Genomic DNA, 144179 nt, shown 5'->3' with positions numbered 1-144179 from the left:
GATAACGCATCAACTTTCGTGGGGAAACGATGGAGAAATTTCCTTGCAACCAACGACATCAGACAAATTTTGATATCCCGGTATCGACCGCAAAGTAATCCCACAGAAAGAGTACTCAAAGAGTTCAATCGTTTCATACGAATGTATATTCCAAACCAGCAGACATGGTGGATTGATTTCGTCACACCCTTTGAAGAGATTGTTAATAACTTACCTCACACATCAACTGGTTTCACACCATCAGAACTAGTCTCTAAACGACCAGAAAGAAATGAATGGGTAGACCCTATCCCAAAATTACAACAGCCTGAAGTAACATTAGACGACAAGTTAAGACAAGCTCTCATATCTTTAACCACTCATGCCAACCTTAGAAAAAAGGCGCATGATAAACACATTAGCAAAGTCTTATCGTATCGTATAAATGAACGAGTGCTATTAAAGACCCACTTCAAACCATCTTTGATTCATCATAAGAATCGCAAGTGGCAGCACTTGTATGAAGGACCATATATTATCTTAAGAAAGCCGCACATTGGTTGCTATCTATTAGCTGACCCTGTATCTGGACGAATAAAAGGATTGTTTCATCACGCAGACTTGAAGAAATACAGAGTCAGCCATTGAAAATATCTGTTAAGTTAAGCTGCTAAAATAAAATATACACACACTAGAAGTTGTCATACTATGTGTGAAGTACCAACGTATGTAAGAGTAATGCACAGGACTAACACCTTGTTGACCTGCCACAGCAAGATAAGTAATTTATATGAGCACCTTAAGTAAAACACATTTATTGTAGGAGAGCAAGATTTGCCTTAGATGTAAGTTAGTTTTAAGTTAATTGAGCCATGAACGGCCACAGCCGAAAGAGCTGACAAATATTATAGTAGGGACGTGCTAAGTGCCACCTGCTATCACTAGTTTTAAGTATAGCAAAGCTCTCTCCTCTTGAATGAAATAAATTAAAATGTTCATTCAGACCAGAATGATAGCTCGTAGGTTAAAAAAAAATGATTAAGGTCCCTTACTCTAATGAGGTAAATGTTATGTTATGCATAAGGAGTGTGTGACAACAAATTTTATGAGACCACCTATCAAACGCAGCAGGCAAAAAGCAGCAGCTTAGCATATAAGAATCAAGTAATTCAATAACGATCCAGGTAGCAGGAAAGAAGTGCGCAACCCAATTGTTTTATTATATACGGAGAAAACCGTATACGCTCATAACAATTTTACGGCACAGTCCAGCTGAAATACCTACAAAGATCATTTATACATAAACTAATTTAGTACTAGAAATATCTATTTCAGGTCCTCGAGATACAATGATTTTTTTTTTAGGAAACCAATTTTACGATACATGGAACAGAAGATAGTTAACACAGTTCACTGCTAATGCATGGTTTAAGTAATTTTAGATATGCATAGAAAATTGTTTAGAGAGGTGGATCAGACGACAAGGAAACTACTGTATCGATTTAATTATACTATTTGTCATGAAAAACTAAGGTGATAATAATTTATGTTAAGCTCATCATATCATACGTCATTAACACTGTGTCTTCAAATCTCTTCACTCCATAAAAGTTTTTTGTGTTTTCCTCTAACCAGTATCCTTACCATCATACCTTATCCAGTAGAGAAGTGAATTTTACGAGCTGGTTGCATGATTGATACATACAGGCTATACGAATGGATAGTCGTGACACATTGGTTGTCGACGGGCTATGCTTATTCTCCGCAAATTGCGAGTTCAATTAAGATTTGTTATGTGCAATTGCACGACAGGGAACACCAAGCTTCCCAATTTCCCTAATGGTAGTTTGAACACGAACTGTTCATCACATAAACGAAGCCACATTGACTATGTCTTCAAACTAACGACGTAATAGAGAGAAAATAAAAGAGCTGAACTTGAGAAAAGAGTAACCATTGTAAAAAGAAAAGAATAACAAAATTTCGAACAAAGTGTCTAAAGAGCCTTGGAAGCACAAACTACGAACAAGAGACACGGTCTTCGTCAGGCCTTGTAGTCACAGAGACTAAATATTTCTTTGTAAATAATTTTTAGACATGATATGTATACTAAATGTTAACTGTACTTTGTAGTAATAATGCAGTCAGTAATAAATGGACACGTACATGCTGCTGCGTGTGAACCGACTATAGACAAGTAATTAATGGACACGTATAAAAGTGGTGCGTGTGAACCTTAACATGACGACCAAAGAAATGTGAACACGAATTAACAATAACGTGTGAACTGAAAAGGTGATAACTCCAAGGACACGTGTGAAATACCGCGTGTGAAGTAAAGTTATAAGTACTTGTACCACGAAACCACGATGTAGAAAGCCGAAGAGTGAAAGTGAATAAGTGTTGTACTTACCACAAACGGTACTGTACGCCTTTCCACGGACACATTCTTCGAAACAGCTGCGGAAGTCGCCGCATCTGGCTGCTTCCGTAATCCAGAGTCGATGAAAAACTGTGTAAAAACTCACACCACGGCTAGTAGACACCAAACGCTCTGCTTCTCGCAGAATACTGCTGCTAGCGTTGTGGAACTGTCGAGATATTATCACGTGATTGTGACCAACGGACGTAACACTGTGTACACTGAGCGCTCAACAGTCAATTTTTCTTTGCACAACGAGCGCAGATGCCAAATGTGTTTGAAATGCATTCAAAATAAAATATGATAAAGCAATGAATTAAGCACTCATGTACCTTGTGAAATTATAAAGACACTAATCGGAAGAGTCTTAAGCTCGATTTTGACAATTGCTACCGAATTTACTGACCAGGCCGAGTAATGACGAAAACGTGTCGAACCAATTAAAACCAGAAAAATAGATAAATATGAGAACCAAGCATTCCTAAGAGAATGAGACATTATGTACATAAACAATTGTTATCCTTACCTAATCCAATTTTCTTTTAGACTAAGTTATTAGTAAGTAAGCACATTCTAATGCAGATTTTTTTTCTGTATTTTTCATGTACGAAAACATAAATGGAAGCACGGACATGTGTCAAGTGAAATAGAGACCGCCACCATACGGCTCAGCATGTTGCAAAACGAATCTTCCAGTTCCTGACCCACGACGCATTTCCAACGCAACATCACACCCCGACAACTACTCCAACTTCCACAGTGAAAGTGATGCCCTACTTTTCCTCCACTGTGAAAGTCTAATCAATTTCCCCACTCAAGTGCAGTGGTATCATTTATACCCGAAGTTCTACCACTCCCAGTGCAACTCATACCTACCCAAGTGTAGTGAAACATTTTTTTTTTTTTGCAGGTCATGAAAGCCACAAATAAGTAAAGTGCTACGTATTTACTGCAAGAAATCTTCGACGAAACAACGATAAAAATATTCCTGTAATATGTTATTGTAAAACAAGAATGTCAATTTTTTGTAAAATATTTTTTCACGAGTGCACACAGCACCCAGACTTCCTGCGAAGTCAAGTAATTTATTTCTTTGTTATTTTTTAATATTTATTATGCCATGTACAATGTATCTATGTATGTGTATCTTTATCTTAATTTCATTATCTTTTACCGAGAAATGAACATTTATTATCCTTGTACAATACATTAGAAAGAGCACAGTTCAATTGTCATGTAGTTCCCCTATGGACAAATTACTATCAATTTCAGTCGTACGAATATACTTACCTGATACTCTGTATGTTAACCACTTTGCCTGATGCAGTGTGTAAAATCTATTGTAAAGAATTTTTGCAAGTAATATTAACTTATTTGACGAAACCAATAATATCACGACTACGCGTGAGTCGCGATGATCCTGACGGAGTCATCGCTCCTCACGCGGGAAGCAATGTGATATTATTGGATTTTCAGACATTTTGCATATGAGAAAAGGATAGCCACCGAGCTGTAGTTTGTAGTAAGCATGACAACGCGAGAGTAAAGAAACGAAATCTGTTTATAACGTGCGCTTATACCAAGACGCGCGGCCAGCGTTTAAAAGGTACTTTTAAACATATGACTCGCTGGGCGCAGATATTTAAAATCATTGCCGCAGCGCTTGATAGCAAGAAGCTGCGAAACAGAAGAAAGAACAATTTATCATTTGTTAGGAAAATTCTAGAGTCTTTATAGGTGGTAGTACTTCTGGTCGCCGATATGTTAACATGTACTTCATTACCTTTGATGTTTGGTCGCCGACTTGTTAAGACGTGTTGTGTAGCACCGCTACAAGTTATATTTCATTTAGTGTGAAAAACCACGTTATCACCAAGAAAACAAAAACACTTTTGTAAACTTTGTGACGATAAAAAATACTTACGCGCACGACAGGACATTTAATTTTTACAAAATATCACACATGCAAAAGCAGCGATTGTTGGACTGTTCCACATATGAGAAAAACATAAGAGTGCAAGTTTTGTATTCATTGTAAATTTGTTAATGTTTATAGTTTAACGCCTTTGTTCTTTGAGAATATATTGATGCTTCACTGTACAGAAAATGTATGCTTATTCTTTTCTTTAAATTAACCACAAATAATGTTTATGTTTAAATGAACTTCGTTACAGGTTCGCTCTTTATCGCGGTGTCTCGATTGTATTTGGGAGACCATTAATGTGTTCAATTTCCGATCTGACAACTTTTTTACAACATTTCACTGTTTTGCATTCATTTCCAATTTTTTATTATTATTTAAATAGGTCCCTTAGGTAATTTCATTGAAGAGTCTGATTGTGTGAAAGCAAGCTGGGTTAAGAAGTCATTTGAGAAACTATTTTCACGCAATCAATCTGTACGTCTCCTGAACGCAATCGAGAACCGACGCATCGTCGATCATTCATTAATTTTTCTCTCTTTCCAAGTCGTACCAAAAAACGGTAGAGGAGAACTGCTGTGAGTACGCAATCTAGTATTAAAGGTTACATTCTTTATCTTGTCGGCAAACATTGCCATAAATTATCATCATCAATTTTATATTTGGTTAAATATGAAAAGCAAAAAACCTTTTAACGCTAGACCACATCATCTCTTGAGTCTTTTTTAAACAAAAGCTTTACCTCTGCATACTACAAGGCACTTGGAAAGTGGCCTTCTGTAAGTGATTTACTAATTATTGAGCAAAGGGGATGAACTGTTATCCTATCAAATGCTTTAACTACTTTGGTAGGTATGCCATTCCAATCTGCAGAATTTTTGTTTTTTAGCTGTAATAAAATTTTCTCTACATCTCTCACTTAAATTTTTTCATATTTGTTAAGATATTCTTTTCCCTTCTGACTAAATTGTACTTTTTCTGTATAAGCTTCTACATCTGCTTCTGACAGTGTTACATATTACACAGAAGAAATCACCTTGCATAAAAATGAAGATTGCAGAAACCAGTAACATATAACTGTTGCATGTGAGATACATAGTATGTATTCTTACAAATACATTATTTTTTAACATTCTTTAATCGAATATTTGCCATATTATGGATGGCATTTCGGCATGTAATCCCCCCTTAGTGAAGATTTACACAAAAACAAACATAACTGAATGCACATTCACAATCCAAGCACTGGAGTTTCACTGGTGCACACTTGTATGTGTTAATAAGCATTTGTGAACGGAAGAGAAGATGAAGGAACAAACATCAAAGTATAGTATGTGTACTGTTTTTAGCAGTAACATTGTTGCAATTAAGTTGTTTAACTGATATTCCCTACAGCACATTATAAACTTAGAATGGGAGATCATGACAATGGGATCATAGTTGTACTTCAAACTTTGTACACTTTTAGCAAACCATTAAAACTATGTAATGTGGGAGCAGTAAGGTGCACTATTCTGGCAAATCCGAGAAAAATTCAAGATAAATTTTACACATGTATTATACAACCGATGAATCTGTGCGAAGGTGCCGGCTGTATGGAGTCACTGTCATCAAGTGGTACAAGCACAGTAGCTCAGTGTGCTCGATCAGAGGGTTATATGCCCTCTGTAAAAAAAAGAACTGAGTGAATGGATCAACGATGAACTTTAACTGGTGTCATGTGACATCTGCCCTGACCAAACGCAATGAACAATAACGAATAAAATGAAAAAAAGTGATTATCATTCGACTTCATAATACGAACGTGTATGAGGCTACGGAATTGCCAGAGTACTGCACCCTACTACTTGTACCCTGTGTTGTTTTAATGGCCTACTAACGGTGAACAAAATTTGACGTAAATCTGTGATTCCAACTTCATGGTCTCCCCTTGTTAGTGAAGAACAGACACGTACAACTTGATGAAGAAAGGAAAAATTTAAGTGTCTTATGTAAATGTGAAATGCATGCATCTAGTGCCCTTAACACTGAATTACGTCTCCAGCTTTCCCTAACATTAGTCCAAAACTTTGCACACGTGTCAGTTGTTGCTTTCCACTTGCTTGTGATTACAAACCGAGGAGGAAATTTAAATTTAGAACACTAAATGCTGACGACCAACATAGCCTGAGAAAGGCCAGTATTTACACTTTGTTTATTAACAACCAGAGATGTTTATGTCATTGATTATTTCACACTACAGTGCCTGCTTTATATCAGATAGTTTCTCATATCCACCATGACACTTCCAAAGCACCCCAGAGATTTTTTAAATATATATAAGGAAGATAATGTCAATAAAAGGTGCGTTGATGACCACACAGTTGAGCGCCCCACAAACCAAACAAACATAAATAAAACGTAATCAATGAACTGTGAAATATAACTTCGACCTGTTACATAGCCTTCTTGATAAAATCTGCTATATAGTTTGTTATTTGGCAAATATTGTGTCAGCCTGGTGAACCATTTTGATATATCATCAAAAATCTTTGACATAACAGTGCTGCCTCAGCCAAGTAATTTCAGATACCATAATATAAGCAATGGCAATTATAGGTTTATATATATATATATATATATATATATATATATATATATATATATATATATATATATATATATATATATATATATATTAAATTGTTACCAGCATAACCTATTGTTTTCAGGACAATTTATCATATTTTTCCTTTTTACTAAAAGGAATTACGAAGCTGTGCTTATTCACTCCATTCGCATCTGATGCAAACATCTAGTGATAGTCTTTCTCACATCAACACTAGGACCTTTGAGTGCTTCAGCAGTTTTCTGCAAATCAGATTTCTTTTCTTTTGGTATTTGTGCTCTGTATCTCTTATATTTCAGGATCATATGCCTACAAAATGTGTTTTTTAAGTAAGTACCTTTTGAAATATAAATAAAACAATTTGACTTTTCTTAGTAATTTTATTATTGCAGGAAAACCTGTACTTTAACCTACTTTTATATGTAATTGCCACCAGTATTAACGCACTTATCATATCGTACAACCAGCTTTTGAATACCATCCTCATGGAAATCTACGCCTGCTTAGACAATAACTGCATAAAGCCCACTTTTTGACACAAAGAAACTCATCACATATCGTCAAAATCGTAAAGTGTCTTTTCTGTCTCACTTTTTCGGCATTTTTCTGCACAAAATGGTCAGTAATAACTGAAGGTCGCACACTTCATTTCTCATCATGATTTCTTTAAAAGCTCTCTCCCACATCCGCACCACCCCACTGTTCATAATGTTTCCTCCATACGCTTCATTCATCTGCCAATGGATTTCAGCTGCTTTTACGTCTTTAGCGCTAAGAAAAGAAATCACAGCGCGTATTTCACAGATGGCGGGATTCTCAGTCTGAGGAGCCATTTCAAATACACACAATCAAACGCAAACACGCCGAATATTGGTGGGAATTATGTCGAAAAGTAGGTTCAAGTACAGAGTTTCACGTAAAAATAAAATTGCTAAGAGGCGACTGCTTATTTTATTATTGTTAATTTAAAACGATACTTACTAAAAAACATATCTAGTATATTCTTTTATCAACAACATTACGTTCTCTTCTGACCACTACATCGTTCATGCAACTCATATCATTAACAGTAACGACAACAACAAAAGTAGGAAAGAAAGCAGACAAAAGATTTCTGCACTGCTAGTGTTGAAGCAAAGAACACGCAAACTTCCATCGATGGTTCCCTGAAAAACCAACAACCAGCAGCCCTTGAGCAGATAACTACAAATGGGAACTGAGTATCATAGAATGTTGTTTGTGGTCGTGCACCTAGTGTTTTCGCCAAAGATAGTTCTCGTTTGCTGCTGCAAGTTTTCTTCTGCTGCCTTCATATAAAGACGTGTTAAGCAGCGCTTCCGACCAGTAGTCCATAAAAAGAAGTGGTTTAGTATCTTTTATATAAAAGATTTCCCCTTGTCAGTTACTATTATTATTTAATTTATTTTATACATAACACATTTCAGGAAATAATTCCTATCGTGAAGCGTATTTTCGTACTCTAATTTTCATCTTAAGTGTCAAATTCGAAAGTACGCAAATTATTCCTGATTGCTGTGAACGCGACACTGTTCTGTAAATCAGTCTTTTTTAGGAAACTTTGTTACCTGAAATATCAGAACCACATAAATTTCCCAGTTCTTCATGGAGAGCAGCAGTAAAGAGTAACAAAACAATAATGAATTTTTTTCAGAATTTTAATTTTTTTACTGTTTTTCGAAGGTGGTGCTTCCGAGTACTGTCTGGCCCTCCAGTGGCTTGCCAAACAATAGGGCTCAGCTCAGCACTTTTCATAAGTAACGAATCCAAAATATTAGTATGCACTAAGGCTACGAATCAGTGAAAATTAGGAAGATATTCACACAGTTACTAAATGGAGTTCACCAAAAATACTTTTATTTTCATTGTAACAGAGAGATATTCTGCAAAATTAAACATTTTGAGTTTGATCCACAGGGTGCACCCATCTGCAGGTGGTCGCTCATGTCGGCACCAATGATGTGTGTCGCTATGGATCGGAGGAAATCCTCTCTGGCTTCCGGCGGCTATCTGATTTGGTGAAGACTGCCAGTCTCGCTAGCGGGATGAAAGCAGAGCTCACCATCTGCAGCATCGTCGACAGGACTGACTGCGGACCTTTGGTACAGAGCCGAGTGGAGGGTCTGAATCAGAGGCTGAGACGGTTCTGCGACCGTGTGGGCTGCAGATTCCTCGACTTGCGCCATAGGGTAGTGGGGTTTCAGGTTCCGCTGGATAGGTCAGGAGTCCACTACACGCAACAAGCGGCTACACGGGTAGCAGGGGTTGTGTGGCGTGGGCTGGGCGGTTTTTTAGGTTAGATGGCCTTGGGCAAGTACAGAAAGGGCAACAGCCTCAACGGGTGCGGGGCAAAGTCAGGACATGCGGGGACCAAGCAGCAATCGGTATTGTAATTGTCAACTGTCGAAGCTGCGTTGGTAAAGTACTGGAACTTCAAGAGCTGATAGAAAGCACCGAAGCTGAAATCGTTATAGGTACAGAAAGCTGGCTTAAGCCAGAGATAAATTCTGCCGACATTTTTACAAAGGTACAGACGGTGTTTAGAAAGGATATATTGCATGCAACCGGTGGTGGAGTGTTCGTCGCTGTTAGTAGTAGTTTATCCTGTAGTGAAGTAGAAGTGGATAGTTCCTGTGAATTATTATGGGTGGAGGTTACACTAAACAACCGAACTAGGTTAATAATTGGCTCCTTTTACCGACCTCCCGACTCAGCAGCATTAGTGGCAGAACAACTGAGAGAAAATTTGGAATACATTTCACATAAATTTTCTCAGCATGTTATAGTCTTAGGTGGAGATTTCAATTTACCAGATATAGACTGGGACACTCAGATGTTTAGGACGGGTGGTAGGGAGTGACATTATACTGAGTGCACTATCCGAAAATTACCTCGAGCAATTAAACAGAGAACCGACTCGTGGAGATAACATCTTGGACCTACTGATAACAAACAGACCCCAACTTTTCGACTCTGTATGTACAGAACAGGGAATCAGTGATCATAAGGCCGTTGCAGCATCCCTGAATATGGAAGTTAATTGGAATATAAAAAAAGGGAGGAAGGTTTATCTGTTTAGCAAGAGTAATAGAAGGCAGATTTCAGACTACCTAACAGATCAAAACGAAAATTTCTGTTCCGACACCGACAATGTTGAGTGTTTATGGAAAAAGTTCAAGGCAATCGTAAAATGCGGTTTAGACAGGTACGTGCCGAGTAAAACTGTGAGGGACGGGAAAAACCCACCGTGGTACAACAACAAAGTTAGGAAACTACTGCGAAAGCAGAGAGAGCTCCACTCCAAGTTTAAACGCAGCCAAAACCTCTCAGACAAACAGAAGCTAAACGATGTCAAAGTTAGCGTAAGGAGGGCTATGCGTGAAGCGTTCATTGAATTCGAAAGTAAAATTCTATGTACCGACTTGACAGAAAATCCTAGGAAGTTCTGGTCTTACGCTAAATCAGTAAGTAGCTCGAAACAGCATATCCAGACACTACGGGATGATGATGGCATTGAAACAGAGGATGACACACGTAAAGCTGAAATACTAAACACCTTTTTCCAAAGCTGTTTCACAGAGGAAGACCGCACTGCAGTTCCTTCTCTAAATCCTCGCACAAACGAAAAAATGGCTGACATCGAAATAAGTGTCCAAGGAATAGAAAAGCAACTGGAATCACTCAATAGAGGAAAGTCCACTGGACCTGACGGGATACCAATTCGATTCTACACAGAGTACGCAAAAGAACTTGCCCCCCTTCTAACAGCCGTGTACCGCAAGTCTCTAGAGGAACGGAGGGTTCCAAATGATTGGAAAAGAGCACAGATAGTCCCAGTCTTCAAGAAGGGTCGTCGAGCAGATGCGCAAAACTATAGACCTATATCTCTTACGTCGATCTCTTGTAGAATTTTAGAACATGTTTTTTGCTCGCGTATCATGTCATTTCTGGAAACCCAGAATCTACTATGTAGGAATCAACATGGATTCCGGAAACAGCGATCGTGTGAGACCCAACTCGCCTTATTTGTTCATGAGACCCAGAAAATATTAGATACAGGCTCCCAGGTAGATGCTATTTTTCTTGACTTCCGGAAGGCGTTCGATACAGTTCCGCACTGTCGCCTGATAAACAAAGTAAGAGCCTACGGAATATCAGACCAGCTGTGTGGCTGGATTGAAGAGTTTTTAGAAAACAGAACACAGCATGTTGTTATCAATGGAGAGACGTCTACAGACGTTAAAGTAACCTCGGCGTGCCACAGGGGAGTGTTATGGGACCATTGCTTTTCACAATATATATAAATGACTTAGTAGATAGTGTCGGAAGTTCCATGCGGCTTTTCGCGGATGATGCTGTAGTATACAGAGAAGTTGCAGCATTAGAAAATTGTAGCGAAATGCAGGAAGATCTGCAGCGGATAGGCACTTGGTGCAGGGAGTGGCAACTGACCCTTAACATAGACAAATGTAATGTATTGCGAATACATAGAAAGAAGGATCCTTTATTGTATGATTATATGATAGCGGAACAAACACTGGTAGCAGTTACGTCTGTAAAATATCTGGGAGTATGCGTGCGGAACGATTTGAAGTGGAATGATCATATAAAATTAATTGTTGGTAAGGCGGGTACCAGGTTGAGATTCATTGGGAGAGTCCTTAGAAAATGTAGTCCATCAACAAAGGAGGTGGCTTACAAAACACTCGTTCGACCTATACTTGAGTATTGCCCATCAGTGTGGGATCCGTACCACGTCGGGTTGACGGTGGAGATAGAGAAGATCCAAAGAAGAGCGGCGCGTTTCGTCACCGGGTTATTTGGTAACCGTGATAGCGTTACGGAGATGTTTAATAAACTCAAGTGGCAGACTCTGCAAGAGAGGCGCTCTGCATCGCGGTGTAGCTTGCTCGCCAGGTTTCGAGAGGGTGCGTTTCTATATGAGGTATTGAATATATTTCTTCCCCCTACTTATACCTCCCGAGGAGATCACGAATGTAAAATTAGAGAGATTAGAGCGTGCACGGAGGCTTTCAGACAGTCGTTCTTCCCGGGAACCATACGCGACTGGAACAGGAAAGGGAGGTAATGACAGTGGCACGTAAAGTGCCCTCCGCCACACCCCGTTGGGTGGCTTGCGGAGTATCAATGTAGATGTAGATGTAGAACCTTTCTTTTACTATAGACATCAAATCTTCCTCTATTTACTGCAACAGTTGCAACAATAACAAAAGTAACACCTTTCTTTCCTAATTTTACATCCTTTGGAACTAATTTTTTTCCTTTTGCTGAATGCATTGATATCTGTCTGAACTTGGCTTGTACCTTTAGGACTGATATACTTTGCATTCATCTGTCCCATCAATCCCTGATCAACAATTCTCCTTAACTCCAGAAGTGGAATCCTTCTACACAACTCACAGTGACCCCAGGGCTCGGCATTCAAGTGCCGAGTACGGGCTTGGCGACCCCGGGGTTCCTGAGCTGGGCACTGGTAAGCGCCGCCATTCCCCATTCACCGTAAGCTCTGGGCGTACTTCAGCGACCACCTTGTGGCGTGGCAGTGGAACATTGTGTGTCTCAGGGAATGGGGATCCTGGCTTGACCGCCCAGATCGCGAGGATGTAATAAACCTCTATAAACAACCCCTCAATGTCAAGGTGTGCTGCGTGCTGATGAGATGCATGGCTGTTGAGGTGGAACAGTAGTTAGCAGGGAACCTCTGGGGAACCTGCCTCACCTCAATTGTATAAGACTTACCTAGGCACGTGGGGCTCTGTCTAGGTGGACTTCTAGTTCCTTAGCTGCTCGTGGGACCGAGAAGGATCCTTCTAAATCCTCTTTTCTTCCTCCCAGCGGAAAGTGTCGGCCGCTTGGAGGTTTTAATACCCAGTCTCTTAAGAGGGCTCATGCAGTCAGTCCCACTGACTCCGGCACTTCTTTGACAAGTACATTCTTTGGTAACAGAATGCGTTCTGGTAATCAGAATGTGTTTCTCATTGTGAAACGGAAGGAGGGTAGTATCGAGAAGGTTTCGCCCTTCTATATACAAAAGGGTTTGGAGGGAATCTGTGGCTCCTTAAAGTCGGTGAAGCGCTTACATAATGGGACCTTGCTACTGGAAACTTCCACTTTCCAGCAAGCAACTAGCCTCCAATCTGCTAAATGCCTTGGAGAGTATGCCATTGACACTGAACTGCACAGCACCTTGAATTATAGCAAAGCTGTTGTGACATGCCAGGATCTAGTTGACATTCACAAGGAAGAACTGCAACATAAGTGGGCTCCGGAAGGTATCGTTGCTGTCCAACATATCATGAAGAGGGTTGATGGCAATCTTGTCAAATCCGACTCCTTTATTCTGACTTTCAGTAGCACGAAACTTCCCGAACATGTTAAAGGTGACTTCCTTCGCCTTAGTGTGAGGCCTTATTTCCCGACCCCGGTGCGCTGTTTTAAATGCCAGTGCTTTGGGCATACCGCCTTAGGATGTAAAGGCGAAGCAACTTGTGGCAACTGTGGTAAGGCTGCTCATGAACGAGTTGGTTGCTCCTCTCCAGCCAAATGTATCAACTGATCTGGAAACCACCCTGTTTGGAGTAGGAACTGCCTAATATTTATAGAGGAACGCAAAGTCTAGGAAATAAAAACAACCAAGTGTATCCCCTATGGTGAGGCCAAAAAGATCTAGAAGTCGATGCAACCTCCCACATTTGCTACATCTTTTGCATCCATGGTTCAGAAGCCCACTCCAAAGGCAAATACCTCAACACATACAGAGGTGGTGAGTGTTGGCACTAACACCTGCAGATGTCTGTGCACTTGCAACGCAGCCAGTGTTTCAGAGCTGGTAGCCCCTACTCGAACAGCAGACAAAGGTACAGTGGCGAACTTGGGCCAGTCCCTGGCGCCTCTAACAGCTGAGGCTGTTCCGAAGCCCAGTATGGCCATTACCACTCCTATGTCAGTTCCCCCAAAGCCCACCAAACCACAGAAAGCTCCTGTACAGCAGCAACAGTGGGTCAAATCCCGTGGTAAACCGTCTGACCATGCGGATGTTGTTTTATGTGAGGCTTTGTCTGACTCTTCCCCAGAGTTGATGGAATACGACGTATGTGTGGGGCAATCATCTTGCCCCATGCCCGCCCCTCCACCTGCTGCACTCTCCCCACACCATCGGAGAGACAGGATGAAGGTGCTAGCCCCATCATAGATGGCTCCCATCCTTCAGTGGAACATGCAAGGGTTCAGGACGCATGTGGAGGAACTTCGTCTACTCTCTCAGGGTAGACCACTGTGTCTGTGTCTTCAAGAGGCTTATTTCCATCCATCATACTCCCCTGAGCTACGAGGCTATACGCTCCACAAAAAGGACGACCTATGTGGAGAGAGAGCTAGAGGAGGTGTAGGTATTTTCCTCAGGACGCACTAGCACTCCTCGCCTCTCTCACTTATGATGACTTTACAGGCCATCACTGTATCCGTGCACGTGTGTCACCCATTGACTGTATGTTCGCTTTACTTGCCCCCACATGATGCACTTGATGAAGCAGCCCTCACCGACCTTCTTACACAGTTCCCACAGCCATTCATTATTTGTGGTGATTTTAATGCCCACAATGTGCTTTGGGGCTCTGCAATTACCTGCCCCAGGGGTCGAGCAGTTGAGAGGCTTCTCCTGTCATCCTGTGCCTACTTGCTCAATGGAGGACAGAGCACTCATTTGTGCACAGCGACTGGGTCATTCTCTGCCACTGATCTCTCGCTTTGCTCTCCAGCTCTTGCCACCAGTGCTCACTGGGAACTGGTTGCTGACTTGCACGGCAGTGATCATTTCCCAATCTGGATTCACCTGCCAGATGGCGTGGGCTCCAAAAGGAGACCACCAAGATGGGTGGTCAGTGGAGCCGACTGGACACTTTATAGCCAGTCGGCCCAGTTCGAACACTGTGCGAATGGTGAGGTGTGGGTGGATCATATTACCAAAACGGTCCACCACGCTGCTGCAGCATCCATTCCACAGGCCACCGGAAGAGGCAACCTGTCCCTTGGTGGGGTGCCGAATGCCGCTCTGCAATCAGGACCAGGCGTGTGGCTCTGCATCGGGTCCTGTGTCAGTCGACTGCTGAGAATCTTGCAGCCTTTCGGGTGTTTATGTTGAGTTGGAAACAATTCACAGCCTTCTAGATCATGTTTGCTAGTCAAAGAGTATATTTATATAATCTTTGGTGACAGCCGAAGATTTACTTTGGGAGGCCATTATTGTTTTGTTTGCTGTCACAGAATCGTTAGCGATTTTTGTGTTTACTAGCATACATTTGTCAAGGTTAGTCCCATTGTCTTCTTGTGCAGCTCTTTTATTATCTGTTGTTCTTATGTAGGAAATAAGCCGAAAACTGTGTGGTATTTTAGAGTACTATTTGGCTATATGAATATTTTACATGTACTGCCACACAAGCGTGGTTGTCCCCTTTCTCTGATATTTTACACTATCTTTTAATTCGTTTATCGATCTACCTGCACAAGTATCAGGTTCCTTTTACTCTTAGCATGGTTTTCATTATTTAAAATGTAGTCCGAAAGAGAACGACCATTTTTTGGGCATTGGCAACACTAATTGATGATGGAATTGTTGCAGCTCTTCCAACAAATTTACCAGATGATAATGATGTTATACGAGTAGGTGATGAAGAGAATGATGATACTGATCCAAATGATGCTAATAATCCTGCAAGTTTAGGTTTTATCAACATTTTGAAAAATTAATTTTTGAAAGAATTTTGATAGAATGTGTGGCAGTGGAGCTCGAACTCAGTTTACCTAAAACTGTAGACAAATTTAAGAAACAAGGGATAAATAACTGCTTACATGAAAACTCTCCCAAAAGTAGTAAACTGTCTGAGACTAAAATTGACAGAATGTGGAGGAATGATTTTCTTCAAAGGAAGAAGCTAGATGAAACAATACAATGCGCAACATGGTTACAAACTGTGATATACTGCAGACCTTAAAGGCTACATTTTTACCTTTGATTTTAATCAAAGGAGAAATGAAGATTTGAAAAAGGAATCTGAAAATTGTGTGTTAGGGCAGTTTTAGGTTTTTCAATGAAATTTTGGGGCAAAAAATAGAAACAAGACTTCGACAACTTTTTCACCTACTTTTTTGCTTCCTGCAGTGCAAAAGTAGATACATTTTGGTTTGTAGCATAATGTAGATAAATACGAAAAGTTTACTATCAGGCCTTTCACCTTCCATTTACATGAAGTCAAGTGACTTCCATTACAGGATGTCATCTTGTAGAATTAGGATATTGTGTTTAAACATATTAAAATTGTGTGACTATCTTACACTTACCATGGAAAAGAGGTAATATCTGTCCCCGGTAAGCAGGAGTATGGCATTAAAGTCAACATTCAGTGTGCCTCTGTAGTAAAAGACTGCAGTTGTAATATGGGATTTGTGAAACATACTTAGAAAGTTTGGTCTGCTTATGGGCTAGGTGAAAGATCTAAAAAGTATTTGTAACTGGTTGTGACCTATACTGTGAGCTGTAGTAATAGTAGTAGTAGTAGAGGGTAGTAGAGGGTTTTTTAGGCGCACGACAGCAAGGTCTTCAGCACCCATTCGGTAACATAGTGAGACGGGTGCCAAGAAAATACTCAGAACAGTAAGATAAAACAGAACATAAAACACAGTTAACAAGCTTTGAAAAATATGTGCCTATCCACACCGAAGTGTGGGAAGAAGCATGGGGTCAGCAGTAAAACATGGACAACACAGGGAGAAGGTGGTAGAGAGAGCTAAAACAATGTAGCAGATGGAAGTGGCTGGATGACCGCAAGGAAAAAAGGGAAGCATCAACCACTCTGCAATACACTAAAACCTCTAGCCTAAAAGTTTAGGCCAGAGTCCAGACACATCACAAAACTTTAAAACCCTAGGCACACACGTCTCATCTTTAGCTGAAACACAAGGCAGATCCCCATCAACTTGTGCTTCTGCCCTTGCATCACGGTTTAAAATGAAGTCTGTTAAAATGTGCCGGACAGAGATGTGCACACCACAAGCATCACTAAACGGAGGATCCTCCCGCCGTAAGAAAAAGCTTTGTGTGAGAGGACAGTGCTCGATCAGAAAACGTGTGAGGGTCACTTCTTCCCACCTGAGCAACTGGCAGGAGGATAGCCACGACCGAGTTGTTGACTTCACCAACCGCAGTTTATTGGTCGTCACTGCCAGCTATTCTTCCTCCCACAACTCCATGCACTTCCTGTGGAGTGCAGAGATGACAGACTGCATGGGAATAGGGCACTGGACCACATCCTGCTCTCTGCAGGCCTACATGGCAGCCCGATTGGCCTGTTCATTGGCCCATATTCCTACATGACCAGGCACCCAGCAGAAGGACACCTCCTTACCCCGCCGTTGGAGCAAGTACAGTTGGTCATATATCAGCTGGACCATCCCCTCAGTTGGGTACAGATTATGCAGTGATTGTAAGGCACTAAGAGAATCGGAGCAGAGAAGAAATCGATCGCCCTGAACACGATTCATCTGCTCTAGTGCCTTCACGATCGCGTGGAGCTCCACTGCGAAAACGGTATATTCTTCAGGGAGGCGAAGCCAGGTAACATGATCAGGGAACACCACAGAACAGTCAAGGAAATTCTCCTATTTGGAGCCATCAGTGTAAACGGCGGTGGAACCGTGATGCACATCTAAAATGTTAAAAAACAGAGATTGGGATCTAAAACCTGGTGTGCTGTCTTTCTTAAAATTAGTCAAATCTAAAATAAGTTTGGGCCTCCGGAGGAGCCAAGGTGGAAATCTGCTCCAAACGCGACGTAAAACATGAAGACCAGCCATAGACATCGCAGTGAGGCAATCCTGCGTGCGAATCCCATACGGCTGCGTCGCATGTTGCTGGTTATGAAATAGCCATGCCAGAGGAAGTGGAGCAACGGTATGGTATGCAGGTGTGTATGGTGTGGACAAAGTTTCATACGCCTGGCGCACTGTAAGTAGCCGTCTCCGGATATGAAGTGGCGGTTCACCAGCCTCTGCACAGAGGCTTGGTATCAGGCTAGTTCTGAATGCCCCAGTAGCCAACCGAAACCCTTCATGGTGCACTACGTCCAACATCTTTAAGTAAGAAGGCCTCGCAGAGCCTTACACCGTGCACCCATAATCGAGCCGAGATCGCACAAACGCCCTGTAAAATTGGAGCAGACAAGTCCTGTCAGCTCCCCATGAACTGTGGCTAAGACATTTTAAAATACTTAAAGCCTTAAGTGACCATCGTTTCAGGTCTTTAAGATGAGGTAACCACGTAAGTTTCGAGTAAAAAATGAGCCCCAGAAATCTCACCGTGTCTTTAAAAGTAAGGATAGTATCCCTGATCCTCAAGACAGGAAAGGTTAAAATCGAACGAGAATGGTGAAAAAGAACACATACGGACTTCTCGGTGGAAAACTTAAAACCACTCATCTGCGTCCAGTCATTCAAACGTCTAAGAGTTAGTTGCAACTGACGCTTTGTCGTTGCAAGGCTTGAAGACGAGCAAAACAAAGAGAAATCATCCACAAACAAGGAACACTGGACAGGACTTTTCACTATGAACGCAATGCTATTAATAGGGATGGCAAAGAGAGTCACACTTAAAACGCTACCCTGAGGGACACCGTTCTCCTGCTCAAAGCGATCAGACAGGACGTCACCAATTCGGTATCTAAAATATCGTGGCGAGAGGAAAGACTGAATAAAAAGAGGAAGAGAACCACGAAAACCCCATGCGTGAAGTTGCTCCAGGATGAGACGCCTCCAAGTGGTATCGTAGGCATACTCGATGTCGAAAAATACACCTAGAAGGTGATGATGGCGTAGGAAAGCTTGTTGTATAGCCGCCTCCAGGAGGGCAAGGTTGTCGAAGGTGGAACGAAACCTCCTGAACCCACACTGAAAGCGACTAAGGAGTTGCTGGGATTCTAACATCCAGACAAGGCGGCGGTTGACAATCCGCTCCAAGGTCTTTCCCATGCAGCTAGTGAGGGCAACACTATGGTAGCTACTCGGGCTCGTGCGGTCTTTCCCAGGTTTTAAAAAAGGAATTAAAACTGCCTCACGCCACGAGTCAGGAAAGTGACCTGACGTCCAAATGGCATTAAAAAGTGCGAGGAGGATTTCTTTGTTGCGCCTTGTGAGGTGCCATAGCATACTGTAATGGATCCTGTCGCGACCAGGGGATGTGTCACGAGCTGCAGAGCTTTCTCGTCGGAGTAGCTTGAGCTGTGGCCATTAATTTTCTTTTTTATATCTTCCGCCGTGCAAGCCGGCCGTATCTCATGGCTAATGAGTTCCGCAATATTTTTGTAGTTCTCCAATCTTCTTAATCTATTTTTGTACTCAGGGTGCCTCACATACCAATTGATTTTTGCAGCCATGTTTATAAACTCACTACGGCTGACAACGCTGCAGCGATGCTAGTACTCTAAGTGACAAGATGTGACAAAGTTCCCTATTACACCATCAAATTTCTTTGACATATCAACTTTGACAAAGAAATTTGATAGTGTAATACCGGCCTATTGGTCTGCTAATTTTCGTAGTTTCACCCATTCTACCGCTAGATGGCTGTCGCGCTAGAGCAGTACCTTTTGCGACAGATCGTCACGTATACCCACTTGGGCATTTAGGATGCAGCACTTGGTAGTGATGTCTGGTTGACCCAGTGACCAAGTCAACTAAGCAAATTAGATGTTTCATTTTAATTGCTCATATGGGATTTCCTTCACGAGTTCATAAAATATTTGTTGCCCATAATTCGACTGCTAATTGAGAAAAGAACCTGTTTAAGTAAGCGTGAAATACTTCCGATACCAGTGTTGTGTGTGCCAGCTGGTGTGGCCGTGCGGTCTAGGCGCTTCAGTCTGGAACCGCGTGACTGCTCCGGTCGCAGGTTCGAATCCTGCCTCGGGCATGGATGAGTGTGATGTCCTTAGGTTAGTTAGGTTTAAGTAGTTCTAGGGGACTTACGACCTCAGATGTTGAGTCCCATAGTGCTCAGAGCCATTTGAACCATTTTGAACCAGTGTTGTGTGATCTTCAGAGCAGAGTAGCAAATTGAAAAGTGGGGCAGTGATACGAATCTTAACACAGCCAAAACTAACTAAGAAAGCTACTGCCCCATAATAGATCATACCACCGTGCAACAGCATGTCCCAACATCCACCAAACTTCCACCTAATCAATTAATAAAGGAAGGGAAGACACCTTTCCACCTCCTTCATGAAGCGAATATTGGATTGTATTGAGTTACAATGTTCTAAACAGCCATTTAAAGTCTCGCCAAACATCAAGTGTCACCTAAATATCTGAAAAAAAATACGTAGGCTTCAATGTGGCGGACTCCAAGGCACTTCCCTCGAAATTTTCCACAAAAAAAACTGGCAATAATAGATGACAATGAGCTCCCCATAGCAACTCCATCTGTCTGTTCATATTAGTGATTGCTGAATAAAATGTAAGTAGAAACAAACACATCTTGAAATAAGTTTTCTAATTCAAAATCAAACCTAACTTCAGTTAATCATAACGAATCAGGCAGAGGTAGGCCTACTAAGTTAGGGGTGTTCACCCTTGCTAGTACTGTGGGTCACAAATCCCTTACTGTGACTATGTACTATTATTGCGAATTGGGATCCCCATGTCCGAATGCCTGCTAGAAAGGGCTCAAAAGAACTAGGTTCTACAATGGCCCACACTCTCTATTTCGAGAGGGAATGAAAAACGGGTAAAAAAACAAAATTACAAGAATGAAGAGTGAGTGGAAGATCACCATCAGATCAGTGATGAGCCACATGCAGTCCTTGGGCAACTGTCCATGCATACTTGAGCTAAGGTGACCATTTGCCCTGTTATTTTCGGGACAGTCGCGATTTTTGTAAATCTGTCGCAGATTTAACAATTATGAATCGATTTATCCCGAATTAGATATTTATTTGATTTATATCAGCTTGTCTGTGTGAAGCAGTTTGTAATCAGTGAGGAAATCAGCAATTGGACAGATAATGCTAATGACACTCCGCAAATCAAAAATGGATTGAAATGATTTCTCCCAGAATCGTGTACAAACCTCAAATATGCTCAAGTTAGTGGAAATTCTTTTCTACCTTCCTGGCATTACTGAAACGGTTTGCTATAACAGCTATGAAAGCAGTGCTAGTGACTGGAATGTCATTTACTAGAGTGGAATTGTATTCAGTGATGAGTCCTTCTTCGAATTAAGCACTTATGACTAGCAAAGATATGTCTGGAGACATCCTAGAAGGTGGTACGATATGCGGCTGGTAAAGACAGAGGTTCGAGTCCTCCCTCGGGCATGGGTGTGTGTGTCTGTCCTTAGGATAATTTAGGTTAAGTAATGTGTAAGCTTAGGGTCTGATGACCTTAGCAGTTAAGTCCCACACGATTTCACACACATTTGAACATTTTTTTGGTGGTAGGATACTAATCTTCCTACCACATACTGTACAGCCTGACAACCAGGAGTGATGGTCTGGGTAGCCATTTCATTTCTTAGTAGGACCCCTTTGGTTGTCACTCACAGCAGTAGGCTGACGATATTTTATGCCCCATCTGTTGCCTAGCATGGCAAGCCACCCTAGACTTACATTTCAGCAAGATAATGCCCGCCTGCACATGGCGAGAGTTTCTACTGTTTGTATTCATGCATGCCACACCCTACCTTGGGCAGCAAGGTCACTGGATTTCTCCTCAACTGACAATGCTTGGAGCATTACGGGGGTGGCCCTCTAACTAGCTAAGGATTTTGATGCTCTAACGGGCCAATTGAACAGATTTTAGCATGATATCCCTCGCAGGACATCCTACAACTCCATCAAACAATACCAAGCCTAATAACTGGTTGCATAAGGGCCAGAGTGGACCAATGAATTTTTGACTTGCTTAATTTGTGAAGCTCTTTCTCTTGAATAAATCATCCAGTTTTTCTGAAATTGTAATCAGTTGCATGTCAGTACATACACATCACATCCACCGAGTTTTGTTCTGTTCAGATTATTACTTCATGATGTGTCTCTTTTTTTGTCTTCAGAGACTACTACACCCAAAATCTGAAACTGGTGTGGAGGGAAGAGAAAGCATTACATGCATTAACTACATTAGAATTAACGACAAGTATTTGAGAACAAGTAACTAACCCTGTTAAAAGCTTGCTGCACTGAAAAGAAATAACCTCAAATGTAAAGAGGTTGTGGCTTCACCTCAGATATTTAATATGTGGAATGTGATTGTAAATGATAGTCAAATATACGCTTAAATGAGAATCTTTTATGATTTTTAGATGTGTAACATCACATATGGGCCATAGCCATTTCTTATGAATTTAAGAAAAAGAAAATAACCAAGCTGTCTGGCATTCAGACTGAGCATGATGGTTTTGCTGAACATTGTTTAGGCTAATTGTGGACAGAAACAAACTAATGTTGTGGTGAGCTGTTTTTAGCCCACTACAATACTATTGCAACAGATGAAATGAGTGACATCGATTAATGTAATGCTGAGATATTTTCAGTACTCTCTCATCAGCAGTAAAAATGGACTTTAAAAAAATAATTTGTTTCTTTTCGAAGATTGATGAACAGCAGTAATTAATAAAACAATATATGAGCACATGGTGCAACACTTTGCTAACAGGGAGAATTCACATTCTTTTAAATTTATATGTCTTATCATTTAAAAACTATAGATGCTACATATTCATCTTATGACTCACTAACTTTGAGGTAGATATACACAATTATGACATACAAAGATAGTATCAGAAAGTTAAACATTAAAATAAATGCTGATGTTTTTGCTTCTGGCACAGTCACATTCTTTACAGTCTTCTTCACCTCAGTAACACTCAATTTTGACCATTCTTCCTCTGATCCTTTGGAATAATTAGCCACTATATTATGGCAGGTAACCGCCACATATGCAAAAGTTATAGGTGTTACCTATCAGTAACTGTAGTGTAGATAACAATTTTTGGAGCCTAAAAGCTTAGATACTTAATGTAATGTAGCTGTCTTAAAGAGTAAAGTGCTGTTTTGAATCACTAGCAATTATTGCTTCTAAAACTTTTTGGATGGGGGGAGATCTTTTAGAAGTCAAGTAGTAATAACCATTTTGTTCCCAACAAGTGCTAGAGAAGTAAACGTCCACTCACACAGGGCTCTGCTTGCTTTGGTAGCCCTAATACAATGGAAGTGCAGTAGGTACTACAAGTAGCCTCTCAGGAATGATGCTTTGCCTTAATAGCATCAACTCCATTGGGTTGTAGCACACTCCAAGAATGAAGTTTTTCTGTAGTGGTTTTTACCATCCTGGAGGAACAAGGCACAATATTCTACCATCACATCCTACGATCTACATCTACATCTACATCTACATGGATACTCTACAAATCACATTTAAGCGCCTGGCAGAGGGTTCATCGAACCACCTTCACAATTCTCTATTATTCCAATATTGTATAGCACGCAGAAAGAATGAACACCTATATCTTTCCGTAAGAGCTCTGATTTTCCTTATTTTATCGTGGTGATCGTTTCGCCCTATGTAGGTCGGTATCAACAAAATATTTTCGCATTCGGAGCAGAAAGTTGGCGATTGGAATTTCGTGAGAAGATTCCATCGCAACGAAAAACGCCTTTCTTTTAATGATTTCCAGCCCAAATCCTGTATAATTTCTGTGACACTCTCTTCCATATTTCGCGATAATATAAAACGTGCTGCCTTTCTTTGAACTTCTCGATGTACTCCATCAATCCTAGCTGGTAAGGATACCACACCGTGCAGCAGTATTCTAAAAGAGGACGGACAAGCGTAGAGTAGGTAGTCTCCCTAGTAGGTCTGTTACATTTTCTAAATGTCCTGCCAATAAAACGCGGTCTTTGGTTAGCCTTCCCAACAACATTTTCTATGTGTTCTTTCCAATTTAAATTGTTAGTAATTGTAATACACTGGTATTTAGTTGAATTTACGGCTTTTAGATTAGACTGATTTATCGTGTAACCGAAGTTTGACGAGTTCCTTTTAGTACTCATGTGGATGACCTCACACTTTTCGTTATTTAGTGTCAACTGCCACTTTTCGCACCATTCAGATACTTTTTCTAAATCGTTTTTCAGTTTGTTTTCATCTTCTGATGATTTTATTAGTCGATAAACGACAGCGTCATGTGCAACCAACCAAAGACGGCTGCTCAGATTGTCTCCCAAATCGTTTATATAGGTAAGGAACAGCAAAGGGCCTATAACACTACCTTGGCAAACGCCTGAAATCACTTCTGTTTTACTCGATTACTTTCCGTCAATTACTACGAAGTGTGACCTCTCTGACAGGAAATCGCAAATCCAGTCACATAACTGAGACGATATTCCATAAGCACGCAATTTTACTACGAGCCGCTTGTGTGGTAGTACAGTGTCAAAAGCCTTCCGGAAATCCAGGAATACGGAATCGATCTGAAATCCCGTGTCAATAGCACTCAGCACTTCATGTGAATAAAGAGCTAGTTGTGTTTCACAGGAACGATGTTTTCTAAACCCATGTTGACTGTGTGTCAATAGACCGTTTCCTTCGAGGTAATTCATAATGTTTGAACACAATATATGTTCTAAAATGCTACTGCATATCGACGTTAACGATATGGGCCTGTAATTTAGTGGATTACTCGTACTACCTTTCTTGAATATTGGTGTGACCTGTGCAACTTTCCAGTTTTTGGGTACGGATCTTTCGTCGAGCGAACGGTTGTATATGACTGTTAAGTTTGGAGCTAATGCATCAGCATACTCCGAAAGTAACCTAATTGGTATACAGTCTGGACCAGAAGATCTGCTTTTATTAAGTGATTTGAGTTGCTTCACTACTCCGAGGATATTTACTTCTATGTTACTCATGTTGGCAGCTGTTCTCGATTCGAATTCTGGAATATTTACTTCGTCTTCTTTTTTGAAGGCATTTCGGAAGGCTGTGTTTAGTAAGTCTGCTTTGGCAGCACTGTCTTCGATAGTATCTCCACTGTTAACTCGCAGAGAAGGCATTGATTGTTTCTTGCCGCTAACATACTTCACAAACGACCAGAATCTCTTTGGATTTTCTGCCAGGTTTCGAAACAAAGTTTTGTTGTGGTAACTGTTATAGGCGTCTCGTATTGAACTCCGCGCTAAGTTTCGAGCTTCTTTAAAGGATCTCCAATCTTGGGGATTTTGCGTCTTTTTAAATTTGGCGTGTTTGTTTCGTTGTTTCTGTAACAGTGTTCTAACCTGTTTTGTGTACAAAGGAGGATCAGCTCCGTCGTTTGTTAGTTTATTTGGTATAAACCTCTCAATTGCTGCCGATACTATTTCTTTGAATTCAAGCCACATCTAGTCTACACTTATATTATTAATTTGGAATGAGTGGAAATTGTCTCTCAGGAAAGCGTCAAGTGAATTTTTATCTGCTTTTTTGAATAGGTATATTTTCCGCTGATTTTCGAGGATATGGGGATTACAATATTCAGTCTCGCTACGACAACCCTGTGTTCACTAATCCCTATATCGGTTTTGATGCTGGTTATTAACTCAGGATTATTTGTTGGTAAGAGGTCAAATGTGTTTTCACAACCGTTTACTATTCGCGTGGGCTCATGAACTAACTGCTCGAAATAATTTTCAGAGAATGCGTTTAGCACGATTTCGGGTGATATTTTATGCGTACCTCCTGAATTAAACATGTATTTTCGCCATCATATAGAGGGTAAATTAAAGTCACCACCAACTATTATCGTATGAGTCGGGTACGTGTTTGAAATCAAACTCAAGTTTTCTTTGAAACTTTCAGCAACTGCATCATCTGAACTGGGAGGTCGGTAAAAGGACCCAATTATTATTTTATTCCGGTTGCCAACAATGACCTCTGCCCATACTAACTCACAGGAAGTATCTACTTCAATTTTGCGACAAGTTAAACTACTTGTAACAGCTACAAACACGCCACAGCCAACTGAGTTTAGCCTATCTTATCAGAACACCGTTAGGTTCTTCGCAAAAATTTCGGCTGAGCTTGTATCCGGCTTTGCCAGCTTTCAGTGCCTGTAACGATTTGAGCATCAGTGCTTTCTATTAGCGGTTGGAGCTCTGGTACTTTCCCAACACAGCTACGACAATTTACAACTGATATACCAATGGTTCCTGTATCTATGTTCTTCCTGTATTCAGCCTACACCCTTTGAGGCTGAAGCCCATCTTGTGTTTTCCTCAGACCCTCTAACCTAAAAAACCGCCCAGTCCACGCCACACAGCCCCAGCTACCCGTGTAGCCGCCTCCTGCGTATAGTGGACACCTGACCTATTCAGCGGAACCCTACCACCCTTTGGCGCAAGTTGAGGAATCTGCAGCCCAAACGGACGTAGAACCGCCTGAGTCCCTGATTCAGACCCTCCTCTCTGTACCAGAGGTCCGCAATAAGTCCTGTCTAATATGCTGCAAATGGTCAGCTCTGCTTTCATCTTGCATGCAAGACTGGCAGCATTTATCACTTCTGTTAGCCGCTCGAAACCAGAGAGAATCTCTTCTGATCCAAAGCGACACACATCATTGATACCGACGTGAGCAACCACCTACAGTTGGCTGCACCCTGTGCTCTTCATGGCATCCAGGAGGACCATTTCCACATCTGGAATGACTCCACCTGGTATGCACACAGAGTGCACATTGGTTTTCTTACCTTCTTGTCAGCCAAGTCACTAAGGGGCCCTATAACGCAACTAACGTTGAAGCTCCCAACTACCAATAGTCCCACCCTCTGCGATTGCCCGGATGTTGCAGGCTGAGTGGCTTCCTCTGAAACAGGACAGGCGGCAGCATCTGGCTCAGCGACAGTGTCAGCCACAGACAGCACATGGAACCTTTTTGTCAGAAAAACAGGGGAGGCCTTATGTGCGGCCGCCTGGGAAGTCTTTTTCCGCCTGCTTTGCTCCGAGGCGACCTCCCAGTCGACCCCAGGTGAGGGGTCAGCCTCAGTGCGAGCAGTAACTGGGTTGGCGACCGGTGAGGACTCTGACGTGCTGGGCGTCCGTTGGATCCCCACAGCCGGCCCACAACAGTGGTGCCCATCCACTGCAGCCTCAAGCTATGTAACTGAAGCCATCACAGCCTGAAGCTGAGAGCAAAGTGTCACCATCTCGGCTCGGATCTGCACACAACAATCGCAGTCCCTGTCCATACCAAAGACCGTGGAAAACTAAACAATGCAGATAAACAGACTATCGGCATGTGCTGCGCAACTTCATTCTAGACCAAAACGGAAACACACGAACTGTGTCTAGTAATACGCAGATATTCGAAAACCTAAGTACCGAAGCACTCAGGTGAAACTAAATAATTTGCCCCTGATAAGGAACTTGTAATATATCACAAAATCAGTTTACTTTCTGACGCAAACGAGAACTGTGGCTATTAGATTTTAAATTTACACGCAGAAACTCAAGAAACAAACTATTAAAGCACACAGATTCGCTCCTGGTTAGGAACTCGTAAATCTCACAAAAGCGGTTTACTTATCTGTTGCTGCGACTGTCGCTGTCGGCTCCTGCTGCCTGACTGACTAACGCCAACAAGCGGTCACTAGTTTTCAAACCAAGCCAACAAACGACTATCGACTCGCGCTACAGAAATCTACTGCAGACTCTGATGATGGTCACTAAAGCATGCCCAGAGATTACGATAATACAGGACTGTAGGCACACTGATCACACAGCGTGCAAATGAATATTCCTAAGCCACAGAACGATACTGCAGACCACAAGGTAAGTTTCTTGTGAAGATTTTTTCGACGGATTCCTTTACAGCCATCAGTGTTTTTATTTCACATGATAATTTAGCATTTGTCCCTTCTCTCTTGAGTATTTACCAACTAGTTTTACGTCCAGCATTCTCCAAATGTATTAACCCATACTTACCACTCTCTGGCATGATTTACATTCCTCTTCCAACCTCTATAATGACATCCCATTCGAAATGAATTCTCACTCCATTTACCTATGTAAGAGCAGAAAAGTACTCGTATCTGTAGATAAAACCCACTTCAACATCTATTTCTTCCCCAATAGTCTAAACATAAGAATTTCAGCTCACTGGATGCTCCCCTCCTTTCAAACTGAGATCCAAATCTTAAGAGTCCACCAAACCCTATCGCTCACTAACATCAGAGAAACAAATCTGAATGGCACAAGGATCCCTGAATCATCTCTGCTCCATTACAGGACACAATTACTACACCACAAAAACCTAAGATGTCCTTAACCCTTGCGCTGCAACATGTGGAACAGCACTTGACACACCGCCTCTACAAGTTTTGCAGTTTACTGAGATCCTATTCCAGCCTCAGAGCACTACTGCCCAACACTACCTATCTTGTCCACAGTGAACATCATTCTCGACCCCTCAATGCCCAGACTGTACCTTTGTGCCCATTTCCGTGTATCACATCCCCTAAAACTATATTATGCGAAGGAAAGTTGCTACTCACCATATAGCGGAAATGCTGAGTCGTAGATAGGCACAACAAAAGGAGTTTCACACCTAAAGCTCTCAGCCAAATGCCTTTCCAAATAATAGACACACAAACGCGTCCGAGCGCACGCGCAAGCGCGCGCGCGCGCGCACACACACACACACACACACACACACACAAAAATGGTTCAAATGGCTCTGAGCACTATGGGACTTAACTTCTGTGGTCATCAGTCCCCTAGAACTTAGAACTACTTAAACCTAACTAACCTAAGGACATCACACACATCCATGCCCGAGGCAGGATTCCAACCTGCGACCGTAGCAGTCACGTGGTTCCAGACTGAAGCGCTTAGAACCGGATGGCCACACCAGCCTGCGCGCACACACACACACAGACACACACACATACACACACACACGTGCACGCGTGGCTGGGGCAGGGAGGGGGTGCATAGTATGGTGGCGATGGCAGACATTGAAATACTGCAGGTCAGGAGGCGGGCAGGGGAGTGGTGGGGAGGAAGGGGGGAGTAGTGGAAAAGGAGATAAATAGAGAGGAAAAGAGAGAGAGAAAAAATAAACAAAAATAAAAAGCCTGCGTGTGGTGGTGCAATGATGACTGAGTAGTGCTGGCATGGGAGCAGGGAAGAGGCTGGATGGGTGACGACAGCAACTAACAAAGCTTTAGGCCAGGAGGGTTATGGGAACATAGGACATATTGCAGGGAATGTTCCCACCTGTGGATTTCAGAAAAGCTGGTGTTGGTGGGAAGGATCCATATGGCATATGCTGCGAAGTGGTCATTGAAATGAAGGATATCACGTTTAGCAGTGTGTTCAGCAACAGGATAATCCACTTGTTTTTCGGCCACAGTTTGTCGGTGACCATTCATGCAGACAGACAGCTTGTTGGTTGTCATGCCTACACAGAATGCAGCACAGTGGTTGCAGCTTAGCTTGAAGACAACATGAATGGTTTCACAGGTAGCCATGCCTTTAATGAGACAGGTGGTGTTAGTGATCAGACTGAAGTAGGTGGTGGTGGTGGGAGGCTGTATGGGACAGGTCTTGTATCTAGGTCTACTACAGGGGTGAGCCATGAGATCTGTCCCCCTCCCTGCCCCAGCCTCCTGCTTACCCCCACCCAGTCGCCACTCCCATCATGCACTGGTCCTGTTGCTCGCAGTGTGGTTTCAGTTGCCTGAAACTGCAGTCGTGTGTGTGTGTGTGTGTGTGTGTGTGTGTGTGTGTGTGTGTGTGTGTGTGTATTGTTGACAAAGGCCATTGACCGAAAGCTTTAAGTGTGAAACTCTTTTTGTTGTGCCTATTTGCGACTCAGCATCTTCGCTATATGGTGCGTAGCAACTTTCCTTCTCATAATATTGTTACATTCCAGCGTAGATTTTCCATTGTTTGACATCCCCTAAAACTAATTCCTAAAGTGGCATTCAGTAGATCTCTCCGTTTGCTTAAGCGAAAATATTAAAGGAGTTCACATGGAACAGAACAAAAGGACAGTAAAGAAGTATTTTTCCAATACAAAGCCAATGCTGGAAAATCTCCCATGTAACAACATACTCAACTATGATGAAAGCAACATGTCAGATGATCCAGGCAAGCAGCAGATAATTACAGAACGATGGATTAAGCATGCTACGAAAGTGATGTGTTCATCGAAATATAGTGTTTCGATAACGATGGCAGAAAGTGTCAGTGCTCCATCTATATGTCCTCTATAAATATGAGCATTTGCCGGACATGTGGCAAGAAGGTGGCCCACAAGGAACCTATTTCAATAGGAATAAGAGTGGATGGTTTGATCTACTGATATTTGAAAACTGGTTCTTTACATTTGCTTTGCCCTATTTGAAGAAACAAAATGGGCCAACAGTGAAGACTAGGAACAACTTATCCGTTCATGTGTCTTTACACATTATTGAAGAGTGTGAGTGGGACAATATTTCACTCATTCTCCTTCCCCCTAATAGCACCCACCTCCTCTAACAGCACATTGTAAGCTTCTTCATATCAATGAAAGCAATGTGGTGAGCCATATTAACTGAATGGAAGAAGTACACTCGCAGGACCATTACCCAGGTGCTTCTGCATCTCTTCTTAAGCAGAGACTCATTAAGATTTCATAAAACTCTACTGAAAACATAAATAGTGGATTTCGCACCAGAGGCCTAATCTCATTTGATCCAGAGCATGTCTTGTGGAAATTAGACGATAATGAGGAGTGCAAGCAAAGCAACAGAGATGCATCTACTTCCAGTTTCAAAGAGATACTCAAATAAGTTCATTATCTTCCAAATAAGAATGGTAGTTCCCACTGCTGCAAAATAGACGTTCCTCCTAGGAAATCAGTTATGGGATGTGTCTTACAGGAAAATGAAAACAGTGCAGAAACAAGTGGTAGCGCTTCTAGCAGTAGTGAAAATGGCCCATCATCCAGTGAAGGTTTGCTGCTGAGAGAAGAGGCTTTTCTTATTGCAGACTATAAATACAACTCCGGAAACAAGGAGAATACAAGGAAACATGTTGGAGTGGCCACAAATGTTGGTGCAAGGGAAGTATGTGTGAAATCCTTGTGCCCACTGTGAACAGCAGAAATGTATTTGTGTATCCTAATGTCCCTGATGAAGACTCAGTACAAAAAGACCAAGGTTTGTGATTAATTCCTACACCACTTGAGAATAGTGGGATGTTTATTTTTGGAGATTACATGCTTTAGATTTGTAGGCCATTGTAACTTTATGGACAATGTTTGAAGTGTTTGGAACTTAATGTTGAAGAAAACTGGTTTTGATCTTTTAGCAGAATGTCTTTGTTTTGTTTCTTTTCTAATATTTTTATTTAAAATTTTAAAAATTTGTGGTTTAATTTGTTAGAAAATAAAAAATGACCTTTAATACATAAAATTCATTATTTTAATTCTTATCACTTATTCATAATAATGGACAACCTTAAAATGTGTTAAAAGTAACTGAAATCAGGTAGGAAGGAATGTAGAATTTAAAAAAAAAGTGAACTTTTGTCCAAATTACCCCCCTCCACCCCCCTCCCCCGTGCCCACCCATTCCCCACCCTCATAGGACTTGCAGCTTTAGACACACAAATCCATAGGGTGATTACGTACATTTTTTCGTCTGTCTCAGGCAAATGTAGACTTTTTTCTTTTGATATTTTATTTGTTACACATGTACCCCACCAATCCTATGTTATTTATTATTTTTATATTTAAGTATATGCATCAAATAATATGCAAATCCACATTTTTGCATATGATATGTTAGTTAATATTCTATTATTATGATTTGTTTCAGGTGCTCCTTGGGTAGAGCAGAGGTGGTTAGGAGTTTACAAGCAGACACATTTGCACCATGACAAATACATCATGGAGATTCCAACACTGCACAGACTGCTGAAGTAAAGCCTCAGAATATCTAATGTTAACTCTTCATTGAAGAATGTTTATCCACAATGTATATCTAAAATGTTTCATAAAATATCTGCAAATCATTTTAATTTAAATCTGATATCCACACTGAAAACATGATTGTATATAATTACTTAATAGACAATCATGGTTATATACTCCAGTGGACAATTATTCACAAAATAAACAAGGAAGGAAGATTAGGGTTTAATGTACCGTCAACATCAAAGCCATTACAGCTGGAGCACAAGTTCGCATTGTTCCTGGGATGGGGAAGGAAACCGGCCATGCATTTTCAAAGGAACCATCCTTTCATTTGCCTGGAGCAATATGAGAAAATCACAGAAAAATTAATCTGGATGGCCAGAGACAGATTTGAATTGTCGTCCTAAATGCGTGTCCAGTGTGCTAACTACTACAACACTTCACCCAGTTACAAGAAAGAGTATAGTAATAAGGAATATACTGAAAATAATTATACATCAAGGCTATTTTACGATTTTCCCATCGAGAGCCTGTATAGATACATAAAGGAAAAGCCCTGACATGCTACAATAAAAGTTATTATCAATGACAATAAACACTAGCGTGGCCACTGTAAGCGGCAGGAAAGAGATATTTTGCTATGCCAGAAAGCGAAAGACAAATGATGGAGACTTTTTCAATTTCTTGTTTTTACAGTTATTAGGGAGACTCTGTCGTTTGTTCTCGTGGCGAGAAGACGTATTTCTTGTTATACGGTATGTTGTCTGAATAATAATTTTATGAAAATATGAAGTCTGAGAGTTAGTTTTTGTGCAAAACCACGAAAGTTTTCTTTTCTTCCGTGCATTATCCCAATGTCATTTCACTGTAGCTGTCTGCATCAGAAGAGTAAGTCCGATTAAGAATCAATATTCTACACACAGTGAAGAATGAGAACTAATTATGGCAGAAGCAGAATCATTTAACGAACTTGTGTAAATCTCAAAAACAAATCGAATACAGATAAAAGTGAAGGACATTGCAGTCAGTTAAAAATCTATAAGGAATCAAAATGATAAAAAGTGCGAAAAAATCAATTTGTTTAATTAATTATATTATGTTTCATTAAATATCAATTTCCACAACTGACGACCTGGTGACAGGACATTGAGAAAGCCACGAAACCAGTTGTGTAAATTATTCAAAATTATTTATGAGATTGTATGAAATTTTTTTGGATGTACTAATTATTTTCAAATTCTCATGTGCAACATCACAACTGAGACCAAAATAATCAGAACCAGAAATTATTGTGGATAAAGTAACCAATTCAGAAGGGAATCAAAAGTGAAACCGGAATTCACGGAAAATTTTGGAAATACGCTGTTTGTTTCATCGCAGCAAAGGTAAGACCGCTACGCAACCCCTTGCTTAGCTATGTTTGGTAGCGTTTCCTGCATAGTAATTAGACATCCTTTTCCGTAATTTCCCTTCCAAAATGTATTGTAGCGAATTTTTCAGTAATTTTACATAATGATTAGAGAGAAAAAAGTTTGAAGTTTTTGTGTCATAACATTTCGTTCGTCATAAAAGTAGCCAATTAACGCTTGACGACACGTAAATCGTATGTTTAAATTTACAAACATAATGTATTTCAAATTTCTGTTTTCCAAAATTAATTTTTGACATTCAATCAAAATGGCATAAAAATCAGTTTCCATTATTGTTGACAATGGAAAAAACGAAATTAGCCGAGATGGCGTACAATTGCAAGACAGAACATCTGAAATACCAGCGCCATATCTTCCACGCTTAGACGTGTTAAGTAGTTCAGAGATGAACATAACCGAAGAGACAACTGCTAGTGAGCTTTCACAGAGCCCTAACTTTGATGATAAGTTGATGACATTCGATGAAACTGCATCACGTATCTCAGCGAGCAACATTCTGCTCGCACAGGAAAACATAGACAGCGCACATGACATAATTTCTGACGACACTTTACCGTCGCCCATCACATGTTCATTTACAAAGTACAGTTGTTAAAATCACTGTACATTAGATAGCAACCAAAATAGCGCACTTGCCGCGATTCTTCAAAACCTTTACAGCTTGAGCACCGAAATAAAAAATACAAACACCAAGTTGCAAGCAGACATAAAAAATACAAACACCAATTTGCGAACAGACATAAATACAAAATTTGACAGTCTGTCACAAACCCTTAACATAATCACACAAGACATAAACAACATAAAACAAGAGCAAAAACAAGTTTTAAAAGATATTCAGGATACAGTCACACAACAGATCAGTGATTTGACAAAGAATTTTCGCTAGGAAATGAATGTAAAATTTAGAGACATGGGAAAAGTAAACAATGACATTACGGAAATAAAACAGAAACTAGACGCTCTTAACGAGCAGAATGATACAGTAGAGCAGCAAATAAAAGCGATTGAAGACACATACACAAACTTGGATGCTACACAAACTTGGATACTACACAAACACAGTTAACTTCCACAGTAAAGAACATCTCTACCGTAGTGAACAAACTCCATAAGGATTACGAAAATATACCAATAGCTATTATGACCTCACTTTAAAAGTAGCATCACTTGATATCGAATCAGTCTGAGCCAAAAAGGAAAGAGACAAAATTAATGAAAAATTATCTGATGTAATTTCAAAAGCTGAAGCAGGTACTTTGGACAAAACCAGTACCATAGCGGAAAAGGTAGTGAAGGAATGTAGATTAATTAATGATGTAGTTATTCAGCAAAAGGAAAATGATATTATCGACAAAGTGAACTCCAATTTGCTAGGTACAGAGCACAGGATATGCAACCACTTAAGTGAAAGTGATACGGAGACATAAGTTGTACATATAAACAAAGCCACAGCAAACCAAAGTAATGTATGCACATAGATCATTGAAAAGCCTACAAGCAATGCCAGTAGTAATGACAGAACGCAGAGTGTAAGTTTACAGAGCATAACACCAGAACCAGTACCTATGAGAAATGTAAATAATTATGACAGCTATGGAAACATAGCACAAAATGCAAACTGCTTGTCCACTATATTTGCTGAGGAAGGTCTTTTAAAGACACTGTCAATTCCCAACGTCTTCGAGTGAAGGTAAGAAGATGAATCCTGTTGTATTTATTAGTGCTTTTCGACATGCGTTTCCTAGAAATTGGACGGAAGCACAAAGATCTGGTTTGGCAAGGCGATGTACTTTTGTGGGCGACCGAAGTAGCTGGGTGTTGTGCCACATATTTACAATCTGAAAGGGCATTTCTTGACAAATACTGGTCAGAAGCCGTACAGGAGAGACTTGGGCGAGAGGTTTTTAACCCCGCCCCTTTTAATAGGAAATATGGTCGCTTGCGAGGGTATTTTGAGAAGTATCTCAATAACACACGTTACTGGACGAATCTAATTTCTCATGTTGATGTTTTAAAAATTTTAAAAAGTCGTCTGCCATCACACATTCGTGAGAAATTAATTACTACACCCGAACACGACACAGAATATTTTCTATCCATTTTAGATTCAATCGATCTAATATATGAAGAGAAAGTAATAACAAATAGGGCGTCAGACAGCCAAACACCACAACAACATAAATAGAATGGCCAATACAAAAAATCAGACGCGAATAACAGCAAGGCTGGAACGCGCAACCGCAAGGATACATTAACCGTGGTAATGGATACGGGAGTAGAAATGGCAGGAACAAGAGATTTAAACAAAACTTGACGCATAACAGGAATGATTACCATCCACAAGCTAATTTCAATCCCTCCTCTCAAAACTATGCACGTGTAAATAAAAACAGTCAACTGAAAGGTCGGCTCGAGGCAACAACAATACCATGCCGCACATGTACTGCAGCCAACTTTAGCCCAGCAAAATCACAATACGCCAACAATCCACAACAGCCATAGGAACCCACGAGAAAGCATGTCGCAAACTGGAAATGATACACACTGGGGAAACAATCACACTGACTGAAATTGTCCGGTGCACCGAAGTAGATCAGACTACACCACAGGAAAACCCGGTCGTAGTTGAGCCCCATGCGATAGACCTTATAAGTGATGGGGGCAAATCAGATTTTCAAACATGTTTCGTACAATTCTATAACTGTCTGAACACGATTCAGAAATTCGAACATTGTTGATGCAAAGTAATACAAAAAAATCAAACTACAAAAAATTTTGTAAACAGATGGAAATGATACAACACCAAGAAAACAGGTGGAAAAAGATAATAAAAAATTTCAACCAGAATACAAACCATAAGGTAAGTAAATGGTATCAGTTATACAAAGGCGTTTTGTTTTACCAGGAGCACGAAGGTTCTAACCATTGGTGTGTATGCCTTCCAGAGGAATATATACACGAATTTATCAAACATACACACACACGAAGTATGGGGCACTACGGAGTAACAAAATGTACAGACAAGATTTCCAAACTTTGCTACTTTCCTAATTTACGACGACGTGTTTCGCAAATATTAAAAAAGTGTGCTATTTGCCAAAGAACAAAACCATCCAATATGTCAAAGTCTACAGAACTACATCCCATACTAACCAAAGCTCCACTGGAAATGGTTTCTCTGGATATCGCACGGCCATATCCCAGAGCAAAAGGTGGTGTCTAATACATAATAGCTCTTTATGATATTTTTACAAAATATTTTATGCTATCAAAACCTCTACAGCCAGTAGCATCATAAAGAGAATTGAAGATGGTTATTTACGACGAGTAGGGAAATCCAAAGTAATATTAACATACAATGCAGCCTATTTCGTAGGAAGAAAATGGAAACAAGTCATGAATACACAGGGCATTAAACACGTCTCGGGAAGTTTTTTCCACCCAGAAGCAAGTCCCGTGGAGAGGGGGTTTAACGAATTCAATGGATTTATAGGAACATACACTCATAATAAGCATTCACGATGGACTGAATACGTGACTCCATTTATGCAAATAGCAAACAATATCCCCCACTCTTCCACAGGTTTCACTCCCAATGAACTTACGTTTAACACAAAGCAAACTGACGAATGGGAATCACCCATATCTAAATTACCTACTAAAGAGTTAGCTTTACAGGATAAAATCAAACAGGCGGTAATTACACTATAGAGAATAGAAGTTAAAACGAGTTACACATTTTTTCGAAGGGCATCGAGTCCAATTGAGAACACATCCCAAATCGACAAAGGTCGGTAAGCTAAATAAAAAATGGCAATTACTTTACTCAGGGCCCTATATTATTGCAAAAATACCTTATCCTGGAACTTACAGGTTGGTCTATGAAAGAACGGGGAGAGGCAAAGGTCTCCACCCTTACAAAGACTTAAAGATTTTTCACGAGTAGTGACACAGTATCACAGCAGTTTTTTTGTCATAAAATATAAGTAATGTGATAGTTTTTATTATTATTATAACGATTATTCCCCTTTAGGAGAGCGATTGAACTGGAATTCATAATTTCATCTCTGGGCGTTTTTCTTCTTTGCTTCACAAAAGCTCTTCATCCTCTCAGAACGTTTCTTTGTCGGCCGGTGTGGCCGTGCGGTTCTAGGCGCTTCAGTCTGGAACCGCGTGACCGCTACGGTCACAGGTTCGAATCCTGCCTCGGGCATGGATGTGTGTGATGTCCTTAGGTTAGTTGGGTTTAAGTAGTTCTAAGTTCTAGGGGACTGATGACCACAGATGTTAAGTCCCATAGTGCTCAGAGCCATTTGAACCAATGTTTCTTCTTCCGTTCTTCTGTCCATTTATTTTACCAGGTGAGCGCGATGCTATTTCCTCAGTTCCACATTTGCGATCTTATTACTGCACTCAGTGCAGTCTTCGAGATTTTTATGTTGATCTGCTGCAGATCCCTCTGGACCTCTCTCCGCCATTCTATGCCGCATTTACTTTTTGTTATAATATTGAAAAGTTTTCTTGCTGTTCTTGGGGTCTTCCATCCTGTAGAGATGTGTATAAAATAGTATTATAAGTAGATGTCATAGTTTTATAAGTAAAAATTTTTATTATGTGTATTTTTAAATTAAATGTGTATAAACTCAAATAATTTTCTTGTTTTGTAAGCAAAGACAAACATTTGACTAGAAGGAAGAGTAAAAACACAGCTTCACACGAAGCGAAATGCAAACTGGAGCAGCGTACGAGTCAGCTGTGCGCGCTCAACAATGCATGCTTACGTGAATACTAGGGAAGAGACTTTGACCTTGCGCAAGGGCAACAGGCGAACTCGCGTCGCAACCGAATAGAAAGTCGAAGCTACACAAGTATCAAACCCAATTTTAAAAAAAAATAATAACACGTAACAACTATATTTACTATAAGTTCATCAAGAGTAGTGACTGGCGTATTGTGACGAGCCAGTTGCTCGGCCACCATTGACCAGATGGTTTCAATTGATGAGAGATCTGGAGAATGTGCTGGCCATGGCAGCAGTCGAACATTTTCTGTATCCAGAAAGGCCCATACAGGACCTGCAACATGCGGTCGTGCATTATACTGCTGAAATGTAGGGTTTCGCAAGGATCGAATGAAGGGTAGAGCCATGGGTCATAACACATCTGAAATGTAACGTCCACTGTTCAAAGTGCCGTCAATGCGAACAAGAGGTGACCGAGATGTGTAACCAATGGCACCCCATACCATCACGCCGGGTGATACGCCAGTATGGCGATGAAGAGTACGCGCTTCCAAAGTGCGTTCACCGCGATGTCGCCAAACACGGATGCGACCATCACAATGCTGTAAACAGAACCTGGATTCAAAAAAGGGTTCAAATGGCTCTGAGCACTATGCGACTTAACTTCTGAGGTCATCAGTCGCCTAGAACTTAGAACTAATTAAACCTAACTAACCTAAGGACATCACACACATCCATGCCCGAGGCAGGATTCGAACCTGCGACCGTAACGGTCGCCCGGCTCCAGACTGCAGCGCCTAGAACCGCAGGGCCACTCTGGCCGGCCAGAACCTGAATTCATCCGAAAAAATGACGTTTTGCCATTCGTGCACCCAGGTTTGTCGTTGGGTACACCATCAAAGGCGCTCCTGTCTGTGATGCAGCGTCAAGGGTAACCGCAGCCACAGTCTCCGAGTTGATAGTCTATGCTGCTGCAAACGTCTTCGAACTGTTCGTGCAGATGGTTGTTGTCCTGCAAATGTCCCCATCTGTTGACTGAGGGATCGAGACGTGGCTGCACGATCCATTACAGCCATGCGGATAAGATGCCTGTCATCTCGTATGCTAGTGATACGGGGCCGTTGGGATCCAGCACGGCGTTCCGTATTACCCTCCTGAACCTGCCGATTCCATATTCTGCTAACAATCATTGCATTCCAACCAATGCGAGCAGCAATGTCGCGATACAATAAACCGCAATCGCGATAGGTAATTTGTTTAATTAATCGTTTTTTTAATATAAATTTGCAGAAACCCTCTCATGTGGCAAGCCTGGAGTAAGATATGAATCTGGACTGATAGAAGTTCAGACTGAAAATGAAAATATGATACAAAAAAATGAAGAAGTTCTAAATAAGATTTTAGTACACTTTTGTCACCAAATACACACTCAGACATTGACTGTGCAGCAAAGAATTTCGGTTCAATGATTAGCAGAGAAAAACTAACGTATTAAGAAGAATCAAACATTTAAAAGAGAAGAAACATATTTTTGAAGAATATTTTCTTCGTGACTGTGTCACTCAAGACTGACGAATAGTTCACTATTTCTTTACGAATTACTGACAGCAGACTACATGATTACATATACTATGTGATCAAAAATATCAAGTCACCTGGCTGAAAATGGCTTACTAGCTCATGGTGTCCTCCACTGGTAATGTTGGAGTTCAATATGGTGTTGGTCCACCCTTAGCCTTGATGACAGCTTCCACTCTCCCAGGCAAACGTTGTCAGGTGCTGGAAGATTTCTTGGGGAATGGCAGCCCATTCTTCATGGAGTGCAACGCTGAGAAGAGGTATCGATGTCGTTCGGTGAGGCCTGACATGAAGTCGGAGTTCCAAAACATACCAAAGGTGTTCTGTAGGATTCAGGTCAGGACTCTGTGCAGGACAGTCCATTACAGGGATGTTATTGTTGTGTAACCACTCCGCCACAGGCCGTGCATTATGAACAGGTCTTCGATCATGTTGAAAGATGTGATGGCCATCCTGAAATTGCTCTTTAGCAGTGGGAAACAAGAAGGTGCTTAAAACATCAATGTACGCCTGCGCTGTGATAGTGCCACAAAATACAACAATGGCTGCAAGCCCTCTCCAAGAAAAATACGACCACACCATAACACCAATGCCTCCGAATTTTACTGTTGGCACTACACACGCTGGCAGATAATGTTCACCGGGCATCAGATCATCACATTGTGTACTGTGTTTTGTCACTCCACACATTTTTCTACTGTTCAATCGTACAATGTTTATGCTACTTACACCAAGCGAGGCATTGTTTGGCATTTACTGTCATGATGTGTGGCTCATGAGCAGCCACTCGGCCATGAAATCCAACCTTTCTCACCTCCCGTCAAACGGTCATGAAACTTGGAGTAGATCCTGATGCAGTTTGGAATTCTTGTGTGATGGTCTGGATAGATGTCTGCCTATTACACATTATGACCTTCTTCAACAGACAGTGATCTCTGTCAGTCAACAGAAGAGGTCGGCCTGTAGGTGCTTCACTATCACATTAGAAACAATGGACCTAGGGATATTTAGGAGTGTGGAAATCTCGCATACAGACATATGACACAAGTGACACCCAATCACCCATCCATGTTCGAAGTCCGCGAGTTCTGAGGAGTGCCCCATTCTGCTCTCTCACCAGTCTAATGGCTACTGAGGTCACTGATATGGAGTACGTTACAATAAATGGCAGCACAATGCACCTAATATGAAATATGTATGTGTTTGGGGGTGTCCGGATACTTTTGGTCACATAGTACACTCCTGGAAATGGAAAAAAGAACACATTGACACCGGTGTGTCAGACCCACCATACTTGCTCCGGACACTGCGAGAGGGCTGTACAAGCAATGATCACACGCACGGCACAGCGGACACACCAGGAACTGCGGTGTTGGCCGTCGAATGGCGCTAGCTGCGCAGCATTTGTGCACCGCCGCCGTCAGTGTCAGCCAGTTTGCCGTGGCATACGGAGCTCCATCGCAGTCTTTAACACTGGTAGCATGCCGCGACAGTGTGGACGTGAACCGTATGTGCAGTTGACGGACTTTGAGCGAGGGCGTATAGTGGGCATGCGGGAGGCCGGGTGGACGTACCGCCGAATTGCTCAACACGTGGGGCGTGAGGTCTCCACAGTACGCCGATGTTGTCGCCAGTGGTCGGCGGAAGGTGCACGTGCCCGTCGACCTGGAACCGGACCGCAGCGACGCACGGATGCACGCCAAGACCGTAGGATCCTACGCAGTGCCATAGGGGACCGCACCGCCACTTCCCAGCAAATTAGGGACACTGTTGTTCCTGAGGTATCAGCGAGGACCATTCGCAACTGTCTCCATGAAGCTGGGCTACGGTCCCGCACACCGTTAGGCCGTCTTCCGCTCACGCCCCAACATTGTGCAGCCCGCCTCCAGTGGTGTCGCGACAGGCGTGAATGGAGGGACGAATGGAGACGTGTCGTCTTCAGCGATGAGAGTCGCTTCTGCCTTGGTGCCAATGATGGTCGTATGCGTGTTTGGCGCCGTGCAGGTGAGCGCCACAATCAGGACTGCATACGACCGAGGCACACAGGGCCAACACCCGGCATCATGGTGTGGGGAGCGATCTCCTACACTGGCCGTACACCACTGGTGATCGTCGAGGGGACACTGAATAGTGCACGGTACATCCAAACCATCATCGAACCCATCGTTCTACCATTCCTAGACCGGCAAGGGAACTTGCTGTTCCAACAGGACAATGCACGTCCGCATGTATCCCGTGCCACCCAACGTGCTCTAGAAGGTGTAAGTCAACTACCCTGGCCAGCAAGATCTCCGGATCTGTCCCCCATTGAGCATGTTTGGGACTGGATGAAGCGTCGTCTCACGCGGTCTGCACGTCCAGCACGAACGCTGGTCCAACTGAGGCGCCAGGTGGAAATGGCATGGGAAGCCGTTCCACAGGACTACATCCAGCATCTCTACGATCGTCTCCATGGGAGAATAGCAGCCTGCATTGCTGCGAAAGGTGGATATACACTGTACTAGTGCCGACATTGTGCATGCTCTGTTGCCTGTGTCTATGTGCCTGTGGTTCTGTCAGTGTGATCATGTGATGTATCTGACCCCAGGAATGTGTCAATAAAGTTTCCCCTTCCTGGGACAATGAATTCACAGTGTTCTTATTTCAATTTCCAGGAGTGTATATACATACTGTCATACACTGAACAGGGCTAGGCAATAGTATGAAATAAAATCAACTACAGACGTTGCTACAACTTAGTGTGAAAAATACAAATAGAGATTGAACTTTAAGTAACATCTGAAGAAGTTTAATGGCATTTATATTGAAACACTGTGAATATGTTGTGTGTTTTATGTGTATTCGATTTTTACTCTTGGAAGAAACAACATAATTTGCAAGTAGTATAAATGCTTATTTATCACACCAAAAATTTATATAATGGTGTAGATTTAGAACTGAATACAAGTCCAAATACTAACTATCTGCAAGGAGAAATAAAAGTGGATTTCTCTTGGTGAGAATAATCAACAAACTGTTGTCAAGAAAATCAAGAAAAGGATAAATACATAAGCCATTAAATGTGATACAACAACCTGTGACAGCAATATCAAATGACAAGAAGCATTTCAACACATTGAAGAAAGACAAAATTTTTCTAAAGCCAAATTCAACCAAAATTAGGAGCATTTCAAAAGTAATAACAGAAGAACTGCAAGCACTTGGACTTTATTGGGTGTAAGCTCTGCCTACGACAAGTCTAGTTAAGAAATGAATTGACAGAGTACGCAGTAGCAATCCTCTAACAGTGACTAGCAGCCTCGAAATTTGCAAGAAGCTGTTGCTACCTGCTGCAGCAAGGCGGCACAGTAGGCAAACAACCAAAAGTACTACAAAACAAATGGACAATGCTCACGACACACAGCAACAGCAGATAGGGGTGCAATCAGTGCTTCACGACAGACTTTCCATAGGATCCACTGTGTTAAAACACGGTGGGTGTTGTCCCTTCACTGTGCAATATACTTTGAAGTGATTTCTCAATTGCAATTAATTTTGTCAGTTAAGAGAGAGAAGTGGTTTTGTGAATATCCATTTACAAAGTCAATTTTTCAAACGCTCTTCAATTGAGAAAGAAAATTAGTCAAGGAAATTTATTTCAGTGCCAAAAGATACAAACCAAATAACTACATAATTTATTATTAGTTAGTTCCAAATGGGGGTGCCCAGCCATTTAGCTCACCTGGGCCACATTTGAGAAAGTGAGTATTTTTGGGGCACACATAATATACTCAAGACATAGTGAGAGAGGTAGAGAAATTTGTACTTTGGTTTAGAGGCCAATTTTGTTTTACCCTTTAAGGGGTGAGCACCAATGTGGTGTATATTAATGAAGTTAGAATGTGCTCAGATAGAGTCCTCTAGGAATGGTAATAATAATATTTCGGTTTGTATATACTTTTATTTTTATTTTTGGGAGGTTAGCTTAACTCAGTGTAAGAAGTCAAGCTAACTGATTACCCTGACTTAGCTAAATGACTTAAGATTAAGCAAGTTGTGCCATCAGTTAATGAACATTATTTGTGGCTAGTCTATATATTCGATGGAATGCTCAAGTAGCTTCTGAATGATACATTCTGTCTTAGCACCAAAAGGTGAAATTTACATTTTTCTGAATTTATTTTGGGAAGTATAATAACGGGAAGTATATACATGAAATGGATGACATAAACGTACTATGTTGAAAGGTCAGTAGGCTATGTTGTTATAATAACTTAAAGATTGTTATAGATGAGATATTACAGGTACGTCAAGTAGAATCTGGTTACATTTAGTATCTACATATATTTTAAAACAAGTAATTTCAATACATAGACATAATTTTCATATTAACAGAACTGATTCAATTACAAAACTGTTTTTACTGATGCCTTTATGGTCAATCAACTTGAAAAGAAACAAAAAAAAGATCATACAAAAAAATGTTTATATGTACCTCATGTAATTTGAAGGAAGAGGAAGGGGATTTGCATATAATGTGCCATCAATATCGATGCCATTAGAGATGAAGCACAAGCTTGGATTAGGGAAGTATGGAGAAGGAAAGTGATTGTGCACTTTCGAAGAAACCACCCCGGCATTTGCCTTAAGTGATTTCGGAAATCATGGAAAACCTAAATCAGGGTGGCCAAACATGGGTATGAACCATTGTCCTCCTGAATGTGAATCCAGTGTGGTAACCACTGTGCTATTCAGCTCGGTATGTAATTTGAACTTGTAGCTTTTAAGAAGTAAAGCAAAGCAAACTGGTTTGAATGTTTTAAGTAGAAGGATATTTCATTAATGAAAAATGAATCTAAATATGCACTATGTTCCAATATAATGAAAAATTCCTATTGAAATATTTAATGTCTGAATTAGGTTACTTAATAAATAGTAACACATTTATATGGGTTGACAAGGGTGAGGGTACTGAACTTTTGCAGAGCTAAATTCAGGATTTTTTTCCCCTCAAGAGTTAGAGGTGCAAAGTTTTCTGTGCCCTCATCATCTATAAATGTAAATGTATTGTTTATTGATGTTTTTTGTACATGCTTCAAATAACACACAGGTTTGCATTTTTGTGTACGATATTATGTGTTAGTTTAAACTTCGCGTATTATGGAAATTCCAACATTGCATGGACTGCTGAAAGAAAGGCTTGGAAGAGGTTATATTAACTCTTGAATGAAGAACACTTGTCAGCAATATATATCTAAATTGTTCTGCAAAATATTTGCAAATTATTTTAGTGTAAATCTGATTACTTGACCGCATGCACCTCTGCCTGCTGCCTGACTCTTCTACCTACAAGTCCAAAAGTATAGCATAGATTCTGACCCCTCCTGCATTCCCTACACCCATGCCAAAATACTTCCCCTAAATACATAGCACTGCTCACCCCAACAAACTCTCACACCCCAACCTTACACCTACTTACCAAGATCCATAAATGTTACCATTCCAGTTGCCTCATTGTACCTTGTCCCTGTCCTCTCACATATGAATATCTGATCTTGTTTACCCAATGACCACAGCCTAATTTCCAATATCAAAGACATAAACTGGTTCATCACCATCTCTATGCCATACCAACCCATTTACATCCTGATTTCCTACTAGTGACTGTTGATGCCACCTCTCTAAACACCAATGCATCCCCATGCCCACAGGGTTACTGCTATCTTAGCACTACCTCTCCCATTGCTTACCAACTGTAAACTCATCAACTTATTCCTTATGCACCTGAAAAACTGCATCCTTATGCATAACTCTTTTCATCTTTGAGGGGGCTACATAAACAAATACACAACATGGCCATGAGCAACTACGTGGCACCCTCATGTACTAACTTGTTTATGGGCCATCTACAAGAAGCCTATCTAGCCATTCAAAATTTGAAACCCCTTGTCTGGGTCAGGTTCACTGATGATATCTCAATGGCCTCATTCCTTCACAACACCATAATGTGATCTCCCATCCAGTTCACCTGATCCTCTTCAACCCAGCATGCCTCAGGATACTGACTTTCACATTTCTTGTGGCTCCATACAAACATCTGACCATATCAAGCCCAAGGCCACAGTAACTGCATTTTGATACTATCCCAAACACACTAAAAAATATCTCCCATATGATCTGCCCATCTGTGTCTGCAAATCTGACGTTTGAAATGTTGCGAAGTGGAATTACTCAATTTTCTACAATTCTACTACTTAGATAACTTTTTCTTGTTTCTTATAATATAGTGGTACTTACCATATCAGATTTACAGAAAATATTGAAATCTGTGTTTAGGTAATGTTTTATTAAGGCTTATCATCTAGTAATTTATTCAAGCTAAGCTGATTCAAAAGGTACATTTAGTATTACATGAATTCATTTCTTTGAAGAGAAATCAGTACCATAATTTACTATATCCAGAGGCCATGTGGCAGTAAAAATGTTGTGAGCTAATAACTGTTTAGAAAAAGATATAGTTCATTCTAAATCTCTAATTTCCCTCTTTACAACAAGAAATATATTTTTTCTAACTATCAAATTAGTCACAACTAATGTTTTGATTCACATGAAAATACTTTTATCATCTGAACATTTAAGCTTGTTTAATTTCCAGATTTGATGTCATACTTTTGTTGCCCTAATTTTTCTAACCCACAATGCACATTTTGATATTCAAATAAGGCGCTGACTAAGAAATTAAAATCAGGAAACTAGAGGTTCTGAGAACTAGTATCAGTCAAATAGTACATCGAACTTTGTTACTTTTACAATTGTCTAACACACAGTTAAACAAAATTATTATTTGGTTCAGTGGAATAACATCACTAATAAATTTAATCTTTGTATGATTATTCAGTAAAATTTAATTGCTGATTCCACTAATTATTCTTACATGTGTCTATATAAACACCACCACCAGACCGAGTCTGCAGGTAACATTTACTAAAAGGACATCCTGTAATGCTGTGACCTTTAAATTACCCATCTCTGGTTAAAACCTCTCCTTCCACAATGACCTTTATCCGTTCAAATTCTGCCAGTCCAATAGCCCTCATGGACCTAGTCCTGCAAAACATATAAATCACATCCATACCACCTAGCAATAACTTCTCTCCTTCCATAAAATTCTCCTGCTTCACAGTTCCAAATTTCTGCATCTCATCTCTCAAATTGAAACACTTGTACTCCAGGAGCTAGAGCAGCAAGCACAACAGCATCACACAAAACTAGCCAACTTGTTAACACCATACTCCCACCTCGGACTACCACTATCCACCACCACTACAAAAGCCTTCATCAAATCTTTCTCACATCCCCTAATGGTACATGCATGCTGCAGCCTTGTTTCTGGCACATCACACCTCATTGCATACTGGGAGCCTTGTTACATTTACACTGCAGTCTCCCAGCTCATCAGGAGTAAATGCCCTGCAGCTACTCACATAGCTAACAGACTCAAACATGGCACTGCTGGAAGTGACCCGGAAACAACCAATCATGGCTTGAATTTCAGGACATACGACAATGGAATACACCACGGAAGACAAACCAACTGTATATCATAATGTGGTGAGAATAATTGTGAGCAGTGATGGTGCAAGTTAAATGGGCTGATAAGACTCACTGTGCTTGTTTCATCACTGCTGGGCCATGCTGGCAAGCAGTGAGGTGGCTGCATAAATGCACCATTATATCTACGTCTACATCTGTTCCATGCAAACCATTGAGGGCTCATGGCAGAGGGTACATCACATTGTACCAGTTATTTGGGTTTTTTCCGTTCCATTTACATATGGAGTGTGGGAAGATTGACTGTTTGACTGTCTCTGTGCATGCAGTAATTATTCTAATCTTTTTCTCATGATCCCTATAAGAGCGATACATAGGGGATTGTAGTATATTCCTAGAATCATCATCTAAAGCCAATTCTTGCAACTGTGTTAATGGACTTTCTCGGGATAGCTTACATCTACATTCAAAAGTCTTCCAGATCAGTTTCTCAGTATCTCTGTGACACTCTCCCACCAATCAAACAAACCTGTGAACATTTGTGCTGCCCTTCTCTGTAAATGTGCAATATCCCCTGTTAGTGCTATTTGGTATAGGTGCTACACACTTTAGCAATATTCTACAACAAATCACACAAGTGATTTGCAAGCAATTTCCTTTGTAGACTTTATAACACAAACTTTAGCAAAGAAAACTTGCTAACATTTAGTGAGGGGCTAAAAGAGTAAACATGGCGTTTTAATCACTGTAACTCATGCGATGAAAACTTTGAGAAAATCCTAAATAGTTTTCTTGCTGTTTTTAATGAAACATTTCCACATAGACTCTGCAGCAATCAAATAACAAATTAATTAAAGTGGATTACCCAGGAGATAAAAATTTCCAATGTAAGAAAAAGGCAACTGCACAGAGAACTAAAATATAGTAAAGATGTTTATTTAATTAAATATGTTACTACTCTATAAAACCATATTCAAAAAAGTTGTGAAGGCAACAAAACAACTGGCAAATAACAGGCTAATTTTAAATCATAAAAATAAGACAAAGGCTGTGTGGTTAGTCATTAAATCTGAATTAGGTGTTAAGGCCTGTAACCAAGAAATTTCAAAAATTGACATTGTAGGAAATACTATTCTCTAAGTCCAAGAACTTTAATGAATTCTTCGTAAATGTAGCAAAGTCTGATGTAGATGTAACAGATTACCACAACAAAGTAAATCCCTTTGGCCTAGATGAAAACCCTGAAAACTGTATAAAATTCTTAAAAGTTTCTGTGGAGGCTGTAGAAAATGCAACATTAAGAAACAAAAAATCTGCAGGTTGGGATGGAATACCCACCAAAATTATTAAAGTGGTACACAAAAGAATTGCAAACCCACTAGCTCAAATAATAAATAAATGTTTTGAAGAGGGCTGTTTCCCATAGGTACTGAAATATGCTGAACTCAAACCACTCTTCAAGGACTGATCAAGAGAGATCATGGGTAATTATTGCCTAATCTTGATTCTCCCAGATCTATCTAAAATATTTAAAAAACTTGCTGTTGAACAAATCCAAAACTTCATTGCAAAATATTCCGTTTTTCTAAACAATCAATTTGGTTTTCAGCAGGGGGAAAATGCCACAGATGTAATAAAGAGTTTCATTGAGAAAATAAGTACATCATTAGACAAGAAAAATAAGGTGGCAGGAATTTTCTGCTACCTCACGGAGGAGTTTGATTCTGTAAACCATGCTTGCAAACGTGAAAAGCATGGCATTATTGGCAGTGCCCCACAATGGCTTAAATCCTACTTATCAGACAGAAAAAGCAAAGAGTTAGCATCTCTTCAAATGGTACATATTATTTTTCTAACTGGAAAAAACAAAATCTCAGGCAATTCCACAAGGCTCCATATTAGGCCCAGTCCTATTTCTCTTCTTGTTAATGATTACCATCAAATATCAGCTCCCCATCAGTTCTGTTCACAGATGATACTTCTGTCTTAGTAGAAGATCAGGATTCAGAAAAAATTCCCACATCTGTGATCAGTACCCCAGAACCATAGAAACTTGGTTTCAGCCAAAGGTTGAATCTAAACATATCTAAGACTCACATGATGCAGTTCAAAACCAAACAGTCAAAATGTGACCAGATAAAGACTGTACACAACAACCAAGATATAGAAGAAGTTGACTAAGTCAAATTCTTAGGTTTAAATGTAAATAAAAATTTGAGCTGAGAGGCATACATTGAATACCTAGCAAATAAACTCAGCAGCTTTGCATTTGCAGTGCAAATATTATCAACTGCAACTGACATAGACACATGAAAAGAAACATGTACAAGCTACTTTGTACCCATTATTAGGTATGGTATTGTTTTTTGGGGTAACTCAACAAACATAGTGCGGATACTAACAATACAGAAAAAAAATCATTCAAAATATGTGCAATGCAAATCACAAAGAACCATTTCGAGCATTATTTAGAAAACTTAAAATATTAACTCTCCTATCCTTATACATATATGAGATTATTATATTTTTGTACACCAGACATGAATTATTTGAGGGAAACCATTTTGTCCACTCACATGATACTGCTTCCCACCCACCACCTCAGACTGTAAGCCCAGGGGGAATGAAAATTTGTAATTAATAAAAACGGAACAAGTTGATGCAGATTAATTTAGGTTCACTTAAAAGAAAGCTATATGAGATAGTGACAGTGAAGTGTTATTACTCAGTGAATGAATTCATTCAGGACAAACTGGAAATTTGAGCTGGATACAATGTGTTACATATTCTGAGAAATATCCTTATAGTGTTATTATTCATTGTAGTGCTATTATTTATTAATGTAAAAGTCATTGTAACTATATTATAAATTTTTGACATGTCTCCCAAATGCAAACCAAATGGATTGCAAATGTACATCATGAGATGAATAAAACACATTTCACACTGATTGCACTTCCTCAGAATTCTACAAATAAACTGAAGACCACCACCTGCTTTTTCCACGACTTAGCCTATGTGACAATTCCATTTCATGTCCCTATAAAGTGTTACATCCAGATATTTGTATGAGCTGGACAATTCCAAAAGTAACTCACTGCTATTATAGTCACAGGATACTACATTTTTTTGTTTTGTGAAGTACACAGTCTTACATTTCTGAACATTTAAAACAAGTTTCCAATCTTTGTATAGTTTTAAAATCTTATCAAGATCTGACTGAATATTTATGTAGCTTCTTTCATAATGTACTTCATTGTAGATAACTGAATCATCTGCAAAAAGCCTGAGGTCATTAATATACAACATGAATAACAAGAGTCCTAACACACCTCCGTGGGGCACACCTAAAGTTACTTCTGCATCTCATGACGATTCCATCCAAGATAACGTGCTGTGTCCTCCCTACCAAAAAGTCCTCAATCCAGAAACAACTTTCACTTGATACCTCATATGATCATACTTTTGACAATAAGCGTATGTGTGGCACTGAGTCAAATGCTTTTTGGAAATAAAAAACTACTGTATCTACTTGACTGTTTTGATCCACAGCTTTCAGTATGTCATGTGAGAAAAGTGTGAGCTGGATTTCACATGATTGATGTTTTCGGAATTCATGCTGGTTGGCATTGAGGTTATCCTTTTTAGGATACCTCATTGTGTTTGAGAACAAGACATGTTTTCAGATTCTGCAACAAATCACTGTCAAGGATATCAGATGGTAGTTTTGTGGATCACTTCCTCTACCCTTGCTGTAGACAAATGTGACCAGTGCTTTTTTTTTAGAACTGGGCACGGTTTTTTGCTCAAGATATTATAGTTAGAAGAAGGGCTAATTATGCCACAAATTCAGTATAGAATCTGACAGGGATTCCATCAGGTCCTGGAGCTTTGTTCAATTTAACAATTAGCTGCTTCTCAACACTACTGACTCTAATACTTATTTTATTCATTTTTTCAGTCGTATGAGGATTAAATTGGGGCAACTCTCCTTGGTTTTCCTTCGAAAATGAACATTTCAAAACAGGTTTAAGCATTTCAGATTTTGCTTTGCTGTCCACAATTGCAGTTCCCGTCTCATTTACTAGGAACTGGACGCTGGCTTTGATGCCATTAACAGTCTTTACATATGAACAGATTTTGTATGGGTTTTGCGAAACATCATTTGACAATATTCTGCTACAGTAATCATTCAAAGCATCACAGTTTGCATTCTTGACAGCCAAACACGTTTCATTCAGCATCTCTATTTACACTTTGTTTTATGTCTATGATGTAGTAATCTCTGTTTTTTTAGAAGTTTCTTTACAGTGACTGTATACAGTGGAGGCTCCCTCTAACGATGAACTGTTCTACTGGGTATTTATCTATCCAGTGCATGGTCAACCATTCTTTTAAACTTGAGCCATAGTTCCTCTATGTGCTCCTGCCCTGTGCTGAAAGTTCAAGTTTCTCATGGACATATAACAAAACTGGTTTTACTTTGTTTAATGAACATATATTGTTTAGTTGTCCTTTGTTCTTTGGTAATCACTATTGCCCCAACTGTGTCATGGTCACTGATATCGTCAAAGAGGTCAGGTCTATTTTTTGTCATTAGATGCAATATATTTTCATCACAAGCAGGATTCCTAATTATCTGTACTAGGTAGTTTTCAGAGAAAGCACCTAGTAATGATTTACAGGATGTCTTGTCACACCCACCACTAGCAAAACTGTAATTTTCCGTATTAATTGTTGGATGATTAAAGTCTCCACTGACGATTATTGTTTGATTTTGGAACTTACCTACAAGTAAACAGGTTTTTCCTAATGTTTTCGGTTACATCATTTTATGCCCATCCCTGATACTGAGTCTTGCCCAAACAATCTCACATACAGTATCAATTTCTAACTCGGTGGATTTGAGTTTCTTGTCTACTGCAACAAATACACCATCTTGCCTATCCTTTCGATATACACTCAAATTTTCTCCAAAAATCTCACTGCTGTCAATTTCAGGTTTTAACTAGCTTCTTGTACCTATCATTATGTGAACTTCACTGCTTTTCATGAGTGCTTCAAATTCTGGCCCTTTGTTGCGAATGCTTCAACAGTTAACCATTATGGTTTTAATACTCTCACTTGTGGAAGGCATTCCTTTCGATCTTACACTGATACTTCTGGGTTTTCTAAAGCTATTATTATCTGGATCGAATAGAGAGTCACCTAATCCAAAAAGCCCTTGTGTGCACCCCACACACAGTCAGACATCTAAGTAGCAGCCACTGATGTGTAGTGTACATGTGACTCATTTAGGGGCCCCTAAAGTTCTCAGCCCTACTACCCAAGTCCAGGAAGTTGCAGCCTAGCTCATCACTGAACCTCTGAAGTCTCTGGTTCAGTCCTTCGACTCGACTCAGAACCAAGGGCCCACAATCAGTTCTGGGACTAATGCTGCAAATTGCGATCCTCACCGAAACTCCATGCAGCCTAGCCTGTCACAGAACCTTCAAAGTTTCTGGCTCAGTCCTTCCGCTGTCAACACACTGTGCACAAGGCTGATCTTCTCAACCTTCTCGGCGAGTCACTGGAATGACTCAACTATGACATCAAGCTAAGATGAGAGACATCATTTGTTGCAACATGCACCACAGTTTGCAGCTGGTTTCATCCTGTTTCCTCAATGGCTGCCAGAATAGTCTGACATATTGAATGAGGCCCCGAGGTATACACACTGAGGGCACCTGGTGTTCTATCCTGTCCCTTGCTGCCAATTTCCCTAAGGAGTACCCTCATTTGACATACATTTGAATGCCAACCTAAGAAGTACCCTCGTTTGACGAACATTTGAATGCCAATGATCAATAGACAATTACCCTTTTGTGTTTGCCTCCTCATGACACCAGACAAAACTGAGTCCCACTGGTTCAGTTCCAGTTTCAGTGAAAGATAGCACCTCAAACTTGTTGGGTAGGGGGATCGTCACAACACCCCAAGTCCTCCCAGGTTCCCATCCACCCTGTATGGTACACCTAGATCTACCACTGAAACACCACTCACAGTCAAGTGTATGAGTAATGGCAGATCCTGTACTTTCTGCAGAGGAGACAGGATCCACAGTAGAGGACAGTACTTGAGGTACCTCTGCTTCTGGTGTCAAGGGTAAGTGACTGTTACAAGCTCTTCAAATACATTGATTTGCAGCAGCTGCCAATTATTTGACAGTAGTCAGGGTGATTTCCAACTGCTTATGAAAGTCAACCAACTCTTCATGTGTTTGAAAACATCATTCACAGTGCAATTTGGCTGTTTGCAATGTATTACAAGGCTGTGAGAAAATAACTTTAAATTAAGCCTGCTATTTATCTTTTAATCTGTTGAGCTAAAAAGTTGCTAATTGTCTATTGGAACTGAAGCAAACAATACACAAAATGAGACTTCTGTTATGGCAACACAAAACTTGTGATAAAAATTACTAGTTTCCTAAAATGTTTTTAGGTTAATTATAAGTGTTAGCAAACTCGAAAACAGAGTTAATCTACAATAAATCAGGGAAAACTAGATGTAACATAATATGTTAGGTAGAATATCTGCTACAGAAACTAAATCTTGAATGCCGATTTACTGCAAATTGCTCATAAATTATGCAAAGGGCAATGGTAGCTTCCGAAAATTCTCAAAAATGTGTAATTGTTTGCATTGATATACACGAAATTCAGGGGCGATATAATCTTTGGCAGAATTGTAAACCACAACACTGTAGCCCTGATTTGCTACGAAATGAATTACATATTCAGAATACTCATACCAGTAACTGTTGAAAATAGTGTTTTGTAAGCATCTGAAAATTCTTAAAAGTAACCTATGTCTCACATAAATTTACAGTGAAATTAGAGAATGGTTTTTTGTATGAGAATAGGCCTACTTCTCTCAAAAATTTTAAAAGAGCACAATTAAGTTTAAGCCTACAATTGACAATAACAGCATGAGTTTACTGAGGTGATGTTCGAAATTTCACAGTACACATGGGCATTGATACAGTCAATTAAAGATTATGTAGAAAATAAAATATGTGAAGCACAAACTTCAAACTGGCACACTTGTACATACAGTCTCACACAAAGGAAAATAATTGTCAAAACCTGCCCTGCAGGCATACTACATTTACTAAACCCTCAGAAACTCCCACCCACCATCCTATTGAATCCAAAGCCTAAACAGACCCACATCACACTCATGAACCTATCCTTCAAAAGACTCGGTCCCACAGAAGTATGTTTTTTCCATTACCTTTTGCTCCACTCCTAAATTCAATTATACTGGACTTGCTGAAGACCTTCTCTGCTCCACCTAGTGTCCACAGTGGAAGCAGCTTCTCGTCAGTAATCATACTAACCAGATGTTATCCAAAACCAACATTAAACCCTGCCCTAGTCTCCACTTATTTCTCCACCTAACTGTGGTACTCCCGCACTGTGCTCAAATCCACACCTGTTAACTTTCCAGAATTTCTTAACCTCAAACCTTGCCTTTGCCATCATTCCCCAGATCCCTCAACATGGAAATCAACATCACACCCACAGGAAGAAACACAACCCACTAAATAAAAGCTGATTCCGACCTTATAATCCTCTCTGCAGACAATGGCTCCACTGATGTCCTTATGAACTGCAGGGATTCCGCCAGCTGTCAGATACGTCCACATACAAGCCTTGCTGTAGTGACCCCGTTCCAGAGATCCAGCAGGGGACCTCCAGTCCCTCAAAATCCAACCACTCTGGATGGTCAATTGTGGACTGTTACAGGGCCTTACATAAGACACCAACCACTTCTTCCATCATTTCTGTTTCTTTACCACCCAGTAACCTGCTCATTACTGTCGATGTCACCAGCCTCTTTGCTAGCATCCCCAATGCTCATGGCCTTACCATTATTGAACATTACTTTTCCCAATTCCCAACTATATCTTCACCCACAATTATTTCTCCTTTCAATCATCTGCACACAAATCCAAGGTACAGAAATGGGTACATCCAGCACGACAGCACCCTTTGCTACCCTATTCATGGGCCATCTACAGGAATTCCTCTGAACCACATAGAATCGCATACCTCTCATCTGGTTGAGATTCATTGATGCATCTTCATGAACTGGAGTGAAGGCTCCTCCAGAACCTCAACACCTTCCCCTTTCACTACACCTGATCCTCATCAGCTCAACAAGCCACCTTTATCGTTGTTGACTATCACCTCAAGGATAGCTATATCAGTACTGCAGTGTTGTCAGTCATTATTAATGTCACATCAGCAGTCAACCACCACAAAGAAGTTGCATGTCCATGCAGCATCACTGGCGGCGCCACTCCAGACGAGGCTTGTGCCACACCTCTCGGGTATAGAGAGTGTTGCCACCGCCCAATGGTTATGAAAGACAGACACAAAGGACAAGCAAAGCAGTTTCGTCTAAGTATTCTACTGTTTCGAGTGAACAATCATCACTCTGCCGAGCTTATGTCAGACTTTTATATTCAGAGTGTTTAGTTGCGTCTAATGTACAGTGTTTGTAGTAATGGTACCTAGAACATTTAGAATGTGAGTGTTACAGACTTACCATATTATGCAGCTCATTGTCTTTGGATGCTTCTTTGTGTACCTTTAAAATCAAGAGTTCTATTTGTATAAATAATTCCACGAGTGTCCCCGTCAGTCACAGCAGTGGACAGCTGTAAAGATAAGTGTATTTAAGCATTAAATAAAGAGTTGTGTTATTTGACTATATGTGTTAATTCAGTAGACTTATCTTTTTCTGCCCTGGTGTATGGAAGGAGAACACACCTCCCCACCCACATCAAACCTACCAAGCACCAACAATACCTCCACTTCAACAGCTGCTACACATGCCACACTAAGAAGTCTTTTCCATTTAGCCTAGCCACTTGTGGCTGTAACATACCTCTGTAGTCCCAGACATTCCCTCTCCAAATAACCAAGGTTCTCACCAAGACCTTCACAGATCTCTCATGACTTCTCCCCAGATGAGCACTCCCCTTGTGACAGAACCACCCAGAACTGGAGCACTGAATGCCACTCTCCACCATGGTTTGAACTAACTCTCATTGTGCCCTGAAATGAGGAATTCCTTTCCATCCCCCTTTCCAGTGATATTCTGCTGCCCACCCAACCTACGAAATACCTTTGTTCATCCCTAATCCATCCCTTCTCTCAACCCCTTGCATCATATCCCTGCAATAGATCTAGATGTTAGATCTTTCCCATACAGCCTCCCTTTACCACTTCCTCCAGTCCTGCCACAGGCATCTCCTCTCCCATCAAAGACAGGGCCACCTGTGAAAGCACCCATGTGATCTACAAACTTAGTTGCAACCACTGTGCCCATTCCACATGGACATGACTACTGACAAGCGGTCTGTCAACATGAGTAGACCAACAGCAGCTTTTTTGAATTGTGCATGTATGAACTCTCCCTACAACATACCCTTCCCTTCATTCCTGTGGACCCCCCCCCCCCCCCCCCCCTCAAAACCTCAACTTCACTTCCATCTGAAATCCCCTTTGCTCCCACTCCAGTACTGCACATGCCTTTTATCTTGCCAATGCATGTACACAGCATAAGAGAAAAATGCCTATGTCACATATAATAATAATTATTAGAGATTATCTTATTGACAAACTGAAATATGGAAAGACTGAGTGTGAGCTGGTCATCACCAAAGTGTTTTAATGTAAAAGGATCTCAGACTTAAATCAATGGTTTTGTGTCTGTTATTGAATTGTGAAGCCATAAATTTGAACAATTCGAGGGCAGGAGGCTTCAATTCATCATGTGCCACTGAGGACTTACAGTGACGCAACCAGGTTAGCACCATCATAAGTTAAGGGTAATCCATTACCTGGAATGTTGCAGGTCTTTAAGGCCTTCACCCCATAGTCCATACACAGATTTTCCGAGTAATATCTACAGGTTCCTTTAATCCTCCAACCACCTACAAGGAACACCCTCTCATTATGCAGTATCACTCTGGATTGACAAATTATTCCAGGCATTTAACTACTTATCATAGTGCTAGGACATATGAAACATCCTACCCACAATCCTTCTCATCCTTCCCAAGATGATATTCAGCTGCCCAAAAAATCTACATAATGTTCTAGTGCATCCTTATGTAACAATTACTTTCAATCCCTTGCCATGTGGATCATACTCCTGTGGAAGACCCACATGCAGGACATGTCTGATAAACCCACCAAAGCTCATCCTGTTTGTGAGGCCACCATTCGTGCCCTCTGTTGATAGCAGAATAAATATATATCTGCAAGTTGCAGAAACACGTGGCTAAACCTCTCTGATTACAAAAATCATATATGAAGATGCTCATTTTGGATGCGCACTGCAGAAGAAGTGGAAGTTGCCCGGTCATTAAGAGACATTGTTAAAGTGGTGCTATAATGTGTGTTCAGCTGCATGTGAGAAGGACATTTAATCTTAGTGTGAGTGTAGGGAATGTATCCTCAGAATGAATCATTTCTGAATGTAAGATGTTATTAATATCTCGTGGCATATTTCATTATTCTGATTTCTAATGACAATGGAGTTAATACATCAATGGTAGCTTCTTAGCCTGTTGTGCTTTCTTATCGTCCACCAGTAATTAAGAGTTATTTACTAATCATTCACTGCCCAAAAACACCCAGCTGAGACAAGCCTGTCACAGGCTTATTCTATTACAGACAGGCCACCTGTGAAAACAGTCTTATCATGCACCATCTCTGCTAAAACTTAAGCACAACATTTTATTTTGGCATGATCACCAACCACCAGAATGAAAGGCCACTGCCAGACCGTGGCCAAGAACAGAGTTGAGCACTCAGTGGTGGAATGTGCTGCTAAGCACAACATGCTCAGTTTAAATGGCTGCTTTGTAACTTGTGCCGTGTGGACTCTTCCCCCTCAATATCAGCTTCTACGAATCACAAGATGGTAACTGTCATTGCAATACCTCCTCTGTTCCCATAATTAACTTATTCATTTGCTGTCCATATAACAATCAGTTTTCAGACAGTCACATACAAAGCTTTAGTTCACACACACATTCAACGTGGGAAAAATATATATAAAAAACAAAGAAGCTGTAACTTACCAAACGAGAAAGTGCTGGTAGATAGACACAATAAAAATCACACAAACAAACACACAAATTTCAAGCTTTCGCAGCCCAAGGTTGCTTCATCAGGAAAGAGGGAAGGAGAGGGAAAGACGAAAGGATGTGGGTTTTAAGGGAGAGGGTAAGGAGTCATTCCAATCCCAGGAGCGGAAAGACTTACCTTAGGTGGAAAAATGGACAGGTAAACACTCGCACGCGCACACACACACAATCCATCTGCACATATACAGACACAGGCAGACATAATGTATATATGTCTGCCTGTGTCTGTATATATAAGAACAAAGATGAGGTGACTTACCGAACAAAAGCGCTGGCAGGTCGATAGACACACAAACAAACACAAACATACACACAAAATTCAAGCTTTCGCAACAAACTGTTGCCTCATCAGGAAAGAGGGAAGGAGAGGGAAAGACGAACGGAAGTGGGTTTTAAGGGAGAGGGTAAGGAGTCATTCCAATCCCGGGAGCGGAAAGACCTACCTTAGGGGGGAAAAAAGGACAGGTATACACTCGCACACACGCACATATCCATCCACACATACAGACACAAGCAGACATATTCCAAATATGTCTGCTTGTGTCTATACATAGACACAAGCAGACATATTTGGAATATGTCTGCTTGTGTCTATGTGTGCATGGATATGTGCGTGTGTGCGAGTGTATACCTGTCCTTTTTCCCCCCTAAGGTAGGTCTTTCCGCTCCCGGGATTGGAATGACTCCTTACCCTCTCCCTTAAAACCCACATCCTTTCGTCTTTCCTTCTCCTTCCCTCTTTCCTAATGTAGCAACCTTGCATTGCGAAAGCTTGAAATTTGTGTGTGTGTTTGTGTGTTTTTTATTGTGTCTATCTACCTGTGCTTTCTTGTTTGGTAAGTTACAGCATCAGAGTGAGATCTTAAATTATCCGTTCTGTTGTTGCAAAACAAACTTAAGACTATGTACACTGTTTTACGAAGAGACATTGCAACTTGAAATAGAAATGCATACATTGATATAAAGAGTGACAATAAAAAATCATCAAATTTTTGTTGCAAACACGAACTAATGGCCATACACATGGTTTTACAAAGAGACCTTACAACTTAAAATCTTCTACTGAGTAACAGCTTTTCTCTATTAATAAATGCTTCAGTTTATTAAGGTGTTTAAATTATCTGTTTTCAGTTCAGTTTTCCCTTTCCCATGTATTATAATTATGTGCATTACTGTTTGTTAAATCATGTTCTGGATTTACTTTCACAAACATGATTGCCTGCAAGACATGCACATAATATATGGTAAATATTTTCTGAAAATCTCCTACAAGACTCTCGTTTACTTAGGCTACCACTCTTACTGCCTTTTTTTCTAGTCTAAAGATTCTGCCTGCATAGACTGATGATGCCCCACTCCATATCTCAGAAGTATACTGAAGAGGTGGTTGTATCAGTCTGAAATATATTTGCCTTAAGCTACCATTGCTCAGGAAGGCTGAGACCATTTCAATAGATACACATTTGTACTGATTTTCTTACAAATGTGATCTACAAGCTCTTTCCACCACAGGCATTCATCAACAATAATGCCAAAAATTTGTGTTGTTTGTATGGCTAAGAGCAAATGGTGGTGTAAATTGAGAACATTTATGTTCTGATTATAGTTAAGCATGAACTGCATTGTCACTGTCTTCTCTTTATTTCCAAGTACCGTATTTGCAGTAAGGTAAGCTGACAGAAAATTTTAATCCATTTCACTACTGTTGACAACAGTTTTATACATGGCTGAGCTGAAAAAAGATGTCTCAGGAGCACAGCTGAAAACCTTGCAGTTTTATGGTTCAGTTAAATTGTTAACATACACAAGGAACAGAAAAGGCCCTAATACAGCTCCGGGAGGTACACCACATTGAAGTATCATGTAGGTTAATTTATTTTGCTGGTAACAACTGTTCGTTTCTCTTACAAGTTGGCTTGACACACTGTTCCCTGTCTTTTAAATAGAAGAGGAGTAGTTGTAAGGCTGTTCCTTTTCTAATTTACACAACAGATATATATGATTGACACTATCAAAAGCTTTACTCATATCCAGGAAAGTGCCTGTTACATTGTCTCCATTATCCAGCTTTAAAATTTCATATATACCTTTCCTAAAACAATGTTTTAGAGTGTCGAATAGATTATGTTTGATGAAATACCCCTCACGTTGATTTAATATTACTTTCTCTGGTAATTTGCCAAGTTCTTAAGTTAAAGACATTGGCCTGTAGTGTTTGTTGTCAAGTTTTTATTCCCTTCTTATACACCCGTAGAATTTGAATGCTTTTCAAGAAGTCATGAAATTCTCTATACAGAGAGAGCGGTATTTGTTAGGCATGGTAGAGGCTTCACTAGTTCTCGTCTGCATTCGTTTAGCAGCTTAGATTAAATGTCACCCACCTGTAAGACATTTTAGGTTGAAGTTTTGAAACGATTGCTAGTAGGTCCCTCTCAGAAATGCCGCGGACAGAAAAAGATTGGTTTGTGTTTCTAACATTAAAATTTGGTTGCCCAGTCTTGTACATCCTTTTTGCTAATTGTAGTAAACTTCTGTATGAATTTTTCACACACTTATTTCAGATAATTTATTATTTCTTCATTTTCTTTCATGTTAAGCTTTTGTGGTTACAAGACTGCTGTTTTCCACAATCTTTATATATTATTTTCCAGGTTGTTTTACCAACACAACTGGAGCTGCCTACTTGCCAGGCATAGTTCTGAGATTTAAGGTTAGCCAAGGAATCTGTAATTGTGCCCAGGAGTTTATATTTTGTTAAAAAATATTGTAATTTAGTCTGTCTAAAGAGTATATAGTAGCCTTTGATGGTCTCTCTCAGGTCAATGATCTCAGGACGGAAAATCTCAGCTTTCTGATTTATAGCTTTGTTTACTTCTTTTACTAAAGAACGTGTTTCATTTGAAGTTTTATTGAATAGTTTGTAGAAATTTTCCAATTTATTATTGACATCAGTTGCATTGTTTCCTGGTTCCCATAATCCTTCTGGTCTCAAAGTTACACTTTCCCACGTCTCAAAGCCTCTTCCATGATCTTAACTTTGAGTTTCTCCCATAAGAAAATGGGGATTGGGGATGGGGAACATAGGTAAGTACTTTCTGTGCAACAGAAGCATCATTCTCCTGGAATGAAACTTGAAAATTAGAGGACGATTTCTTTTATGAATTTTTGAAGTCATTGTTTCTATAGCAGAGTCAGCAAAAGGAGATTCCTGGCAGCTGGCAGCCAGTTGCTGGCTTTCAACGGAACTGTAAATGGCTGCAGGCAAAGTAACAGTCATCTATAGAGCTGTGAGAACACAGGCATTGTATAGAGACATAAAATTGTGTTAAGTGATTGAGGTAGACACATGAGGCAACTACGCTACACCCACTGCAAGTAGCAGGAATCATCTTTTATTGTTTCTACTATAGAACTTCACATGATCTCGAATCAAACAAAGCAGTTTGATTTCTATACTCCCACAGACAATAAGACGATGTAACAAATTGATATCAAACCGACATATAAATGTACTCTGTTATTATACAATGCACAATAAATTGATTAGCTTGAATCAACATAGAATAATTAAAAACCAATAGGTAAATTTTTTATTTACCTGGACATGGTGTTGATTGATTCTGGTAATATATAATTACCTAAAGTATTTTAAAAATTGTTCACACAGCATATTTATTATACATAAGTATTTCCTTTCATTGGGTTAAAACATTATCAGTGGTCTGGAATCAAATATACCGTATTTACAATTTTGGGTTAGTTGCTGATTTTAAAAATTTTCATAAACAATAGTAATGTAACATTTAGTCACATTTGACATCATATTTCCTGAAGTGCTGCAAGTGAATGTGAAAATAAGCAAGAGAGATCAGTATCAAGGACAGTAATATGTGAAAAATGTTTATGCAATGTGGTACTTATGAATGTATACACACCACAGAAGGGGGGGGGGGGGGGGGGAGGAGGGGGAATCACACTTCCGGTCTGTTTTCAGGTCTTTAAGCAAACCAAAATTGTAAAGATGTCTGCACAATAATGTTACAACCTGTCAAAAATTGTGAACTATGTATGAATTTCTTTCAATGAACTGCTGCATTTTCTTTTTTTGCAATATGTTTCTCACAAGATAAATTTTCTGCTACTTAGGTTCATATACAGGTACTTTCTTTTTATAAAATCGTTTACTAGCTAAAAGTGACATTGAAGTTTGAGTTCTTATACTACATCTATAGTTATGTACATTGAAAAATATTTTACTTACAATACGTAAATGCATGAAAACTTCATGCTAATGCCGTCTTTGCTATGACTGTTTAATGTCTATCACAATTAACATTCTCATTATTATCACAATTAATATTCTCATTATCATCAAATTTCCTTTCTGTTGAGCAAGCTCATACATGGTAATTACATTGTGGATACAGGAACAGTTCAACATAACTTTTACCACGACACAGAAATAAAACAGTAAGTGTAAAATCTGTTCCATGCAGTCTTGGTACTCGTCATAATTTACAACAAAAGAAAAATGTAATATCACTTTCACTAGTACGAAGACCGGTCCTTCAGCAAATCCCAGTAAAATTACACCTTTGTGGGGGAAGTCTTATTTCTGAAAATAAAAACATTGTTAAGCACTGCAGCAATTGCTAATATTAAAAATGAGAAAATACTAGGATACAATGGCAAACGAATACGGAAGTGTTGTTACTATAAGAAATAGCAAACACAAAACCTTAAAACCTTCCATATTCACAAACAGCCTGTGAGCCTCCACAAAAAAAAAATAATCTCAATGTAAAGGTATTTAAAGATGCTAATGACTTTCAAGAAGCTTTGTGATGATGGGAAGTAACCAAGGTATATACTAAACATACATCAAGTTGTTCAAAAATAGAATACTCAAGAAACATTTTCTGTGCTTTGTATGTTTACTTTCCAGATACACGAGTATGACAACAGCTTCATTTATCTTTGCTTAATCTTTAAATAGCACTTTCTTGGCACATTGATCAATTGTGTGTACCTGCACCTCTCTCTTATCCACTTCCTCCCAACCATAATACCTGGTACTACTTCCAGTAAAAAAACTGGAACTCAAGTAAAAGCTGATGAAGAGGAACCCAAGTGCTGGATTTTAGAAAATGTAGGAAGTGAGCCTTAGGAGGAAATGGTGGTAAATGGTGCTAAATAGTTTGAAAGTTGTGTGTTTTACTTAAGTAATATTCTCTTTTTACAGATCTATAGAGTTAGTTTGTGTGCTTAATTTCCTTAGTGATGTATTTTCTTTTACCCCCAGTCAAATGAATCTTATATCCTCAGTTTCCGAATTACACATTTTTCATTACCATGCTGTTGTTATAATGAGAAGCTTTGAGTACAGTATAACAGAGATGACAGTTCACCACTCACATTTAAGATAAGATCCCTAAAGGGGTACTAGGCAAGTAAATAAAATAGTAATAATTGTTAGGCACCCATTCATGCCATAATTTTAGATAAAATCCCTCACAAGATGTGCTAATCATATTGCAACGAAATGGTAAAAGTAACCAAAACCATTGCTTATGAATACACAGTATGAAGGTAGTCATGGATGATACAATCTATGCATATTATAAATTAAAGTCCCTGCCACGTTTTTCTGTCTGTATGTGAAGGCTAATCTCACGAACAATGGTAGGGATTTTTTTATAACATGGCAGCAAGTGTAAAAGTACGAAGTGGAAAAAAATTGATGATAAAAAGGAAGCCTGTCTAAAAAGTAAGGAGAAAATTACTAAAATGGGGAGACACTCATCAAATTTGCAGTTTGTAAGGATTTCGAGTCAACGCTGCAGCAAAGCACATCAAAACTAGTGCAAGAAAATGAGAATTCTGTAGACAAATGGACTAAAGCTATGAACAAAAACAATATTCATAAAGTAGTAAATAGTGTGAAAGTAGCAGATACTGTACAAAAAAAAAAAAAAAAAAATACTTTTGCACGAGAACTGTGATCATGCAGTTAAGAGTTCTGAAAGAAAATTTGAAAGAAAAAGAATGTGATACAGAATTGGGAAGACACTTTTCCTGTACCAAAAAATACCAGATGCAGAAACATGACAGGTTTAAACATAAACAAGGAAATCTGAATTCAAAATGGGGACAGTGTTTTGCATAACGTGTGTGGTGATTCAGAAAACTGTGGAAAGAGAGACTTGCTACACAATATTCCAAAGAAATTAACCATGAAATGTATAAAAATATCTAACATGACAGTGACACTAAAAATTAGTTTTCACTATGTGGCTTCATATACATGGCAATAGTTACAGAAAAGCTGCATAACACATCTACAGAGTATAGAGCATGGCAAAACCTGATGCGAAATTTAGATATGTTGTTGAAAACTGTAAACCTGTGTGGGGACCTACACGAAAGTGACTGCATACTAATTATGGGTGATGAGAGTGATGAAGCACTGGAAGCAGGAAGAACACAGACATGGACAAATTAAGACATGGAAATGTGATTCTATCATTTCATACAGAAATGACTAATGGAAAAAATTTGTGTGAATGAAGAAATCAGGAAAATGAATGGTTTGTTTCATAAATTTACTAAATTCTATCCAAATGTGTCACTCAAATAAATTGCTCTTTATGATATTTTTCACAACATGGACTTCATTTTAATAATGCAAGAAAAGTTAACTTTAGTGTTCGGTTTATGGAAAAAAAAACCCCTCACATTAAGCATAAGCTACCTGTTTCCTGACCACATCTGAACTGGAATATACTGGCAACAGCAGGGAATCATTTGAGATGGCAGAAATGGTTAATACAGAAGAAGGTAAAATAAATGCCATAGCTGAAGTGGTTCACATAGCAAAGGCAGCCTCACGTGTGTGTGCAGCGACCAGCAACAACCCTGACATCACTAAAATTGTAATCACAGCCACTACACCAGCCAACAGAATGGCTACTGTTGCTCAAAATTACTTGGTGAATAATTTACTTAATTAAACTTTGTCAAACTTACAATATTACTTATTGAGGAATTTATAAAAGATTCTTTCTAATGCTATTTCATAATTTATATTAACAATAACTAGCATAAATTTTTATTCCATTTTAGGGATCCAGCTCAGAGTATCACTTCGTCCTTCATGAAATCTTCACCGAGTAGTAATAGCTTTCAATTAGAAAAATCATATAACTTGCTTTTTAAAATATTTAGCTTCATATTCATTACATAACACCCTTTTATTTTGTTGTGAATTTTCATGGCTATACACTCATGAGTCTAAGCATCCAATTTTAAGTGATGTGAGGTGAGGTAAGCACAAAGTTTTCTTTGTGTCTTGTGCTGTATGTGCAGCTCTGCTGCATAGGAAAAGAATCACCTCAAAGATGTATAAAGAGGGGACAGTTAATATTTTTATGTCCTTAAATATGGTTGACATAATGCCCTTGGCTGTGCAGTGCACATGTTACAAATGATTCTTTTCTTCATCAAACAATGGAAAATCCAGGATGGAATGCAACAATAGTATGCAAAGGAAAGTTGCTACTCACCATATAGTGGAGATGCTGAGTTGCAGACAGGCAAAACAGAAAGGCTGTGACAAATAAAAGTTTTGGCCATTAAGGCCTTCATCATTGCAACTTTAAAATTTGTGTAATATTTCCCAAGTTTCCTCAAGAAATTATGCCACATCTAATAACAGATGCAAAGTAGCTATAGTATGCCACTTTCCTTGTGTTCATATGAGTGGCACTGGCTAAAATTTCCATTGCATATGCAAGGCTGTGTAATTTATTTGCTAGAGATTCTAATTGTGAATTCCAACTCAAATTTTTGTCCAAGTTTATTCCTAGGATTCTGACTGAGCCAAGTTCTTCCATTTTCTTTTATTATTGTGAAGAATACATATATCTTCAGTTTTTGACTGTATGGTTTTAAAACTCATCATGTGGGTTCTTGAAATGTTTAGCCTTAAGCCATTTAGACTGAACCATGTTTCCAAGTTACTTAACATATTCGTGACACACTGGGGTATATTGTCAGAATTTTCATTTTCAATTAGGGCAGAAGTATCATCTGCAAACAAGTTTATATCGAAAAGGCAGTCATTTACATAGAACAGGAATAAAATTGGTCCAAGGATTGAGCGCTGAGGTACACCTTGTGACACAGTTTACTAGTCTGACAAGGGAACCTCCCCATCACACCCCCCTCAGATTTAGTTATAAGTTGGCACAGTGGATAGGCCTTGAAAAACTGAACACAGATCGATTGAGAAAACAGGAAGAAGTTGTGTGGAACTGTGAAAAAATAAGCAAAATATACAAACTGAGTAGTTCAGGGGAAGATAGGCAACATTAAGGACGATAGGAACGCAGGAGCGCTGTGGTCTCGTGGTAACGTGAGCAGCTGCGGAATGAATGGTCCTAGGTTCAAATCTTCCATGAAGTGAAAAGTTTAATTTTTTATTTTCAGTTTATGTGACAAACTCTTATGTTTTCATCACTTTTTTGGGAGTGATTATCACATCCACAAGAAAACCTAAATCGGGCAAGGTAGAAGAATCTTTCTACCCATTCGCCAAGTGTACAAGTTAGGTGGGTCGACAATATATTCCTGTCATGTGACGCACATGCCGTCACCAGTGTCGTATAGAATATATCAGATGTGTTTTCCTGTGGAGGAATCGGTTGACCTATGACCTTGCGACAAATGTTTTCTGTTCCCATTGGAGAGGCACGTCCTTTCGTCTACTAATCGCACGGTTTTGCGATGCGGTCGCAAAACACAGACACTAAACTTATTACAGTGAACAGAGATGTCAATGAACGAATGGACAGATAGTAACTATGCAAAAATAAAGAAAGTAAAATTTTCGGTCGAGGGAAGACTTGAACCAAGGACTCCTCGTTCACCAGCTGCTCACGCTACCACGGGACCACGGCGCTCCTAATCTCACATAGTCCATTATGGTGCTTATGTGGCCCACTGACTATTGAGTTTGTATATTTTGCTTATTTTTTCACAGTTCCACACAACTTCTTCCTGTTTTCTCAATTGATCTGTGTTCAGTTTATCAAGGCCTATCCACTGTGCCAACTTATAACTAAATCTGAGGGGGGTGCGATGGGGAGGTTCCCTTGTGAGAAGTAATCTGCTCCATTTGATGTTGCCTCTCCATGTGATATGATTCAAACCAGTTCAAAGCAATATCCCTTATCCCATATATGTTGAGTTTGAAAAGCACCAGAGCATGGTTTACAGCTTTTGTAAGCTCACAGAATATTCCTGCTACTTTAGCTTTCCTATATAATGATGAAGTAATTTTTTCAGTAAACTTGTTTATCACATCTACTGTGTTTTACCTTGTTGAAAGCCAAATTGGTTATTTGAAATGATATTATACAGTGTGGTGGAGCTTTGTATCTGCAAAGCAGCTATTTTTTTCAAATATTTTTGATGTGACTGGAACTACAGAAATGGGGCGACAATTTCCCACATCGTCTTCTGAACATAAAAAAAAATTGTTTTACTTTTGCGTATTTAAGAGATCAGGGAAGTAACCTTCCTCAAATTATTTGTTTATTATGAGAGAGAGAGAGAGAGAGAGAGAGAGAGAGAGAGGACGAGATACTACATAATAAACTTTTTTAATCACTTTTTTATATACAATTATGCCAAAGTAACTACCAACTGAAAAAGAACTTTTGATCATGCACCAAAATACTCAGTCTTTAAGATGTAAACTTTTAAGTGTGAAAGAACTATTGAGTGTTTGGGAAAAGAAATGTCCTGTCAACATCGAGGTCATTGGAGATGATGCACAAGGTCAGATTGTTTCTAGGCAAGGAAAGGAAATCCTTTCAAAAACATCATCATGGCATTTGCCTAGAGCGATTTAGAGAAATCATGGAAAATCTAAATAAGGATGGCCGCATGCAAACTTGAACTGCTTTTGTCCTGAATGTCAGTGTAGTTTGCTAACCACTTGGTGAGTGGTGGGGAAAGCCCTAAAAGTAGCATTACAATTCTGTGGGCCAGCTTATAAAAATGGTAGCAGTTGCATAAATGTGCAAAAATGGCTTATGAATGTGGTAGGAAGAGAGGTAACATAATAAAATTCAGTATTGAAAGAGACTGAGTGTTAATCAATTGAAACTGCGGTTCATAATACATGATGTATCATCATTAACACTTCCAACATAGGCCTCTTCACACCCTGAGCTTTGATGTGAACTGGCATAGTTCTGAATTGCTTTTTAATATCATAAAAGAAAGGTGACAAGACTGCAAGGTGTGCATAATTTAAAAGCGAAAAGCATTTATGTTACAGAAGTAGGAGTTTATTTGAGAATATACATTTCAAACAGACATTATAATGAGAACAAGAACCATATCAAAAGAGTGAAAAGAAAAAATCTTTTACATGCTCTCTCTCGTAACACTTTGGAGACCAAGCCCGGCACAACTTGGCCCACAACTTTGCGTTAAAAAGACCGCACTTGACTATAGGTCAGGCTGCGATTTCCTCAATGTGTGAGCCACCATTGTTTGAACACTGGACTCATTTCATATGAGAACAAAGTAAAAATGTGTCACGACCTAACCCTCGAATGCTGCTGTCTTCTGTTATCAATTTCTAGAATCATTCTGAAAGAAACATTATCAAATGTAACAGCTGCTGTCGAGAATGGCTGAATCAATATGGCAGCATTGACAAAATTTTGTTCATGTACTCATTATTTTTCTGTTTGCTATAATTCTGCTACAAATATGTCATGTTTGTTGAGTGAGCAAGAAATTTTGGAAGCACAAGAGGAAGAAATTGTTCAGTAAGTCACCTTTCACTTTTTCCTTGAGAGCATAACTATACTTTCTGTTAAAATTATTTTAAAATTTGTAATCTATCCAAGGACTACAGCAAATAAGAAAAGTAAATATTTAAGCTTGGCCCCCCTTTTTTGTAGGTATTACTCTTTTAGATACACCAGTTACATTTGTGCCAGTAATGCCTTAAATAATGGCATAATTTGCCAGTTTCCTAGGCCCAATATTCTTTAAGCAGCCAGTCTCCGAAGTGTTAGGGGTACAATTATGATTCTGTCTGCATACACATAAATAGTATAAGAATGTTTCAAAGTGGGCACATGTAGCTGACAATATCTTATGTGGTTAATGTGTAATTAATTTTAGTATGGTAATACCTGAAGCATTTTGAGGCACAAAGACCAACATTGCAATTATTGTACCACCTACCCTCCTTTTGATGCACTTACCAGCCTCCTCTTTCCCTCTGTGTCAACCAGACCTCACAGCAGCCACGCTTTATTCACCTTGTTTGCACAAGGTGGAACTTTCTCTGGAAAATGCCATGCAAATTTCCTGTCAATTTATGAGGACAAAGCGGGCAATTGCTAAAAAATATCTCCTCCCTTTTCAGCAAATTTCTTTCACACTGTCTTCATAGAATCTACCAGAGATATGTTCCTTCTAGTCTTCTATTTCTATAAAACTGTTGACTGCTGACACAATAAACAGGTGGAAAAATAAGTTTTTCCACAGCTTCACAGTATTTCAGGCAAATGGATAATAACTGAAGAGCTATCTTCCCTATCAGCACCAGCTTTATTCTTACCATAATAAAAGATGACATCTGGCTTTTGATTTCCGCCATTTCTCTCTTGGCCCTCTCTAGAATAGCAGTGTTGGCGGCTTTATGTTTTGTGGAAAGACTATAAATGTCTCTTATTTATTTCCACTTCACTACCAAGAGATGTTCTTTCATTTGAAAAATCATCAGATTGCTTTTAGTTCCAACATTTTGAACAGTTCTAACAAACCCCTTCTGTTTTTCATTACTGTTCCCACACCAAGAGTTTCTTTTTCCCACAACCCATCCAACAGCAATAGACTGGTGTAACATCTATCCATATAAAAGCCACATCCTCTGGCAAAATACTTGGAACACAATATCTGTACAAGGCCTGGATAATTCTGTCTACATTCCCTGCAGAACCTATGTACAATCAAAGTTCCACATGTATCCTGTTGCTGAATCACAGAGATAATACCATTTGATCCCATATTTGTTTGGTTTGTTTTTCATATATACCCTAAACCAGATATGGCCTCTGCACACTTGCAGTGCTTTCACACATGTGCAGAGCTCTTTCACCTGGATGCACACTTCCCTCTCTGCCATGTCATGCAGTCTGATCAGGAGGGGTTTGAAAAAGAGGAAATTGTGACTGTACCACATTTACGTAGTAAGGGACTGCGTGCAGCTTGGTTTCACATTTCCTATGTCTCAACACCACAGACCACAAACAAAACAAATTTTTATAATATAATATAAATGGATAAATAAAAAATCTACTCACTAGACGGCAGGGGAACAGACACACAAAAGGATTTAACTTTTATAAGCTTTCGGAGCCAGTAGCTCCTTCTTCGGGAAGAGTTGAAGGGGAAGGATGAGGGGTGAAGGAAAAGGACTGGAGAGGTTTAGGGAAAGGGGTACAGTTCAGAAGTCACCCGGAACTTACCGGACGGGATGAGAAGGAAAGACTGATTTTTGGGGACTACATCAGATGAGTTCTGAAAACCTGAGAGCTTAAAGGTGGAAGACAGGGTAATACGCAAGACAGAGACACTACTAAAACATCATACATCAGTTAATAAGAATGAGAAGCTAAGTGCATTGTATGTAACAGAGGTGGGTTGATGAAAAATAGACAAGTCAGAAAGTGAAACATGTAGGAAACTACACTGAAGAGCCAAAGAAACTAGTACACCTGCCTAATAACATGTAGGACCCCTGGAAGCATGCAGAAGTGCCACAACACGATGTGGCATGGACTCTACTAATGTCTGAAGTAGTGCTGGAGGGAATTTACACCATGAATCCTGCAGGGGTTTCCATAAGTCTGTAAGAGTACGAGGGGGTGGAGATCTCTTCTGAACAGCATGTTGCAAGGCATCCCAGATATGCTCAATAATGTTCATGTCTGGGGAGTTTGGTGGGCAGCAGAAGTGTTTAAACTCAGACGAGTGTTCCTGGAGCCACTCTGTGCAATTCTGGATGTGTAGGGTGTTGCACTGTCATGCTGGAATTGCCCAAATCTGTCGGAATGCACAATGGACACGAATGGATGCAGATGATCAGACAGGATACTTACGTTCGTGTCACCTGTCAGAGTTGTATCTAGTTGTATCACGGGTCCCATATCACTCCAACTGCACACACCCCATACCATTACAGAGCCTCCACCAGCTTGAACAGTCCCCCGCTGACATCCAGGATCCATGGTTTCATAAGGTTGTCTCCATATCTGTACACATCCATCTGCTAGATGCAATTTGAAATGAGACTCGCCCAACCAGGCAGCATATTTCCAGCCATAAACAGTCCAATGTCGAATTTGACAGGTGTAAAGCCTTGTGAGGCGTAAAGTTTTGTGTGGTGCTGTCTCAAAGGTACACAAGTGGGCCTTCAAAAGTCCATATAGATGATGTTTCGTTGAATGGTTCGCACAATGACACTTGCTGATGGCCCAGCATTGAAATTTGCAGCAATCTGCAGAAGGGTTGCACTTCTGTCACACTGAACAACTGAAGAGTTGTTGTTGGTCTCATTCTTGCAGGATTTTTTTCTGATCACAGCGATGTTGAAGATTTGATGTCTTACCAGATTTGTGATATTCACAGTCCACTCGTGAAATGGTCATACAGGAAAATCCCCGCTTCATCACTACCTCTGAGATGTTGTGTCCCATCGCTCATGCGCTGACTACAACACCACGTTCAAACTCACTTAAATCTTGATGACCTGCCATTGTAGTAGCAGTAACCAATCTAACAACTGCGCCAGACACTTCTTATTTTATATAGGCACTGTAGACTACAGTTTTTTAGGCACTTTAGTGTAAAATGGAGTGTAGAAAGGAATAGCTACTGTGGATAAATGCCGAGATGGAAGGAATTAGCATAAATTAAGGCCAAGTATATGCTGAGAAGCAAGGATATGTTGTATTGCTAGTTCCCAAATGCGGAGGTATCGGAAACTGGTGTCTGGGGGAAGAATCCGTATGGTACATGTGGTGAAACAGGCACCGAGGTCATGACTGTCATGTTGTACAGCATGTTCATCCTGGCAGGATGAACGGGCATAGGCAGAGGGTGTATGCGGGCAACACACAATATCCTCTGCTTTCCCCTCCAACTCTTATGCCAGAAGAACAAGACACTGGCAGTGAAAGCCTGTAAAAGTTAAATCCTTGTGTGTATGTGTGTGTGTGTGTGTGTGTGTTTTACCTTGTAAGTAGATATTTAATTTATCCATTTATATTATATTATCAATAAAACAAATTTTCAGTATTATTCAATTAACTTTGATGCACTGAAGACATAACAAAATTTTGTCCGGTACAAACTGTTGGCATATGGACAGATGTAGACAATTTTGCAGCTTTTCATCATTCAGGTTTGCCATGTAATCTTAACTTATTTAGTTCCATAATTGAGAAAAGTCTTTCATGCACATATACTGACTGAAATATTGTTTCACATTTGCAACCTCATTACGGAGATGTGGAAACTGTTCCCAACAGAAAGAATGTAAAAATCCTGGTCAGTTTTAACACAAAAGAATTTCTCTTTTAAACAGGAACTACATTGCAGATTGGGGGTAGGGGAGGAGGGGGGGGGGGGGGGGGGTTAGTTCCAACCGCATATGCTCAAAAACAAAAACAGGTGTAAGATTTGTAGTATCTTCAATATGTTTGGAAAAGTATCTTTGTAATTCTTTGAATACCACGATGAATTCTTCAAAATTTGCATTTTGCTTAATGCTGGCTCTTAGGGAAACGGATGGAATTTTTTGTCGGAATTTGTCCCTTACTCAATGCAATTTTCTTTTTAAATGAATCCCGATCACATCAGAAATAAGCTGTTTCTCACCTTGAAACATGTTACTGTGGGCAGTCAAGTCCACTTAAAATGCGACGTCTGCACTCCATTCCGGACCTTCTGAATCTTCATTCCTGGTTTCCTTTTTTGTTCATAAATTCAGCAACAGTGGGATTTAAATTGAAAAATCCTTCCAGCCAAGCTCCTGGACTTGACGAACACACTTTGCAGTAATATGCAAGACATTTTCAGAAAGAAAGTGTACTATGATCACAACAGGCTGTGGCTTTTTGTTTTTTTGAGGGTTTCCAACACCAAGTGGTAGATGGAGATCCCCTGACCAGAGGAAGCGTCACAGGAACACGGTAGTTCATAAACTCATGTAATAGTGTCCAGTTGCATGAAAGATGTTGGTAAGAAATCCCATGAAGTGCAAGTCATGTGGTGTGATTTGATTCCTACTCAAGGAGGAATAACAGCTACTCAGGTCTTTCTTTTCTTTTTTTTAATTTTCTTATAAGAAAAGAAGTGGTTTACAGTGAAGATGTTATTAACAGACTGAGAGCATTAAAGTGGTGCAGTGAGTCTAGCGGAGGCAGAACAAATGTTCATGATGTACAGAGGACGGGAAGGCCATCCATTTTGACCGATGTGTTGGTGCAAAAAACTAAGTGAACTGTGTATGAAGACTGCCAATCGAAAGTAGATGAAATTTCTGTGATGTTTCCACAACTCTCCCAAATTCTCTTATATGAGACACTCACAGAAACACTAGGGTACTGGAGGAGTCCCAAAACAGCTGATAGTGCAGCACAAGAAAAACGGGGACAGTAGCAAAGAAAAGTTTCTTGAGCGACTTGAATTGGAAGGTGAGGATTTTCTGAAGTCTATTATGACTGGAGATCAAACATGGGTGGCTCATTACCAGCCTGAGACAAAAAGGCAGTAGTCACATCAATTCTCCATCTGCCAAAAGAATTCAAATTCACAATTTCAGGAAAAAAAATCATGGTCTCTGTGATTTGGGACCAAAAAGGCATAATTTTGGTTGAATTTCTGCCTCGTTGGCAGACCATCAATGTACAATGATGTAAGAGCCTACAAACATTGAAAAGGAGCATTTAAAACAAAAGGAGGGGAATGTTGATGAGAGGAATGTGCTTTTTGCATCACAAAGCCAGTCCTCGCAGCCTTAGTCACCAAGGTGCTCTTGCACTCATTTGGTTGTTGTAAACAGTTTCTTTTCCTGCCATTTTGAACATTTTTCTTTCATATTATAGATGCACATTATATTTGCTGCATTTCAAATTGTAAAAAGTTCATTTTTTTAACATTTGTGTATTTCATTTTATACTCTCAGTTACGCCCTTAAAGTAACGTAACAGCTATGGTTCTATTTTATTGTATTTAAACTGGGTAATGGCATACTGCTGGCTTTTTTAAAATGCATTTGCAATTATCAATCATCAATTATAAATGTTAACTTTCTAATATCCCATAAATGTCAGAGGTCCCTCTCAATGATTAATGTCCCTGCTCCCTACTTTCTCCATTTTAAAATATATTTACAAATCTGGTAAAAAACACAAAAAAATGTTTGTTTCATAAACAACTCACCTTACTTCTCAAAATAGTGTCCTTTGAGAGATGTACACTTGGTCCAGTGATTCTCCAGCTTGTTCATCCCATCACAAAAATACATTTTGAGAAACCTACAAACAGTTATTGATTGCAACTAGCAAGTTTCTTTCCGGCAACCAAAAGTTTCAAGTCAGGGAACAAGAAAAAGTCACTTGGGGCTAAATCTGATGTACAGGTTGCATGAGGAACCAAACTCAAAGCCCAATTCATGCACTTTTGCCACTGTTATCACTTATGTGTGGGATGGTGCATTATACCCATAAAGGAGCACTTCTTTTTGTGCCAACCTTGGTCTCCCTCCAGCCGCTGCAAGTTTTCAATGATCTGACAATAAAGCATAACAGAGCCCAGTTAAGGTTCTGCCTTTTCCAAGTAATCTATGAGGATTATTTCTTGGGAATTCCAAAAAACAGTGGCCATCACTTTACCAACTTACAACTGGTCTCTGGCTTCTTCAGTGCACTTTCACCATCCTTTTGTCCATTGTTTTGATTGCTGTTCTAGCTCTGGTGAGTAATACCAGATCCAGGTTTCATCAACAGTCACAAATCAGAACAAAAAGTTTTGCAGATTACCACTGAACATTGCCAGGCATTGCACTGAAATGTTGTGCTGCATGTGCTTCTGGTCGACTGAAAGCAATCATGGCACTCACCTCGCATGCGGCTTCTTCACAGCCAATGCTCCATGTAGGATATTATGCACCCCCTCAGGTGAGATGCCTACAGTCTAAGCAATCTCACTAATTCTTGTATTAGCATATAGTAGATTTTATCAGTGGTTTCCTTTGTGGTGAAGACAACTGAACAGCCTGAGTGTGCTTCGTGTTTGGTGCTTGTACGACCACGTTTAAACTCATTAATTCAAAAGTAAATCATGTTCAATGATGGTGCAGAGTCCATGTGAACATCTAATTCTGTTTTGATTTGTGCAGCAGTCCAATCCATCAAATAAAGATATCTCATAACAGCACAAAACTCTGTTTCCTCCATTTTCAATTACAATCAACACGCTGACCAATTCAAACAGCTTTACACAATCCTTTGAATAATCAAGAAGGCACAACAAAAATGTTCCATTCTTTCATGGAAATTTACCAGACTTATCAAATCACACACTTATTGATTTTCTTACGACACATACATTAAATATTTTGATGGCAATTTACATACTGAGCTATTTTCAGATGTGCCTCTTTCCTACGTTCAAATTCCAGTAGCTTGTGATTGCAGTTATGGTCTTGTTGGCACAAATTTGACCCTTTTTTTTTTAACAATCATCTGTTCATATATGGACTCTAAATTTACATACTTAGTTTTTGATAAGTATCTGTAATATAATTATTATTCCCGATGTCATAGGCATTAATTTAACACCAAATATCAATGAAACTGTTTTCCTGGTACAGTGCCAGATTGCCAGTATCAGTTGGCCAAGCAAATGACAAGATACCCAGTATAGACTTCCACAGTTATGTACTTCCTTGTTGAAATTCAGTCATTCTAAAATTCTGTATTTTATCCTACATTTCAGTGACACAGATCACAAGCAAAGTTAAATAAAATTATTTTAGCAATAAGCAAGTATTTTACCATTTAGAGCCAATAATGTATGTTGGGTTGAATATGGGGGGGTCGGGATAGTTGTCCCCCTGAATTCTTATTTCTCCTTAGTTCCTGGTGCTGTGTGAAAGACTTCCTGAATGTGTCCCTTCTTCTAGTAGCCTTTTCTTCCATACAATTCACTATCAAATTGTTTGCATATGTGCCTTTTTGTTAAAATATGCCCAAAATGGAGATTAATTAGATGTGACAGGCATTTCAAAAACAGTCAGTCAATTTTTACTAATCCTTCTGTGCTGAAACCTTTTAAGAAGGAAGGTGTAGTCATCACTGCTGGGTATCTTGAAAGACAGTGACATGAAACACTATTTCAGTTAAGGTTTGCATATAATGCAACTGGTCCTTAAATATTTTAGAATTGTATCATCCACAGGTACTTTCGCATCATGTAAGCAATGGTTATGATCACTTTTACCATTTCATACCCAATTTGGTTGCAAATCTTCTTACAAGTTTCTTGTTTAAAGTGATAGCATAACATTTATCACTATTTTATTTTTCTGCCTACCGGCAATTCAACACACTATCTTAAATGTGAGTGATGATCTGTCATATATCTGAAATGTGAGTACGATCTGTCATCTCAGTTACACTACACTCAAAACTTCTCATTAGCACAAAAATTAAACATGGAAGTTAACTCCATAGACAAGTAAACAAGAAAACATTCATTCAGTCAAACATATGACACTCATGCCATTTACCAGCATCCCATCCTAATGCTCACTTCCCATATTCTCTACATTCCAGCACTGATGTTTCTGTTCCCCACCTTCTGCTTGAGTTCCATTTTTAAATTACAAGTAGATCCAATCACCTATTTAACAATATACAACCAGAGTACATCTATGATTAAGGATGCAATAAAGTTATAGTGCGCATTGCTTACCTCTCATATTTAACTGCGTGCACTGACTAAGCCTGCAAAAGAAAAGATTATATTAATCTTATTAATTTGTTGGCATTAACAGAGCACTTATAGCATAATTTGGAAATATGCCCACTAATGCTTGGGTGCATATGAGAACTGTAAGTGGTAATTTTATCTACAGTAGAAAGTATGTATCGATTCATCCTGAAGGTGTGAAAAAGAAAGCAGCAACTCATACTCTACTATATGTTTTTATTTATTTGTTTATTTATTTTTTGTCACAAACTATGAGGGGCGTACAAAAAGAAACAAGTCGGAAGCATAATTACAGAAACCAGTACCTGTATGTTAGAAGTATTGACCGTGGCTGTTGAGACACTTGTCCCACTGTGACACAAGGTCGTGAATGGCTGTCTCATAAAATTCCCGGGGCTGCGATTGTTAACCAGTTCTGCAGGTACAGCTCCACACGAGTGCAGGAAAAGTTATGCTGATGTTCTTCTTTGACCAAGATGGCTCCCCTTCTGATTCACTTCCTGCAGCACGGGACAACAGTGAATGCCCAGCATTACTCACAAACCTTGACCCTTAACATTGCAGCCCCGGGAATTTTATGAGACACCCATTCACAGTCTTGTGCCACAGTGGGACAAGTGTCTCAACAGCCAGGGTTAATACTTCTAACATACAGGTACTGGTTTCTGTAATTACGCCTACAGCTCGTTTCTTTTTGAAAGCCCCTTATATAATTCAGACTATAGATTTAGTTTTTTTACACAATCTTCTTCAGGTCTAGAAAGGTTAACAGAGAAAATTCCTGCTCATAACCTGTCTTAGATATGCAGTATATTTAGAACACCAAATTGAACATAAACAACCACACTTAGTTATAGGGGATAATGCATCATAAACAGCACAGCGTATGCACATGCTACATTACTACAACCGGTGTTTACATCTCTGCGTTATCTATAAAAGAATGCAATATCACATATACTTATGGGCACAGAGGCTACCAAAGTTAAATGACTGAATTAGTCATAAATTAAATTTATGCTTGTGCCAGAGGAACAAAATGATAAAAAGAGGAACAGAATTATAGAAAGTTAACTGAAGGAACCACCACCTACATAATTAAAAATTAAGGTACCAGGAAACATGGACTGGATACAAGACAAGCTAAATGAGCAAGCTGTGTGTACATTTATTAAAACATGTTACCTACTGTAACCAAGATTTTTATGGTATGTCCAGTTTAAATTTTTCATATGACTTACCATACGAAAGCGCTGGCAGGTCGATAGAAACACAAACAGACACATACATACACACAAAATTCAAGCTTTCGCAACAAACTGTTGCCTCATCAGGAAAGAGGGAAGGAGAGGGAAAGACGAAAGGAAGTGGGTTTTAAGGGAGAGGGTAAGGAGTCATTCCAATCCCGGCAGCGGAAAGACTTACCTTAGGGGGAAAAAAGGACGGGTATACACTCGCACACACACACACATATCCATCCACACATATACAGACACAAGCAGACATATTTTTCCCGCGTGGAATGCTTCCCTCTATTATATTAAATTTTTCATAGCTACATTACTAAGTGACTATTCTGAAACCTGGCACCAGTTTTCAGAACAAGTTGCAGGGTGCCTATCTGATACCTTCCAGGGACAACAAAAATTTGATTTTCAATATTTTGTGTAGTTATCAACCAAATTTAAAATTCTGTAACATCCACTAATTAAGAAGTACAATCTTATGTTACATGTTTAACACAGTAAGACAAGTATTACAATTAGAAACTCATTAACACTAACTCTCTCTCTCTCTCTCTCTCTCTCTCTCTCTCTCTCTCTCTCTCTCTCTCTCTCTCTGTGTGTGTGTGTGTGTGTGTGTGTGTGTGTGTGTGTGTGTGTGTTGCGGGAAGTGGTAGGGGCTTACCTGCATGACTATTTTCGAGCAACGATGTCTCTAGGTCACTGTCCGCATCACTGTCCAAAATCACATGTGACACACATCCAGTTACGGCTGCTGTAATAGAATAATTGAACAGTTTTGGTTAACGATTTTAATTGGAACATCAGATAAAACTGTCAGAGGTCCCAAAAGTGGTGACAGGAATGGAGTAAGTGACGGCTGATGAAGGGAATAGCCAGTGTATTTAAGTTCTTCCAATGAAATAAGATGGAGGGGTAGGGGGGGCAGCAGACACAGTGTACAGCCCAAGATCAAATGCAATGGAAATGACTGTCAGAAGGCAGTAAATTATAATCCCTCTTAAATATTATAATCTTTAGGTACGCTTTGTTTTCTTTTGCTGTCATGAAAGGTATTTAGAGGGCTTAAAATGTTTAGTGAAATTTTTCAGTCTTATAAATATTTATTTCTTAGTTATAGTCTTTTAGAAAACACTAACACTTCATGTTTATAAAGGCAATTGTAACAATTTTCTAGACATTTAAGGTCAAATGGTTTTAAATATACCACATTCTTTTGTCTACAAGCTGGTATTAAGTATACACACTGCAACTTGTGAAACCATATTGAACAACTGGAAGTATTAAAAAACCTGATGAAATTATGTTAGCACGGAGTACATGACTATGTTATTACACCATAAATGTAAGACTTATTGCTTCATTTGAAAGCAACAGAAACTATCAATTTGTGAATTCAGCTATTTCTAGAAATTGTATCCACCCTACATTTGTTCTCTTCTTTATTAAATGTTTTACCAGTATTCCACAATGCACGTGTTAACTAATGAAAATTAATTTACTAATGTATCATGTATGTCTATTCTGACAACCTATTGTCACTTACTTGTATCATGTTCAGTGTCTTCCTGCTGTGTTGTACGGCTTTCTGTGCTGTCTTTAACATTCATGGTTCCAGATGCTGAAGGGAAAAAAAAAGAGTAACATATTCATGTAACAAACGTCATTCAAAAAGTTTTCTGCAGTACTTCATTCATAATAATCAAAATGCTTGTAACCTGAAATCATATCAAGAGATGCAGATTGAGCATATATGACGAAACAGCTAAGCAGGCCACCCAAAATATAAACAAAGCAAGTAAATATTTCTTGGTGAAGCCTTCATAAAGTTTGATGGCAAATTTTCAAATGTATCCAAGTAATTTTTAACATAAACGGACCTTCAACTTTTCTCTGTGCCATTGGAAAGAACATAGAAAGAGAATTTCAACAACATAACATTGTAAAGATCACGGGACAAATGACCACTACTAGTTGGCGGGGGCCAACTCGGTGTGTGTTAAAGTGGGCTCAATACCCACCTGCGGCACTCTGGGTTCTTTTTGGTGGTTTCAGATATGGGTGTTATGTGGGAAGCTGCAGACAAACAATTGGTGAACATAAACAGTTCATTATTAACCCATTAATATTAAGCAGCAATTGTAATGTGTCCTTGACTCTGGTGCAGTTTGGTGTTCTGATATTTCCAATTGACACAGTGTGTATCACAGACATAGCATTTAGCTAGTGCGGTACAAGTGCTGCATGGGAGGTGGCACCGAGTTGCTGGTGGTGGCCATCAGCAAAATGCTGCTTTACTCTGGGCACGGGGCAGCCAGTGATGCCTTCTCATTTGTGGCAGGTTGCGACGTTGCCTAGACTCTAACCCTGGACTGAAGGCTGGAGAACTGCTGTGGGCACCTGGTGGGAGATACAATGGTTAGTGGTCTCGTAGAGGTAGCGGCAGAGTGTTGGCTATCAGGGCCTGGACAGTAAGACAGTGGTCCTCATATCGCGGCCTGGCAACAGCAGCGACATTGTTATGGCGTTAACTCCAAGGATGCACCAGTAGAACTCCTGGTGACGACTGACATGACATGTGCCAGGTGCGGCCTGGTAGTACTAATCATAACCTACTTGACCAGGCTAGGGTTTAAATGCAGCTCTTCGGCACTGAAAAAGATGGAAGGAGTATCACTGCCACATTCCTTTGTGGTGTTTAACCTGCTGGCTAGCACAGAAGCTTCCCAAAAGTCAGTCAGTATTTCAGACCCAGCTATTGCTGGATGGCAGTACTCTGAACTACAGAAATGGTTGGTGTCTTGCCAAGGGTGCAACATCAGCAGATAAATGATGGTGCTCTGGATACACCTCTGGATCCTGCTGTGTTCTGTGCTGCTACAACATGTAAAGAACTTGATTAAATTGTAACAAGATAACAATGCCACAAACCAGTACCCGCCATCAGTAGAAGAGGTCCCACAAACATGTGTCGTAATGTAACAAATGTAAGCAAAACCAAAACTAGGGTACGGTTTTTGTTTTTATTATCATGATTGGCACATCAAGTGCTCAAAATGTTGATGTTGGACATCACTACGGATGCTACAAAGCAATTCCATACAAATAGCACTGCACGTTTAATTTCATTAGGACCTATCACAGCACAGGACAGTGTTATATGCCATTTCGTACTCTGTCGGAGTCAGCCTTTTTTTTGGATCTTATTAAATTTTCTTCATAGAGAAAAAAGGCATCAGTCAGGTGAGTGTGCAGGCCGTTTTGTATGTCTCGGACAGCTGATCCAACAACCTCCAAATGTTCTGCTAAGAAGGCCTGTAATTTACTGCACAAAACTGGTGGGACATCGAACACAGTGGAACCACATGGACTGCCTTATTTCCTGTGGGATTCCTTCCAGTAACTGTGGCAGCATATCTGTTAGGAATTGCAAATACTTGTGACTATTTCTAGTCCTCTCACTAACACAGGAACCAATGGTGCAGTTGCTAAAAAGCCCATACCACACATCGATAGACCAAGCCACTATGGATTTTCGATTGACCAGTAGAACATATTGTGAAGATTGATCTGCTCATGGGTCATAAACAATGCTTCACGCATAAATGTAATTTTGCATAGAAATGCCAAATCCCCCTTCAGTTTTTGTAGACATCATTCTGAGAACTGCAATCTGTTCTGAAAGCTAGTGTCACGAAGCTGCTGGCGGAGTGAAATGTGGGAAGGACAAAATTGGGTGGAATGCCGTATTCTCAGAATACTCTTTTGAATGATGCCACTTACACTTTCAAGGAGGCTTATAGTGACATGTGAATTGTACATTACTGCTGCTAAAATGCTAGGTCTATTTCTCTCATTAGTTCCTGGTCTTTTTGTTTGTGGATGATCTATAGTCTTCACATTTACAGTTTTTTAAATTTATTTTTATAATGTTTGCAGGACCACATACTTTTTAACATAGAATTGCACCATTGATCTTGGCAACATTCACCATGGCCTAAAACCACATGAACTATTTTGATTGTCGTATACATAGTGGAAGTCTGAATATCTTGATGAGCAAGCTGTCTGATCACTACAATGGCAGAAAATAAAACAGTGGGCTTCAAACAAAGAAGGTAAGCATACAAACAGTACCTCATTTCCTTGTTTGTTCATATTTGTAGGACCTCCTCCCTTGGACCAGGGCAGTCATTTGCGGCACTACTACATCACTGAAGTCCTCTTTGAAGGCTCTTTGCCAAGTCATAGGCAAAGAGTGTACAGCTAAATAAAAGGCCTGTGCGAATTCAGTGGCTCAAACATTAAAAATTATTAGCATTCTCCAACCACAAATTTCTATGAGAGATGTATAAAGATGTTTCTACTTACTAATTCTGTTTATAAAAATACACAACACTATAAACCAGACTCGATGGTATTTAATTTTAGAAATCATTGTGTGTGAAAAGTAGTACTACACAGTAAAGTGTTGTAAACTTGGCATGGTTGCAAGAACAAAGATTGGTTGGTCGGGGGTTAAGGGGCTAAACAGCAAGGTCATCAGTCCCTCAGTTCAGGGGTAGTTCATCTGGTGTAAATGATGTCCTCCAGAAACATGCTCTGATGACATAAGTAAGTAGGAGCGAAACCACCATTCAACAGAGTGCTAGCCCTAAAATGAAAAATAGGGTGCAGCAGAAAAGGAGGCAAACCACATCTAAAAGCAATTAAAACAGAATAAAAGAAGGATTAAAATTTGAGCTGGTCAAGGAGGTAGGGGTTGAGTGTCCAGACTGAGCATGGTGCACGAGAGGCCCCAACCCCAACCACCCTGGAAGTAGTTTAAAACCTTCTACATGAAAACAAAAACCACTTTCACAGAAAAAAACAGAGAACCTATACAACTACTCATGAATTGCCCACCAATGTGCAAGAAGTCAACAAAGGAATACTGCTGACCTGTATTCAAGTCTGCTTGATTTTATTGTTTCCATAAGAAAACAATTAGTTGCATAATTTCACAATAAAACAGTAGTTTGAAATATTATTAATTACAAACTATCTTCCTTAATAGGATTTGTACATATACTGTTTTCTGTCATAAGTACTCATAGCAGTATGGAAGGAACAAAACTACTGCTTTCTCTCTATCCTAAACTTTATTTTGTGAGTGCTGTCACAAAAGTGCAGATCTGGCTTCTTGTCTCAAACACATCTGAAATAAACTCTTTCAGTACTTGAATCCCTGTTATCTCCATAAATTACTTAGATTAACAAACACTATTTTGAAACATATTACTATCTATGTTGTTTTGGGAATAAATAAAAGCGAGGTATGTCAAAGAGGCCTGAAGCTATTAAATTTGTAATACATCTATTTTACTCAGAATGATCTACAATTTCTGTCACCATACATAATTCCACAAGGCAATGTCTCGCTCAGATCCTAGAGTGTTCTGAAATCGTCAGTCAGATAGCTAAAACATTGTTTACATGATAGTATTGTGGTGTTGTTGGAGATGAGCAATTCTGCAAGAAATGTGGCCTGAAAGTTTTCTGCACCACATGTAAATGTTGCTGAATGAGGAGAGGCAGGCTACAAATCTTCAATACACAAGGTGACTAGTGCTGGCTATGTAGCATACGGGTGAATTGCCTAAAACTTGGACCAGAAGTACTGCGAAAAAGGAAGGTGCTATAGGAGTGCCGTTTTCACAGAATGGATTGATAGTCAGGGCCTCGTATTGATAGCCAATCAACAGGTTGTAATAATAATTAGATAGTGTATTTTTTGTGCAAACACACTTTTTTAAATGGAACACTGCCTATTGACAAAAACTAAAAGTATGGTAAATTAGAATGTCAATGGTGTTTGTTGCAGGATTCTAGTGTGAGTTGTTTACGAGATGTCAAATTTTGAAAGTTTCCACACAAACTTATACAATACCTTGGACAGCACACGTTAAATAACAACACTTCTATCTACGCTCGTTATACTGTATGTGAATTCTGACCAGTAAAAAGATAACTGGACATCACAGGTTGTATTCAAAACACACTTCCAATATAGTACAGAATGGCTGCTGTAAACATCCTAGCGTTTTGGCAGAGATGTCCGAGCATAATGCATTAATTCGTTGTTGCATATCATCGGGTGTACTTGGTATGTCCTTGTAGACAGTGTCTTTCAGCTTTCCCCAAGGAAAATGTCTACAGGTGTCGAATCTGGGGGAACAAGCCAGCCAAGGTGCACATCCTCTGGGTCCACTCCAGTGACTTGGAAACAATTTGTGAAGACATGCAGTAGTACTTCATGCACTAGTGGCTGGACAGCCATCATGTTGGTATCACATGTTCCTCTTACAAGGGGAGGCCGCCAATTGTGAAATTCAGATTCAATTCATACTGCCCGTAATAAAAGCTCATGGCCAGAGGTGTAATGTGGCAAATCACCAAGATGCACTTCTCAGCCGTTGTCGAGAAAATCGACAGTTAAAATAAACCGTTGCGGTGAAATGCTCTCAACGATTAATAATTATCGACAGCGTCGTGGCGCAGCGGTAAGCGCTCGGGTTCGTAGTCCGAAGGTCGCCGGATCGATTCTCGCGCCATGCAATTTTTTTTTTTTAGTATTTGTTTTTTGTTATTCAAATGTGTCTATACACACACACACACACACACACACACACACACACACACACACACACAGATATATATATATATAATTCCCGGCAATCAGTTGCAACAATTACGCATATAATAAGTTGTTGAAAGTCGTTTGTCGTGGAAAAACTGGCGACTTCGAACATCATTATGTTTTCCGCAAACAAAGTTGTATTTCACAAATGTTATTAATTGTCTTCATAATGTTAACCACGTATAGTTAACAGAAGACGTAGAAACGATATTCCGAAACGAATACGTATAGCGTAAGTCAAACGTTCGAATTAGAATAGAGACCCCACGAACACAAATTTGCTGTGGCAGGTATGAAATATAAGCTCCGTTACTCGCTCGTTACACTTGAAGGACAGATGTTGAATGGGCCGAAACTAGCCGCCGCATAAAAGCGTAGTTGCCTGCTAACTTCAAAAGAAGGTAGATGCGGTCCATAGCGCAACTTATAACATTGTCGAAAATCAGTGCGGACGTGAGAGCTTTGGTATACCCTGTTAAACAAACGGAAAAATGGAGGCGGTACAATTGGAGAGCGATCCGCCTTCACCAAAATGCATAAGCAATTCATTAATAGTATGTATGTGTATATATATTTTTGCATTACAAAAAAACTAATAATAAAAAAAAATGTTGCATGGCGCGAGATTCGATTCGGCGACCGACCTTCCGATTACAAACCCGAGCGCTTACCGCTGCGCCACGATGCTGTATAAAACTATTAACCGTAGAGAGCATTTCACCGCAACGGTTTCTTTTAACTGTCGATTTTCTCGACAACGGCTGAGAAGTGCATCTTGGTACTTTGCCACATTACACCTCTGACCATGAGCTTTTATTATGCGCAGTACGAATCGAATCTGAATTTCACAATTGGCGGCCTCTCCTTGTTAGTCTGAAGGGGACTGTCTTCTACCATTCATGAAAGGTGGTCTGTTAGGAGGCTGACACTTGTGCATCTACGAAACATGGGCCTATGAGCTGCTGGTTCACAATCCCCACACCACATGTTTACATTCCATGGACACTGACATTCCACCTGAAGAGGCCAATGCGAGGATTGTCAACAGACCAATAGTGCACGCTTTGGCAGTTTACCTGTAAGTGACTGGTAAATGAGGCTTCATCACTACACAAGATACATAAATCATCTGGAGTATCCTGTCTTAATGCCATGTACAGAAGTTAACACGCTTCTCGTAATTGTTTCTGTGCACCTCTTGATGAAGAGAGAAGTGATAGGGATGGGCCTATGTCAATGGAGAATGCATTAGACATTTGACTGACTCATGCCACTTCCTCCTAACATGCTGCAACACCAGCAAGAACATTAATTTCCCTCTTCTTCTGTCATCACTTGTTTCCTGCTGTTATAGGTGTTGCACAGGTACTTTCACATAACTGGTTGAAGAGGTTGACAAAAAATAGCCGAGATGGTTGACACCTATTGGGATATCTTGCCCTATATATCACAAAAGAACAAACTCCATTCTGCCTACACTCTCCAACAAGATGAGCATGTTGGCTTTTTCTGCATTGGTAAATCCCATTGACCACTCACAACCTACTGTCACACACTAACTGCCTAGCAAGTCGCAGTGCACTCAAGGAACACACAAGCACACTGTAACTGAACGTAACATCATACTTAGCAACTACTCTGGCTGAAAGGCACAAACGAGTGTCAGTGTAGAAACTTTTCAAAATACAATATCTCGTAAACGACTTGCACTAGAATCCTGCAACAAACACCACTGAAATTCTCATCTACCCTACCTTTAGGTTGTTAATGTCAATAGGCATTGTTCCATTTTGGAAAGTGTATGTTTGCACAAAACTACACTATCTAAGTATTATTAAAACCTGATGACTGGCTAACAATATGAGACCCTGACTACCAATACATTCTGTGAAAACCGCACATCGATATCACTTTCCATATACGCAATATTTGTGGTGCAAGTTTTAGGCGGTTCATCCTGTATACGGCCAGTCTTTTTCTCTTAAGGGCAGAAATGATGAATAGTCACAGGTTTGAGCCACAGGAGATTTCTTGTGCAAATGCTGAAAAGACAAAGGCCTGAATATAGACAGCAACTACCTGTGGTAAGCCTATAAACTACAAAGATTCAAGAACTGCTGATAAGTGAGAAATCTTGGGATATGGTATAGCCTCCTATGTACTCCCCCGTGAAGACAAGATTGGTCTAATTATAGTACACACAGACACATACATGTCATCATTTATTACACACACTGAATGTGAATGGAACATGAAAAAACCTAACTGGAAGTACACTCTGCCACACACTTCACAATGTAGAAATAAAGAACAAAAATAATATTTAGGACAGAAGAGGAGCACCTACTTACCAGCTACTGAAATACAAATCATCCGTTCAGCATTGGAGGATTCCTAATTTATAACAATTATTAATCAGAACACACATACGAAAAACAAAAAAATTAAGGATACAATATGGAGATCTACAACGGCAGGATCCATGGTCTAAACAGAGAACTGAGAGATTTGCCATATCTTGTATTTATCTTTGTAAAGTGTATGGAGTGACTTTTGCCCTCCTTTAATACTCAAGTGACTCATGTTTTATTGTTTACCAGGTTTTCCCAATTGAAGACCTTGAAGATATATCAGGTCTACTCTACTGCTCCTGCCTCACTGGCTAGTATGAAAACGATTCTCTTCAGTAATAAACATTATTTGAGTCAGTTCTAACTGCTTCTTCATGTTCTTCAAGGATTGACTTTGACTGCAGCATCAGAAGAAATGATCTTTACTTATAATAGAAAAGCTATTTAAATATGAAAAAACTGAATTTTTACAGCTACTATTCTGCCATGTGCTGCAGTTATTTCGTTTGTTTTGTTTTAGGGTGCAAAAACAACTAGGGTCATATGTGACCATGTCAAAACTGTAGAACGTGAAGACAAAGAGTTAAAAATGACTACATGTCAATCTCAATCGACAGAAGAGAAGAAAGCTAAAATCAGGGACGTGGAAAAAGGTCTATAAAATACGCCATAAAGAAACAGAGGACCATAACTAAAAATTAAATGGCCATCGCCATATTGCTACAATGCATAAAAAGTAAAATGCAGGCAACAGACCACGCGACGTTCGCTAAAATAGCCTATAACTCAGATGGCAAACACAAACAAGAACGTAAGCGGTTATAAAAAGGGCATTCCGTCAGGAAATGGCAGACCATCAAAAGTTTAGTGCAATGTGCACAAAGTGATGGGGGAGCAACACTTAACAAATGGCAATGGCTAAAAAGACAATTCCCCATACTCAACCTAGTTAATATGATCTCCTTGTGGTGAGAGAACTGAGAAGAGGTTGTCCAAGCTGCTGGGAGAGGCTTAATAACTTGGAGCTTGTTCCCATGATGGGAGGACCAGTGGTGATGCCAAAGTGACACCGCCTGCTGACAGATGGCACCACAGAGATCATCGGAAGGAAAATAAGAACTAGCAGGCCGAGGTACGAGGATTGCAGCCTTAGCAGCAGTTTCAGTGGCCTCTTTACCTGTCAGACTGACATGACCCGGAACCCACATGAACATCACAAGTGGCCCCATCAAGAGTGAGCAAGTGACAGCATTCCTGGACCCATTGCACTAATGGATGGTTGGTATACAGCACACGAAGGCTTTGATGAGCACTGAGAGAGTCTGCGCATATGACGCAATTGAAAAGCCTGTGTCGCCGGATGTACTATGTGGCCTGATACAGGGTGAAGAGCTCTACTGTAAATACTGAGCAGTGTTCCGGAAGCCGATACCAAAAAACGTCAGCAGCAATGACAAAGGCACACCTGACACCATGTTCAGCCCAAGAGCTATCAGTGTACACAAAGGTACCATCATGAAGTTCCAGGCGAACATCGTGAAACTGAAGGTGATACGGTGAGGCTGGAGTAGTGTCCTTAGGAAGCGAATGAAGGCCAAGGTGAACACGGGCTACCACACGAAGCCAAGGTGGCAAAGGGTTCACACCCATTGGGAAAGTTGCAATGGTGTGAAGCTAAGCTGCCGGAGCAAGAGCTGAAAGTGAACTCCAGGACGTAACACAGAAGAGGAACGTGCCCCATACTGGCAATCAAAGGAGTCATCAAAGGAGGAGGCATAGGATGGGTGGCCACGCATGGCAGGCAAACGGCATGCATATCTGCTGAGTCATGGTGGTAGGACAGCATAGTTCGGCAGCTTCTGCATACAGACTCTCAACTGGGCTAAAGTAAAAGGCGCCAGTGGCCAAATGGATGCCACTATGGTGGATAGTATAGGGACAGCGTAAGAGGGATAGACATGCAGATGCATAAACATAACACCCATAGTGTAGTTTCGAACAGACAAGGGAGTGCTGCAGACAATTATTTTCAATATATATAGTGCTATTCCTTACTTATACCACATGCAATCACATATATCCTGTTGAACAGGAACTAGCATGAGGTTTTTAAAATGTTTTCGCAGTATGTCTATGGCAAGTCTACAGAAATATATTTATTGACTTTTACACTACTACTAATACCAATCATCTTCATAAAATTACTGAATTAACATATTAAAGCATTAAGGAAATTAAGTAAAACAGTAAACTGATTCATTTGTAGAAGGCTATTCTGCAAAGAAATAATATCATTGTGTTTCAGGCAAACTACAGTTTTATATAGGGCTACTCTAAATGATTCATTCATTTGAAAGCTCTATATTTTCCAAAGTATTACATGTACGAACATGACTGATGCATTAATAGAACTGTAAACTCACCAAGTTCGAATTTTTAATATACAAATGTTCTATGAGTACCACTCCCATGACATTACACATGTCCGAGTGGTAGTCATGTTTATTCCAGTACCTTATGTAGCAATATCTGTCAATGGTCATCACATCAGCACTTATGTGTTCTCTGAGCTGGTCAAGTGTCCTTGGCAGTGGGGGTATGTAAACATGGTCCTTAATGAACCCCCAAGGATAAAGTCACAAGGCAGTACGTCAAGTGACCTGTGGTGTCATGGGAACATATTCACCACTACATCCAATTTAGCGATTTGGAATTTCATAGTTTAGGTAGCAATGAACGTCAGTGCTCCAATGAGAGGGTGCCCCTTCTTGTTGGAAGATAAAATTCTCAGAATCAGCAGTCAGTTGTGGGAAACATCACAACTGGAACGTATCAGGGTCAAGTGGTACCCTTCACAGTCTTCTCACAGAAGAAAAACAGTCCACACAGCTTTGTCCGTGATGTTACACAGAAAACGTTAAGCTTAAGTAAATCTCATTCATGCATCACAATTTCATGAGGATTTTCAGTGCTCCACATACTCGCACTGTGGCGATTAACCTTTCCAGATAAGTGAATAGTCGCCAAATATCAGCTTGGAAGTGAAATGTGTCTGTTCTTGCTTTGTCACTATTTCATAAAGGCACTGCACTCATAATGTCAATACAAACCCTCAGTTTATGGTTCTAGTCATGCATGTACATGTAATACTCTGGAAAATACAGAACTCTGAGAGTCATTTGCAGCAGCCTTGTTTATGCCAATGGGTAATTTCATTCTATTCCAAAATTTCTTTTAAATCTGCAATTCCTCAAGTTGAAATTTCAATTTGCCCTGCTTTTAGTTGTGTATGAGTGCGAGTTTTGCTTTGATAATCCTCATGGCTAACAATGAAATTTATGGTGACACTATCAAGTGTTTAATAAGAGTTCAGCTAGGATTGAAAACAAGATATAGACAAACTCAATAGTATCTTATTGTTCAATGAATAATAATCCGTACAAGACACTGCAACAAAGTTATCTACAGAATTTTGAAACATTTACTTTTGAATTTGCTATATTACTTCCTTCCCCAGGGAGGAAAGTGGCCTGATTGAAAACAATCAGTACCTCTGGTCCATTACTTTATTTTCTTGCAAGCCACTGATCATTTCTTGTACTGACGCCTATTCTCAGACTTTTATGTACATTAATAAAAGCTAAACTGCATGTATTGATATAGTTAAAGTAAAATTATTGTGTTCACCTGTTTTCTTTTGTCATGCTGCAACCTACATTGGAGTTTATTACCGACAGGCAGTGTCTGACACAGTATCATTAAGGTATTCAAAATACAGTTTATTGTTGGACTGTGTGAGGTATTTCACTGTGTTTATTCTGAGTCGTTTACTCTGGAGACAGATCTTTCTTTTCTTTATTTGGAACCTTGTCTCTCAGAATGTGTTACTATGAAAAAATTTGTTTGAGATGAAACCTATATGGGTGGCACCATTTACAATTGATTTCTGGTCTGTTTGTATGAAGAGGGGAAAAAAATTCTTGTAGGAAGTATCATGAGAAGAATTTGCTTTCAACGCTAAAATTAGAACTTACGGCAACTTATATCCTCTCGTTACATTTATATCTCCAACCTGAACACATATTTCTCACTTATTTGAAATCATGGTCCATTCTTGCATAATGTGACTACATAGATAATGAAGAAAATTATTAATATTTCTATCCCATACAGAAACAAATTATTAAGTGGTAAACATCAGAGATCAGAAACGAGCCCTGAACACACATCAAACTTGCCAGAAGGTTCTATGACATCTCTGAACTTGTTGCCCCATATGCTAGGAGACTCTACTAGCCAGTCTCCACTGCTGCTGATTTAACTGAAAACTTGTCATTTTAGTCTGTTGCTGGTTACAAGTGGACCACACCAGCACAGAAAGGACAGCGAGTACATGAAGTCACACGTATAACTGAGGACTTGTGGCAGTGCCTTGTACTTAAGTAATCGTTGGGCATGATAATTATTACACACAATAGCGTCACTACCTACCTTTAAGTAAAAATTGTAAGGATTTGTAAAAAACCTCCATGGAGCATTGTGGTAGCTATTGCTGGCCAATAAGTGTATTGTGCAGCATGTATGTTATAGCAATATGTACACGAAAGTACTGCAAGACTTGGTAGTCTTGTTCTGCAAAACTTGCACCTCACAGCAGTAATAGCCAGAGCGGGCAGGATGGTATCGCCACACAAGGGCTTGAATCACTTTGTGATGTGTGTGGGGCAATAGTGCAACAAATGTGCCATGGAGCAGTATAAATAACTGTGAATTTTGAGACAGATTCATTCACAGCCCAGCAATACTACCACAATGCCAGGACTACACCAGACAATGGGATGACTGGCCACCACCAGCTGCCACCACGGGTTCGAGACTGGGTCAGGGAAACCTCCTCCAGCACAAAGTCCACCCTGTAGGACTGATGCCACAGTGCCGGGCGACACCAGACTCCTGCCAGGAGGCATCATGTCATGTGCTGTGCACGAGTGCCTTCCCTCGTCACTGTGGAAGATTCAAGCCGTGGCTGAATTGCTTGGGCACAGGTGCTCAACAGCAGAAGGCAGAGGCAGAAGAAGAAGAAGAAGAAGAAGAAGAAGAAGAAACATGCTGCTGATGTTAGGGCCTTGGCCTACTGACAGACCGCCAATTTCCTGGTCGCCCTGATGTCAGCACCGCAGGGTGACGATGCATGTACTATCCCGCTGGGCGGACGTCAGCCGCCCATTGACCATCGCCACTCAGTCTGCTGTGCCTGAGTAGGGCTAGTCTCCCTCACTCTGACGATGGAGAAACGAGTAATCGAAAACTTATAAAGTATTTTTCTCGACCATCAGTCTATCACTGGCTCCCACTGGCCCATCACTCACAGCCCAATCACTGCCCTGCCCCGCCACCCCCCTCCTGCCACAAACCGCAACAGAGCAATGCCACAGGGTGCCACCCTCAACAATACCAATACAGTGAACAGCTCAGATTACCCCCCCCCCCCCCCTCTCCCTCTGTGTGCGTGTGTTTTACTGGGTCTGTGATGACACAATAATATAAGAAAACAAGATATGATAATAAAGTGTATTCTCTACATAGTGGTAATTGTTAAAATAAATTTATAGCAGTCTTTGAAAAAGTTACAAAAATAAATAAGATAACCGACTCGCTATTAGCCCAAAAACGCATGCAGGGGTGGAACCATCTCATTGCTCTGTCCCCTACTTTTGTTTGATGGAGCACATTTGTTCTCCCATCGTGGAGGTGGAATGAACAGTAACACAACCATTTCGTTTGCACTGGATATACTTTTTATGTTTTTTTTTGTCTGAAGCACAAACTACAGCAGCAAACATTTTCCAGGCTTCATTCTTCCTCTTGTGTAGCACATTTGCAATTGTCTACACAGCATTATTGAGTTTTTGTATTACTCTCTCCAAAGTCACACAAAACATAGCATGGTTACAGATCATCTGATCCCAAGATTATGTCATTTTCACCACATCAGTGTTAATTTACAGCAGCAAGATCTTGCTAACAAGAAGCATTATCCCTGGTTGGGATCAATTTTTTGAAACCATCTCACATTTTTTTTTGTGTTGTTTAAGGGCACAAAAACAACTAGGGTCATATGCATCCACATCAAAACCGTACAAAACGAAGACAAAGAGAGGAGTTAAAAAGACTACATGTAAATCCCAATCAATGGAAGAGAAGACAGCTAAAAACAGGGACGTGGAGAAAGGTCTATAAAATATACCATAGAGAAATGGAGGACTAGAACTAAAGATTAAATATCCTACACCATATTGCTACGACAGATAAAACGTAAGGAGTGGTCAACAGTCTGCACATTGTTTGCTAAAATGGCTGGAGACTCAGATGACGAACACAAATGAGAACGTAGGTGGCTAAAAAAAAGGGCATTCCATCAGGAAATGGTGGACAGTCACAGGTTGCGAGCAATGAGCACAAAGTGGTGGGGGAGCACCATTTAACAAATGGCGATAGCTAAAAAGTCAGTGCCTGATACACAACCTAGATAAATGATCTCCTTGTGGCGAGAGGGCCAAGAGGAGATTGTCCAAGCCACTGGCAGAGGCTTCATAACCCTAAGCTTGTTCCCACGACGGGAAGACCTGTGGTGATGATAAAGTGACACGACCTGCTGACAGACAGCACCACAGAGATCATTCGAGGGAATGTAAGAACTAGCAGGCTGAGGTATGAGGACTGCAGCTTTGGCAGCAGCCTTATTTCCTGTCACACTGATGTGACGAAGAACCCACATAATCATCACTGTGACTCCATCAAGAATGAGCAAGTGACGCTCTCTTGGACCTGTTGCACTAAGGGATGGATGCTGTATGGCACACACAAGCTTTGATGGGCACTGAGTGTGTCTGGGTAGATGACACAATTGAAACGCATGTGTCACTGGATGTACTGTGTGGCCTGGCACAGGGCAAAGAGCTCAGCTGTAGATGCTGAGCAATGTTCCAGAAGCTGAGGCAGAAAAATGTTGGTGCCTATGATGAAGGCACACCCGACACCGTGGTCAGTCCGAGAGCCATCAGTATACACACAGGTACTATTACAAAGTTTCGTATGAAGATCTTGAAACTGAAGATGATAGAGCAGGGCTGGAGTAGTGTCCTTACAAAACAAATGAAGGCCAAGGTGGACACAGGGCGCCACATGAACCCAAGGTGGTGACGGGTTCACACTCAATGGGAAAGTGGTAGTTAGTATGAAGTTAAGCTGCCAGAGCACAAGCCGAAAGCAAACTCCACAAGGCAGCAGAGAGGAGGGACACTCCCCATACTGACGATCAAAGCAGTCATCAAAGAAGGAGGTATAGGACGGGTGGCCACGCATGCTGTACAAATGACTTGCATATCTACTGAGGAGAAATCATGGCAGTAGGACAGTGGTAGCTCAGCAGCTTCTGTACGCATACACTCAACCGGGCTAGTGTAAAGGGCGCCAGTGGCCAAATGGATGCCACTATGCCGGATAGTATTGAGGCAGCATGAGAAGGATGGACATGCAGAGGCATAAACAAAACACCCATAGTCTAGTTCCGAATGGACAAGGGACCAGTACAAACGGAGGAAGGTGGCTCGATCTGCTCCTCAGAAAGTACAATTTAGGACAGGTAGGAGATTGAGGGACTGCATACAGCGGGTCGCCAGATAAGACACGTGGGAGGACCAAGAAAGTTTCCTATCGATCATGAGCCCTAGGAATCCCGTAGTTTCAACAAATGAAAGAGCAACAGGGCCAAGATGTAAAGACAGTGAAAGAAACCAATTGCACCCCCAGAAATTCATAGGAACAGTTTTGTTAGCGGAAAAATGAAAGCCACTGGCGATGCTCCATAAGTAAAGATGATTGAGACATTGCTGAAGAGGGCGCACAACTACAGTGGTCATTAGCGCCCAGACTAAGTTATAAATGCACGGCGAGGCACAAGGTTAAAACAGCAACAAAAAGGGACAACACTATAGAAGGCACGTTAACGGGCAAGGGATTAAAAGAAAACAGCATAATCAAATGTCAAGTGGATAAAACGAACGAGCAGCTGCTCCTGGTTCATCCACTGAAATTTCATCCAGAGTACATGGCAGGCCAATATCAATGCGCAGTGTATTAAAATACGGACAGAACGTTAAAATGTGGCGTACCGTCAGCAATTGCCCACATGGGCAGAACGGCGCCAGAGCAGCCGTCAGCAGATGGCGGTGGCTGAACTGGCAGTGTCCAATCCATAATCGGGCCAAAACGACCTCCTCCCACCGAGACGGGTGTGAAGAGGTCGTCCAAGCCGTGGGGAGAGGTTTCAAGGCCCGAAGCTTGTTTTCAGTAAGTGTAGACCAATCGGCATGCCACAGCGATAAAATGCGCTGACAAATGGCCCTGATAAAATCAGATGAAGGCACACAACAAGAAGCTGTCCGAGGCTGGAGGACCGCAGCCTTGGCCGCGGCATCTGCAGCTTCGTTCCCAGGGATACCGACATGGCCAGGAACTCACATAAAGGTAACCAGAGAACCGTCGTCCACCAGCTGCTGAAGAGAGCGTTGGATCCGGTGCATGAAAGGGTGAACCAGATATGGATCACTGAGGCTCTGGATGGTGCTCAGGGAATCAGAGCAGATGACATAAGCAGAATGTCGGTGGCGGCGGGTGTAAAGAACAGCCTGATAGAGGGCAAATATCTCAGCTGTGAAGACCGAACAATGGCCATGGAGCCAGTATTTGAAACTGTGTGCCCCGACAATAAAAGAACACCCGACACCGTCATTGGTCTTAGAGCCATCTGTATAAATGAAGATCATATTAATGAACTTCGAACGAAGTTCGACAAACCACGAGCGGTATACCGAAGCTGGGATAACCTCCTTTGGAAGCGAGCTGAGGTCAAGGTGAACGCGAATCTGAGCCTGGAGCCAAGGTGGCGTTTGGCTCTCGCCCACTCTAAAGGTTGCAGGGAGTGGAAAATAAAGTTGCCGAAGGAGACGACGAAAGCGAACTCCAGGGGTTAGCAGGGCAGATACATACAATTCGTATTGACGGTCGAGTGGTCAAAAAAGGAACGATAAGACAGGTGGTCGGGCATTGATAATAGCCGACAGGCATACCGACAAAGCAGTATATCGCGCTGGTAGGTTAGCGGCAATTCACTGGCTTCAGCATGAAGACTCTCGACGGGACTAGTATAGAACGCTCCGATCGCGAGACGCAACCCCCGATATTGTATAGAGTTGAGGCAGTATAAGACGGACAGCCGTGCAGAGGAGTATACAAAGCTCCCGTAATCCATTGCTGAAGATGCTGCTCAATGAGACATGTCCGTACTGAACTGCAATAGATGGCAAAATTGTCAACAAAATGGGAGCCAGAGATGCCTGGCAGGAGGCAGGCCATTATAGGGTAGCAAGGAGGACGACACTCAGGACAAAACCCTGAGGCAAACTATTTTCCTGCATAAAGGTGTCCAACAAGGCAAAACCCACACAACTTGAAAACTCTGCCTTTTTAATTCCTGAAGGAAACAGGGCATGCGGCCACAGAAACCTCATGTGTTACGAGTACGGAGGATAACAGTCCTCCAGCAGGTGTTGTAGGCTTTCTCCAAATCTAAGAACACAACCACAGTCTGTAATTTCCACAAAAAAGCACTCATGAAATGGGTGGGCAAAGTGACGAGATGTTCAACTGCAGAACGGTGCATTCAAAATCCGCACTATGCAGTGGTTAGTAAATTGTGTGACTCGAGCCACCGTACCAGCCAGGCATGAATCATAAGTTCCATCACCTAGCAAACACAGCTGGTGGGAGGAATGGGGCAGCAGCTACAAGGAAGATGTTTGTCCTTACCAAGCTTAGGTAAGGGTATGGCAGTGGCTTCATGCCAGCATGCGGGAAACATGTCCATTGCCCAGATGCAGTTGTACGTATTGAGCAGGAAGTCCTTGCCTGCAAGAGAAAGGTGCTGCAACATCGCAATGTTAACAGCATCTGGCCGTAAGGCAGAGGGTCGGGATGAAGTGAGGGCATGATCTAGCTCCCTCATAGTAAAGGCGGTATTTTAGCACTGATGATTCGGAGAAGAGAAGGGTATCACCCGAGCTGCCTCCACTCACTTCTGATGAAGGAAGGCAGGGTGATAGTGGGAGGAGTTCGAAATCTCTGCAAAAGGTGGCCCAAGGTGTTGGAGATAGCAATAATGTCCACGAGAACATTGTCTGCTACTGTCAGGCCAGAAATTGGGAAATGAATCTTGGTCCCAGGAACCGTCAGAGGTTGGCCCACACAACAGAAGAGGGAATGGAACTGCTAAAAGAACGACTGAATGAAATCCAGGAAGCTTTTTTGCTATCCCAAAGAACAGGACGACACTGTGCACGCATCTGTTTATAATGAACGGAGTTTGCCGTGGTAGAATGTGGACAGCACATCTCTGTGTGCAAATTGCACTGCAGCATGCCTCAGTCCACCAAGGGATCGGGACACGGCAAGATAAAGAGGAAGTGCGAGGAATGGAACATCCTGCCGCAGTAAGGATAACTTTTGTAAGGTATTCCATCTGGTCATCACAACTGGGGAAATGGTGTTCATCGAAGTTTGCCAGGGAGGAATAAAGCCTCCAATCGGCCATTGCAAGCTGCCATTTGGGTGTGCACGGAGGTGGGGTAGGAACCAGCAAATGGATAGCACACAGGAAATAGTCGCTCGAGTATGTGTCCGAACAGAACAGACCACTCAAGACGATTGGCAAGCTGGGCAGTACAGAAGGATAGGTCCAAATGGGAATAGGTGTGCATGGAGCCTGAAAAGAATGTGGGTGATCCTGCGTAAGACAGAAGGGGGTTAAGTTAATTAAGAAGGTCAACCAAGGGGGCGTCTCTCAGACAGGTTTGGGAGAACCCAACGGTGATAGTGTGCATTGAAGTCACCGAGCAGCAGAAAGGGGTGAGGGAATTGCCCAATAAGCTGGAGGATGTCTAGTCTTGTGACGGAGGGATGTAAATGGTACAAAGGGAAAAGGTCAAGTGAGCAAGGAAAATGCAGACTGCAACAGCTTGGAGCTGGGTATCAGGGAGATGGGTAGACTATAACCATCATCACGGATGAGCAGCATGACTCCCCCATGAGATGGAATGGTGTCCTCAGGGGGAAGATCAAAGCAAACCAGGAAAAAATGTGAAGGCTCAAAGCAGTCACGAGAATGTAATTTTGTTTCCTGGAGGCACCATACAAGCGGATACTGCAATTCTAAGAGCAGTCGTAAGTTCTCTTTGTTGGACCGTAGGCCACAAATGTTCCACTGGAGGAGAGTCATAACGAGGAAAAAATGACGGGGTGTCACCTCGGTGGCTGCCAAGTGTCAGCCTCCAAAGACTCGCTGCTAAGGCGCACAGAGGCAGGAGGATCCTGCTCCATGAGGTCTAGAGACATCGGCATTCTCCTTCTGTTGGTCTGTGGAGTCGAGGGCAGAAAAATGGTTGGTGGTGCCCACCGGCAGTGCAAAGATCAGCTGGGTGAGGGTATTGTCTGGTGACGCCATCGAAGACGATCTCCGAATCAGCAAAGCAGAAGACTGTTTCTGTTTGTTTGACTTCTGGGAGCCTTTCAGGTTGGCAGAGGAAGACTCAGATGTTTGTTGGCTGGAGGGACATAGGAAGTCTTCATGGCAGTGTTCCTTTTGTCCTTTCCAGCCTTCCGGTTGTGTAGCAGGTGATGTTGCCCCATGCAGCTAAAGTCTGGTGGCATGTTGCGCAGCTGGAGAAGGAAACAGGCACACTACCATCTACACTGTTGTGTACATTAGGGTTCCAGGTAATGCACCCTGCAGCCATTTACCCTGGTTGGCCCTTATAAGAGTAATCAACGAAAAATAATTTATGCTCCCTATAGCCTCTAACTGTAACATGCATAGCGAAAGCATAAGTGTAGCAGTTAAGATATGTGGTTGATGTGCAAAGGTCATGGGTTCAAACCATATTAATTGCTTTATTAGTTTTATTTTTAAATCTTTATCGAAATGACTCATTTTTTGTCCATTAATTGCTTAAAATATAATTTTTTTTTTTAATTTCTAACCATTGATAGAGTGATTTTAATCATTGTATTAACTTTTTCACTTGCCTTCATTTGAAATCTTTGTGCATTTGATGTTAGTTATTTTTATTTATCTATTATAATATTTAAACATTTGAAAATGCCAATCTGTTGATTAAAAAAGGACCAACGATGAAATAATCTATTTGCATTTGCTATGCAATAGGGTCAAAAATGTGTCTTTCCTTACAGGCTGCACAGTTCTTTTTTGGACAATAAGCACCACACAAACATTTAAAACAAATTCTTGTTACAGTAAGCACAGAGTATCACAGATACAGATTTAACGATCCAAGGTATTATTAAAAAAAAAAAAAAAAAAAAAAAAAAAAAAAAAAAAAAAAAAAAAAAAAAAATTCAAGCAAACTGAGGAACAGAAATAATGAAAGAAATCACGTGGATGAAAATATAAAATGATCAAATGGTAGAAATGAAACAGAAGTTAATAAACAAAAATAATTAAAGTCACATGGCCAAAGACTCCAAATGAAAAAGAATAACAGTGAGAAAAAGTGAAAGCAAATGAAAAAGTTAATATGATGATTAAAATCACATAACAGATTGTTTGAAATAAAAAATTACATTAAAACCTATTAATTAAATAAGAATAATATTCAAAGCCACTTCAATGAAGATTTAAAAACAAAAATTTCAAAGCACCTGATGAGGTTCCCACAATGTTTTGCACATCAATCCTGCATCGAAACCATTAAGATATGCTTTCACTCTGCACAATGCACTTAAAAAAAAAAATTCTAGACAGTGTAGACCAGGGTGAATGGTTTCAGGGTGCAATACATGGAACACTACCCTATACCACTGTACAGATATTTTCAAAAAGCTGATCCCACCACCTATGGAGCACTCCTTGTAAGTTACAATTAGCCTCATACTCTTGCACGCTTTAGTAAGAGGGGACAAGGCAGCAAGTAGGAAGCAACTGCAGCACCGCTGTTCTCAGATTTGTCTTACTTGTAGAGCTCCATCTGGAAAGATGGAAGGAAATAAACCAGTATAACACTGATGTAAAAGTGCACTCAGATTTCCAATATATGTAACTCTCAATATAAGACTTGTACTCACTTATTTCTGATCTCTAGTAAAAGCATGTAAATGCATCTAAACCATTATGGTAGACTTTTGCTCTGAACAGTGCACTATTTCTGGTCTCTAGTAAAAACTTGTCAGTGGAAACAGCAGGACAGAAGATTACAGTTTAACCCATTAGAATTGATACAAGCTGAATACAAACTGTATTTAGGAAGGAATGAGCAAGGAAATTGGCTATAGTTTTCTTGGAGTAACCATCCCTACATTTGCATAAAGTGATGATGTTGTTGTTGTGGTGGTGGTGGTTTGACATAGTTCTCCACACTAGGCTATTCTGTGCAAGCCTATTCATCTCTGAATAACTATAGCAACCTACATTCACTTGAACCTGCTTACTGTAGTGAAACTTTGGTCTCCCCAGTAGTTTTTACTCCCACTCGTGCCTTCAATGACAAATTAACTTTTCCTTGATGCCGCAGGAAGTTTCCTATGAACCTATACCCTCTTTTTGTCAAGTTGTGCCACAAAGAGCTTTTCTCCCCTATTTGATTTGACACTTCACTATATGTTATCTGATCTACCCATATACTCTTCAGCATTCTTCTCTATCATTATAATTTAAAAGTTCTATTCTCTTCTTGTTGGTATTCTTTATGATCCACATCTCACTTCCTGGTAACAATTCACTCCCAACAAAAATGTCCATAGAAGGCTTCCCAACACTTAAATTTATATCTGAAGTTAAATTGTTAATAATTTTTAAAAAATCTTACCTTGATACTACCAGCCTGAGTTTTACATTCTCTTTAATTCAGTCATCATCAGTTATCTTGCTTCGCAAATAGCAAGTCATTTATTGCCTTTAGTATGTAATTTTCTCATCTAATCCACCAGTATTACCCAATGTTATTCGACTACACTCCATCACCTCTCTTTCACTGTTATTGATATTTATCTTATAACTTCTTTTCAGGACAATATCCATTCTATTAAAATGATCTTCGAAGTTCTTTGCCGTCTTTGCTCGAATTACAATGTCATCAACAAACCTCAATCTTCTCCTTGGTCTTTGATTGAAGAGCATACGGATAGGCTACAGCTATGTCTCACTCCCAACTCAATTACTGCCATCCTTTCATGTCCTGCAACTCTAAGAACTGCAGTCTGGTTTCTGTGTCAAATCTTAGATAACAGTTTGTCACCTGTACTTTATCATGTTAACTTCAGGACTTGAAACACTATTCAAGTCAGCATTGTCAACCCCGTTTTCTAGATCTAAAAATAGATGCTTGCCTTTTTTCAATATATCTTCTAAAGTAGATCGCAGGGTCAGTATTTCCCCATGTGTCCCTACATTTCTCCAGAAATCAAACTGATCATCTCTAAGATCATCTTCTACTCGTCCTGCCAAGTATCTTGTATTTATGAGAAATTAAACTCATGGTTAAATAAATCTCACAGTTGTTAGCACTTGCCCTCTTTGGTTTTGGCATTATAAATTATTCTTTCATGCTCAACCCATTTCATGTATCTATTAGACCAGGTGGAATAGTACTGTTTTGGTGATACACCCTCAGATTTACTGAGACCCATGGGACAACATATCCATTCCAAGTGCCTTGTTTTGACTTTAGTCTTTCAGTGCTCTATCGAATTATTCTCATAGTATTGCATCATCATCATCATCATCGTTGTCAACTTGTCTTCATTCATGTCGCCATATGTTTATATTATCATCTTCATGTTACTTTAATTTATACAGCCTATCTCTATATTCCTTACACCTCTCACCTTTCAATTCCTTCTTTAGTATTGACTTCCCAACCAAAGTTCTTGGTGTTCAAACAACTGCTTCTCTATGCTCAAAAGGTATCTCTAATTTTCCAATATGCAACATTGATCTTTATTTAAGTCATGCATTTTCTATAGCTAGGTTGTTTCCTTCTAGCCATTTCTTTTTTGTCACTTTTTACCTTCGCCAGTCTTTCTTATGTTTGCTTTTCCTTTTGCTTGCTTTTTTTTTATAATTTCTCCTTTCATCAAACAAAGTTAATAATTTGTGTGTTACATAAAGATTCCTACTGGACCTCCCCCCCCCCCCCCCCCCCAGTTGTTTGCCTTCAATATTTCATTTCTTAAAACTACCAATTTGTCTTGCATTTTATTTCTTTAACTTATTTCAGTCATTGCCATATGTCCCCATTCAACTCTCAGCATAAATAATGGTCTCTGACCACTTATGCTCCTGGAGAGGTTTAGCAGTGTAAAATCTGGCCTCAAGGTGGTTTACTTTTATACAAGCTACATATGCCTTTTGGTACCTCATGTCTCTTCCACATATAAAATCTATTTTCATGATTCTTAAACCAAGTGTGAGCAATGATTAAATTGTTCTCTGGGGAAAATTCCTGCTAAATATTTTGCCAAGGAGGATGGCATCATTATTGAACCATACAGTGGAGTAGCATGTCCTTGGGAAATATAACAGCTGTGCATCCTATTGCTTCAGCTGTTGCAATCAGCATAGCAATGCCATTTCAGGTAATTTTACGAGACCACATTAGTTAGTTATACAAACTGTTGCCTCTGTAACTAGTTAAAAGACTGCTGCCTGTCTTCAAAAACCACGTGTTAGCCTGGCTTCCCCACACATACTGCATCCGATATGGTTGTGCCAACAGTTTGGCTCCTATACCTTTGAGGCATGCAAGCCATTCACCATGGTTAGGTGAACTATTTATCAGGAGAGAGATGAGGGCTGAAGTGATACAAAAAAACAAATGTGTACACACAAATTGGGAAGTCCCACATATGAATCCTCTTACTCCACGGGGAATAGAGAACTTACGTGCAGTCATCAACTGTACCAACACAAAAAGTAGAATCAGATTTTCTCCAGAAAGTAATAAGAAGCACAGGGTGCAGCATTTTGCAAAAGTTCAAATCTCCTCAATCATTTCAAACTCTTGATACTGCAGAGACAGATGGAGCACAAATCAGTAGATTTACTTTAATCATGCAAATTCATTATAAAAATTAATCTGCTGCTTCATTGAAAGATAGGTCATTATTTTAATGAAAAGTAGCTGTAAATTTCATAATTAATATTATGATAGAAAATTGATAGCATCCTTTCGTATGCATTAAGAGGAAGGTAAGGAGAGGGTGAATGAGCACAAGATGCAGGAAATGGTTACCTGCATATTGGAGCGAGTGGAGAGTATTTGTTGATACTTTCAATTAGCCTCGAAGAGTTATATCATTCCGCAGTGTAAAATATCACAGAACCATCTTTCAATTCTGAAAAAGTGAACAATATATTACATGATTACAACTTTCAGTGAACAATAGTATCGAAAAACTGATTTCTTACTCACACAGGGCCTGGTCAAAGACATATGCGTATAGCAGGAAACTGACAAGTCTAGCTACAACATATCTATTGAAAACATAAGTTTGAAATTAGAGATGCTATAGTTACTACTATCAATGGAACACTTTCGTCATCAGTACTGATTTGCATACAGGACTGTCCAAAGTAAACAAAGTCGGCACATTTCAGAACCTGAATTTTTAGGACACTCCAAATAGACATTTAAGTAAACTGTATCAATTGCCTTGTCTCAAAGTGATTTCCTTCGGTCAAAACAATTTACAGGTTGTAATTATAAATTATCTTGTAACAATTTTTGTTGTACTCATATGCGACGACACGCCCTTTCTTTTTACAAGTACTCACAGCCTAAAACAAAGTTATTTGATTGGCAAAGCATTTATTTGTGAGTGCTTTTCATTCACAATTGAGACCAATGTATTTAAATATCAGAGAATTTTTCACTTTTCAAGAAATAATATTTAATTTAAGCTTTTGTAACAAAATTACAGCATTCATGGACTCGGAGAAAGAATTCAACAATGTAAAGTAAAACAATAGGCTCACAATACTTAGATGATCAAAGCTACAGAGACAGACAAATAATCTGCAGTTTCTACAAACCCCACGTGGGAGGTCAAGAAAGACACTCAAACAAGATACAGAAAGCAATGAAGGTATCAGAATGTGAGTTGCACAGACCAAGAATACTTCCTTCAATAAAAAAAAGATTTAGCGATATCAGATATTGTATGGAACTGAGGGAGTTCCTGAAAGTGTACACCTGAAATGGAGGACTGTACGGAACTTATGTGGACCATCAGAAACATGGAGAACAATACACTGGAAGCTTTGAAATGTGATAATACCTAAGAATGTTCAAACTAAAAGGTCAGTAAAAGGTACAAAATGAAGCACTACTAAAAGGATAGGCGAGGGAAGATGTTTGTGGAAGGATCTTATTGGTAGAAGGAACAGACTCAAGTAACATCAGTTAAATCATTCAAGACTAGTTAACCTTACACTGGAAGGTGGACGAGAGAGGAAATGTACTGGGGGCAGACCAAGGCTAGAGTACATAGAACAGATCATAGATTAAGTTGAGTATAATAGTTCTGTAGAGATTAAAAGATTTCCTACCAAATGTGTTTTTTATTATAAATATTGCTTTCACTAAGAAAACCAAATCAAATGTACCATTTACTTCATTTTATTGTTCAGTCTACATTTTAGGCTTTAGTGAACAGGACATCATATGCAAGACACCCGAATGACTAACACTAGAGTAATGCATCAGCAATGGAACTCATATGGAGGAGGCAAGAGAGCAGAAATCTAAAGAATTCAGAGATACACTGCTAGTACTGTAGGTCTGTGTAGCTCACATGGAAGTGTAACACAGATGCCAAGGGAATCTAGATTGGAAACTTTGGAAGAAAGGGAGGGTTGTTTTCACAAAACCATGTCGCACAAAATTAAAGAACCTTTATTTGAAGAAGACTCTGTGACAATTCAGGCAACATGAGAATAAGACTTGACAGATTAGAGTAAAAATAGATTCATATGGACATTTTTCCTCCGGACTCAGTATGCGAGTGCAACAGGAGTAGTGTGCCAATACTGGTACGAAGTGCCCTCCACCATACACTGCAGTGGCACATGGAGTATTCATCCCAATGTTGGTTAAAATTGATACAGAAAAATAACACATTACAGTATTCATAACACTATAATCTTTAACAGGAATTTACATTTTGAGTAGTTCATACAATGTTTACGTATCACTACTACATTGACAACATTGTTATGATTCTTTAAGGCTCTCTATGTTCAGAGCATAAAAAAAGGGGGAAAAGTACAATTACAAGACAACTAAACTATCCCGCACTTGATAAAATTCTACAATGTCAGAACTCAAAGACACAAGAAAAAACAAATAATTCATAGTCAGTGTTTTACAGTTGGTGAAATTTTTAAGTACTGCACATCTGAAAATAGAAAAATCAACTGGGAGGAATGAGGAATAGGTTGGGGGTGGTTAAAAAAGAGGAGCAAATCACTCAAACCCCAGGTTAAGAGGAATCCAACTGTTGGGAGACTGAAGGCACACAAAACTGTGTGGCTCTCTTTCAACATGCAGTCTGAGTGACCTGCCTGTCTTTCTAACCTAACCCCAACTACCCTCTTTCCTCCCTGTGGAAGGCACTAACAGCTACAAGAATTAGAACAGATTGCTCTATTTTCAAATTTCCTTTACAACAGCACTTAGAATTTCACCAGATGCTGACCAGCCGATCTGCCTCTCTCTAATTTTGATTTTTCATTCTCTCTTTTTTCACTTTCCTTCTAATGCCAGTATTATTTCATTTCTCTTCCACTTAATCCACCTTTACTTCTCACTCTGTCCTATCATCTCTAGACTGAAGCTAACACAGTGCTCACCAATTTACTGTATTTGACTCCCCCTACCCATCTGTCTCTCTTATGCGTGTTTACTGGCAGTACTTGTATCTTCGTCATTGGCAAAATTAGAAATTGGATAAATCATTTCATCAGAAAAATCTGTCATATTTGTGCACCTCAGAGCTCTTCAAGAACAGGACAAATAAACAACAGTTATAGGACACTTAATTTTTGATGAGATATAGTTTTCAGAGTACATGTCATAATTACAATGGCAAAATAGTGTTACATGGCATCAGAATAGAAAAACAGCAGAACATTTGAGCCAAATTCAGACTTGCATAAAGCTGAATAAAGCACTATTTTGTAAACATAAACATTTCAAAATATTTCACTACTCAAAGTTCTTGAGGTGCTCACCAATTTATTTAATGTTTCAAAACAATGGAAACATAAATCTTTGTATTTTTTTAATTTGATCTTACCATATGATTTCCCACCATGCATTTTTAACAATGTGAGTATACAAGCTATTCTCATTAAAAATAATACTATACATCTTAATATCACAAAATTGCTCGCTCACCCAGCTTACAATTATGAATATAAGGATCTGGAGCAAGCCACCAAAAAGCTCTCTGTAAACTGTTTCTAAATCCCGGTACACGCATTAAGTGTTCCATTTGTACTTTGTTGTTAGTCAGTTCTTGCATGCACAAAAGTTGCAGCGATGATTTGCAAGAGAAGGAGTAAATTACTCGCATCGATGAATGGGCTGCAGTAGAACACACCATTGGATAGAGAACTTTGCCTTTCAAATTGGTGAATGCAATACCTACAAAATATGAGGATAATTTAACTTACGAATAATTATAAACAATGTAATGAATGACTACTAAAATTACTAATAAACATACTAAAAATTACTAATAAACATACTTTGTAAATACAGTAAGCTGCAGCAACTTCACAACACCAATATTTTTTAAGCCTTCGAAAACTCATTCACTAACCTTAGAACTCTCAATTATTGCTGGTGCAATTGAACTCACCTAGCGGGATTCTGTTTAAAAAGAACTGTAGTGTCCCATTCCACATATCTAAGCGAACACCTATGACACTACCCTGGCCAAAACCAGGACCATATGACTTTTTCTCACCATTGTGTTGTATATGCCCTTAAAACAAAACACAAGATGCTATATATTCAACATATGAAACACACTTTTTCCCTTCAAGATTACAAAATCTATTTATACAAAACCTACCTTTATACGAGTAACCCCAAGATTCCTGGTCACATCCTAGAAGACTGCAGAACTGGTAGCGCGATTTGGATAGCTCTGCATTAGGGGTTCCAACACCCACCATCTAAAAAAAGAAACACAAAATTATGCTATTAAATAAACTTAGTACACAAATATTTGCAATATTCCATGATTTATCCTTCTACCCACCCAAATTTCATAAAATAATCCGTAGTTAGTCAATGGATGCACAACATAAGCTCACCAGACAAAAAACTACAGAGAAAACATTTCAAGCATAATTTAATACCATATAATTCCATCTCTGGAGATAACCACCACCTGGATTTGGATAGTAAATGAGTCCACAAGGTGTTGCAGGTAGACGGCAACCAGGTTAAGCCACTTGCTGAGGATGCTGATGTCGGCATTTTACCCACCGTTCCAACATGTCCCAAAGATTTCCTGTGGCGTTCGACTGAGATGATATTGCAGATTGATTCGAGATGCAATAGAGTGCGGGAGTGCTAAGAAAACCAGTCACATATTCTTCCAGCCTGATGAACTTTGCTCTTATCGTCTATGTGCTTGTGTGAGCAATGGCCTCTTGCAAAGTGACTGACTCCAAACATTCATTGCATGTCATTCCTGTCACAATGTTCTCTTGCTAACAGGTTGGAATGGACTTTCTTTCACTGCCTGGAGCTATCCCTATCAGGTTTGGAAACAATTTTGATTCACAAGCCATGAAATGTATCACAGGTCCCTATCAGTCAGGATCTTTCTCTGACCACAATTCTGACAACATGTTTTGTGACCATGTGTTACATTTTCTTATTTACCCATTCTTACACACAATGTCTACTTGAAACACAGATGTTTTGCTGATCACTACTACTACTACTACTACTACTACTACTACTACGTGTTCCCAAAGAAGCAGTACATGTGACTATCACTGTGCCATCTATAAGGCGTAACAATTCATCTGTGCATGTGCATTGGGGTGATTAATTTTTTGTCCAGTGAGTCCATAATCTGACTTTTATTGATTTTGGATATGGACTAAACTATTTGAAACTAGCAATATTGTTATTAGGAGCTTCATTAAACTATCAGAAGTGAATCTTGTTAATAGCTGTGAAAGCTAAACACTAATAAATTGAAGTATGTTAAAACCTTAAACACTGTCACATTTGATACCATTCAATGACACAAAATGTTAAAACCTATTAATACAGTTTTTGTCTTAGGTGTAAGAGCCATATTTTAAGGCTTTTCTTTTCTAAAAAAAAGGGTACATGTAATTTATTGTTTCTCAACATATTTGCCTCTAAAATTAATACACTTTTGTATGCATTCTAACCACTTTAGAAACATTGCCCCCACCCTCTGATGTTGGTACCCCAAAAACATTGTACTGTATGGAGTCCATAGCTTCTCGAGGCAATGAAAATCGCTCTCCACACACATTTTGTTTGACATAAGGGGGACAAGACGTAGTCATTAGGTGACAAATCTGAGGAATACAGGCAACAAGACTAAGTCAATACTTTTCCCTACCAAATAATCAACTGCTTGAGGACTTATAAGATAATTGGCATTGTCACAAAGAAAAATGATAACTTTTTCAGGTTTTTCCCCTGATTTCAACAACAGCCTGTCGCACACAAATTGTCAAATACCATTCAGTATTAGTTGCTCTTCGGTACTCTGTTGCAACAGTCACGACATATCTAGCATAACCAGAGAAACAAACCATAATTTTCTTGGAATTGCTTCAGGAGCAAACTACTTTTGTACCTTTCAGTTCATTTTCAGAACACCAAAGCAATTGACTGCTGTTTAGTTTCCAGCACCTATTAATAGATACAAGTTTTGGCTCCTGTTATACTGTTGTATGCAGATTTTTCATTTCCTCAGTTAAATTTTTCAGACATTTCCTTACAGCAACTGACGCAAGACTGTTTTTTGAGCACTGGCCAAATTAAGTGGAATCCACCAAGAACAGGTCTTTTTCACAGGTAAATGTTGCACAAAACCACATGTACTGCAATCTTCGATACATCTCACGATGCCTCTATCGCATGGTAAGTCACGTGGTGATCCTCTTCACTCATGTTGCACACAGCAACTGTGTTCTTGGATTAACAACAGATTTTGGTCAACCTTCACAAAATTCATCTCCGATGGCACCATGACCATGACAAAATTCAGCAAACCAACTGTAAACAATCCTTTCTGAAAACATCCAATTACAAAAAGTTGAACAACACACTGCAAGGCATTATTGTACAGTTAGGCCTCAACAAAACTTGTAAAACATTAAAAATTCCCATTTTTTCACAACGTCGTTTCTTTAAAAATTCCCTGCAAATCAACTACTTGGCCATTGTTTAAACAATAACCAATTTTAAAACAATAGTAATCTCTTATCCCAATGTTGTTCTCAGTTGGACATTTGTAAAAACTTAAAATGCAATCCTCTTAGTCAATTAAAACAAAAATCACAAAGCTTAAAATAATACATAGGTAAAAAGTGGACTGCTGAGAGAATACAAAATTACTTGATGAGCCAGCCATAGAGCGCACACTGAAATCTCCAAAAATATTCATCTGATTTATATATATTATGAAAGGCAGATTATGATGAGATAAAAGAAATTATTCAGATAGTGAAGGGAGACGAAAATTTAATAGTCATGGCTGACTGGAATTTGATAGTAGGAAAAGGAAGAGACAGAAAAGTACTAGGTGAATATGGAATGGGGGTAAGGAATGAAAGAGGAAGCCGCCTGGTATAATTCTGCACAGAACACAACTTAATCATAGCTAACACCTGGTTCAAGAATCATGAAAGAAGGTTGTATAAGTGGAAGAAGCCTGGAGATGCTGGAAGATTTCAGACAGATTGTATAATGGTAAGACAGAGATCTAGGAACTAGGTTTTAAATTGTAAGACATTTCCAGGGGCAGATGTGGACTCTGACCACAATCTACTGGTTATGAACTGTAGATTAAAACTGAAGAAACTGCAAAAAAAGGTGAGAATTTAAGGAGATAGGACCTGGATAAACTGAAAGAACCTGAGGTTGTAGAGAGTTTCAGGGAGAGCATTAGGGAACAACTGACAAGGACGGGGGAAAGAATACAGAAGAAGAAGGTAGCTTTGGGAGATAAAATAGTGAAGGCAGCAGAGGATCAAATAGGTAAAAAGAAGAGGGCTAGCAGAAATCCCTGGATAACAGAAGAAATATTGAATTTAATTGATGAAAGGAGAAAATATAAAAATGCAGTAAATTAAGCAGGTAAAAAGGAATACAAATGTCTCAAAAATGAGATCGAGGGGAAGTGCAAAATGGCTAAGCAGGGATGGCTAGAGGACAAATGTAAGGATGTAGAGGCACATATCACTAGGGGTAAGATAGATACTGCCTACAGGAAAATTAAAGAGACCTTTGGAGAAAAGAGAACTACTTGTATGAATATCAAGAGCTCAAATGGAAACCCAGTTCTAAGCTAAGAAGGGAAAGCAGAAAGATGGAAGGAATATATGGAGGGTCTATACAAGGGTGATGTACTTGAGGACAATATTATGGAAATGGAAGAGGACATAGATGAAGATGAAATGGGAGATATGATACTCCGGGAAGAGTTTGACAGAGCACTGAAAGACCTAAGTCAAAACAAGGCCCCGGGAGTAGACAACGTTCCATTAGAACTACTGATAGCCTTGGGAGAGCCAGTCCTGACAAAACTCTACCATCTGGAGAGCAAGATGTATGAGACAGGCGAAATACCCTCAGGCTTCAAGAATATAATAATTCCAACCTTAAAGAAAGCAGGTGTTGACAGACGTGAAACTTACCGAACTACCAGTTTAATAAGCCATGGCTCACAGCTGCAAAATACTAACACAAATTCTTTACAGACGAATGGAAAAACTAGTAGAAGCCGACCTCTGGCATGATCAGTTTCAATTCCATAGAAATGATGGAACACGTGATGCAATAATGACCCTACGACTTATCTTAGAAGATAGAGTAAGGAAAGGCAAACCTACATTTCTAGCATTTGTAGACTTATAGAAAGCTTTTGACAATGTTGACTGGAATGCTCTCTTTCAAATTCTGAAGGTGGCAGGGATCAAATACAGGGAGCAAAAGGCTATTTACAATTTGTACAGAAACCAGATGGCAGTTATAAGAGTCGGAGGCATGAAAGTGAAGCAGTGGTTGGGAAGGGAGAGAGACAGGGTTGTAGCCTCTCCCCAATGTTATTCAATCTGTATATTGAGCAAGCAGTAAAGGAAACAAAAGAAAAATTCAGAGTAGGTATTAAAATCTATGGAGAAGATATAAAAACTTTCAGGTCTGTCGATGACATTGTACTTCTGTCAGAGACAGCGGGACCTGGAAGAGCAGTTGAACGGAATGGACAGTATCTTGAAAGCATATAACATGAACATCAACAAAAGTAAAATGGGGATGATGGAATGTAGTCAATTTAAATCAGGAGACACTGAGGGAATTAGATTCGGAAATGAGACACTCAAAGCAGTAGATGAGTTTTGATATCTGGGGAGCAAAGTAACTGACGATGGTCGAAGTAGAGGGGCTATAAAATGTAGACTGGCAATGGCAAGGAAAGCGTTTCTGAAGAAGAGAAATTTGTTAACATCATGTATAGATTTAAGTGTCAGGAAGTCATTTCTGAAAGTATTTGTATGGAGTGTAGCCATGTATGGAAGTGAAACATTGATGATAAATAGTTTAGACAAGAAGGGAATAGAAGCTTTCAAAATGTGGTGCTACAGAAGAATGCTGAAGATTAGGTGGGTAGATCACATAACTAATGAAGTATTGAATACAATTGGGGAGAAAAAAAATTTGTGGCACAACTTGACTAGAAGAAGGGATCGGTTGGTAGGACATATTCTGAGGCATCAAGGGATCACCAATTTAGTATTGGAGGGCAGTGTGGAGGGTAAAAATCGTAGAGGGAGACCAAGAGATGAATACATTAAGCAGATTCAGAAGGACGTAGGTTGCAGTAGGTACTGGGAGATGAAGATGCTTGCACAGGTTAGAGTAGCACGGAGAGCTGCACCAAACCAGTCTCTCGACCGAAGACCACAACAACAACATGGAAGGCAGATCATGTGATAGGCTGATGACTCAATCCCTGCAAAATAATGGATTTGGTACACCACACAGTGGTAGGATCTCTCAGAGAAGAACTCCAATCATTGTTGGGCAATATACCGTCAAAATGCATATCAGTATTATTTTTGGAGGATAAACACCAGCATAATTTGCAATGGTATCTGCATGTGCTTATGTCGAAGGGCACAAACTCCAAACAGAGAAGCAACTTTACTGCATAACCCATCTCATTTGCTCCACTGCCCTAAAAAAAGCAAGTATTCCTGCAACAGAGATGGTGATTTTGCTTGATAAATTTGTCTTTTGAACCTTTTAGGAAGCACAATAGAGCAGCAAATTATATCTGCTTAATTTTTCTCACTGGTGGAAATCACTAAAAGACCACTGCTGGATTTAAAAATATGATCGATATAATCCTTGTGTACTCCAGAGGAGGAGGAGGAGGAGGAGGAGGAGGAGGAGGTTTGTGTTCAATGTCCTGTCGACAATGAGATCATGAGAAACGGAGAACAAGTTCGGATTAGCAAAGGATGACGAAGGAAAGTGGCTGTGCCCTTTCAAAAGGAACCATCCCATCATTTGCCTTAAGTGAATTAGTGAAATCAAGGAAAACATAAATCTGGATGACCGGATGCGGGTTTGAACTGTCATCCTCCCGAATGTGAGCCCAGTGTGCTAACCACTACACTACCCTGCTCGGTTTTTGTACCCCAGTAAGTCTAAAGCTACAGTACACTTCTGAAGAATTCAGGGTGGATTATAATTACATCTTTTAATATATGACACATGCTGGTTTTTAATTCATAAACTTTCATTCTCTTGGCATGCTCTTATCTGCAGGGAATCCAGACACCCTGAAGCACGATATGCCATGGACAGCAAATGGCAGCTCACCAACATTGGTGCTGATGATTGAGAATCAGAGTGGTACTGCTGCATCTGCTCTTCACTAAACAGCTGTTAGTCAAATATATGTATGATCTTCAGATATGAAGCTCTTGCTCATTTATAACTCATGTATCCATAACCAAACTGAGACGGTACAAAGACTATATGTGGGCACACCCCTGTTTGCTCTCCAAGGTTTAAGGCAGAAGCATTTTAAGATGTTTTGAAATTGAAACATTCCCAATATTTCATTCACAGTACCCAACTTAGTTTCTGATGTGAGAGGAGACCCAGATACTTAGTTGTTAATGTGTTGTAACATCCTACAACTTAAATCAAAAGAGTGTTCTGAAACATTGCTAACTTCCCTGCATGACTCTCCTGTATTTTCAGGGTGTTATTTCCTGCACCTTTCCGGTGCCACACGATCTTGTATCTCATCCTACGAACCCCTTCCCCACCCTCTTTCTCCATTCTATCCCAGGTTGCACCAACTAATTCCACCTCATCCACTCACATCTGCCATCCCTCCTCATCCAGTCACATCCGCCACCCCTTTTCTTCAAACTTATCCACCCTCAGACCTGCTACCCACAGTAAAATATATATTTATATAATATTTATATCTTTTCTTTGGTCTCTGTGAATTCTTGTCAATTTTAGTGAGTTTTCACCTTTCGCTATTGTCGACTTCCACAGATTTCATTTTGTTTTCCCCTTTTGACTCAGTTTCATCCTTCTCGTGATTTTTCACGTGTATTTGGGTGTATTTTTGCAAATTTTTGGACATAATTCTACATTATTTACATAATTTTTCCCATTTTTTTCCACCACCATGGATCCTTGTTGCTTCCATCTGCGTGAATACAGAAAAGTTTCCGTATCCCTAGCCAGAACCTAGTCCCACATATCGTCCCTGCGTTGTTGCTTGGCTCATGGAATCCCCCCTAAATGGCATAACCATCAAATTACACCTCTCCGAGTGCCACCCATCCTCCTATAATGACCTCCACCTGTTCAGATTCCGCCAATTCTTAGCCCTCACCAACATAGTCCTGCAAAACCATATCAACCAAGCCCAAACCTCCATCCGCAAAATTCTCCTGTTATGCAATCCCAAATTCCTGGAACCTATAACGCACGATGAAACTCTTGCCATCCAGGAACTAGAGCAACACGCACAATGCCACGTAAAAAGCTCTCCTCTCTGCTCACTCCCTACTCTTGCTTTGGGTGTACCACTGTCCACCACACCTACAACAACCTCCAAATCTTCTCCACATTCCCTCATAGCTATCTAACCCTGTCTCGCAGACCTACTACATTTACATCACCCTCCAAAATTCACTCCCACCATCACACAGAATCCAGTATCCAAACAGAGCCAAAACACAGTCACGAACCTTTCCTATAAAAGCCTTAGCTTCACAGAAATATCAGTTCCTTCCAAAGGCCTCAGCTTTTGCCCCACTCTCAAATTCAATAATGCAGGACTTGTTAAAGACCTCCTCTCCTTTTCTTGGTCCCTACAATGGAAACACTTTTACGCCATCAACCCTACAAATCAGTCTCAACCAAAGACCAATGTCGAACCCTGCCTAATTCAGTTCACTCCTCCATCCAACCATGATCCACCCCCACCGTCCCAAAATCACCCCCTGTTAAGGGGATACGGAATCACCTATCCCCGCAATGTTAATATATGCCTACTATAGGGAACATTTTCTCACAAACTACTGGAGACAGAGAGGTAAAAATTTTACTGTATGTGCATTCATATGTTACAACAATACTGAAACAACAGTTTATTGTCAAAGTATTTTCTTACAGAGATATTGTACATTTATTTTTAAGTAAATTTTTTCCATCGCTTTTTACTAGACTATCACCCCTAAGTCTTTTGTAAATCAAGTAATTAAAAAATCGTTGTTTCAGTATGTAATAGGGACCTATGTCACTACGTCATAAAAATTTCAGACTTCTAGGTTGACCAGTACCTGAGATAATGTTCCTAGATGAAGTAAAAAGTAAACTTACGGGAAACGGAGAAAGAAGATTAAAACATTCCTGATCCGTAGCTAATACCCCCTTCACAGTCTTCAAAATCATCTTAAAGTCTTCTTTTGGCACCCCTCTGCACCTGTCTTGCTTTTTTCACTAATGTCTTGATTATATTATCAGCATGCCTTAGTCTCTGCTGATCTAAAAAGAACATAGCACGTACCGTACGGGAACCAACACACATACCCAACTTTTGAAGGACCTGGCATTTAGTTATATTTCCAAGATTGAAGGTTGCCACAGCATCATACACACCAAAATGTAGTGTATTAATTCCGACAAACACTGTTTTTGGGAGACGATGCCATATCACACTATTCAAGCACTCGTTGGGGTTCTGCGTTTTTCCGTGAAGACATTTCATCAGAAGACTTCTGTCAGCCAGATCTCTGAAAATGGGCTTTATTTCTGCCATGATGGCTGATGGTAGACTGTGGTGGTGAATGTATTTCTCTCCTGTTGTTAGTCCCCTATTGTATTTACACCAGCTGTTTTCTCCTTTGGGGCACAAACCATGTTGTGGATGCTCATCCGTGGATGCGGTGTGGAAATATAAAGCCCATATAGCTCTCCTCATTTCTTCAAGATTGCCTGTATTTTGCCTGATTGCAAGGCCATAGCAGTTCTGAATGTGGTCTATTATGGAATCAGTCAATCTTCCTCTGCCATCCAAGGTTTTCCCATCATCTAGTTTTTTCCCTTTCATAACTGATTTTAACCTTCTCAGCCTGGCACCCATTCTCTTCTGCACATGTCCTATACATTCAAGTTTGCTTATATTTACACTGTTCCCATATGGTTTGCTTTCCAAAACTTCTTTGAATGCTTTAGAGTCACCATCTCCCAGATATTTGACATAGCGAACATTATACCACTGTGAAGAGCGATGAAAAATTTTCTTCACCCCAGCAACCTCCATGCCACCACTACTACCATAATAATTAGCAATACAGTCATCAATGTGTTCATTTTTCAGCCTGCCTGTGCACCTACAGTATTTAGACATTATTGCAACATCAATAACCTTGCCAGTATCAACACTAGTTGCTGTTACAACACCATTGTTGGAGGTGTGGCCCCTTTTCTGCCACGTGCCATCAAACGCCACTGTGAGGTCACGACTGCCGTCATTTTCTTCCACTGCTTCTTCCACAGCAACCTGCATTGACTTCTGTGCTACATCTTCAACTGCAGATCCTAGTACATAATTGTAAGCTTCAAACTTTGAAGGTGCACTTGGAAGATTTAGAACACCACATAGCATATCACCAGCTGCTTTGCCCTTACCAATTGCTCGCAATCCATAAACTAACTTAATATTTACACTATAAAGTTCAGTTTTCTTGTATCCATTATTTACAGTTACTGAAACCGAACTTGGAAACTTACAGCTGTATTTACAAACACTGCATATTAAATTAAACTGGGCAGCCAGGCCAACATGGGATTCTACTTTCAGAGAAACGTTTCCATGACATTTTTTGCAGCACAAACTGTTTTCAAGAGCTTCACACAATATATTCGTATCAATGAGTTCAAAAACTTCATTCCCTCTATCAAGTAAATTATATTTCTCTTCCAAATCTCTTAGTTTTTTATGAGAAGCACTGTTTTCATTTGGTGTAAGTTCGTTCGGCAAATCAGTAATAAGTGGATTCACATTTTCCAACAGTGATGATGATGAACTGCTTTGCTTTGCTAATGAATCATTATTTCTTTTCTTTTGCCAGTTCACACGCTTTTTAAATACTTTTGCTTTAGCTCTAGGCATTTTCACTGCGAAAAATGAAGCACTAAATACGAAATAACTCAACAACAACTACTTTCTTATATCACACTGTTTACAAAACAGTCCCGCCACAAAGTCAAAGAGTAACTTGAGGAAACCAGAGAGAAACATTTTCGGGCAACTAGTGTATAAATAGTCGCTGGAAACCGGGATATTTGAATTCATGTCACTTTAAAGGTACTGCCAAAAAGTTCATGGTCAGCCACGAGAGACGTGTATAACTAAAGCGCAATACCCGATCTCACAAATATATAAAAATAAAATAGTTATAATTGTAGTAGAGCTATGTATGATACGTCATTTTAAAGAGGAAACATGGCAGAATATAATACGCCAATAAAAAAAAATTCAATTTTTTAACCCAAAATCCGATTCCGTATCCCCTTAACTTTCCAGAATTTCTTAACCTCAAACCTTGCCTCACCATCATTCCCCAAATCCCTCAACATGCAAACTAACCTTACATCTGCAGGAAGAACCGCAGTCCACCATCTAAAAACTGACCGTGACCTTATAATCCTACCTGCGGATAAAGGCTCCCCCTCTGTTGTTTTGAAGCGCAAGGTTTATCTGGCAGAAAGACTCTGCCAGCTGTCAGATACATCAACTTACATACCTTTCCACAGTGTCCCATTCCACAAATCCAGCAGGATTTCCAGTCACTCCTCAAATCCTTAGGCCAATCCCAGAACCTCTCCCCGGAGTCCATCCCTCTGTTCATCACTACCATTCCCCACACTCCTACCTTCTACACACTTCCTAAACTCCATAAACCCTACCACCAAGAATGTCCCATTTTGACCGGTACTGTGCCCCCAGTGAGAGACACTCTGCTCTCATAGATCAACACCTTCAAACTATAACCCCTATCACCCGGAACCTACCCTACTATATAAAAGATAACAACCGTTTCCTCCACTGACTCTCGGCAGTTTCTGTCCCGTTACCATACGGTGCCCTACTCATCATTGTTGATGCCACCTAACATACCTAATGCTCATGGCCTTACCGCTATTGAACACTACCTTTCCCAACGCCCGACAGATTCCAAACCAACAACCTCTTTCCTAGTCCCCATGATCCACTGTATCCTCACCCACAATTACTTCTCCTTTGAAGGCATTACCTACAAATAAATCCAAGCTACGGCTAGGGGCACCTGCATGGCACCATGGCACCATCCTATACCAACCTATTCATGGGCCATCTACAGGAATCCTTCCGAAACACCCAGAACACTAAATCCGTCACCTGTTTCAGATTCATTGATGACATCTTTGCGATTTGCGATTGTGAGGACACCCTATCCACATTCCTCCAGAACCTCAACAACTTCTCCCCCATTTGCTTCACCTGGTCCTACTCAACCCAACAACCCACATTCCGAGATGTTGACCTCCACCTCAAAGGTGGCTACACCAGTACCTCTGTCCATATCAAACCTACTAACCCCCAGCAATACCTCCACTTTGACAGCTGCCATTTGTTCCATACCAAGAAGTCCCTTCCATAAAGCTAGCCACCCATGGTTGTCGCATCTGCATAGACAAGCTGTCCCTATCGAAATATACTGAGGGTCTCACACAAGCCTTCACAGACCATAATTATTCTCCCAACCTTTAACAACAACAAATCTCTTGTGGTTTATCTTTCCAGTCTACCACCACCTCCCAAAGTCTCACTGTCCAGCCACAGAGGAGTTTCGCCTCATAACTCAGTACCGCCCAGGACTGGAGCAACTGAATTATATTCTCCAGCAGGGTTTTGACTACCTCTAGTCGTGTTCTGAAATGAGAAATGTCCTGTCCACTATCCTTCCCACCACTCCAAAAGTGGTATTCTGCCGTCCACCGCCATCCATCCCTACACAACCCCTGCTCTCAACCCCTTACCTCATGGCTCATAATAGTCCTAGATGCAAGACCTGTCCATGGCCATGAACATCACCTATCCCATCAAAGGCAGGGCTACCTGCGAAACCAGGCACGTGATCTACAAGCTTAGCTGCAACCACTGTGCTGCATTCTATGTGGGCATGACAACCAACAACGTGAATGGCCACTGACAAACTTTGACCAAGAAACAAGTGGATCACCCTGTTGCTGAGCACGCTACCAAACATGACATCCTTCATTTCAATGACTGCTTCACAGCCTTCGCCATATGGATGCTTCCCACAAACACCAGCTTTTCTGAATTGCAAAGGTGGTAAATCTCACTGCAATGTATCCTACATACCCTAATCCTCCTGGCCTCAACCTTCATCACTCATTGTCATCTCCCATCCAGCCCCTTCTCTGTTCCCATTCCAGCACTACACAGCTCTCATTCCTCCATCGAATCCAATCTTTTTACTTCTCTCCTTTTACGCTACCCCCCCCCCCCCCCTTTCTCTGCTGCGCTCTGTCTTATCACCCAACCACACATACTCTCTTTCCACCTTGCTTCTCGCACTCCTCAACAGCACTTCACTGTCTGCCACCCCTATCCTACTATCCCTCCCCCTTCCCACCCCATCCTCCTCCTTACCCCCACCCAGTCACCACTCCCATCATGCTCCCATTGCTGCTTGCTGTGTGGCCTCAGTTGTCTTTGACTGCAATTGTGTGTGTGAGTTGCATTTGTGTGTGTGTGTGTGTGTGTGTGTGTGTGTGTGTGTGTGCCATCTACTTTTGATGAAGGCCTTATTGACCGTGAGCTATATTTGTGACAATCTTTCTGTTGCACTTATCTGAGACGTAGCAGCTCTGCTATAAGTTTAATAGCAACTTTACTTTTCACATTATCTTTCAATTTAGTTTTAGAGTGAAGTTCTCCACTTATTTAACCAGAAGAATGCCATACGGTTACCTCCTATACTTATATTTGGATAAAACTGTAGATCTGAAATTAAATTAATTGTAATAGAATCGTAATAAATTACATTACAGTCTAAACAAGGGCTTAAGCAGGAAGGTGTGGAGAGTGATGGCTAGAGTATTTGTCACTGTCTCTGATGTCCCACATTTCAAACACCAATAATACTACTCAAACAGCAATAACACTGTATTTCCTAACTGAAAAACAATTCTAGAATCACATTAGTCAAGAAGAGGGTGTGCCCCATGAGCACTTGCAATCTGCAAAATGTTGCATGGAGTACAGCCTCTGACCCGCAAACAAAAATTTGTTGTTATTTTTTGTTTTATTTGGCCTCCTGAGTTTGTAGACTATTTAACCATAGAAAAAACATATTTACATAGAATACATAGTTGCGCAGCGAAAATGCCTATTTACAGACCTGAAAGATCAAATCCTTGCACAACCATTCTTTCACAAATCGTATAACTAAACTAGACTTTTTTATGTTATCAATTCATACTATTTCTTAAATTTAATAATAAGAGAAACAGATAAATGAAAATATGAATATGATTAAAATCTATAGATTTTCCATTTACTCTTAGGGGACTGCGCAATCACTTCATAAAGGCAAATTGTTTTTAGAAACCAAAAGAAGAAGACACTGAGCAAGAGGGAGCTAACCGATGCTAATCAAAGTCTTCAAAAATTCCAGTTGTTCATTGTCAAATTTGGAACACAAAAACAAAATATGATTTTCATCAGCTTCTGACTCAGAATCTCACACACGTGCAGGGGAATTGTAAATATTGATTTTATACAGACATACAGGAAAAAAGGAGAGTATCAACAATGTAGGAAAAGATAGATTACCATTTATCGTAAAGAATACACGTTAAGTTACAGACGTGCACAATTTAAAGACACTTACACAAAGCTTTCAGCCACGGCCTTCATCAGCAAAAGGGAAACAGAGAAACATACTATTCATATACGCAAGCAGGCACACCTGACGCACACATGACTGCCAACTCCGGCAACTATCAAATGGAATGGCAGCAGCAATTTGGAGAGGGTGGGGAAGATGGAGGAGTAGTAGTGAACAGGTGGTGGGACAGAGGAACATTGTCTGCAGAGTGTGCAGGGGCTAGAATGCCAACAGGCATGGCATTGGGAGGTTGTTGGGCAGGGAGATGAGGGAAAAAGGAGCGAAAAGAAGAGTGGGGAAGATGAGAATGGTGAGGCGATGATAGGACAGAGTGGGTGAAAACTGTTGGGTGGAGGGTGTGGGGACAGACTGTTACTGTAGGTTGAGTCCAGGATAATTACAGGAGCAGAGAATGTGTTGTAAGAGTAACTGCCATCTCTGCAGTTCAGAAAATCTGGTGGTGGAAGGGAGGATCCAGATTGCTTGGGTCATGAAACAGCCATTGAAATCAAGAATTTTATGCTCAGTTGCATGTTGTGCCACAGGGTGGTCTACTTTGCTCTTGGCTGTCACAGTTTGGCAGTGGCCGTTCATCCCATCAATATAAAAAGCTGTGCAATGGTTGCAGCAGAGCTGGTAAATGACATGGCTACTTTCATTGGTGGTCTAGCCTCCGTTGGGGTAGGATAAACCTGTGGCAGGACTGGAATAGGAAGTACTGTATGGGGCACAGGGCAGGTCTTGCACATTGGTCTTCCATAGGGATATGATCCTTGTGGCAAGGGGTTGGGATTGGGAATGGAATAGGGATGGACTAAGATGTTTTGGAGGTTGGATGGGCAATGGAATACTACTTCAGGAGGGGCAGGAAGGGTCTCGGATAGGACGTCCCCCATTTCAGAGCATGATGACAGGCAATCAAAGCCCTGGTGAAGCATGTAGATCAGTTGTTCCAGTCCGGGGTGGTGCTGGGTGACAAAGGATGCAATCCTTTGTGATTGGTTCTTGGGGATGGTGGGAGGAGTGGAGACGTGAGGGGGAAATGGCACAGGCATCTGTTTGCAGACTAGGTCTGGGGGATAGTGGCTGGCTGTGAAGGCCTTGGCAAAACCCTCAGCATACTGAGCAAGAAAGTTCTTGTCACTGCAGATATGACATCCCTGGGTTGTCAGGCTGCATGGCAAGGATTTTTTGGTGTGAAAGGGATGACAGCTGTCGAAACGCAGGTACTGTTGGTTGTTGGTGAATTTAATGTGGATGAAGGTGCAGATGGAGCAATCAGAGAGGAGGAGGTCAATGTCTAGGAAGGTGGCATGCTAGGTTGAGGAGGACCAGCTGAAGCAGACAGAAAAGAAAGTGTTGAGGTTGTGAAGAAATGAAGATACGGTGTCTTGACCCAGAGTCCAGATCATTAATATATCGTCAACGAACATGAACCAGATTAAGGGTTTGGAATTTTGGGAGGCCAGGAAGATCTCCTCTATATGGTCCACAAACAGGTTGGCATGGGAGGGTGCCTTGTGGGTGCCCATGGCTGTGGTGCAGATTTGTTTGTATACTTTCCCTACAAAGGGGAATAATTGTGGATTAGGGTTAAGTTAGTAAGGTGTATGAGGAAACAAGGCATGGTTAAATAGAAGCCGAACGGTGGTGGAAATCCTAGATTGCTGCAAATGCATCTTCATAAATCACTGCCTTGTAAGAATTTGAGGTTATAATGCCACATTATATCCACCTTTTATTTGTTAGAAAACATTCCACATCTCTTGCCACGGCTGTTTTCTGTGGCTCTTAACTTCACAAAAGTAGTGTGTATATGGTAATTTCAAATCGAGAAGAGTTCCTGTAGATGAAACTAGCTTCTCTAAGATGTCAACTTCCTCCTTATGGTGGGTGCTAACATGGGAGTGCAAACAGCAGAATGACTGTCTGTGCTCTCCATTTACAACAAACATATTCCAGTAACTCATTCAAACTATAATGGTTGGTTGTTTTATTCCATCTTTGGTGTTGTATATTTTTAACAATAATCTGAGAGTCAGACACAATTAGTATCTTTAAGAAGGAAGTTGAAGATACGAACTTGGTTGCTCACAAAATTGCGACTGTATCAGTCGTAAAAATTTAAGCACTCTTAGGCAGTCTGTAGGCTTTACTAACTTGGATCTGAGAGCATAGAAAAGCGCATCCAGTGTTCTCCTCTTGTGGAATTTTGGATCCATTGGTATATATACAGATATAACCAGACCACAGTGCATCAAGGAGATGATTACATCTGCAATTAATGCTAATATTCACCAAGGTTGTAGTATTATTATAGTAGATTCGAATCTGGCAGCTGAGTGTGTCAAGAACGTATTCACACAATAAAGCAAATGTGAAGAACATAACAAAGAATGGATGATAGGAGACCAAGAGTCAAAGACAGTGCAGACAGCATCCTCTTATGTCCTGATACCTGTGTGGAAGTAAATGGCCCTTTTTTTTAAACTCAGAAACTGCTTCTTTCTCCATTCTACTGTATCATATTCTGTCTCTGCCCATTGCATTTTGAGTTGCTGTCAGGCTCACTGCAGATGATAAGCACTAGAACTGTCACAGTGTCATATGCTTGAACCAAGATACAAACTACTGCCTATACCTGAATACACTTTAGACAACCAAGTGAATGAGTGAGCATCTTGTTACAAATGGCAACTGGCATGTAAATTGGCTAGTAAGCATGCAGATGCATTAGTCTCTATGCTACGAAATTTACATAACATATGTTAACCATACCTAGTCACTTATTCACTCTTCTGTTCATTATATGTTTTGTGTTTAAGATTTCCTAAGGGCTTCAGGAAGAATACCTCTGCCTCTAAGCAAAACTTGCTGGTGATATGGTTCATCATAATGTGGACACTGTTTTTGTGTTCAGGTATAGCAAACTGCTTTGGCACCCTCCCGTCAGCCTTATAATAACTGGAATCGGTCATGACCAGAAGACACTGGCCAACCAGCTGAGGATGTCGATGGTGAGTCGTCGAAAAACCGCGGAAAGACAACAACAGTGATGGATAAACAATGACGACAACATGACAGATTACTAAGTCTTGAGAGTAAACCAAACTTAAGAGACTAGACATAGCAGTACCAAGAACTAAGGAACAAGAGCACAGTTTGAACACAACTGATGTCAAGGCCCTTGCACTGCTAGCTTTACTGAGCAGCTGTGGGCACCAACAGGTGTGCGCATGGGGCCTGGGTCGCACCTAGTGCTTAGATGGTGGCAGCAGCACCCGCAAATATTAGGAGCGTCGCCTAGGTCCATGCATTTTGGTGGGCTCTCGAACTTGTCGGGCAGGGATACCAGAGGTCTTGCTGAGAATTGACCTGTTCTAATTGTACACGGATACAAGCTCAGGAGCACTTACTGGAAAATAGATTATGCACTTCCAACTAAGCCAAGTGTGGATGGGGAAAGGAAGAGACCAATGACAAAATTACCCTGTAGCAGTGCTGAAGTATGTAACATGACCTGTGTTCTACAGAAGGAAGGTTAGAACTTGATACTGAGCTCATACGAAAAAAGCCTGTGTAAACACAGTTTGAAAGATTTTTTGGTAGCCAACTCCTCCTATTCTATAAATGAATTCATGACAGGGACTGTCAGACCAGCTTAAGTAAAAATGGCTCTTAGCTTTCAGCTTTGACACCCCTTGATCACAACAGTCATAAAAGATTAGTTATTTTGTGGATGATAAATTTATTAAAAGTGCATAATTATGTTTCATTCTGACAGCGTATTAACTTCGTAAATATCAGCAGTTCCAGTTAACTGTAATGTATTCCCATATCTTGACAATCTCCTGATAAATTATCAAGGAAGTGATTATTATATTCAAATGTTCTATGTTTTTTTATGTTACATTTTCTGAAATGTTCCACATCCATAAGAATCATCTCATTTCTGGGTCTTTGGAATGAAAATATACCTAATCTCTAATCTAATCTATGTAAATATCTCAGTGGATAGTGATCGGAAGAATGTTACTACTGGTCTGTTCAAAGGAAGCACTTGTCACACACCTCACGCAGTTTCGGGAAAACAGTGGAACGTCATTGTGGTCTGACCCCCTTCTTGTCCAAAATATGAATCCAGAATCTTAAGCCCTGCATCTGTCCACTACATAAATAAAGGGCAAGCCATAACTTCCTACATATGCTGTTACAGCCAATGAGGAATGAGTGAGAAGTGGGATTTTTCATGTTGCAACACCACTACCCAGTCTTCGTCAACAGGAACGAGGCCTGTATTACGCTATCAACTACCACCCAACTGGGAATTGTGTGTGTGTGTTGGGGCTTATGGGCGCTCAACGTCGAGGTCATCAGCGTCCTGACACACATTAAAGGGAATGAATGTGGACAGACATAATAAAACTGAAACACACACAGAAAGAAAGAAAAGAAAGAAAATGCTACATAAGAAAGTAGAACATAAGGAAAGGGAAAACATAGCAACAAGAATGCCACAGTAAATTGTCATTGGCTGGCCACTTACATAAAATATGGGTGAGCTTGTCACACAGTGAGCAAATTAAGATCCTCTTCCTAAAATCTTTGTAAAAACATTTGACATGGCACAGAACTTTAAAACTTTAACCACATTCGTCCGAGTGTTGCCTAAAAGAGATGGCAAGTCCGCTGGGAAGTCAGCCGTGGCCCGCTGGTCAGAAAATAAAACACAATCCCATAAAACGTGGCGCACAGTGACCTGGACGCCACAAGCACCACACATTAGAGGGTCCTCCCACCAGAGTAGGAAGCCATGTGTCATAGGGCTGTGGCCTATCCGAAGCCGAGTGAGGAGAACCTCGTCCCGTCGACGGGTTGGTTGGTTGGTTGGTTTGGGGAAGGAGACCAGACAGCGAGGTCATCGGTCTCATCGGATTGGGGAAGGACGGGGAAGGAAGTCGGACGTGCCCTTTGAAAGGAACCACCCCAGCATTTGCCTGGAGCGATTTAGGGAAATCACGGAAAACCTAAATCAGGATGGCCGGACGCGGGATTGAACCGTCGTCCTCCCGTCAACGGGGCTGAAAGGAAGTACATCACACACGCGTTGTGGGCTTGACTATATGGAGCTTACTGTCAGTCACTTCCAGCAACTCATCCTCCCACCGACGCATGACTCGTGAGCTCAACAGCGTGGTGAGTGCGTGCAGGGGTATGAGTTAATTACTTGTGTTGCCCCACAAGGTACCATCTTATGGCTCTCACTTTTTCTTGTATATGTGACTTCTGATCAGTAATATTATTGGATGCCAAGTTTATTTTATTTGCAGATGATAGAAACATAGCAATAATCATCAAGAAAATAGAGTTTTAGGAAGACAGATTTATGAAATTTTCATGGACATTAATAAACGATTCCTAGCAAATTCTTTATTACTGAACTTTAAAAAAAAGATATCCAGCCCACAACTCTGAAGAGGTAGTTCTGTACTCTGAAGACTTTTTCTGCTATGAATAAATTTTCATGGCCATGTGTTGCAGAGCTGGGGAGTAGAGTTTTGATCTATGCGATTGTAACATGCTATTAGTTTTGTTTCTTGTATCACACATAGGCTGAAAATGGTTTCCTATAAATAATTCTGGATTATTATGTACAAAGATAACCATTTCATAAATGTAAATACAGGGAACATCTACACTTTGCAACCCACTGTGAAGTGCATGGGAGAGGACACAGCCCACTGTACCAATTATTAGGGATTCTATTCATGTATGAAGTACAAGAAGAATGCGTGTTTAAATGCTTCTGTGCATGCTGTAATTAGTCTGATCTTGTTCTCACAAACCCTATGGGACAGATATGTGAGGGGTTGTTATATAGTCCTACAGTGATCATTCAAAGCCAGTTCCTGAAACTTTGCAAGCTTACGTCAATCTTGAAGAGTCTGCCACTTTGTGACAAGTTTGCAATTACCTTGCAAATGAAAATATGTTTAACAGTTTTTTATTTATTCTACAAAGACCATTTCACTTAGTATCTGTGGAAGATACAGTAGCATATCTATAATTTTCTTACATATAGTGTATTACTGTTTTTTTGGTATATTCTACTTCTTTGGGCATCTTCTCGCTGTGGACCTATGGAACAAAGACTATATCTAATCTACTCTATCAGTGCCATGATATTTAAGTAAATGACAGTCTCTAAGATCAGATTTCAAATGTTTTTTTTTTTTGTGTAAATACAGAACGGTCTACTCAATTTCAAAATTATGTGTTTTTTTTAAGCACAGTTGGCCTCTGCTTCAGCACTGGAGTCATCTTAGCAGTAAGGTTTCTCTGCTTCACTTTATCTAATTGTTAATGTAGGTAGCAGGCAGTAGCACTGGGTTACAAGTCATTGTTGATTCTTTCTAGAAGACTGTCCCAACATACTGAACAGAATGGACATCAACTGAACTGTCCAAATTACAAATGGATCTTTGATTTAAGCTAGTTACGGATTTACTTATGTTTTGCTTCGGTCTGTCTGGTTACTAACAAAAAATAAAATAAAAAAAAAAAACAATTGTATATGCATGTTTTAAAATAATTAATACATGTATTAGTGCCAATATTAATCATTGGAGTTCATCACTGTTATACTTCGTCATCATCATCCATATCCATTTCTGTTTCAGTTCGTTGTGTAAGGTGCATAAGCTGATAAACCTGTTACCACTATTGAGGCCAGTGCAAACACTCCTTAGTTATGTTGTACATGACAATTTGGAGGGGCAGGGGAGGTGAAGGATGATTGGAGACCACGTAATAATAGTAGCTGTCTCCTGCTTTATACTAAACTATCCTACACAAAAAAGCCCACTAACAGCTAAATATTTCTAAATGCTTAAAGTTAATAGCATCTGTCCCACTGCATTAATAATAAAATGCTTCTGTTCTTTGCACACACACACACACACACACACACACACACACACACACACACACAAACACATAAAAAGCTTACCACATCTGTCCCATACAAAGGTGTAAGCATTTTTATTTCCCAATAATAATCTCTTCCAGCTTCACATGGTGTGTCTCCACGAACTGCAGCAGTGCCTGAGCTATAGCCTGGGTGAAAGAGTACTCCCCGGTTATTACCAACTAAGTGTGTATCTGGTGTACAAAAGGCATCATCCCATGCCCATTCGTGACCTAAAATTGAACAGAATGTTTTCATAATTATAAAACAAACATGTGTAATATGAACTGAGAACCCTAAAGCTGACAAATAACAGGCAAGAGAACAGAGAGACTCAAAGATAACGCAACATTAAACTGTGCCAACCAAACAAGTTTGTAAGATAAAAATATATAATGCATTATATAAATGAAAAACAAAATTGACCGGGCAACATTACTTTATCAACATACAATAATAAGGTGTACCCTGTAACAGATGTAGTAAACTACAGTATCAGATACTGCAAGAGGCAAAATCCTAAGACTTCAGAAAGGAAAATGAAGGGTAGCCATGGCTACAATAGTAATTTAAAATAACAAGAGAAATTTAAGGATCTGAGCAAAGAAAGCGCTAAATGACAAGAGCTTACATTGTGTCATTGCATGTTATGTGCCTGGTTAAATTCAAAGATGACATAAACATACCATATAGCATTTTTCTAGCAGTATATATGGAACAATTTATTGACAACATAAGGTACAATCAAAAACATAACAGACAACATGGTCAGTCTTAGCAGTGTACTACAGCACTGTTTTTATGTTCCTGAGTGATACAGTCAAATGCAGGTTTCAGAAATTTGTTGTAACATGTAGACACATATCTGTGTAGTACATATAATAATGATTGTCATTCTATGTATGCCAGAGATCCAACTAAAAGATGCTCCTAGCTCAGACATTTTCACTTCTAATGTAATTTTTACAGAATGTACCTAAGACACTTTATGAACTACTGCCAAGTTCCAGCATCACCTATAACCTGGTGAAGGTAGTGGCATCATTTTTACAGAAGCCACTTCCTTCAGAACTGTAAGTATGTGAAATATCCTCAAATTTGTCAAGTCGCTCAAAAATTATATGGAGACAAATTATCCCTGTATTTAACAAAGGACTTGACAGTGAGTAAAAGGCAATGGAAACATTATTAGCTGTCAGCACACATTTTCAATCTGCCTATCTCAAAATTGGTGAATTATTAACTCTCTTTTAAAAGTTTTCTTAAGCATGAAAGAGAGAGAGAGAGAGAGAGAAATTAATCATTAATTATACTAATCCTTATGTTGATCCTTAGTGGCTGTGCCAGTGCCAGTCACAATGACGTAACCATACTGCCAAGTGGCAAAGCAAGACCAATCAAGGATGGTTATCTCTAATGCCAGTTCCCAAGTCTTAGTTGGGTTTCTATCGGATTCCCAAGCCATTATTCCTTCTTGTTTACTTCAACGCCCGATATGTGTTGCTGATTATGATCGCTACTAGCACATTATATTGTTACCCCACTAATATTGCAATGGAGCCATATTTATTTTAATTATTTGCTGTTTAAGGATCAAATAGCTCCATACAAATGCATAAGATTAAGGCATCTTTCTCTTCATTTGTAACTTTACAAATATTTCCAATCCAGAAATTTTTACCATGCACACAAGCAAAATACTGGAAAGGTTGGCACCAAGTGGAGTACACCTCTCACCAATGAAGCCAGAAGAAACTGAAGCACCAATTCGCAACAGCAAACCATAACACATGGTTAGATTAAAGTAGTGAAATACTGACACCAAGAATGCACGCTTATTTTCTCTGTAGCATGAAAAACATCAAATGTCTTGACCTGTAATATTGTTACATCTGTTAAACCAAAGAGTATAATTGTAACCACAAGTTGATGAAAGCACATAATTACTTTTCATTATGAGTCTTTAGCAACCCTGTTGCCACGATAGTAAAATTTGTTTCTGAAGGGCCCTTTTTTTTGTGGTGTACATTAAGCTTCATCAGAAAGTATGTATCCACCAATTTTATATACCACAAATATTGCCTTATTAAAATATTTAATGGTTTACACAGAATATAACCAATTCCAAGAGCAGCAACAATGCACCAGTTACGCATTTTACTGGTAACTGGAACTATATATGCTATATGTTCTAATAGCTGAACTGGGAGATGCATCCTTGACTGAAAGAAAATGTGCTTCGCACTGAAATTCTCAACATTTTGAAACTCTTAACACTTCCAAACCTAGGAGACTCGTTCCTCAATCTTACTGACTTCACTGGAGGAGACTTTAATGATCCAACAATTAATTGGATAATTGCAGTTTTGTATGTTAAGGACACAATAAGACATCCTATAAACAATTTTAAATGTTTCCTCTGAAAATTACTTAGAACAAATGGTTTGAAAGCCAACTTATGGTGTGAATACATAAGATCTAATGCCAACAAACAGACCTGACCTCTTTGAGGATGTCCACATCAAAACTGGCATCATAGATCGAGAGGCAATTGGAGCAACAATTGCTGAAGCACAAAAGAAACTAAAACAAATAGTCATATTTACATATTCAGTAAAGCAGGTAAAAAGGGAATTAGCATCAAGAGGAATATTCAATACTAGCTGTCAGCTTTGACCAGTGACATACTGACAGTGTCTGGCGTGGTGTCACTTTTTTGTGTGTGTTTTCAGTTTCATTGTTACATGGTGAACCCGATGAATGTGTGAACAAAAAACTTGGTTGTGGGGAGATATTGATCTGAAACTTAGCCTGTCTGAATTGTTTGCCACTAAATTCATGTTATAGTCGCCATGTTGTTTACCACATGTGTCACGTTTCCTACATCACTGGTCAAAGCTGATGACTAGTATCGAATAGTCCTATTTATCTGGAGATTTACAGAAGTGTGACACCATTTCACCAACCCACAACCAAACTGTCTCCTTTCAACCTAACCTAGACCTTGGGCTACACAGATTAGTATGTCACCACAGCTTATGTCCCAGAACCTAATATAAAAGCAAAAGAAATATTGCCAGTGCTCTGCGTTCTTTCTGTATGATGTCATCATTACATTACAGAACAAAGTCATCACCTGATATTGGTACAGACAGTTGATATGCATGATTTTACCAGAAAACCTTCAACAAAACCTAAAGAAATTGAGGTAAAGTTGCACCAAAGACAGTGCCCAGACGTCTATGGACAAAAGGAACTGAAACTGAAGATAGAAAAGCAAGAATAAATGCTGAACTCCACCTCCAAATCTAGGGGTATGCCCATTGCCTCAGTTTAAGTCTTGCACCATTGCCAAGATAGTGATATACAGTGTGATACTTATTAACATTTTAGAAAACCCTAAGCTGCACAGATGATGCGGAGACATGTAATTTAATATATGGTGTCGCAAATGTCAGGAAATATCCCAAAAGTGAATGACAAATGTTGAACATGTGATGTTACCAGATGACTTATTTCACTGCACGTACAGCGACTGGGCATATCAATCACACCCTTGCCAGTACGGGCAGTGTCACACATGGCTCTGCTAGGCTGCTCTGTTTTTGAACACCTTCTGTAAATCTGATCTGTTGTAAAGGTTGTTAAAAAATTACTGACCTCGCTGTTTGTGTTTGTCTCTCTCTCTCTCTCTCTCTCTCTCTCTCTCTCTCTCTCTGCCCCCCCTTTTTTTTACATACTTCATTTAGTGAAGAACACACAGGTCATTCTGGAAACATGTAGGTCACTTACTGACAGCAATGCAATTTGGAAGCTGATACTTATTTACTTGTGACACAATGAGACACGTTTTCATTCCACTGTACTTAACAATTAACCTGCAGCGACTGCAAGACTGGTAAATAAAAAACAATGAATATTACAACATAAAATTGTCTAAAGCAATGCAAAAATATTACTGCTTGCCAGATGCAAGACTTGAACCCCGAGTCCTACACACTAAACTCCCACACGTAGGCCTCGAGCAACACCGACATGAATACTTGACTTCGGGTGGGATGGTTAGGTGTGATAGACCAATGGGCTCCGCTGCTGCACACGTGGCATAGTATGTCATCTGGTGATGTCACGTGTTCAACATTTTTCATCCACTTTTAGGATATTTCCTGACATTTACGGCCTCATGTGCCTTATATTAAATTACTTGTCTCAGTGCCAGCTATGTGAGTTAAGGGGTTTTTCAATGTTAATAAGAATCACCCTACAGATATTAGTGTCAGTGGTGTTGAGAAACAGATGAAAACACAAGAACTGAATGAAACCATAAGGCCCAATGGAATCCCCAGCAGATTCTACACAGAATTTGCAGCTGAATTAGCCCCTCTTAACCATAATACAAGTACACAGAAGATCCTTTGGATGACGCTCTTATTCGGAGTTAGAAGAAAAGCACAGGTCACACCTGTATAAAAGAAGGATAGCAGACACGATTTAAAAGATTATCATGCAATTTCGCTAACTGTTTGAGAATCTTAGAACACACTGCGGGCTCACACATAATGTCGCATGTCAAACAAAATACCACATCTTTGTCAGGCAGCATGCATTTCAAAAATAATGGCGATGCAAAGAACCTACTATGGATCAATCTTTAAAAACTTTTACTCACAAGCATTTGAAGACAGAAGTTAACTATACTATGAAAGCCTATTACGATGTTTCAAGAAACGGTAGTAATGAGGAATCCACTACAGCTTTCTATGTATCACTCCCACAGGGACTGAGAAGGTAAGATTAGACTAATTACTGTGCACGCAGACATTTAAGCAGCCATTCCTCTAGCACTCCACACACAAATGTAAGGGACAGAAACCGAACATGTGATATAACTGGAAGTACCCCCAACATGCACTTTACACTGTTTTGCTGAGTATGTATATGTGAAGGTAGACATCATAATATAAATTTTAAAATTTGCAGTGAAGTATGATTTTGAGTGCATCACATCACATTAGTCACTCATCAAGTTTTATTGATCCCGTCAAAAATAAGAAATAAGGCATAATTAGTGACCAAAGGTGTACCTCCAAAATCATAGAAATTTGTACACAGCATAAATAATATACCCTATAGGGCATCGTTTACTACTAGTTGTGCTTATGGCAGCTTATTTTAATCCAGTCAATCAACATACTACCTACTGCCAAACAGCTGTGCAACAAATCCTTCAACCTCAACAGAAAACCTCCCACTCACGACGACTTGCAGGAGGTGCAGAATGCCCTTTTGAATTTGTAGGTATCTCCAAATTCTTGTTCCATGTCAGATGGGAAACCACTGTTCACGCTAAAGTGCCTATCTCCACTCTGCAGCTTAGCCAAGAAGACAAAAATAAAATGAAAAACATTTGTGTGCATTGTATTGTGATTGCACAACTTACCAGTCAACTGAAAATAATTTTTTACATCAGAAAGAAGCAACAACAACAAGTAACTATACTGGGGAGTGAATGCAACGATTCAAAGTTACATAATGAGAGTTCTGCACACAGTACTCTCAAAGTTTGATTCTTTATCCTCGCTAGCTTCACTACCCCAGGATGAAACACCACAAGTCAACAGGAAGTGAAAATATGCAAAACTATTCAAGCAGGAACAAGAAGACACACTTCCAAGGGTAAAACATGCTGAACTGAGCCCCCTATGGGATGGACTCACAGCTTGCCATTAATACAGACCCCAATGAATTCCACACAGGGATTACAGACGCATCCGATTCCACCCATCTACTTTGACCCATGACGTCACCAATATGGCAGAAATGACCATTCTCAATGTCTCCAATGGCACTTATGACGATTACATAAACAGTACAGCAAATACTAAAATACATATAAAACCAATAAACACATCTCCCTCCAAAAATATAATCAAACTAACGGGACCTGTGTGGGAAATTGGGGGGGTTCTGGGTGGGTGCAAACTAAATACAAACACATACAGACACACACCATGATCCCAAACCACACAAGACGACGACATAAAAACACCACAAAATTCCCAAATTCTGATACACTTACAATATCGACAGGAATTGGTCACTTCCCTTCACCTACATAGCTCAACTGCAACTGTCAATACCACAAAATAAAAACCAACTACTCCAAAAATTATAGTCACACCACAACTATCAATACCACAAAACCAACACTTAAAACAACAAAAACCTATATACGTAACCAGCAACTCACAATAACAAAACAAACATAGCATTTTCATTGGAACTTTTCACTTCCCTTCACCTATATAGGTCAACAGCAGCACCCGATACCAAAACACACATAGCTACAACAAACAAATTGGAATCTGTCACTTCCCATGCCCTATATAGTTGAAATACAACTCTCTCTCTCTCTCTCTCTCTCTCTCTCTCTATATATATATATATATATATATATATATATATATATATATATATATATATATTTTTTAAAAATCTAGTACTTCCTTTAAGATACATAAATCAACCACAAGTGCCGATACCAAAACATCAACCACCAACACACGCACACTTAAACAAAAAAACACAACCAAAACGAACCCCCTACTTGCATACACCGCATTTCACTATCTTTGCCACAAGCCCAAAGCCCAAAAAGTTACAGAAACTTAATGACGGACACGTCGTCCCCCATTTCTATCCACAGACACGCACTAGTAAACTTAGAAGTCATATCCATACCTAACAAAAGAAGCCACAAATTGAATTAAATTACTTACTGCGTGACAAACAGCAAACCAATAATATCAAACGACACCACAATAAGATACACACAACGGAAACTTAATTCTTAACTTACTGAAACTAATTTCCATTCTCCTATAACACACATGAGCAATAAATGCACACTTCAAGCACCGGGTCCCAAACGAACTCAATACACCACATAACACGCGGACCATACACACACGACCAGAGGACACCACCAACCCCAACAAGGCGACATATACAAACACAACACACTCATAAACTAAACTCCGCACCATCATGACGTCACACACCACAACACCCTTAGGTCACGGGTCAAAGGCGATGGGTGGGATTGGACACCTCCATTGACCCCCACACAGTGCTTTGTCCAGTGTATGACCATTAAAATCTATTTCTGGTGCTATCAAATGCTCTTGCCTATATGAAACTGCACAACACCAGTCTCTGTGATACCAAAACCTCAACTACCCACAGTGAACCACCTGAAGGCTTGCTCAGCTACCATCCAAGCTGAATTCTGCAAGGCATAATGAATTCATGAATGACCCAGTCCAGTAATGCTGGAGGCTTAACCGAACGAGGGAAAATGTAAGTTCATTTCTCAACAATCAACAATTTCTCTTTGGTTACTGAACAGAATGACATAATCCGTCTGCATGTCACTCTTTATTAACTAAGACATGGTCGTTTCAATGGCAATGCATACAGTCAATGCCATAACTTCTAAAGTCATCTGAAAATGCTATTTAATAAGCAATGTTTGCTGAGTACAGTACCATCTGTCTTGTTATAACAATCTAATGTAATTTAATTATGACAATGTGTTGGTTGTAGACAAAGCTAGCACAGTGGCACTACCGGACTGGAAACAAAGTTTTTGCACAAACCCAATGGAAACATTGTCTTCAGTCACTGGCTAAATGACCTGCCCGGAAGTAAGATGCATAAAAGTCCAGTGTACTTTTGCATCTGAGAGTTTCCTGGCTTCAAGTGAGACCTGGATATTCATGCAACCAGATTGGAGACTCATAGTGCACTAATAACATAACACACCCCTTATAACAGCTGAGCCATGTAAGTGGTAGGGAATTGTATGAAGAGAGTTATTCAATTACTGGTCTTCGGCTTTCACCAATGCCACTGGGAAGATGCGAGAAATATCTAAACATGGTGACTGTAAGATATCTGTAACGACTTTTCCGAAAGGGCTAAGCTACAGATCAGTCAGTTGGCACAATCACGTTTTTCACTTTCACATTTGTTGGCTTTGCAAGTCTCGACCAAATGGATCTCAGCCACAGTTCACTCTGTCATCACAACCAGGTTTTTTGCTTTCTTATTAGTTGGCTTCAGCAACTGACAACCAAACTGAAAATACTACCCAAAGGCGACATCACAGAAGTCATTAACATTATGTGACTGGTCAAAACTGACAACTAGTGTCTATATTCCTCTTGGCCCAATAAATGATCTATGATCCACTCCATGTATTGGCAAGTAATGAAAGGCACAACAAAACAACATGCACTTAAGGGTTCCCATTCAACAAAAATATTTATGATGACAGAACATGGAAGGTAAAACAGACATGCTGAAATGATGGCAAACTATTTTATTTCTTTTGACTGAGAGCTTTCTGTCGAGATAAAACTTAAGTGAAAGTCTGTTCTTGGCAAGCAAGATAAAGAGAGTCAGCTACTTTACCAAATATTCGTAAACACTAGTTTTTTCGTAAATAACTATGAGAAGCTAGCGTATCGTTCTTTTTCTCATCGAAATTACTCAACGGAATAATGGAGGTATCCCGTGTAATACACTTTGACAAACCCGCCGGTATCATCACAGTCCCGTGAAAGTTTAAGGAAAGGAGAAATTTTACAGATACATGTTTCCCTATTTACTTCAATAGTAACTTAAATGCACTTACAGTCCGCTTCTTCGCCGCATCGACATGAGTCTTGGATAGTTTCAACACTACAGTGACAAAAGGACGATTCTCTTCCCGGACCACCGGCACCACAAATCGGCATTAGCTCGACAGCAGCCATCAATTCAAGGTTAATTTTTGTATCGACAAATGCTTGTCTGCGTTGAAATTAAACACTACTCAAAACACTCAATGATCACTCTTTGTTATATTCTGGTCACTGATCTCTATGTCTTTCAATTTCGGAGACGAATTTGCAACCTGGTTTGAGCACTCTCAACAACATAAAACTTTTTGGTAACGTTTAAACACCAGGACAAATTCACGAAAAATATGATATTGATAGGTAATGTGAGAGCCGTTTCGTAGATATTTTAGATTTTGTTTTTTCCTCTTGACAATAACAAAGTGGTACCGTCGCAATTCTGCAGCACTGTGTAGCGTGTACATGTAACTTTGAAGTGGTAGCGCTGCAAAGTCCTGCGGGTCCTATCCACTGTCAAAGATGTTACGGCATCCGTTAACGCATCAAACTTGTTTGTCAAATTCATCCTTGACTAGCCGCGTATTTGTCAAACAAGCCCGTGCATGTACAAGCAAAGTGTCAGTTTAACTCTACTTTGAAGCAGACGCTGTTTATATTTCGACATTAGAGAGAATGGCCACAAACGCAGGCAAAGAAGTTCTGGCTTTGAATACAAAGAAGAAGAACGAAACACTATGTTGATACATGGAATGGCTTAAAAAGAGATTTACCGTACTCATGGAACTCTGCAAAACGAAATATTAATCTCAGAGGCCGATGATTGCGTCAACTATCTTCGAATGGGCAATGAAACCTTTAACAATCTGTTTAAGGCCCTCGTGAAAGAGAAAACTTGCTTGTCAAATGAGCTCTTATGTAGCCACTGCTGTATCAGGCAAGTCTGTAAAAGTACCAATACAGTTTGTTAATTTAACCTTACTTCTTGAAGCAGCTGCTTTTCGTGTATGCTGTTTTTTTACTAGTGCGAATGATTAAAAATTCAGATCAAGCATTTCTAACGTTGATTCTGGCACTGTGTTTAAAGAAAAAGTCAACAAGGTGCTGGTTTATGGAATGGCTGAAAATGAGAAATATGTACTTGAAAACCTGTTCAGGGAAATGTTACACTCAGAACCTGGATAAATTCCAAGAAACGTAGCATAGCGAAGACGCGACCTGCTTTTGAGCGATATATTTCGGACGCACCACTCTCGAGGTGGCAAATATGGGATACCGTTTTCAGCGTTGGCGAGAGCAACGAGAAATGACGAACGTTTTGTAATAAGGCTATTTACGAAAGAAACTTCATATATTTTGCTCGTCAGCCACGTCTCCTGCGTGGAGAATTCCGCGAATGGTGTAGGCAGCCGGGAGCAATACTTTTTTTCGATAGCCAGTATACACTCTAAATATGTCCCTCAGAAATATCGGCTGTGTCGCACACTGAACAATTTTTTAGGAAGCCGTAAAATGGGGATATACAGATACTGGAAAATATATAGTTCATCTCGGTCTCCTGGTCTACTTTCTATCTTAATTGAGGATTTCAAAGACTTCCGCAACCACTCTGTATTCTGGATACGGACGGACGATGGATGGTTCATAAATGCGAGATCGATGCCTTCTTTTTTCAAAGTTTTGTAAGACTTCCCGGTTTTAGTCACAGCATGGCGCCTGGCAAAATGAAGTGCTTTGTAAGAGGTACTAAAGTTTTCTTACTCCTAAGATGTGCTCGTGCTAGGTTCTCTTCGAACACAACCGAAAACCCACATATGCTCTATTTCGTATTTTAGAAACCGTCATCTCCCTTACCTCTGAGTGTCGATATGTCAATAACCAGCTTGTACACCGTAACTCTCACCGCCCATAGGGACACTTTCATTCGTGACAATAAGCATAGCAGTCTCAAAGAGTACTCACTGCCATTTCACTTTGCGACGCAGTGACTTTTACCTAGCACAATACTATAATGATGCTCTCCTCGATCGTCAATCTGGAGGTATCAAATCATGGAAGATTTTTTCTTGCACTTGGTGGAGTGCGACTGAAAAGGGACCTCTGGCGGTCTTCTTAGAGAGTGTCACACACGTTTCCCCATGACAGTCGACACAATTCCTCAGATTGCTGTTTGGCAACAACCCATAGCTCCAATAAAATTGTAAACACTTGTCTACACTACACAGTCGATGAATAATGTGGTGTCACCGCCAGCCACCACACTTGCTAGGTGGTAGCTTTAAATCGGCCGCGGTCCATTAGTACATGTCGGACCCGCGTGTCGCCACTGTCAGTGATCGCAGACCGAGCGCCACCACAAGGCAGGTCTCGAGATACGGACTAGCACTCGCCCCAGTTGTACGGACGACTTTGCTAGCGACTACACTGACGAAGCCTCGCTCCTTTGCCGAGCAGATAGTTAGAATAGCCTTCAGCTAAGTCCATGGCTACGACCTAGCAAGGCGCCATTAGCCTTACATAGCAATTGATACTTATCGTATAAAGCATGTCTCATCAAGAAAGATGTATACAACAAGGATGGATTAAAGTTAAGTATTCCAAAAGCTACGTACTTTTCTTTATAGCATTCATTACGTATCCTGTTTCAGACCTCACGCCATCCTTCGTGTGTTTATAGCGTGCATTGCGGTCCCCTCAAATCACACTGTGTCGGCACTTCTGTCGACACATCAAATAATCACCATGTGAGACTATTCGGTAATTTCCAAGAATGATTGCTTATCGAAATTGCTGGGTCCAAACGATACATATCGAACGTGCGATCGGAAATCGATGATGCGACTATGGTGGCCGGCGTTATGAATATATTTACGTTGGTCACAACAACAAAAGTAGAGCGTTACAGAAATACTTGAAATTGCAAAGGAGACGACTTACCTTACTCGGCGTCTGTGTTGTCGTCATGTGGAAGTACATTATGGTGGTCTGGATGGATAATTTGGAAGAGTCGTACCATGTACTCTTCCTGATACTCGTTCGTATTCCGCACAGTCTGCAATGAAATTGTAACGGTATTTCAGCATCGAAACTGTTCTTATGAAGTTCCACAAACTTTACACCACCACAGTCCACAGTGTCCCTTCTTTCCTCGTCTAATAGTACTCCATATTTACGACAAAACACTGGATAAACGTGGAACTAGATTCTTCCATGTGAGAGAATCTGCCGAAGACACATCAAGAACACCAGACATCCCACTCACAAACGATATAAATCGTCTGGGTTTCCCTAGAAAATCACAAATAATTCGCGGAGGTATGCAATTTAGAGCAACTAAAGGAACGACGGAAAAAAGATAAAAATGACGGTCACAAATAATTGAACACAACGCGCGCCACTGGAGTCGCATGATCGATTTCCGATCGAAAGTTCGATATGTTCGTTTGGACCCAGCGACTTCGATACGAGATCATTCTTGGAAATTACCGACTATTCGAACAAGATTCTACACCAGATTCAGTCGTTACTATAAACAACGTTACACAACGTTCCTTAGACAACGCTGAAAACGATATCCATGCTTGTCGCCTCGAGAGTCGCGCGTTCGATATATACCGAAAAGAGGCATGCCGCGATTTCAATATGCACGCTGCTTAAAATTACCAGAACCTGACAATTACATCAACTTTATACGGGTGGACAGGGAAATTTCAAATAACTCTTCTGGAGTCACTTCTCCCTTACACTGAAAAGGAAGACACAAGTATGCAAAAAATTTATACTTTTCTACTGTGTCCTCTAATAACAGTTCCTTTAAATATCACAATGTGGAAACAAATAGCCAACACCGTTCGTGAAAGAAATCGAAAACTTCGATCTTATTTTTTTTCACTACAACTACATGTTGTATGTTATGCATAGAATGTTGATTTTCGTCATAACCTCTTGCTGCATAATATCTGGCTTAAAAAGAAGAGACACAGCTACGGTTTTTGTAATTGCGAATCCTATTTTGTTTTAATGTTTGATCGCCATGTCCACAGTTGTGGAAACTCACAATACAATGAGATAAATTGTAATAAAACTATTTTACATTAAGCACATGCGGCGAAACACTGACACAAACAATGTCCGCCATCTTGCCAAACTTTCCGCCAACCCAAATTTCTCGCAAAGACCATCTGTGCTTGATAAAAACGTCAAACAGCACCGCACATGGTAAATTGTTTGACAAATTATTTGATTGTGGGCGGAGACTTTTAAGCTGCGTCCACACGACAACTCTTTCCTATTCAATTTGGCACATGTCCTGAAATATCTAACAGCGCAGCTATAAGTGCGCATTTGTGCATGCTTAATTTCCTATAAATGGAGCCCTTTGGTGGGAATCTTTGTGCTTTTTAGCAGACAAAAGGCAGCTGGGGCCTACGTGTGTTTCATCGTGACGTGTGTTGACTAAAAATGAAGCACACCAACATTTATGCATTATTACAGACATGAATAGTCCTATGGATTGCACTTCTAAAGTTTATTTGACTAAAAATTTGAGATGTCATGCCTTGAGCGTCAAGTATTAGGTAAAAGGTCTTCGATCATTTTACTGTAAAGAATAAGATACTGTTAAGTTTCAAAACAGGGAAATGGGGAAGAATAAGCCTAAAATTGTCGAAAAGAGTATATGAAGTCTGTGGATGAATATTCATCCACAACTGAGGAGCCTGACACCTGAACAAATAATCAGTTTGGGGGGGGGGGGGGAGGGGGGATATGTGTAATATGTGTACTAGAAATAGAAATGGAAGACGTTGGTGATGCAAAAAATTCAAAATTGGAAAACAAATCCCCCATTCTAGTGGATTCTGGCGTCTATCGAATTCCCCAATTTGTTGAGTCAGAGGATCTTAATCTGTATTATAATATCTGTATGGTCAAAGTTGTGTAAGCAACTTTTGTGTTAAATAAAATACAAATGACACATTAAAAATTAATTAACCTTCAGATGATGACTAAGAATCTCCCTGAGGTAGTTCTCAGTTTCAGGAATAATCACTGAAAAGCTTTGTACTGAAATGTGAAATAAATAGTGTGACCAAGTCTCCAGTTAGTAGTTAATGACCACCTTTTGAAATTTGTAAACAAAACATTGTCTTTATATATATTTCTTGTACCCTTGTTATTTAGATACTTTTTTACATTCAGTCACTTTTGCTTTTGCTTTTTCTGTCGGCTTTTCATCACAGTAAACTCAGCACAAGCTCCAAACCAAACAAGGGGAGTCATGAAAGACTGCCTGTGCACAAGAACGTACATGCGTTCTTTCCACAAATTTTTATACACACCCTTATATTCCTGCACATCTGCAATTGTGCACAAGGAAAAAGTTATCGTGTGGGCATTAATGACAAGGTAAATACATTGTAAATTTAGCTTTACAAAACAAACACATTCATGGCATGGAACTGACTGACTGTTGTACAAATCGTTGAGAGTACTCTCGACACTGTCAACACTAGCGATACAAAATATATTACATACCAACATGTCTCATTACGTTTATATCACAATCAAGTTACACTCAACATTCCTTGAAATGTTACTAATTTAACCCGCTCAAAGGTGTGGTAAAAAATTTCTTCTAGATTGTTTTCTGAGTTTGCCTTATAAATTCTACTATTCTATTCATGTAACATCCATTCATAAAATGGTATCATGGTGTACTTCAGAGTAATTTGAAGTGCTTGTAAATTTACGATAGTTTGCAATATTCCCCCCCCCCCCCCCCCCGTCCCCCAAGCGGGTAGTCTTCATTTACTTTAAACTTCTATTGGTGGCAGCTCTGGCACCTCCTCACTAGTAGCTTTTCTTCTCTGAACGCTTTCTATTGTTGTGTGCTTCAGTATCAACACGATTGCTCTCTTGTCGAGATATTTGCTGATTGCTCAGTTTTATACACTGCACCCATCCCCATTACATTTCATCAGGTACTTTCTTTGATTATCAACATAACTTAATGAGCAGTAGAAATCTAATATAGAATGTAAAATGCACTTACATTCTTTTTGGAGCTTTTAGTCGTCTATTACAGTAGTCTGAATATCAAGTATCACAATGATACACCGCGCCAGATTGCCTTTTTTTATAGGAATTTTATGATTTTAGGTGGGATATACTTCATGATGGCAGACTGCAGTAAGACATATAACCTACTCCACCCAAATTGCGCCAGATTGCCTTTTTTTATTGGAATTTTATGATTTTAGGTGGGATATACTTCATGATGGCAGACTACAGTAAGACATATAACCTCCTCCATCCAAATCATGTAGCAGAAATCCAAAATATGCTATTCCAATAGAATAATAATGAATTTCAAGGCGATTTTGAAGACGAAATGGACACAGATGGTGATTAGGTAGTTGAAGTTCGGCCAGAAGATTCAGAAACAGAGGAAGACGACAGTGAAGACGACGAGGAAGTACTTGAGGAAAACGGCCATTACTATATTGGAAGGGAGAAAGAGACAAAATGGAATAAAGTTCCACCATCGCAGAGAGTACGATTCAGGGCTCTCGATATTATCCGGAAGTTATCTAGACCTACAGGTGTGGCAAAAGCTGGAATTGCCTCATAGATAGGCAAAATTTTGTCTATTATAGTTTTGTGTACAAATCAGTATATTGAGAGTATTTAAGCTTCATTCCAATGTGAGAGAGACAAATAGACATTATTGAATTAAAACCCTTCATCGGTATCTTATTTTTATCTGGAGTAACCAAAAGTAACAGACAAAGCTTAGAGGATCTGTCGGGAACTGATGGGGATGGCACTGAGAAATTTCACCTCATAATGAACGTAAAATGTTTCAAATTCATTATGC

General features: G+C 40.0%; 1 protein-coding gene across 3 annotated transcripts; it reads right to left on the bottom strand.

The window, feature by feature from the left end:
• Positions 1-61813: 61813 nt before the first annotated feature.
• Positions 61814-137796, bottom strand: LOC126463129 (SPRY domain-containing SOCS box protein 3). Of its 3 annotated transcripts, none has more exons than XM_050096128.1 (9): positions 137320-137796; positions 128664-128854; positions 108004-108106; positions 107788-107913; positions 107322-107570; positions 80312-80386; positions 79430-79519; positions 77504-77535; positions 61814-63047 (listed from the first exon to the last, which is right to left on the bottom strand). In XM_050096128.1, the coding sequence occupies exons 1-8, from the start codon at positions 137438-137440 to the stop codon at positions 77513-77515; spliced, it is 978 nt and encodes a 325-aa protein (XP_049952085.1). In that variant the 5' UTR covers positions 137441-137796; the 3' UTR covers positions 61814-63047; positions 77504-77512. The 3 variants fall into 3 exon arrangements, 2 of the variants coding, with proteins under 2 accessions (XP_049952085.1, XP_049952087.1); XM_050096130.1 differs by having other exon boundaries at positions 107331-107570; XR_007585960.1 differs by lacking the exons at positions 61814-63047; positions 77504-77535; positions 79430-79519 and adding an exon at positions 104157-104259 and having other exon boundaries at positions 107331-107570; positions 137320-137793.
• Positions 137797-144179: the final 6383 nt, after the last annotated feature.

This window comes from Schistocerca serialis, chromosome 1 (assembly GCF_023864345.2).
Source record: "Schistocerca serialis cubense isolate TAMUIC-IGC-003099 chromosome 1, iqSchSeri2.2, whole genome shotgun sequence".
In the NCBI taxonomy this organism is placed as follows: domain Eukaryota; kingdom Metazoa; phylum Arthropoda; class Insecta; order Orthoptera; family Acrididae; genus Schistocerca; species Schistocerca serialis.
The sequence above is the reverse complement of the archived record's forward strand: the minus strand, read 5'-3'. Positions and strand labels throughout refer to the sequence as shown.

What these genes read in the sequence shown, in the direction of transcription:
- LOC126463129 (XM_050096128.1), bottom strand. Translation starts at nt 137,440, where the DNA reads ATGGCTGCTGTCGAGCTAATGCCGATTTGTGGTGCCGGTGGTCCGGGA. An exon ending in AGACACTGAACATGATACAA is followed by an intron (nt 79,520 to 80,311) that starts GTAAGTGACAAT and finishes ATTCTATTACAG; the next exon opens with CAGCCGTAACTGGATGTGTG. An exon ending in GCTCGAAAATAGTCATGCAG is followed by an intron (nt 77,536 to 79,429) that starts GTAAGCCCCTAC and finishes TTTCTTTTGCAG; the next exon opens with GCTTAGTCAGTGCACGCAGT.